The sequence below is a fragment of the Urocitellus parryii genome, chromosome X (genome assembly GCF_045843805.1).
Source record: "Urocitellus parryii isolate mUroPar1 chromosome X, mUroPar1.hap1, whole genome shotgun sequence".
NCBI classification, from domain to species: Eukaryota; Metazoa; Chordata; class Mammalia; order Rodentia; family Sciuridae; genus Urocitellus; species Urocitellus parryii.
Genome location: NC_135547.1, coordinates 69,792,683 through 69,936,861, shown reverse-complemented (window position 1 = coordinate 69,936,861; position 144,179 = coordinate 69,792,683). Strand labels below are relative to the sequence as shown.

The 144,179-nt window shown below is 35.8% G+C and overlaps 2 protein-coding genes and 1 pseudogene across 2 annotated transcripts; 1 reads left to right on the top strand and 2 right to left on the bottom strand.

Annotated features, from left to right (window-relative positions):
* Positions 1-34,383: 34,383 nt before the first annotated feature.
* Positions 34,384-34,845, bottom strand: LOC113199413 (profilin-2-like). The gene has a single exon (XM_026412346.1). It carries the CDS (start codon positions 34,843-34,845, stop codon positions 34,384-34,386), a length of 462 nt encoding a protein of 153 aa, XP_026268131.1.
* Positions 34,846-40,445: 5,600 nt separating this feature from the next.
* Mtmr8 (myotubularin related protein 8) lies at positions 40,446-120,909 on the top strand. The gene is made up of 14 exons (XM_026412351.1): positions 40,446-40,516; positions 65,799-65,921; positions 69,245-69,407; positions 70,534-70,691; positions 73,613-73,741; positions 74,872-75,006; positions 78,237-78,369; positions 79,645-79,754; positions 85,955-86,080; positions 87,106-87,155; positions 90,700-90,900; positions 93,485-93,613; positions 117,735-117,861; positions 120,221-120,909. The coding sequence occupies exons 1-14, from the start codon at positions 40,493-40,495 to the stop codon at positions 120,761-120,763; spliced, it is 2,151 nt and encodes a 716-aa protein (XP_026268136.1). The 5' UTR covers positions 40,446-40,492; the 3' UTR covers positions 120,764-120,909.
* On the bottom strand, positions 51,817-53,837 carry LOC113199408 (RNA 3'-terminal phosphate cyclase-like; annotated as a pseudogene).
* Positions 120,910-144,179: the final 23,270 nt, after the last annotated feature.

Below are 144,179 nucleotides of genomic sequence, written 5' to 3'. Positions count from 1 at the left end.
ACTCATTCTTTGAAGCCTTGCTGTACAAAATAAGAAAACAGAAGACAGGTAGTGCAGGAAAGAGTGACTTCAACCCAGAGAAACAATGAAGATAAACCCAAATAATCAATTATGCAGTAAATTTAAAGGTGACCAGTCAAAATTGGAGCAAGAGCGTGAAACACCCCCAATAGGCAGAACTTGAGAAAATGGGAGAAGTTAATAGAAAATTGTATTGAGTAAAGTGATTGAAAAAACCTTCTACACTGTGATTAAAACTAATAGAGGAAGAAAAGAAAAAAAAATAGAAATGTCAGGAAAATAAATGTTTTACAAAAAAGAAAAGGTTATAAAAAATCACTGGATTTGCAGTGAAAATTAGAGTTGCCAAAACAATGTAAATACGGTTTATTGTTACTCAACTTTCAGAATCACTGAATAAAACAAATTAAATCATAGTTACAAAAAAGAATGTGATTGCTATCAACCATGACAGGGCAGAAGTCAAAAACCAGATACAGACAATGGGAGCAGGAAGGAAGAAGGAGGACCAAAAGGAAGGAGATGAATACTAATATCCTCATATTCAAAAGTGATGAATCAAAAGATACTGTTCATGACAGGAGGAAAAAGAAATAGAGCCGTTACAGTATTTCTTAATGTTAAAGATGCCAGCATAATAGTTCAAACTAATGTTACAAATATAAGGAAGATAGGGAAAGAGGAGGATTTTAAGAACTAAACCCTTCAAGGTAGGAAGTAATATATCATATTTGAAAAGCATAAATCAATAAAAGTTATAGAAGCACATTGTGGAATGGGGATTGAAACTTCAATATTTGAAGGCCAGGCATATAACGTAATTGAGTGAAGTTGTAGAGTTTGTGACCAATTGAATAACTCCTGTCCTGGCCAAAAGAAGTCAGCCCACTTCAATGCTGCTGTGCGAATAGGTGTTTACACTATGTTTACAACTATTAATTTTGATCAATTGATTCTGAGGAATTTAAAATTCTCAGCTCTCCAAGGAATCTTCATACTGCTTTCCAAATTGGCTGCACCAATTTGCAGTCCCACCCACCAGCAGTGTATAAGTGTACCTTACAGATACATTCGCATAAGTATGAAATGATGTTTGTACAAGGTTATCCATTGTATTGTATGTAGAATTTGCTTGTAATAGCAAAAGACTTTTCCATCAATAGGAACTTGGTTAAGTACATTATTTATAAGTAATTAAGTATGTTATTTATAAATAAATATCTATGCACACAAGGGAATATTATAAAACTAGAAAAATGAGGACATATTCTGTAAGTACATGAAAGATCACCTACTTATTAAGGAAAAGCAAGACAAGCAATTTGGAAAATACATGATATTTGTTTTAAAAAGATAAGATCATATTTTTGTATTTGCTTATGTTTTCATAAATAAAATCACTCTGGAATGCTACAAAAATGAGCAAGTGTAGTTAATTTTGCAAGTGGCATGGGGAACAAAATGAGCAGAATATGCAAGGGTCAGATTCAGTCTTTTCATTATATTCCCTTTTATACTGTTTTGAATTTTAGTCATGCAGGAGTTTGGCACAGTAATAGGGCACTTTCCAGAATCAAGTTGGAAGACTTAATCATAAAAACAGTCTAAAACTAACCTCAAATGGTAAGCCTGTGCTGGAGCTCCCCTTGTAGTTGAGACTAAGCAGTGAGCTATGAGAATGCTGGTGATGGAAGTTCATTGAACCACTGATCCAGCTTCTCAGTGTGAGGTTAAATTTCCCATTTGAAACAAGAGCTGCCTGTTGTGCAAATGGATATGAAAGCAGAAAGGATCCACAAAAATGGGTTGTGCAAAAATACATCATAAAACACACATATTGTCCATTTATCTGTGAACCTCCAGACATACTGAGCTTTAGGTCCTATTGGTGAAATATACAGAGGAAAGGAAATTCAACCATGCACTAACAGTAAATGCATGTGAGGTTTTGAAGGTATTAGAACTTATTTTGATCTCTAGGTGTATAGCTATTGGACCCAGAAGCTAGAAGAAAAAGTCTTGTGCCTTCTACTTCCATTAAGTATCTTCACTTTCACATGGCACTCCACTTTCAACAAGGAACTTTGGTATCTGGAAAAACTAGCAAATGGAGCAAACTTAGTGATGTTGACAGTGTCCTCAGCTTCTTCTTGGGTCAAGTAGACTAATACATTTTCTCCTGCATTTTCACTTCCTGAAAAACTACCAGATACAGCTATGCCCAAAAAGAGCTATCAACTAATTACATTAATTGAATTAATATTTTTATTGGTTTTTTCAAGTTATACATAACATTAGTACACACTTTTAAAATTTCTTCTAATTAGTTAGACATGACAGTAGAATACATTTTGATATACCACAAAAATGGAGTATAACTTCTCATTCTTCTGTTTGTACATGATGTAGAATCACACTGGTCATGTAATCATGTATATGTACATAGGGTAATAATGTACAATTCATTATATTATCCTTCCTACCCTGATACACCCTTTCCTCCCTTTCCTCCCCTCTACCTAATCCAAAGTACTTCTATTTTTTCCCTAGCCCCCCTCCATTGTGAATTAGCATCTAAATAACAGAGAAAACATTCAGCCTTTGGTTTGGGGGATTAGCTTATTTCACGTAGTGAGATATTCTCCAGCTTCATCCATGTACGAGCAAATGCCATAATTTAATTCTTCTTTAAGGCTAAGTAATATTCCATGTGTATATATACTCTATTTTCTTTATCCATTCATCTGTTGAAGGTCATCTAGTTTGGTTCTATAGTTTGGCTATTGTGAACTGAGCTAATATAAATATTGAGGTGGCTGTGTCTCTGCAGTATGCTGATTTTAAGCCCTTCCAGTAAGGGCTTAAGGAGTGGGATAACTGGGTCAAATGGTGGTTCAATTCCAAATTTTCTGAGGAATCTCCATACTGCTTTCCATAATGGTTGCACCAATTTGTAGTCCCACAGCAATGTCTGAGTGTACCTTTTTCTCCACATCTTCATCAACATTTATTGTTGCTTGTATTTTTGATAATTGCCATTCTGACTGGAGTGAAATGAAATCTGAGAATAGTTTTGATTTGCATTTCTCTAATTGCTAGAGATGTTGAATTTTTTTTCATATATTTGTTGATCAATTGTATGTCTTCACCTGTGAAGTGTCTGTTTAGTTCCTTAGCCCATTTATGATGGAGTTATTTGTTGTTGTTGGTTTTTTTTTTTTTTGCTGTTGAGTTTTTAAAGAATTTTTATTACTGTTGATGAATTTTATTTTATTTATTTGTATGTGGTGCTGAGATTCGAACCCAATGCCTTACTTATGCCAGGCATGTGCTCTACCACTGAGCCACAATTCCAGCCCCTTGTTGTTGAGTTTTTTGAGTTTTTATATATCCTGAAGATTAATACACTATCTGAGGTGCATGTGGTAAAGATTTTCTCCCATTCTGTAGGCTCTCTGTTCACATTCTTGATTGTTTCCTTTGTTGAGAAGAAGCTTTTGAGTTTGAATCCATTGCATTTATTGATTCTTGATTTTACTTCTTGTGCTTTAGGAGTCTTATTAAGAAAGTCAGTTCCTAAACCAGCATGGTGAATATTTGGGCCTATTTTTTCTTCTATTAGGTGCAAGGTTTCTATTCTAGTGCCTAAGTCTTTGATCTACTTTTGAGTTGAGTTTCATGGAGGGTGAGAGATGGGGGTTTAATTTCATTTTTTTTAACATATAGATTTCCAGTTTTACCAGCACCAGTTAGTGAAGAGGCTATCTTTTCCCCTGAATGTTTTTTGGAACTATTGTCTAGTATGAAATAACTCTATTTATATGGGGTTGTCTCTGTGTCTTCTGTTCTGTACCATTGGTCTGCATGTAAGTTTTGGTGCCAATACCATTCCATTTTTGTTACATTTTTGTCCCATTTTAGTTTAAGGTCTAGTATTGTGATTTCTCTTGCTTTACTTTTCTTGTTAAGGATTGCTTTGGCTATTCTGGGTTTCTTTATTATAAAAGCATGGAATATAATAGGCTCTAATTTAGTTCCTTGAAACTCTTCTTTCTCTATCCTCCTCTCTCTCCCATTCCCTTCCCTCTAATCTACTTTTCTGCTATTTACTTATAGTTTTATTTTTAAAATTAGAGTCTTGTGGATATACACAGTGGTGGGATTCACTGTAGTGTATTCATATTTCACATAGGAAATTTAGGTCAAATTCCTCCCACTGTTCTTCCCTTATCCTGCTCCACCTCCTTCCCTCTCAAGCTCCTTCATCTACTCCAGTGTTATTTTTTCTATTTTGACAGAATAACTGTAAAGAAATCCAAAGGAGACAGAAGCAAGGTGCAGAGGCAGAATGGCAGAATGGTAGAATCACTCCTTGTCCAAGCTGCCAGCTTTATTTATATCAATAGGTTACATTAGATCAGTGGCATCAGTAGTATATTATTATTCATTGTGTCATTGGGCAGGTTACAGAGTTAGGAACATTATGCAGCTTTTTCCTCAGTTACATACTATAGTTGCAATGTGCAATGTTAGGTGCTTTGTATAGCTGTCAAGAAAGTCCATTGTTTAAAGTTACTGTATGTGAATAGGTTCAGGCACAGCAGAGCTTGGTGAAACATTGTGGTTGTCTAACAAGAGTTTCTTTATTCCTAGGAGCTGTGTGCCTGAGATCAAGGTTAAGGCTTATAAGACTCTAGCACATAGCCTCCTCATGCAGAGCATTGCTATAGCAGCTAGGCATCCCATGTTCCTAGCTGCCAGGCATTCTTTGCCTTTGCACAGAAACTTTTCCAGCCACTAAGCATGCCACAGTCATTAAGTCATCAGAGACATCAAGACCAAACTCAGAACCCTTACAGAATACACCCCATTTTATTTTTCCTTATTTTGTACTAACTTCTGCATATCAGAAAAAGCTTTCAATCTTTGACTTTTTGAGTCTGGCTTATTTCCCTTAAAATGATAATCTCCAGTTCTAGGTGTTTACTGGAAAGTTCCATAATTTCATTCTTCTTTATGACTGAGTAATAATTAAATTTTATATATATATATATATATATATATATATATATATATATTATATATATCACATTTATTTTATCCATTCATCTATTGAAGGGAACCTAGGTTCATTCCATAGCCTGGCTATTGTGAATTTAGCTGCTATAAATATTAATGTGGTTGCATCATATAGTATGCTAATTTTAAATCTTTTGCATATATACCGAGGAGTAGGATAGCCGGGTCATATGATGGCTCCATTCCATATTGCTTTCCAGAGTGGTTGCATTAATTTACAGTCCACCAATAATGCATGAGTGTGCCTTTTTCTGCAAATCCACACCAGAATTTAGCATTATCTCTAGGCTTAATAATTGCTATTCTGACTGGAGTGAGATGAAATCTCAATGTATTATTGATTTGCATTTCCCTGATTGCTAGAGATATTGAATATTTTTTCATATCTGTTGGCTATATGTATTTCTTCTTCTGAAAAGTATCTGCTTAGTTCTTTTGCCAATTTATTAATTGGGTTATATTTTGGTGTCAAGTTTTTTGAGTTCTTAATAAGTTTTGGATATTAAACTCCTGAGTAGCAGGTGGCACAGATCTCCCATTCTATAGGCCCTGTCTTCATGTTCATGCTTCTATTGCTGTTCAGAAGCTTTTATTTGATGCCATCCTATTTATTGATTTTTTTTCCTTGCACTTTAAGAGTCTCGTTAAGGAAGTTAATGCCTGTGCCAATATGTTGAAGAGTTGAGCCTACATTTTCTTCTAGCAGTTGCAGAGTTTCTGGTCCAATTCCTAGGTCTATGATCCACTTTGAGTTCACTTTTGTGAAGTATGAAAAAAAGGGTCAAGTTTCATTCTTCTGCATATGGATATTCAACTTTCCCAGTACGGTTTGTTGAAGACGCTGTATTTTCTCCAATGTAGGTTTTTGGCACCTTTGTTTAGTATCAGATAACTGTATTCACATGGGCTTGTCTCTTTATTTATCCTCTATTCTATTATATCCTATTGGTCTTCATGTCTGTTTTATTGCCAGTACCATGGTGTTTTTGTTACTAAAGCTCTGTAGTATAATTTGAGGTTCAGTATTGTGATGCCTCCAGCATTACTCTTTTTGTTCAGGAATGCTTTGGCTATTTGTCTCTTATTTTTCCAAATGAATATTATAATTAATTTTTCTATCTCTGTGACAAAATGTCATTGGTATTTTGACGGGAATTTCATTGAATCTGTACAACACTTTCGGTAGTGTGGTCATTTTGATAATATTAATTCTACCTATCCAAGAACATGGGAGGTCTTTCCATCTTCTACAGTCTTCTTCAACTTCCTTCTTCAGCATTCTGTAGTTTTTGTTGTAGAGGTTCTTCACCACCTTCATTAGATTAATTCCCAAGTATTTCAATTTTTGAGGTTATTGTGAATGGGATATTTTTTCTAATTTCTTTTCAGGAGATTCATTATTGGAGTATAGGAAAGCAATTGATTGATGTATGTTGCTCTTGCATGCTGCTACTTTAATAGATTTGTTTTGTGTCTTCTCTTTCCTTTGGTTAATTTAGATAAGGGTTTATCACTATTGATCATTTCAAAAAACCAACTCTGTTTCATTTATCCTTTGAATTAAAAAAATTCAATTTCATGGATTTTAGCTCTGATGTTAATAATTTCCTGCTTTTATTGATTTTGATGTTAGTTCGTTCTTCTTTTTCTAGGATTTTGAGGTAAATTGTTTATTTGCTATCTTTCTATTTGTTTAATACGTGAATTCAGGGGTGTAAACTTTCCTCATAGATTTGCCTTCATACTCTAGAAGTCTTCTATGTAGTCTTCATAGCTCTAGAAGTCTTCTAGTGTAGGTTTTGGGGTCTTCTGAATATAGGATAATGTCATCAGCAAATAGAGATAATTTGAATCCTTCTTTTCCTGTTTATATCCTCTTAATTCCCTTCTCTTGCATAATTGTTATGGCTACATTTTCAAGGACTATGTTGAATAGAAGTGGTGAGTGGGCATTCTTGACTTGTTCTTGTTCATAGAGGAAATGCTTTCAACTTTTCTCTGTTTAGTATGATTTTAGCTTTGGCTTTGTCATATATCACCTTTACAATGTTGAGGTAGGTAAGTTCCTTCTATCACTGGTTCCTTGGTGTTGCATCTTTGAAGATAATCATGTGATTATTGTTCTTAATTCTATTTATGTGTTGAATTGCATTTATCAATTTCTATATGTTGAGGCAACCTTTCATTCCTGGGATGAAACCCACTTGATCATGGTGCACTACCTTTTTTATGTGTTTTGTATGTGGTTTGCCCATATTTTATTAAGAATTTTTTGCATCTATGTTCATCAAGAATATTGTATTGGCCTGCAGTTTTGTTTCCAATACCTTTGGTATTGGTATCAGGGTGACATTAACTTCATAGAATGAATTTGGAAGTGTTCCCTTCTTTTCTATTTCATGCAATATTTTAAGGAGCATTGGTATTACTTATTTAAAGGTCTGATAGAACTCAACTAAGAATTTGCCTAGTCATGGACTTTTGTTTTTGGAAGGCTTTTGATAACTGTATCAATTTAATTACTTGATATTGATATGTTTAAGTTTTCTATAGTATTATGACTCAATTTGTCAATATCTTCAAGAATTATTAGTGTATTGAAGTACAAATTTTAAAAATAGTTTATAATGATTCTCTCAATTTCACAAGTGTCAGTGGTGATATTTCCTTTTTTCATCTCAATTTTATTTATTTGTGTCTTCTCTTTCTTTTGGTTAATTTGAATAAGGGTTTATCACTCTTGATTCTTTCAAAAAACCAACTCTGTTTCATTTATCCTTTGTATTTTTTTTTAATTTTCAATTCCATGGGTTTTGGCTCTGATTTTAATATTTTCCTGCCTTTATTGATTTTGGTGTTAGTTTGTCTTCCTTTTCTAGGGCTTTGAGGTAGATTATTTATTTGATATCTTTCTATTTGTTTCATATATGAACTCAGTGGTATAAGCTTTCCTCATAGAATTGCCTTAATACTGTACCAGAGATTTTGATATATTGTATCACTATTCTCATTTGTTTCTAAGAGTTTTAAAAAATTTCTCCCCTGATTTCTTCTGCTATGGATTCATCATTTAAAACTGTATCATTTGATTTCTTGGTGTTAGAGTGATTTCTTTGTTTTATCTTGTCATTGTTTCCAATTTATTTCATTATTATCTGAAAGGATGAAAGGATTATTCTATTTTGTTATATTTGCTAATATTTGCTTTGTGACCTAAAATAAAACTTAGAGAATTTACTATGTGCTGCTGAGAAAAAAGTGATATCAGTTGTTGGTGAATAATATATTCTATATATATGTCTATAGGGTTCATGTGATTATTTGTATCTTTTAATTCTGAAAAACTTTGTATGGACCCTGCTACAGAAGTACACAATTTTACAGTACTCCCAAGTGTATCCCTTCTATATTGAGAGATAGGAAGCTGGGAGTACTACTTTGGCTCCTAGCCACAGTGGCTGGCAGTTAGGTAAGGATTACAAAGACATTGGATTTAACAATCCCAGCCAAGGATTACAGAGCTCAAAAATAAATATAAAGAACGAAAATTCATCCTTACCAACAGTTTTGACTATCTCAGTAAGAATAAACTATTTCACATAAGATTTTATTTATCTTTTATTCCCAGCATTTCCCCCATTTTATTTCTTTTTATTTTTAAAGCTTCATATTATTTGATGTTATTGTGTTTTACTTTTTTTTCATTTTGTGTATGAATGTGTGTGTTCTCCCCACACAGATAGGTGTGTGGGGAAATATATATACAGGATAAAATTATATATGAGTTTAGTGGTTTTTATGGTTTTTTTGTACCTTGATTTTTGTTCAACTTATTGCCCCTTCTCACTCTCTTCCCTTGTTAAGAGCCAAATTGTCTTGTTCTCTTTTCCTCTCTTTTATTATTTTTATCATTTTAGTTATTTTCTCTCACCCTCATAGTAGTCATCTTCAACCTATTTCATGCCTCTCCTCTGTTCACTTTAAAAATATTTCAAACTTTTTATTGCCTTCCTACCATATTTTCTCTTCAATTAAGAAACTGTAATCCCATTAGCTTATAGAATTATATATTTTATGTAATTCCTAGCTTACTCATGCTGTTATGATTATTAAGAAACTGAAATACATAGTAGTCATCTGCAATTTAATGCCTTATCTATTTCAGAGTTGTTTATCATTGATGGTGATGTTAAATGCTGACCTCACCATTCTTATAAAGGCAGTAATTAATGTTATATTTGTCAATGTAGATGGTGGACATTTCTCTTAAGGCTGTAAATCTGTTGCTAACATTAGTGCTATTTATGATTCCCCCCCCCCTTCCTGTACGTGGAGCTGGAAAGTAATTGAGATAATTCAAGTTTACAAAGTGCAGATCCTGTTGCCATGCAATATTCACAACTCAGCCCAGTAACAGAAAATATCACCCCATACAGGATGTGGCCCAACCAATCCTCAATAATACTTCAACACAGAACAGGGGAGACAAAACAGCAAACCAATAATCAGATTCCATGGAGAAACAGTCAGTGTAGAACCTCAAGTACCACTCCTGGACATCTACTCATATATCAAAAAAAAAAAAAAAAAAAAAAAAAGAAGTACAACAACAACAACAAAACTACACACAAAAAGACACACATAAAATAGAAATGAGAATGCATCACACCTGATGTGCAAGTCCAAGATCTCTGAATACATGAGGAAACAGGCAAACAAGTCTCTCTACAAAATTTATAGTCCCTGAATGAAAGATCCCACAGATGAGGAAGTGGTCCAGAAAGGACTATAAAAACGTCATTAAAATATTCATTGAATAAAAACAAGATCTAAAGAATAAAATAAGAAAACAAATACAGGAGATAAAAGACCATTTTAATTAAAAAACAGAGATATTGAAAAGAAAGCAATCAGAACACATAGAAGTGAAGATACAATAAATCAAATTAAAAATTCATTTGAAAGCATCACCAAAAGATAAGATTGCATAGAAAATAAAACTTCAGTCTTGAAGACAGAACTTCAGGCCTTGTAGACAGAGTATACAATAACTCTAGGACAGCATAAAAAAAAAATACCTAAGAGTCACTGGGATAGAAGAAAACATGAAGGTACACGTTAAAAGTATTAAGAACATCTTCAGTGAGATACTAAGAGAAAATTTTCTCCATATTAGATATGAAATAGGCATCTATATACAGGATTTACATAAGACCAAAAATAGACAAAAATCAAGACAGAACCTCTCAAATACACATCAAAATGCCTAACAGAAAATAAAGAAAAAAATATTAAAAGCAAGAGAAAAATGTCCAATCACATTTAGATATAAACCAGTAAGGCTCACTTTGACTTTGCAATGCAGACCCTAAAAACAAGGAGGGCCTGAAATGAGATATTTCAAGCTCTAAAAGATAAAATGGCCAGCTAAAATTGCTATATCCAGAAAAACTATCTTTCAGAATGAGTAAGAAACAAAAACATTTCATGACAAGAATAAACTAAGAGAATTCATGGGTACTAAGCCAGCAGTACAAAGAACATTCCAAGATATATTTCACATAGAGGTACTTAAAAACAATCCCAAAGCTTCCAAAAAGATGAAGATTACTAGAATATCAAGGAATTAATTGAAAATCAAAACAGAATTAAACATAGGAAACAAATCAAAAGGACAGTAAATAACAAACACCTGTCCTTAATAATTCTGAATGGAAATGGTCTCAATTCCCCAAGTAAAAGACATAGAGTAGCAGAAAAGATTAAAAAACAGGATCCATAAAAGGACTATAGCCAGCCAACATGGCGGCGGGCGCGGAGATATCAAGTCTCTGACCTCTCCAGCTGTCTAAATGCTGTTTGCTCAGGATCACTAGGCAATGCTGAGCTGATGTGGATCTGGGGCCAACAGTTTGGGCCTCTCAGAACACACACCGAGCCCGGATGGGCTGCATTCAAGCTCCGGTTTGCCTGCTTCTCGTGACTCAGCACTAAAGATCCCGCTGAAATAACTGGTCGGCTCTTCTAAACTTACAGAGGTAAAAGCCAATCGAGCCTTCATAGGCAGTGGCCACAGGATTGAAACGGGGCTTGGGAGAGACAGTCAGGACCCACCCGTTGCATTGGTCACCCGGCAAAGGGAATGAACTGTCACCATTTGCATGGGATACCACCATGGCAGAGAACTGATGTCATGGGCGGAGGAGATAACTTCATTGAGACCAGCGGCGACAGGTGTGTAATCCCCTAGCCATCCCTCTCCACACAGTGGGGAAACCTTAAGGGCCCCTCCCAGCTCTCCCATGAGCGGGATAGCCAAACCGAGGGAATCAGGAGTGGCGAGGCACTCGCGGCGTGGAACTCCCGGCTACCGCTCCCACCAGTGCTGACAACTGAGGTCTCTTGCACCAGCTACCGGGGGGATGGCTACCGGAGGGCAAGCAAATTCGCTGGGGGTTCTCAGCCCCAAGCTCTACAAACTTAGGGTCCGAGGGAATGGCAAACAGGGAGAGTGTGCCCAGGCGTTCATGAAAACAGGGCTCCCAGGAGCAGCAGACCTGGCGTGTAGCCAGTATTGTGGTGAGTGTCACAGGTGAGTGGGGCCTGGCTTGAGGAAACACAAGAGAAGGCCCTAGACACTCAGGATTGGAGACCCACCCAGTCTGGAAGGAAGAGCAGCTGCTGAATAGTGATTGGTTCCCACCTATTGAGAGGAGAAGCTTGGCCCAGTGGGCACAGCTCCACCTACTGGAAGAGAAGTTAATCGAACTCTATGACTGCATTTATTATTATTATTATAATTATTATTATTATTTTTTTAATTTGGGGTTTTTTCTTTCATTTTTATTTTTGTTGTTGTTGTTCTTTAACTTTTTTAATGTTTTTAATTTTTTATTTTATTATTATTATTATTATTTTAAATTTTAATTTTCATTTTTTTTATTATCATTATTATTATTATTTTTTATTTATTTATTTATTTTTTTTAATTTTTTTATTTTTTTTTTATTATTTTTTTTTTTATTGGTCGTTCATAACATTACATAGTTCTTAATACATCATATTACACGGTTTGATTCAAGTGGATTATGAACTCCCGCTTTTACCCCGTATACAAATTGCTGTATCACATCAGTTACCCTTCCATTGATTGACATATTGCCTTTCTAGTGTCTGATGTATTCTGCTGTCTGTCCTATTGTCTACAATCCCCCCTCCCCTCCCCTCCCCTCCCCTCCCCTCCCCTCCCCTTTTCTCTCTCTACCCCTTCTACTGTAAATCATGTCTTCCATTTGTATTCTCTTGACTTACCCCTCCTTACCTCTTATATGACATTTTGTATAACCCTGAGGATCGCCTTCCATTTCCATGCAATTTCCCTTCTCACTCCCTTTCCCTCCCACCTCTCATCCCTGTTTACTGTAAATATTCTTCTCAAGCTCTTCGTCCCTACCCTGTCCTTGTTTACACCCCTTATATCAAAGGAGTCATTTGGTATTTGTTTTTTAAAGATTGGCTAGCTTCACTTAGCATAATCTGCTCTAATGCCATCCATTTCCCTCCAAATTCTATAATTTTGTCATTTTTTAATGCAGAGTAATACTCCATAGTGTATAAATGCCACATTTTTTTTATCCATTCATCTATTGAAGGGCATCTAGGCTGGTTCCACAGTCTTGCTATCGTGAATTGAGCTGCTATGAACATCGATGTAGCAGTGTCCCTGTAGCATGCTCTTGTTAGGGCTTTAGGGAATAGACCGAGAAGGGGAATAGCTGGGTCGAATGGTGGTTCCATTCCCAGCTTTCCGAGAAATCTCCATACTGCTTTCCAAATTGGCTGCACCAATTTGCAGTCCCACCAGCAATGAACAAGAGTGCCCTTTTCCCCACATCCTCTCCAGCACTTATTGTTGTTTGACTTCCTAATGGCTGCCAGTCTTACTGGAGTGAGATGGTATCTTAGGGTAGTTTTGATTTGCATTTCTCTGACTGCTAGCGATGGTGAGCATTTTTTCATGTACTTGTTGATTGATTGTATGTCCTCCTCTGAGAAGTGTCTGTTCAGGTCCTTGGCCCATTTATTGATTGGGTTATTTGTTATCTTATTGTCTAATTTTTTGAGTTCTTTGTATATTCTGGTTATTAGGGCTCTATCTGAAGTGTGTGGAGTAAAGATTTGTTCCCAGGATGTAGGCTCCCTATTTATCTCTCTTATTGTTTCTTTTGCTGAGAAAAAACTTTTTAGTTTGAGTAAGTCCCATTTGTTGATTCTATTTGTTAACTCTAGCGCTATGGGTGTCCTATTGAGGAATTTGGAGCCAGATCCCACAGCGTGTAGATCATCACCAACTTTTTCTTCTATCAGATGCCGTGTCTCTGATTTAATATCAAGCTCCTTGATCCATTTTGAGTTAACTTTTGTGCACGGCGAGAGATAGGGATTCAGATTCATTTTGGTGCAAATGGATTTCCAGTTTTCCCAGCACCATTTGTTGAAGATGCTATCCTTCCTCCATTGCATGCTTTTAGCCCCTTTATCAAAAATAAGATAGTTGTAGTTTTGTGGATTGGTTACTGTGTCCTCTATTCTGTACCATTGGTCCACCCGCCTGTTTTGGTACCAGTACCATGCTGTTTTTGTTACTATAGCTCTGTAGTATAGTTTGAAGTCTGGTATCGCTATACCACCTGATTCACACTTCCTGCTTAGTATTGTTTTTGCTATTCTGGGTCTTTTTTTAATTTTTTAATTTTTTAATTTTTTTCTTTCTTTCTTTATTTTCTATTTTGTTTCTTTTGTCTTTTCATTTCTTTCAATTTTCTTATTCCCCCTTCCTTGAATTCTACCTGCCTACTCTCATTCTCTTTAGTGACTTCTTCCCTTCCCTTCTAATATCTTTCCTCCCAAGCATCAAATAAATTTATAAGAGTAAACAGTAACTCAGCAGTCAAAAAGAACAAGAAGTAACATGAGCAGCATGAAAAATCAAGGAGGAAAAGGAGTACAAACAATGCAGGACAGCTTAAATATTCAGGAGGACCTAGAGTCACCAGACAAATGGTCATATAAAGAACTCAAGGAATACCTTAGACAGATGGAATGGAACCTTAAAGAGGATACGAGACAGCAAATCCAAACAGTGAAAGAACACATTGAAAATGAATTACATAAACAGATAAAAGAAGAAGTTAAGCATCTTTATCAGGAGATAGAGATTATTAAAAAAATCAAACAATAATTCTAGAAATGAAGGAAACAATAAACCAAATTAAAAACTCAATTGAGAGTATCACTAAAAGAGTGGAGCAAGTAGAAGCCAGAACGTTGGATAATGAAGACAAAATATATCATCTTGAAAAGAGTCTAGCCAACTCAGAAAGGCTGGTAAAAAATCACGAGAAAAACATCCAAGAGATATGGGATAACAAAAAAACCAAACATACTAGTCATCGGGATAGAGGAAGGTACAGGGATTCAAACCAAGGGAATGAGTAACCTGCTGAATGAAATAATTACAGAAAACTTTCCAGAAATAAAAAAGGAAACGAAAATACAAATTTTAGATGCATACAGGACACCGAGCACACAAAATCACAGTAGACCAACGCCAAGACACATTGTTATGAAGATATCCAATATACAGAACAAAGAGAAAATATTAAAAGCTACAAGAGAAAGGAGGCAGATTACATTCAGGGGTAAACCAATAAGGTTAACAACGGGTTTTTCATCACAGATGCTGAAAGCGAGAAGATCCTGGAACAACGTATTTCAAACACTGAAAGACAATGGATGCCAACCAAGAATTCTGTATCCAGCAAAATTAAGCTTCAGGTACGACAACAAAATAAAAATCTTTCATGATAAACAAAAGCTAAAAGAATTTGCAGCCAGAAAACCAGCATTGCAAAGCATCTTGAGCAAAACACTACACGAGGAAGAAATGAAAAACAATAACCAAAACCATCAGTGGGAAGTGCCTCCGTAAAGACAGAGGGTGGGGGGAAAGCTAATCATGGAGAAACAAACTAAATTTAAAAAAAGAGATAAATAATCAAACATAGCTGGCAGTACAAACAATATATCAATAGTAATTCTAAACGTTAATGGCTTAAACTCTCCAATAAAGCGACATAGGCTGGTAACATGGATTAAAAAAACAAATCCAACAATATTTTGCCTCCAGGAGACACATCTGATTGGAAAAGACATACACAGGCTGAAGGTGAAAGGATGGGAAAAAATATACCACCCACACCGTGTTCCTAAGCAAGCAGGGGTGGCCATCCTCATATGGAATAAAATTGACTTCAAGACTAAGTTAATCAAAAGGGATAAGGAAGGACATTATATACTGTTAAAAGGAACCATTCACCAACAAGACATAACAATTATCAATATTTATGCACCAAATAATGGTGCTTTGACGTTCATAAAACAAATTCTCCTCAAGTTCAAGAATCAAATAGACCACAACACAATAATTATGGGTGACTTCAACACACCTCTCTCACCATTGGACAGATCCTCCAAGCAAAAGTTGAATAAAGAAACTATAGAACTCAATACCACAATCAATAACCTAGACTTAACTGACATATATAGAATATATCAACCATCATCAAGTGGATATACTTTTTTCTCAGCAGCACATGGATCCTTCTCAAAAATAGACCATATATTATGCCATAGGGCAACCCTCAGTAAATATAAAGGGGTGGAGATAATACCATGCATTTTATCTGATCATAATGGAATGAAACTGGAAATCAATGATAAAAGAAGGAAGGAAAAATCCTACATCACATGGAAAATGAAAAATATGTTACTGAATGATCAATGGGTTACAGAATACATAAAGGAGGAAATCCAAAAATTCTTAGAGATAAATGAAAATACAGACACAACATATAGGAATCTATGGGACACAATGAAAGCAGTTTTAAGAGGGAAATTCATCACCTGGAGGTCATTCCTCAAAAAAAGAAAAAACCAACAAATAAATGAGCTCACACTTCATCTCAAAGCCCTAGAAAAGGAAGAGCAAAACAACAGCAAATGTAGCAGAAGGCAAGAAATAATTAAAATCAGAGCAGAGATCAACGAAATTGAAACAAAAGAAACTATTGAAAAAATTAACAAAACTAAAAGTTGGTTCTTCAAAAAAATAAATAAGATTGACAGACCCTTAGCCATGCTAACGAAGAGAAGAAGAGAGAGAACTCAAATTACTAACATACCGGATGAAAAAGGCAATATCACAACAGATGCTACAGAAATACAGAAGACAATTAGAAATTATTTTGAAAACCTATATTCCAATAAAATAGAAGATAGTGAAGACATTGATAAATTTCTAAAGTCATATGATTTGCCCAGACTGAGTCAGGAGGATACACACAATTTAAACAGACCAATTTCAATGGATGATATAGAAGAAGCAATCAAAAGACTACCAACCAAGAAAAGCCTAGGAACAGATGGATATACAGCGGAGTTTTACAAAACCTTTAAAGAAGAATTAATAGTAATACTTTTTCAAGTTATTTCAGGAAATAGAAAAAGAGGGAGCTCTGCCAAATTCATTCTATGAGGCCAACATCACCCTGATTCCGAAACCAAAGACACCTCAAAGAAAGAAAACTACAGACCAATATCTCTGATGAACCTAGATGCAAAAATCCTCAATAAAATTCTGGTGAATCGGATACAAAGGCACATCAAAAAAATTGTGCACCATGATCAAGTAGGATTCATCCCTCGGATTCAAGGATGGTTCAATATCCGGAAATCAATAAATGTTATTCACCACATCAATAGACTTAAAGATAAGAACCATATGATCATCTCGATAGATGCAGAAAAAGCAATGGACAAAGTACAGTATCCCTTTATGTTCAAAACATTAGAAAAACTAAGGATAACAGGAACTTTCCTTGACATTTTAAAAGCTATCTATGCTAAGCCTCAGGCTAGCATCATTCTGAATGAAGAAAAATTGAAGGCATTCCCTCTAAAATCTGGAACAAGACAGGGATGCCCTCTATCACTACTTCTATTCAATATAGTTCTCGAAACACTGGCCAGAGCAATTAGACAGATGAAAGAAATTAAAGGCATAAAAATAGGAAAAAAAAGAACTTAAATTATCACTATTTGCAGATGACATGATTCTATCCCTAGAAGACCCAAAAGGGTCTACAAAAAAAGTACTAGAACTAATAAATGAATTCAGCAAAGTGGCAGGATATAAAATCAACATGCATAAATCAAAGGCATTTCTGTAAATCAGCGACAAAACTTCTGAAACGGAAATGAGGAAAAACACCCCATTCACAATATCCTCAAAAAAAAAAAATACTTGGGAATCAACCTAACAAAAGAGGTGAAAGATTTATACAATGAAAACTACAGAACCCTAAAAAGAGAAGTAGAAGAAGATCTTAGAAGATGGAAAAATATACCCTGTTCATGGATAGGCAGAACTAACATCATCAAAATGGCGATATTACCAAAAGCTCTCTATAGGTTTAATGCAATGCCAATCAAAATCCCAATGGCATTTCTTGTAGAAATAGATAAAGCAATCATGAAATTCATATGGAAAAATAAAAGACCCAGAATAGCAAAAGCAATTCTAAGCAGGAAGTGTGAATCAGGCGGTATAGCGATACCAGATTTCAAACTATATTACAGAGCAATAGTAACAAAAACAGCATGGTACTGGTACCAAAACAGGCGGGTGGACCAATGGTACAGAATAGAGGACACAGAGACTAATCCACAAAGCTACAACTATCTTATATTTGATAAAGGAGCTAAAAGCATGCAATAGAGGAAAGATAGCATCTTCAACAAATAGTGCTGGGAAAACTGGAAATCCATATGCAACAAAATGAAACTGAATCCCCTTCCCTCGCCATGCACAAAAGTTAACTCAAAATGGATCAAGGAGCTTGATATCAAATCAGAGACTCTGCGTCTGATAGAAGAAAATGTTGGCTCCAATCTACATATTGTGGTGTCGGGCTCCAAATTCCTTAATAGGACACCTATAGCACAAGAGTTAATAACAAGAATCAACAAATGGGACTTACTTAAACTAAAAATTTTTTTCTCAGCAAGAGAAACAATAAGAGAGGTAAATAGGGAGCCTACATCATGGGAACAAATTTTTACTCCTCACACTTCTGATAGAGCCCTAATACCCAGAGTATACAAAGAACTCAAAAAATTAGACAATAAGACAACAAATAACCCAATCAACAAATGGGCCAAGGACCTGAACAGACACTTCTCAGAGGAGGACATACAATCAATCAACAAGTACATGAAAAAATGCTCACCATCTCTAGCAGTCAGAGAAATGCAAATCAAAACCACCCTAAGATACCATCTCACTCCAGTAAGATTGGCAGCCATTATGAAGTCAAACAACAACAAGTGCTGGCAAGGATGTGGGGAAAAGGGTACTCTTGTACATTGCTGGTGGGACTGCAAATTGGTTCGGCCAATTTGGAAAGCAGTATGGAGATTCCTGGGAAAGCTGGGAATGGAACCCCCACTTGACCCAGCTATTGCCCTTCTCGGACTATTCCCTGAAGACCTTAAAAGAGCATACTACAGGGATACTGCCACATGGATGTTCATAGCAGCACAATTCACAATTGCTAGACTGTGGAACCAACCCAGATGCCCTTAAATAGATGAATGGTTAAAAAAAATGTGGCATTTATACACCATGGAGTATTACGCAGCACTAAAAAATGACAAAATCATGGAATTTGCAGGGAAATGGATGGCACTAGAGCAGATTATGCTTAGTGAAGCTAGCCAATCCCTAAAAAACAAATACAAAATGTCTTCTTTGATATAATGAGAGCAACTAAGAACAGAGCAGGAGGAAGAGCAGGAGAAAAAGATTAACATTAAACAGAGACATGAGGTGGGAGGGAAAGGGAGAGAAAAGGGAACTTGCATGGAGATGGAGGGAGACCCTCATTGATATACAAAATTACATATAAGAGGTTGAGAGGGGAATGGGAAAATAAACAAGGAGAGAAATGAATTACAGTAGATGGGGTATAGAGAGAAGATGGGAAGGGAGGGGAGGGAGGATAGTAGAGGATAGGAAAGGTAGCAGAATACAACAGTTACTATTATGGCATTATGTAAAAATGTGGATGTGTAACCGATGTGATTCTGCAATCTGTATTTGGGGTAAAAATGGGAGTTCATAACCCACTTGAATCTAATGTATGAAATATGATATGTCAAGTGCTTTGTAATGTTGTGAACAACCAATAAAAAAAGAAAAAAATAAAAAACAGGATCCAATTATATGTTGTTGGCAGGAGACTCACCTCATAGTTAAAAATACCCAAAGGTTATATAAAAGGGTGCAAAAAATTATTGCATGTATATGGAGTCTGAAAATGAGCAGGAGTAACTATTCTCAGTCAGACAAAGCAAATTTAAAGCAAAAGAAATAATTAGAAGAGATAAATAAGGTCATTATCTACAGGTAAAGGTAATAATCCAATAAGAAGATATAACAAGAACAAATATATATTCCTCAAATATCAGTGTACCTAAAAATAAAAAAAAATACTTCTTGAACTGAAATTCAAAATAGCCTCCAATGCAATAATACAGGGTAATTTCATCAAACCTTATTACCAATGGGTAGGTCATTTAATAATTAAAATTGATAAATATATTTCCATACTAAATAAGACCATAAATCAAATTCACCTAATAGACATCTGCAGAATACTTTACCACCAAATAGCTGAATTTACTTTCTTCTCAGCAGCTCGTTAGACTTCTCAGTCACAGTGCAAATCATGGTCAATCTGAAAAAAAAAAACAACAATATAATTCTATGCATTCTATCAGATCATAATGAATGAAACTAGAAATCAACAGCAAGAAGATTGACTAATAATCTTTTAAATTAAGATTTGACTATAGAAGAAATGAGAAGAAATAGAGAAATGGTTCAACAAAAAAGACAGCAGAGAGGCAAAATATCAATATTTCTTCGACAGTATGAAAATAGTTCTAACAGGAAATTTTATAGCATTTAGTGCCTACATTAAAAAAATACAGAGATCCCAAATAAATAAGCTTATGCTCTACCTCAAGACCTTAGAAAAGAGACAAGAAACTAATGTCAAATCAGTAGAAGCCAGAACATGAGTTATCAGAGCCAAAATATTTAATCTGGAAAAAAAACACCACACACAAGATTAATGCAACAAAGAGCTGATTCTTTGAAAAGATAAGTAAGATTAATTAGCTCTTATCTATTCACAAGAAAGAGAAGGCCAAATAAAATTAGAGAAAGAAAATATCACCAGACACTTCTGAAATTCAGAGAACAATTAGAATATATTTTGACAATTTATTCTCCAAAGAACTGAAAATTATATAAGATATTAATAAATTTCTAGACACACTGACCTGCTCAAACTGAACCAGAAAAGTATAGAAAATTTACACAGAAAATATTAAGTAATGAAACTGAAAAAGCAATAGAAAGCCTTCCAACAAATAAAAGCTCAGGAACAGATGGATTTCCAGCTGAGTTCTATCAGACCTTTAAATAAGAACTAATGCTAGTTTTTCTCAAATTATTCCATGAAAGTGAAAGGAAGGGAACACTCCTAAATGCATTTTATGAACACACTATAACCCTGATACCAAAACCAAAGACAGACACAACAAAGAACGGACCAATATCCTTAATAAACATAAAATGAAAACATCCTTAACAAAATATTATCAAACCACACCTAAAAACACATCAAGAAGATAATAAGTACACCATGATCAAGGGATGAAAGATTGTTTCAACATACACAAAGCAATTGAAGACTTTGTGCACCAGGAAGCAGAGAGAACTCTGTTCACAAGGGACAAAATATATTTCCCCAAAGGCATACACACCCCCTATTATCTACTTCCTCCAGGACACATTACCTGCCTACAGTTACCACCCAGTTAATCTGTAAGTGGATAAGTCTACTAATTAAGTTATAATTTTCATAATCTATTCATGTTACCTCAGAATGTTCTTGCATTCTCTAACAAAAGACATACCACATATCCAAATCATGACATTATCTAATTATAATTAGTTTAAATTTGAATTACTACATTGGCTAGTAACTATTTTATTGGATAGTACAACTCTAGATCTTAAAAAATAATCATTCTTTCACCCAAGAATATTGTCCTGACATCCTTTCCATCCACTATTCCTACACATCTGTTTTACCTAACTCATGTTATCTTTCTATATTTCAATGCTACATAACATAGCTCAGTTATCAGTTGGCAAAGGATAATCATCACCAAAAAACCATTAATTACATTATTTGGGATTCTTCCAGTTGTATTTGAAAGAAATCTTTCTAAAACTGACTTTAAAAATAAAATTATTTCACAAAACTAAGAAGTTTGGTGATAGAGTTAGTTTCTGGTGAGGTTTTATCTAGCACCTCAATATTGTCAAGAAGGACCTGATTTATTTCCCTTTCTCCACCCTACTTCCTATTTTATTTGTTTCAAAGTAAAGCTGGCTATGCAATACCTCCAAGTTTCAATTTTCACACCTAAAAAGAAAAAAAAAAGTATCTCTGTCCTAGTGTCTGCATTGTATTCTCAAGATTTATTCAATTTGACCAGCTTGAATCACATAACCACCCTTGAATTAATCTCTGCTGATAGGAGATAGAATGTGTTGCCTGATCAATCCCTAAACTTAAGGAATCAACTTCCCAGAAAATACATCACATAGAACTTTTATTGATTATGGTTCTCCAAAGGAATAGAACCAATTATAAGAGGGATTACACAGAGACAAGGTGCAGAGGCAAGAAGAAAAAATGGCTGCTTTTCCAAGTGGCCACGTTTATTTATATCAACAGGTTATATCAGGTCATTAGTACCATAACTACATTATTGTTTAGAGTACCAGTAAGTTTGCTTATTCTGCAGTTATATTCTGCAGTACAATATGAATGTCAGGAGCTTTGTGCAGCTCTTAAGAAAGTCCATTGTCTAAAGTTACTGTTAAGGGGGCAGATCCCAGATTTCCAGAGCTTGGTGAAACATTGTAGTTATCTAGCAAGCAAGTTCCTTTATTCCCAGGAGTTATGTGCCTAAGATCAAGGTCGAGGCTGATAAGACTCACAGAGCTTCCTCTTGAAGGACATTGACACAGGGGTCAGGCATCCCGTGTCTTTACATGGAAGTTTCCCAGCAGCCAGTCATTCTACATCTTTGCACAGAAACTTCCTAGCAGCCAGGCATTCTGTGCCTTTGCACAGAAACTTCCTAGACACCAAGCATGCCAGAATCATGAAGTTTATCAGCGACCCCATCCCAAACACAGAACCCCTACAAATTTAGGAGAATGATAAATGCTCATCAAATGCTTGGTGTAACTATCTTCATCCTTATATCTAGTAATTCCAGTGGGGGAAAAACATACTGTTATAAGGAGTTGCAGAAAAAGTCCCAAGTTTGGCTTAGTTTGGGTCACTTTTCCATCTCTGAATACTTGCTGTGGGTAGAAGAATAAAATCCCATTGGCCAGAACTGTATTAAATACCAAAATATTTGATTCAGGGGGAGGAGACTCATCAGCCTACCTGACCCACATGGACTGAAGGTGGAAAGGCAGTCTCCTGAAAGGAAAATTGGGAGGTTGATGCCAAAAGGAAGGAAAAAGATGTTGCAAAGGTAAAAACACAAGTACTCATAACAAAGATGCCCAGACTAAGATCATTCTTGGACCAGAGAGGGCAGATCTATAAGAATAAAGACCTTTTCAAGTAACTCCTTATCTCCTCTCCCCATTACAAAGCAATAATATGGAGATGGTGGTGGTGATGATGATGATGATAACAATGACAAGAATGACAATGATGACACAGAATATATTAGATGAAATTTCAATTGTGCTGAGAAGCAGCAACAGGTGGTTGGGAGATTTCAAACTAGCAATGTGCAAATGTCCTGATAAATAACATGTGATTTTTTTCAGATTCCCTGGATAATAGCTCATTTGACAAAAAACAACTTGGTGGCAATAATCTTTCTCAGGCATGAGTGATTGAGAATTTTTTTAGAGCATCTAAAAATTAAGAGTGTAAGCAGATTCAGAAAAATACAAGAATCTGAAAAATATCCTGTATATTTTTTACTATCCACAAGTGAACATGTAGGAACTCTTCTGTTGGCACAAAACATTAGTTTCACCCTGAAGGTAAGATTTTATTTTTAAAATAGTCTAGTATTCTTGCTACTGTTTTTCATAAGTATACAATATTCATTTCTGTCAAGTGCTTCTTTATTTTCACAATTGGTCTAAAGAACCAGAGAACTCCAACCCTGACACTAGCCTTCCTCTCAGACTCATTCTGCCCTTCATCAATGCAGCTTACATTGAATCCTAGAAAACCTGCTGCCTGTTGAAATGTTTCTGCCACTTTTCCTTTTCTATGCCTTTGCTCAAGCTGCCCCCTATACCTGAAATTCCCTCTCCTTTGATTTTTCTTACTATTTATTCTGTACATCCTTGTAATTACAGTCATATCCCATATCCTCCCAAATTTTCACAAATTACCCCACTCCAGATGAAGTTCTTTTACCTTTGTCTTCCCATTGAACTTCTTTATCTATTATTATAACAGATTCCATATTCTATCTCAGGAGACTTATTCTTTGATAGTTTTGTATCTTTGATTAATTTATCCTTATAAATTAATAATGAAAGGACATGAAATGAAAGGACAGAGTCTCACTCTTTATCCATCCCTTCTTCACACATAGACTGAAAGATCTGCATCATGGTAGTTACTTGTAAATATTTTTTGATTGCTCCACTCATTCAACAAGTATTTATTGAGTAGCTATTATAAGCCAGGCACTATGCTTCGGGAGATGCAGAAGGTATTATAATTGTTAAATAGCCACATACTCATGTTCCTTACAGGATTATTGAAAAGAGAAAACAACAACCAAAACAAAATGTAAGGTAGTGATCAGTGCTATTAAAAAGTTACAATGGAAATTACACAGCCATAAAGAATAATGAAATGATAGCATTTGCCAGTAAATGGATGGAACTGGAAACTATCATTCTAAGTGAAATAAGCCAGTCCCCAAAAACCAAAGGCCAATGTTCTCTCTGATATGTGGATTAGAAGGGGGGATTAGAAGTTCTTTGGATTATCCAAGGGGGAATGATGGAAAAAAAGGGAGATTGGAATAGGAAAGACAGAAGAATGAATCTAACATAACTTTCCTATGTACACATATGAATACACAACCAGTGAAACTTCACATCATGTACAAACATAAGAATGGGATACTAATTAAATTACATAAAAAGTAAGGCAAGATAAGAAAGATAAAATGAGAAGGTAGTATTGGGTTAGAGAATCAGAGAAAGTCTCTCAGAAAATGGGACATTTCAGTAGAAATCTACTTTAAGTAAGACAATTAGACACAAGGAAATCTGGAGAGTGTTCAAACTGTGGAGAGAGAAGGTGCAAAGATCCTGAGATAGGGGAATGCGAGGAGATAAGTGAAGTTGAAGCAGAGTGAGTGAGGAAAATAATGTCATGATAAAAAGTCAAAGAAGTATGGGGGAGCCACATCACTTACAGTCAGTTGAATTTAGTTAAGAAAAAAATTCAAGAAAGATGAGGATGGGAAATTGATGGAATAGAAGCAGCATTTGCTTTTGAGGATTTCAGATCACTTGACAACAATTTAAAAGAGAAGAGTAAGTTTCTTTGTCACAGTTTCCAAGAATCAAATGATTTATATGTAAAAATATCTTAAAATTTAAAAATTTTAAAACCCTTAGAAAAAAAGCAGGGTTTGTGGAAAAAAACAAACAAACCTGGGTCTCTGGCTAAATTAGACTTCTTTGCTCACCTCAGGCACAGGGGCTTCACCTTCACCTTCTAGGCTTAGTTCTTTTATTTGTTCACAGATCTTCATGAACCCACCCAATTTCACAGGTTCTTCCTCTCTTTCTCTTCCTCTCTCTCTCCTTCTCCCTCTCTCTTGCTCTCGCTCTCGCTCTCTCTTTCTGGTTGAACCAAGGGTTTTGATTCTACTGGGCACACCCACAATTCAACCCTGAAAAGGAATCTTGAAACTTGAGGCAGAAAGCCACAGAGTCCTCTGTTTTCTTAACTGATTCAGAGACTCAGGGAAGAATTCTGAAGTTCAGATATTATTTGGCCTTCTCTTTATTGAAACAGTTAAACTGTGGAACATTTTCTTTGTCTTTTTAAAGAACAGCTGTCCCCTCCTCAAACTGGTTTCAATACCTGAAGACAAATGCTTAAAAACTTTCTTTCTTCTTGGGCAAGCCCAGAAATGAAATGTGACTGTGTTTTGTGGAGTGTATTTGGGTAAAATAGATGAAATGGGGTTGATTCTTGCATAGTGCTGCAGAGTTGCTTGGGAGGAAGTAGTGAAGAAGCAAGGGAGGAAAGACCCAGACCGCAAGCTGCAATGTGGGTATTTTTTTTTTTTTTTTGTTACAAGCACTTAGTACTAGAAATTGTTTAGTCACAGGAAATTGAACAATAGATCTTCATGATGGGTGGAACCCTATTAACAATTAGATTTCCCTTTTACAGATTCAGTTCCAGGAACTCATCTTGGGCAGAAAGAAAGAAAATTCTTAAGTTCTACAACCATCCTAGACCTTAGAAGTGGCAATTGGGACTAAATTATTGCTTCTTGGCCCTTTGATTGGCTAAAACCCAGATGCAAGGTAGGAGCCTAGATAGATGTAGATGACAAATTCATGAAAGATAGACCTAGACTCAAGATTTTTCCTGGTGTGGGATATAGTTCTTTGAGATAAATGTAAGACAGCTTATGGTAAAAACGCAAAGGTTGCAAACTGGTGATAACTATCCTTATAGTCTGAAGCAATGTATTGTTTAGCTAACAATTTTGTTTTAAGAAATTAACATGATGATTTTCACATAGGGTATTAACTCTTGAGTTCAGACCACATCCTCTTATGTTATCCTGCTGCCCAAGGAGTTATATGTGCAGTGTTTAAGGATACTGTGACTCTGATGTCAGAACTCTTGCTTGCTTGCTAGCTTGGATCTACCACTTACTAGCTCTCTTTTAGTTTCCTCAGTGGTATATGGGGAAGATGATAGTGCCAGGTCTTAAGGAGTTTGAAAATATAGAGGGCTAATGTAATAATCTCTTTATGGCTGCTATTATATTTCCCTGATGTTGGAAACCATTTACATTTTTAACCTCTGATGTTAAAGGGAGAAACTCTGAAATAGGTGACAAAAACATTTCATGATGAGAATACAATTTGACTTGGACCTTAAAAGAGGGGCAGAGAGACTGACCCAAGCAAAGTCACAGGTGCATGAACCCACAGGTTGTTTGCAGGGCACAGAGTAATTCTGAGGATTCAAACAGAAGTGCTTTCTGGGAAGATGGTAGGAATGGGTCTGAGAAATAAGCCAAAGATGGATTGAGAAGAACCTGCTATGATTAGTCCAGCTGTTTTAAAGAGTCATTTGAAATTCATTGCCACTTGTAATATAAAAATAATAGAGGCAAGTCATCTTTCATTTCATCATCCAATGCTAATCTAAGGTTACTTTTTCCTTTCTTGTAATTAAACAAATGTAGTTGATCAGATCTCACTTTTTGTCTTGGCTATCAGGGAACTTAGGACCAAAAGCAAAGCTCAAGTAGCTCAGTGATCTTTATTATATTTTCTTTTTTCCTTGGTCTTCATTTTGTTTATATTTTATCATTATTTGGCATGTTATGACTTTATTATATATTATAATATTGAATGAGATATTGTTATAAGTTGTTATCATTCATTTGTGGGGAAAAGTAGAATACAAATATACTAATGTAATATAAAGTATTTGGGATTTAGTTTTTATACACTTGAGAATTTTGGAAGGTCTAAACTCAGAGTGACAGAATTTGGTCTATACTTCAGAGAAACAAATCTGACTGCATTGTGTAAGATGAATTAGAGAAGAGGTGATATTGGAAGAGGAACAATCAATCAGGAAATAGTTCCAGTTGTGAAGGTGGAAGATGAGGGCCTAACTCTAGATAATGCAATTGAAAGTACAGAATAGAGAAAGAAGAAACTGAAGACAAGATAAAATTGACATAATGTTGTGACTAGATGTTAGAAGACAAGGAGAATGATTCTAATTAAGCAAATGGTGGTCAAAGTAAGCAGAATTCTGAGATGGCTCCCTGTGAATTTTGCCCCCTGGATTACTCCCTTGGGAATGTTAAATTATACGTCAAGGAGATTTTGCAAATGTAAGCAAGGTTAGTAATCATTTGACCTTAAAGAAAGGAAATTAAGAATTGGGGCTAACCTAAGCACACAAGTCCTCTGAAGGCAGAGAGTTATCTCTATGAAATACAAAAGAGGAAATCAGACATATCCCAGTATATAGAATTCAAAATAAGAACATCTCCATTTCTGAGATGGAGGAGACCATGTAGAGGTACCTGAGTGTAAAGTTTAGGTTCTAATAGAGACCCTTGCCTGATAGACAGCAATGAAACAGGGACCTCAATATTATAACAATAAGGAATTAAATTCTGCTAGCAATCTGAATAAACTTGGAAGTAGATTCTTCATTAGAGTTTCTGAATAAGAGTCTAGGCTAACTAACAACTTGATTATAGTCTTATGAGACCCTGAGCACAGAACCTAGCAAAAATCCATCCTTCTGAAATACAGAACTGTGAGCTAATAGATGAGTTTTGTTTTAAGCTGCTCATTTTATGGTAATTTGTTACATAGAATAGGAACTAGTACAGTGGTTGAACAGAAAGTTCAAACTCACATCACATTCTCTTGGGCCACTTCTTATTTTAGCTGCAGCTGTAGTGGAAAGTTATGACTGAACTCTTAGTTCTTAGTGTCCTACCTCAAGAGCACAATAAACATATTTATATATTCTTTCCCAGCACTTTTTCTAATGTTATGGGGCTTGCTCAAAAGCAGACCAAAAGTACATGGAATGTTAATGACTCCAGGGCACAACCCTCAATCAGTTGAGAAAAGGAACTGATAGGAATATATATATATATATATATATATATATATATATATATATATATATATATATATCTTTCAGCCTCAGAAAGGGGATGAGGTGGGCAGACTTAATAGAGGGACAGTACCTAGCATGCTAAATTATAAGAGATGAGGGTGGCATGTATTAGTGTGATAGCAGTGGCAATGGAGAGAAAGGAGGAGGATGTAGGAGGTACTTAGGAAGTAAAATCAGCTGGACATAATGATTGATTATGTGTGGGGATGGTTTTAGAGAAGAAACTTAATGTGATTGCCAAGGGTCTGTCTTCAGTGACTGGGGAAATGTGATGTCATTTCTGGAAAGAATGAATACTGAAATCATGTAGATGTGGATGTGATCTCTTCTATCACTCACTCCTTTCCTATTACCGCGACATGCAGTAAAATTTACTATTTCTGAATCTCATTCCCTCAGGATCCTGGGCTCATCAGAATTACTAACTAGAACTAATATGATAAAGTAAGTCATATGAACTAGCCCTAATGGGTAGAATTCTATCCCATATATGCCCCCTGGGGTTAGTACTTTACAAAGGGTCTTTAGAAGAGGATGCTCTTATTAAAAGAGGAGCTGTGTAAAATCAGTGGAAAATCAAAGACATTTTAAAAACCTGTAGACAGTAAGGTTTGCTTTATTTTCTTTTTGCTAATGAAGGTGGCAGGGCACTCTGCATCTGTCTGGTAATTACCAGTAGTGCCAATCCCCAAAAGACTCAAGACTCAGAAACTGCTCCTAAACTTTTCTCTAGCATATCTTTAATTTGACCCAAATGCCAGGAAGACTGAAATTCAGGGGAAGAGCCTCATATCTTGGTTTCATATTTTATCCCAGGCAATGGTATGTTGGAACTGAATTGTATCAGCTAGTGAGAGCTAATTGTGAAATTTTGAGACTACTTGACATCATCTTTGAAATTGGTCACAGTGGGAGAATTTACACAGTGAAAATTTGCAAATGCTACTTATCAACTGTGCATAGTGGTGCATGTCTATAATCCCAGTGGCTGGGGAAGCTGAGGCAGGAAGATCCTGAGCTCAAAGCCAGCCTCAGCAACTTAGTGAGGCTCTAAGCAATTCAGCAAGATCCTGACTTTAAATAAAATATAAAAAAGGGCTGGTTCAGTGGTTAAGCACTCCTGGGTTCAATCCCTGGTACCAAAACAAACAAACAAACAAAAACCACAAATGCTACAAATCAGTACTTATTTCCTTCAGAGAATTTGTCATTTAATATTTACCACCCACAACTTAATCTCAGTCCTGCCACAGACTACTCATGTGACCTGTATCTGCACTTACACATAGGATGATCTTATTCATTCTGGTGGCTTTGAACACCAGTTCCTGTATTTCTGAAAACTCCCAAATTGATATCTCCAATCTAGACCCTCCTACTAGATGGCACACTTATATATCAGATTAATATTGCCAACTTCCTATTTAACATTTCTACTTAGATATCTAACAGACATTTCAAATTTAATATGACAAAAACTGATCTCCCTATATTCAGGCTCCTCATAGTCCCAACCACTTTCAGTTTCCTCTTCCATCTTAGCAAGTGGCAACTATTTTGTGTTGCACAAACCCAAATTGTAGTTGTTACCCTTGAGTATTGTATTTCTCTAACACTCCTTATCCATTCCGTTCAAACATCCTTTCTGCTTTACTTTTAAAACATTCAGAATCTGACTGTTTATTACCATTTCTCCTGTTACCACCCTAGTCTGTGCCACCACCATCTCTCACTTAGATTGTTTCTGTAGTAACTCTGGACTGGTCTCCCTGCTTCCTACCCCACCCCACAGTCTATTCTCAACATTGGTGTCATTAATACAGAAGTCAGATCATTTCACCGCTCTTCTCAAAATTCTCCAAGGGCTACACAACTAATTTGGAACAAAAGCTAAAGTCTTATAAGACCTTATAAGAACTAGCCCACACTTCACTTTTCTCTGATCTCACTTCCCTACCATTCCCCCCTCCTCCTACCCATTCCACTCTAGTCTCAAATATATCAATCCTGCTTTCAACTCATAGTTTTTGTCCTTGCCTATAATACCATTCACCTAGATACACACATAACTTGCTTCCTGGCTTACTTCAGGTCTTTCTTTTAATGTTACGTATAGGCATGGCACTCCTTAACTCTTTTATTTAATATTATAAAGCTCCCTCAATTCTGCTCCAGCACTCCGTGCCTCATTTTTCTGCTTTCTTTGCCTTTTCTTCTTTCTTGGCATTTATCATCTTCTGTGGCTTTTATTTATTTGGGGTATTGTCTGTTTCTCAAATAGAATGTAAGTTCCAGGGGAAAGGGGTTTTTCCCTATTTTGTTCCCTATTTTGCTGTCACTATTGTACACTGTCTTACTGTAACTGCCTAGACCAGTGCTTGAAATATAGTGGAAACTCAATAAATGTTTTAATGAATGAATACACTGTCTAGTACCACTTACTACATTGCACTATAATTAAGTGCTATGGGAGAGATGTAAAGAACAAGCTGGGAGGTTCCAAGGCAGGAGGGAACTTCTCCCAATTGGGAAACAGTAAATATCCTTAGAAGAATGAGGGGCTGGGCCTAGAAAATGGGTAAGGTATAGGCTTGAGATTGTTAGGAAATGGAGAGCGAATAGCAGGTTGTTTCTGAGAATACCATGGGATAAATAGTGAAGCATGTCTTTAAATGCTGAGGAGTTCAATGTGGCTAGACAGCAGGGTGCACGAGAAGAAATGTGTGTGCCAAGGCATCAGAGGAAGGCTAAGACTAGCTTCTGATGAGACCTTAATACTGCTGTGAGCACACTGAAACATCATGGGCTCACAGGGTGGATAGAAAAAGGAGAAGGGTTTTTCCAGCAAGACCCAAACTTCCCATTCTGGCCTGGAGCCTTCCCACCATGGCCTTCCCTAAGGCCTTCTGGAAATAGGACAGCCTCATGGGTTTCTCTTCACATTCAGTTCAAGCTTATTTACACAAGGCTCATTCAATTCCCAGGGAAAAACTTCACCATAGCAACAGGCTGGGGCTGTAGCCTCGTCCAGCAGTGAAATGTTTCTCTCTGGAAAGGGCAGGATTTCTGCTGAGCAGCACCACCTGGGCTTCCTTTCCCTTTCCAGGCTTCCAGACCTGGGCCTCAATCAGCCAGGCCTAATTAAGTTTCTTGTTCAAGTGGACATCTGGGTGCTTTAGCTTGTCCTCTAATGATTTTCCCGAGCCCTTCTAATTAACTGAAAAGGCCATTTTTCATCACTTGCCCTATTTTATCTCTTTATTTGGGAGATCCAGGTTTCACAAAATAATGTCTAAAGCTCAATTATTTTAATTATTTGCTTTCTTTGCCTTCCATCTCTTCTGCCTCTCTTTCCCTTCAGGGATGTGTATTATTCCACATTGAGGCTCTGTCCAAGATGAAGGCTATGGTAAAGTTAATTCTACACTTAATTTTTTCCCTGCCTCATTGCCCCAACTCTATTTCAAGCTCCTTTTTTTCTAAACAGCTGCCAGTGTGAAAAAGCCTTAGGGGGCTTAGTTAACTACAAGCTCAATATGAGTCAGCAGTGTGATATGGCTGCCAAAAAAAATAATGCAATTTAATCAGAAAGTGAGGGGATCCAGAAGGAGAATGGCAAGAGCTTTTGCTCTGCTTTGCTGCTTCGCCCTGGGAAGTAGCACCTGCTGCTTTACCAAGGAGCTTGAGGATACTGCAGGTGGAGAGGGAAAGAGGCTGTATTGAGAGATTGCAGATACACTGGCCTCGTGACCGTTCCTCATCAGACCTGGCATGCTCTAGCATCAAGGCCTTTGAACAGTCTGCTCTCTGCTTGAAATACTTCCTTTGGTTCTTGACATGGCTCACTCCCTTACTTCCTTGACTGCTGAATAGATATCGTCTCTCTAGTGAGGCTGCCTCTAACCTAACTATTTAAAATTCTCCTTCCAATCAGTCTCTATTTACTCATGCAGTGCTTTGTTTGACTTCATAACACTTATTTCCTCATAGATTATCGGTTTCTTTTAGTAGAATGTAAGTTCGTTGTATGTGTTTTTGAGTATTTTGCCCACTGTTGTGTACAGAACAGTCCTTGACACACAGTGAAAGTCCAATACATATTTGAATGAACAAAAAAACTCATTAATAGCACTTATTTCATTCTACTATAGGTTACCTTTTCATTTGTCTAATCCTCACTAGAACTTCTGTTTATGGGAAACCTCTTTTTCCTCTTTCTTGATGTTTTTATTAATTACCTAGTCATCACATGCCATGGTATATATTCAGTGGATAGATGTACTGACAGGGATGTTACAAAAAGGTATTATATATTGGATGAGGGTTGGCCCAGGCCTATGCAGCCCAATATAGTAGTCACTAGATACATGTGACGCTTGAAATGAGGCTTGTTTGAATTGAAATGTGTTATAAATGTAAAATACACACTGGATTTTGTTGAAGGCATGTTGAAGTAATAATGTTGTATGTACAGGCTAAATAAAATCATTCATAAATTATGTTCACCTATTTCTTTTAAAAATATGTCTACTAGAGAATTTAAAATTTCATATGCAACTAGCAGTGTATTGGTCAGCACTACTCTGGAGATTTTGACCATTTCCATATTTAAACTTTGACCTTGGGGCTGGGGTTGTGGCTCAGCGGTAGAGCACTCACCTAGCCCATATGAGTCCCTGGGTTCGATCCTCAGCACCACATAAAAATAAATAAATAAAATAAAGGCATTGTGTCCAAATACACCTAAAAAATAAATATTAAAAAAACACCTTGGGCTGGGGATGTGGCTCAAGCGGTAACACGGTCACCTGGCATGTGTGGGGTGCTGGGTTCCATCCTCAGCACCACATAAAATAAAGATGTTGTGTCCACTGAAAACTGAAAAATAAATATTAAAAAATTCTCTCTCTCTCTCTCTCTCTCTCTCTCTCTCTCTCTCTCTCTCTTCTCTTTCTCTCTCTCTAAAAAAAAAAAAAAACACCTTGACCTTTACAAGCTTCTAAGGCATGTGTGTGTGGGGAGTAGAGGTGGTTTCTTTAATTAACATAGGAGAGTGTTCTCTATACTCACTGCTTCTGGAGATGGGTAACAGAAGTATTGAATAAGCACAATGGTCTGTTATTAAACCTCATCTTTCTCATTTCTGTCTTTTATCACTCCAGCTAGTCCCAGAGCTGCTAGCCACAAGCCAGTTTGAATAGTGAGATTTTCTCACCTCTCTTCTTAGCTTGTGCTCACCCATGCTTCCCATGACCAATGGTAGAGTGATGAACTAAAAACTGAAAGGAAATCTAGCCACAAGCACCCTGGGTCATTCACACTCTGCAGAGGCCCCTTGGAAAATCCATTTCTGCCTGATAAGTGATTCTTTGCCTATAACCAATTCCTCTGGCAGAACCCCATGCTGGGATTCCAGGAAGTCAGTAGAGAAGGAAAGGACATTGTCTTCTAGGAGATTATATTTGAACTAAAAATAAAACTAATGTTTGTGAGAAAAGTTATAAAAGAATGTTGTTATGAAATATATGTTGGACAGAGAAATGGCCCAGATTGTTGGTATGCTAAGAGTTCAAATAAGAGTCAGCACCAAGGTTTGTTGCAGTCAGAGAAAGAGGTAGTATTTCACAGAAGAGGTAGTACTTGAGTTGGTCATTGAAGGATGTGTGTAATGTTACTAAATCCTAGATTTCCATATTTGAAGGACCCTGAGAGACATACCACATTCTTCATTATATATATAAAGAAACTGAGGCCCAGAGATAGAGAGGAAGATCAGAGGTAAAGTTGGAATTAAAGCCAAGATTTTCTAGTTCCCAGTCAACTACCCTTTCCACCAGGAACTAGGGAGGGATGGTGTTCAATGAGTAAAACATGTAAAACTCACAAAATAAAAGGTCTAGCAGCCCAAATGCCTGGAAGAACTATTCGTTCTCCAACTCACACTACTTCCCAAACACACACACACACACACACACACACACACACACACACACCCTTCAAAACAAAGGGATTTCCCTTTTTTCTTCAAGGACATGTTAACTTGGCAGGCAAAATAAATATCACTGAATTTGAATTGCAGGTCAAAAATCAACTAGTTTTTATTTAATTAGAAATGGGCCATGTGTTGAAAAATGGCCTCTCTGATGTAACCTGCCATCTCAAAAGCTTTGAGATTGAGAGGACCTCCTTCTGTTCCTTTTTGTCCCATCACCACAAGGTATACAGACTCAATCTGAACTACCGTCACTGCCTGGCTACCTCGACTCTGGCCTTTGGTGCGCAGGTCCATGGTATTGTTTCCTTCCGTGTACAGATTGTCTCGGATCAGTAAGCATTTGGTCCCCGCAAGGATGATTCCCTGAAGAAACAACTTCTCTCTATCCTCCTTTGTGAGTAAGGTCTCAATTTCTTCACGGGTCATTTGGGAAAAGTTCCCTTCAGGATAAGAAGCCAATAACCAGGGTGGAGAATTGGTGATAATTGCTGCATCACAGCACATCTCAGTCTGTAGGAAGAGACTGATGCAGTCCTGCCAGACCTCATCACTGATATCCCCTATGCACTGCATGATTCGAGAAAGCTGTCTTGGTAAGATGAATAAAGGCTTCCTAGAAAGTTGATCTTCAAAGGAAGTTTGTTGGCAGTTGGCTCAAGTAGTCTGATCAGCTGAGACTGAAAGTAAAAAATCCAGTCTGTTTCTTATGGCCTCTTCCCCGAAGGAAAGTGGAGGAGGTCTTAATGACTTGTATAAAGTCGTGCTCCAGTTAACCTCTGCTGTGATGTACTAAGCAACCTCTGAAGCAGGAATGAGATCACAAAACCTCTGTGACTTTTAAATCATCATCAACTACATCAACTCTAGCGGTATCTTTTTTGGTCTATATCTATTTCTATCAAGGTAATAAGGCAAAGTACAACTGCTTGCTTCCCTTGTTACCACGGGAGTAGCAACCCCCAACAGGAAAGTTCTAGAAGTAGAACATAAGTGAGTAATAATTGATTTGGAATCTTGGATGTAAAGCAGGGCAGGTTAGATTTGCTGCAACAAATAGTGTTTCATATGTTGGCTAATCTTGCTGCTATCTGAGGTCTAGGTACAAAGTAAAAAATCCCACTAACTCACCAGTTCACAACTTCTTTTAGCATAACTACAACAGCTTCTTACATGTTTATTTGAGTCCAGATTATTTCCCTCTAGTTTATCTTCTGGATCACACTAACTTTGAATTTAGAGTCATTAATTATTTTCAGTCATTCAGTACATTTCAAGGATTTTCTATGTGCCAAATATTTTTCTAGGCACTGGGGTACATTAGTGAACAAAATAAGGATAAATCATTGTTCTCGTGGAGAAATAAATGATGATACTGTTACCTTTTTCACTGAAAATATTTATGAACATGATACTTTTTTCTTTCAGGTTTCTGCACACATTACTAGGTCTCCTACTCCTGTGGGTGTCTATTCTAACTCATGGGTTTCCTGCAACCTTTGGAAATTCTCTGTCTATTCTTCAATTTCCTTTGAAATGATATTAACTTGCCTTCAAGAGGGAATATTATAGGAATGACTAATGTTGACACTGGTAAACATCTGGGATACCTCTTAAAATTCATTTACTGAACAAATATTTATTGAGTACTTACTCTGTGTGCCAGGCCTGTTCTAGACTTTGGAGATCTAGGACTAAACAAGAAGTCCCTGCCTTCAGGGAACAGACATAGTAGAGGATATATAGATAGATGACTCATATATTTATAATATATCAGATGATATTGATAAATATGAAGAAAAAGGATTAGGAAAGTAGAAAATGTTGGAGAAGTGCTGCTGGTTTTATTTTATATAAGATGAAGATATAGTGACATTTGATCAGAGATCTGACAGAGATGAGGGAGTGAACAAGTAGATATCTTGAGGAAGAGTATTCTAGGTGGAGGAAATAACAAATGTAAAGGGCCTGGGTCAGGAACAGGTCTGGTATATTTAAGAAACAATGGGGTAAGTATGACTTGAGCAGAGAGAGAAAAGAAGGGTGATAGAAGATGTGTCTAGAGAAGTATAAAGTTGGGCATCATAGACCATGATTAAAGGTTTGGTTTTGACTTTGAGTTGGGGAGCCATCAGAAGGTTTTGAACAAAAGAGTGGCATCATTCTATACTATAGAGTAGAAGATGCCATGTATAGAATAGATTGTAGGGGGACAAGACCAAAACATGGAGAACAGTTAAGGAGACTGTGGCAATAATCCAGACAAAAGATATAAAAGGTTGGGGCCAGGATACAGGAGTGAGAAATGGTTAGATCTGGAAAATATTTCAAAGGAGGAGATGATAGAATTTGATGATTGAGGCAGATGATATGAGAGAAAGAGGAAGCCAGCAAGGCATTTGGCCTGAACAACTGTTACATGGCTTGAATATTTGTGTTCCCTCCAAAATTCATGTTGAACCATAATCTAATTCTCAATTCAACAGTATTGAGATGGTGACTTTAGGAGGTGATTAGGTCACGAGGGCTCCACCCTTATGGATGGGATTAGTGACTTATAAAATGGCTGAAGGCAATTATTTAGTTCCTTTTTGTCCTTCCATTTCTTCCACTACATAAGGACATAGCATTCAAGACACCATTTTGGAAGCACATACAATGGTCTTCACCAGACATGGAATCAGCTGGCACCCTAATCTTGGACTTCCAGCTTCCAGAACTATGATACAGATTTATGTTCTGTTCTTTATAAATGACCCAGTCTAGGATATTGTGTTAGAGTTGTACAAACAAACTAGACAAACTGGAAGGATGTGGTTTCTGTTTCCTAGATGAGAAATACTATCCAAATAGAATTGACAAAGCAGGTAGAAACCAAAAGTTCTATTTTGGACATGGTTAATTTGAGTGAGATATCTCTTAAGACATGTAAGTAGACATGTCAGTACTCTGTTAGATAATATGTAAATTTAGACTTCAGGGAACAGATTAGGACTAAAGATAAATTTTTGGAAGTTTTTCATAAATACATGCTATTTAAAGTCATAGGACTAGATGGCAATATCCAGAGAATAAATGTCAATAGAGAAGACGACCAATGTCTGAGTCCTGGCAGCATTTCAACATGTAGAGACAAATAAGATGAGAGGAAAGAGTAAGCAGATTGGAAAGGAGAGGTCTGAAAAGTAGGAGAGAGACAGTGGTGTCCCTGAAACTAAAAGAAGAAAATGTATCAAAGAGAAAAGAACAATTGAATACTGCTGAGAAAAAGAGCATTAAGGATTGACCAATTCATTTGGGGGTGTGGTGTACCAGGGATTGAACTCAGGGGCTCTTAACCACTAAGCCATATTCTCAGCTTTTATTATTTTATTTTTTATTTTTATTATGAGACAGGGTCTTACTTAAATTGCTTAGGGCTTTGCTAAGTTGTTGAGACTGGCTTTGAAATTGTGATCCTCCTGCCTCAACCTCTGATGTTGCTGAGATTATAAGTGTGCACCACCTCACCAGCTGCCCAATGGATTTTTCAATGAGGAGATTATTAACACCTTGACAAGAGCCATTTTGTAGAATGGTGGCAAAGCCTAATTAGAGTGGTTTCAAAAGAGAACAGGAGGAGAAGAAGGAAAAAATGGGTCATAGAATGAATATAGATAGATCTTTTGAGGAGTTTGGGTATAAATTACAACAGAAAAATGGAAGAATGGTAAGTGGGGCACAGGAATGTGGGTCAAGAAAGAGCCTTTTTAAGACTGGAGATATTATGACATATTTTATGCTAATGGAAACTATCTAGTAAGTTGAAAACATTCTGTATCAAGGAAAAGGATACCTGAGAAGGTGAGGGAAGATGAAACTCCAGCAGACAAAAGGATGGGTTATCTTAGGTAGGTTCAGGAAAAATTGATTCCTTGAAGACAAGTGATAGCCAGGTGTGGTGTACACTCCTGTAATCATAGGAGCTTGAGAGGCTGAGGCAGGAGAATCACAAGTTCAAAGCTAAGCTCAGAAAATTTGTCTCACTAAGCAACTTAGTGAGACCCTGTCTCAAAATAAAAAGGGTTGGGGATGTGGCTCAGGGGTTCAAGTGCCCCTGGGTTCAATCCCCAGTATCAAAAAAAAAAAAAAAAAAAAAAAAAAAGAAAAAAAAAGAAAAGAAAAAGAAAGAAAGAAAGAAAAAAAAGGTTATATGAGTTCACATGCAGGGCAGCAAGCAAATTGATTGTGAGGGGATATGGAAGTTGACTTTTGATAGTTTTTATTCTATCAGTGAACTAGGAAGCAAGAAAAAATTCTGAGAGGAGAAAATATGTTCAGTGATGAAGTCGAAGGAAGGGAACATAACCACCAATCTTCATTATGCCCTTTGTTATGTTACTGCCGTCTCATATATGTGACCTCTTTGAAGCCTCCAAAGAACTTAATGAGAAAGGGTTATAGATTAGAAAACCAAGGCTGAGAGAGGTTGTGTAATTTGTCCAGAGTCATGTGTCGTTAGGAAATAGCACACCCAACATTTGAACATTGTCTGACTTAGAGTCCACACACTCTTCTCACTATCCCAAACAGCACAGAAATAGGTTTAGAGTCTGAACAACTGGGTATATGGCAGTAGAAATGGGGAAAACTTGAGAAAGAACATGTGGAGGAGTAGGAGAAGGCAGGGGGCAGGAGGAGGGTATGAAAGACAAAAAGTTTATTTTGGGCTACAATGCCTTTAATGTGGTAGCAGTGACACAAGTGTAACTCTCAGGTAATAGTTGGAAGTTCTAAATTTGAACTCAGAATAAAGGTAACAAGACTTGAAACGTTGAGAGTCCTCTTTCAGTTATAAGAAGCGAACTTGTGGAAGACATCAAAATTACAAAGAAAAGACATCAAAATTACAAAGCCAGAGAAGTAGTTTAAAAGGGACTAAGAGGATTTGGGAGGGAGGCAAAGAAGACAGAAGAGTTAGAGATGCAGGCAGTGAGTCTGCTTTATAATAAAGGCCAAGGGAAGAAAAAAATGTCAAAGTAGTATATGAACCAACAGTTCAAAATGCTGCAAAACAAATGCAGAATAAGCACTGAGAAGAGCTGTTGGATTTAGCAACAGGTATTGAGGATGGTATAAACAAGTCAACTGAAGGGGATTGTTAGAAAGCCACGAGTTTGTTATAAAGAAATAGAGGTGATAATAAATAGTTGATTCTTTTGAGGTGTTTGGCATTAAAATGACTAAAAGTAATGGAATAACAATTCAAGGGAAAATAAGGCTGTGAATTGAGGTAAAGGTTTTTAGGTTAGGGATGAAGATGAAATGTGATAAATGAGAAGTTTAGCTAGCAAGAGTACTCAAAGAAGAAAGAAGTCACCAGGTAAGGAATGTGAGATTGCAAACAATAATACTGCAATAGTAGAGCTAGAAATAACCCTGGAGACAGGGCCAGTTTTTTTCATTGTAACTTTGAATGAATTAAGGCTCAGTGAGGTGACATGAGTTGCCCAAGGTTGCAAAGCAAGTTGGTGGCAGCCCTGAAAGGAGTAAAACCCAGGTTTTTCAACTCCAAGACTGTTCTTTATTCTATCACAAATTGGATTCAGAGCATACCATTGAGGGTCTATACTTGTCAGCCTTTCATATGAGAACTGGTCCAGTGGACCCTTGGTCCTCTTCCCACGTCTGTGATGGTATAATTTATAAGACTACTGCAGTAGTCTAGGTCTTAACTGGGTTGGTGACAGTAGATATGAAGGAGGATATGTAGAGCAGCATATGCCTCTCCATCTTTCAAAATATATTCTACAGTGCTAGAAAGCTCTTCAGAAATACAGACAGAATCATGGGACAGCCTGTGCTAGCTCTGTAAGGTGCCATCACTAAAACATTAGTGGAGTGAAATCGTTGTTCAGAGTCCTGATAGCATCAAGGAGTGTGAGTTGGATCTTAAGAATTGGAGCAAACCTTGAACCTGAACTAGCATAATCAACTCCAGGAAGAAAAGGGCGTTTGCCAGAAAGCAAGATGGCGGTAGTGGCGATGGGCGAAATATCGCGATAGGAGAATCCGTGAGAGTTTGAGCCAAAACTGTTAGGGCGCGGGGCGGGCGGGGGGAGGAGGAGGTAGAAGCTGTTGGGCTAGTAGGTGGCAGAAGCAGAGGCTGTGGTGGCGGCGGCGGCGGTGGCGGCGGCGGCTGTAGCAGCAGCACTGAGGGATTCAGCTGGCGGGAACTATTGTCATGGACCATATCACAGTGCCCAAGGTAAGGTGAAGAGTTAATCAAGGCTGGCAGCCACCGGGTCTTTCTCGGTGTTCAGCTGGAAGCTCGGGCACACCCCCTCAGCCTTCTCTGGGTGCTCTTTGACGCCCCCATCCCGCTCCAGGATCTGTGTTCTCTTTTGCAGTCCACACCCCCTTTCAACCAAACTGAGCCTTCTCCTCAAGATCCACCATGGGGTGGCAGCGGAGCTGGAAGCGGTGGTCTGCGCCACTGTACCCTACACACCACCAACCCGCTCTCTCCGACCCCAGCTCCTCTCCGAACCCCAGCCGGTACATCTTCCTCACCTTTCCTCCAGCTGCTTATATTCGCAGCGCTTGTAATCACCTTTCAGGAGTACCCCACTTAGCATCGCCTCCTAAAGAGTTACTTCCTTTATCCAGCGTTTCCCCACTTTCCTCTTGGCTCCCCCTGCCCCTAACCTTCAATGGCTACCCGGACTCCTATCCCGGCTCCAGCTCTGTCATGCGTGTGTTGGTTTGGGGGGGCGATAGCATCTCTCTAGCCCTAGCCGGTCAATGGGAAAGAAAGCGGGGTGGAGCAGAGTGGACCTGGCCCTACTCAGCAGAAAGAGAAACCCAAGAGGTGGTATTACTAGGCCAGTTGGCACCTGTTTATAGCCAGCCCACAATTAGAGCTGCTTTGGCTGCTTTTTCTTTCATCTTTTCAGAATCTACTTTCTCCCTTCCCAATGCCAGTCCCTTTCTATTTCAAGTCTACCTCCCTCCTGACACTTTTCTTCTCCTAGATGAGGAACAGTGAAGAATTCACAACTAATCTGTGGTGTTTTTTTTTTTTTTTTCCTGTCGGATTGTAACAAACATGGCCTAGGCTAACTGAAGTTCACATACAAGTCTAGCATATCTTAATGGGAAGACTATGAATTTTGAAGCCAGGATACTGAAGTTACAGTGCTGGTTCCTCCAAATACAAGCTGATAACTTTGTGCAAATTATTAATCTCTCTCTCATGGAAATTCTTGACTTTCTTTATCTACCAAACAAAGATAACCCAGCTTGCCCTGCTCTCTTCACTATTGGGAGAATTAAATAAATGGATGCTTGTGAAAGATTTTTTTTGTAACTAATAGTATTCTGCCCACTTGTTGGCTTCAGACCTTGATGGGCAAAGTAATAAATACTCCTTCAAACCTCCCCCTCCTGATGCCCTCTTCTTCAGGGCCTTTGTCTGTGGAAAATAACCACATACTCTTGTAGCAGCCAGACTTACCTTTTTCTGGGTCCCTTTCTTTCCAGGTCGTTTCATTTATACAGTTTCCCTGGCATGGTACAGACCTGCTATCCTGACTTTTCCTCCCAGACGACCTAAGCCTGGGTCACTCTACTTGCCCAGTTCAAAATCAGCTTACCTGAACACATTTTTTCCCCTATTGATCAGGGGAAGAAGGGAAGGCAGAACTGCCCTTTTCCTTAAGTGTTAAAATATTAAAATCTGCCTGCTGGTAATTAAAGCTATAAACTAGGCTGGCTGTGTGATATTTGGAAGAGAGAATAAACCATTAACTGACCCATGGGGGAATAATGACAACAGATGACATATAGAATATTTAACCATGTGAGAAGCACTGTGGTAAATGTTTCACATGAAGTAGGTCTTCCATTTTTACAGAAATCTACTATTATTATTATTATTATTATTATTATTATTATTTCCATATTATAGATAAGGAAACTGAGACCTAGTATAGGTAGGAGTGCTCAGTTTCAGACTAGTGTGAAGATGGAATTCATGCTCCAGAAAACTTGAATTGATATCATGCCAGACTCCATTTGTACTGTATGAATGGTGTTGTGTGTTTTGAAATATTTAGAAAACTCCAAAATGAAGACTTAATTCTTTTAAAAAAATTGACAGGGGCTGGGGATGTGGCTCAAGCTGTAGCGCGCTCGCTTGGCATGCGCGGGGTCCTGGGTTCGATCCTCAGCAACACATAAAAATAAAATAAAGATGTTGTGTGGAAACTAAAAAAAAAAAAAAAGAAAAGAAATCTCTCTCTCTCTCTCTCAAAAAAAAATTGACATTCTTTTGGTGCTATAGAAGTGTGAGTCTACAGGTTGAAGCATATTGCCATCATCCTGGTTTTTCTTTTCCTAAGGTTCTGGAAAGGATTAGGGTTGGACTAATGGCTAGGGTTTAAAGTGTCCTTCTTCTTGTTAAATTACTGCTTCACAAAAGGGAGAAATGTCTGTCTTGTCTTTTTCAGGACACAGAGATAATTATAAAAGTTTATCAGTCATTAGTTCTGCATATCAGGTGTAAAAATGACTTATTTTTGGCTCTTGAGCTGTTTTTCCTCTAAAGCAGATTTAAAAATGTGTTGAAGTGCAGCATGTATGTGTGTGTGTGTGTACACACACACACACACACACACACACACACACTAATGTATTCATAGATAAGTTCATAGAAGTTTATGGTTACGTAAATGCTTACAAATTGGACATACCCAGATAACTAGCTCCAAGATCAAGAAACACATTCCAGTCTCTAGTTATTACCCTACCCAACTGTGAACTATTATCCTGCTTTGTGATAGGATATGCTAGGTTTTCCCTTCTTTGTACTTAATTTAAATAGATTCATAGGATACATGTACTTTTTGTGTCTTTTGCTGAACATTGTTTGAAAGATTTGTCCATGTTATTCCTTGTAGTTATCTCATTGCTGATATAGAATTGTTTTGTTAATATGCTATATGTGATTTATCTATTTGTTGATAAGGAATTTTTATATCTTTAGTACATTCTTTTGCTGGCTATAATTATGCAGTTTTCTTGGGTTATGTGTATGAGTCAGATTTCTAGGTCATAGAATATTCATATGTTCAGCTAGATACTACCAATTTATACTCCTACCACCTATGGATGAAAAAGGAACTGTCTTTTAAAGTTGCATTTTAGGGTTCCTGACCATTATGAAAACAACTCAGGCCTACCCTAAAGTTCAGTGTCTTTCCTGTATGAATCAGAGTTTGTTCTTTGTAGTTTTCCCTATCCTCATTACATCTGTGTCACTTAGCACCTGGAATTCTCAGTTATCTCTCCTTTCTGGAATGAAAAGTTATTAGGATTTTTCAGTTAATATTTATTGAGATTCTAAAGAAATATACTGTGATTGTGTTTTGGAGCTATATCATCTGAATTCATATCTCAATCTGCTACCTAACTAGCTTTGTGATTTGGCAAGTAGGTATTCTCTCTGTGCCTCAATTTCTTCATTTGTAAATTTTGGGTGATGATAGTACTATCTTACCAGGCTGTTATAAAAATTGATGAGTTAATGTTTGTGAAAGTGCTTAGAACAGTGCATGGCACATTGTAGATACTTAACTTAGCCACTAATTACTATATTATCATTATTAGTTGTTATTCAGAACCTACATTGGGAGTTGTTAAGAATACATACCTGGCTTAGATGTAGCATCTGCCCTCTCAACTTTCTTAGTGAAATGAGGTGATGAGATGCCAAACATAAGATTCAGGAATGAAAGTGAGAACTTTCATGAGAGGGACAAATGAAATAGGTTTGGAATTTAAAGGAAAATAAGGTCCAGCTCCATATGAGTGTGAAATGAGGAAAAGTTTATGGAAGGTATGGCATTTAAGCTGAGTCTGAATAAGAGATTTGGGAGGTGAGGACTCCCTGCCAGGGGAATTGTAAGGTTACAAACTCAGAAGCAGCTAACGTTTTAAGGCAAGGGGGTAAGAGGCACTTGAAGAAGGAATTGAGTTAGAGGGATAGGTTTTTTAGATTGTAAAAGACCTGGAATGTTACAATGAGAAATTTGAACTTGGCTTTGATTTTTGTATAACTTAATTTTAGATCTGTCTTTCATTACAAAGCACCTCAGATTCATTTAAGAAAGATGCAGCATCAAAATAAATAAAGTTGAAGCTAGCTAAAGAAGTGTTTTTCATTATTAAGGAAATGAGATTCCTAGAGGTGAGAATTTTGCTTCCCTTCTAGTTCTCAAAAGTCCAAATCCAGTTGCTTTCATTTGATCTACTATTCTGTAGACTTTGGAATACCTTTCCTTACCACCAAAACTTTGACCTTACTTAGTGCTTGGGAAACCTCCAACTAAGTAATTACTCCTAGAAACCAATGGGATTTGTTTAAGGGGTATATCTTTTTACATAGCATGTGTAGTTTTGTGGTATAATGCTCAAGTGTATTAAAAATATTTTTTAAATGCATTCTAAAGACATTTTCATTATTTGAGAAGCTGATATTGGACAGTCAGAATACCTGCGTTCTGCCCCAGGTTGTGTGACCTCAGATTGCTTTTTTTTTTTCTTTAACCTCTTTTGGCTTTATTTTCCTTATGGGTGAAATAAAATTAGCTAACATTTACAGAGCTACCAAATGCCAGATAATATTCTCATTTCTTTAAATATAATTATATCCCCATTTTTTCCTCACAGCAGTACTGTTATTGTCTTCATTTTAAGAATCTTTTTTTTTTCTTTTTTTATGCTGGGGATCAAACCCAGACCCATGTACTCTAGGCAAGTGCTGTTCCACTGAGCTACATCCCTAGCCTTAACCTCATTTTAAAGGTTAAGTAAATCACCCAGAAAGCTTAAACAACTTTCCAAAAGCCATAAAAAAGCCACACAATCTATAATTCAAAAGTATGTGCTCTTAACTGTTGTGTTATGCTACTTCAAAATGAGAAGATCATATTATACTAACATTTCCTAAACTGCTTCTCATGACACTAGTCCTACAATATAATTTGTTTAAAAATAAAAAGGATCCTAAAGTAAAATATGCTAAACCCCCACAAAATGTAGAGATTATTCATATTCACCTATTAAAGGATCTGAGAAGCCCTGCAATACATACACTTTCTTATATTTATTTCATCCAGTGTTTCTTTACCCCATCTGCAAATTTCTTTGTGTCTTGTATACATTTTTGTGTGTATACCTATTAACATTCTGTTGAACCTAGGGTTCATAGAACATGTTTTAAAAATGCTGGGATCCATCTGGAAGGTTCATTCCAACTCTTGGCACTTAATGATAGATATGGAGACTATGAGAATTCCTTTCCAAGTTTCAAATTTGCTTTATTTGGAGGGGGACTGAAAATTTATATTGGGAGCCATAAGTTCAAGGCTAGCCTGGGTTGCATTTTTTTTTAACATTTGTACATATTGACTCTCAAGACTTCATTTGCTTTCTACCATTCTTTTTCTTCTCCCTTGCTGGGTTGCATATTTTCTCATTTATTATTTTAAAAAAGAGACTTTCATTATAGATGTTTGCCATGAAATCAAGATAAAACATTTTTAATATATGCATGATACAGGGCTTGTTTTCCTAGAAATTTTTCTCTGCTATTGGAGGCAGTGTCACTCAGGGCAGGGCTTGCTTTGGACATGTGTATGGCTGATGAAATCATTATATTATTGGTACTCCAGAGGCAGATGTCTCATCTTTTATTTATTTTTGCAGTGTATCTGAGTTATTACCAATAATTGTGGCAACTAAGGAAAAGAAATGAATTAAGAGACCTCTGAATACACCTTATTACCTCTCTTCCTTCCTCCCTTGAAGGGAAATGAAAAAAAAATATGGTTTATGGTTCATAGCTTTTCCAACAGTAAAGAGCTTATAAATGTCAGCAAGCTCTGTGTCCAGCTCAGGAGTGCAAAACTAACAAAGCAATTGGGTGGTCTGTTTGGGAAATAAAGTCTGTACAGGATGTAGTGGTGCTATACTACTTCAAAAAATGAGAAGATTATCTTTTATAATCTTCACGTTTTTCCCTGTTTTTTTTTACCTTCTCTCTCTCTCTCCTTTCCCTTGCCCTTCTTCCTCCCTCTCTCTTCCCTTCTCCTTTCCCACTCTTCCACTCTTATCTCTTCCTTCTCTTTCTCTCCCCAAATCCACCTTGCCTTCTCTGTCTGCACACACATATGCATACAATGGAAAATGGGTTTCTATTAGCTAAAAGCATACCAGGTAGAAGACCATTCTTACCACACTATTTCTGAACCAGAGGGGTTTCTTGTGCCCTTGAGTAGAAAGAGGGAAGAAACAGTAATTGCAGGTCGCCTAAGACATTCCAGTCTGTTAATAAGCACAGGTTTCCTGCCATGTGGAGCCCTATAGGAAGATCAGCCTGTACAATAGTTTTACCCTCCACTGAGGATTCCTCAACAACTATGTTACAAGTGGTGCATAATACCCTGTATACTTGGACAGTGTACACTTTTGGTAGTGTGTTGACAGATTTTTGTCACTGGGAATCAAAATACTTGACAAGAACAACTTAGAGAAGGAAGTTTATTTTGGTTCACAGTTTCAGAAGTTTAATTAATCTTAGTTTCATTGTTTGGGGCCTGAGGTGAGGTGGAGGAGAGCTGCTCATCTCCTGGTGGGATCAGGAAGCAGAGAGAGGGAGGGAAAGGGGCCTTAGGGAAGATGAACCCTCCAGGGCATACCCCTAGCAAACCACCCCCTCCAGTCACAACCTACCTGCCTACAGTCACCACCCAGCCTGTCCACTCAAACCAGAATGAACTGATTAGGCTATAGCTATCATAATCTAATCATTTAAAACTGAATATTCCTGCATTAACACAGGATCTTTTGGGGGACACCTCACATCCAAACCATAACTGGTAGATAGTGCCCAGGGTCTTAGCAGGAACCCTTTTGTTGAGAATTTCCTGCCATTCAGAGCTATACAAGATCTCTGGGACAGGCACAAGAGAGTGCTGCAGTCTGGCTGGGCACAATTCAGGAGCCACTTGTCAAAAGAACCTAACTTTATTTTTAGAACTACAAACGCCAAGCAAAACAGCTCCTCAGGAAAAACCCTCAGAGCCCAACTGCCACCACCGGCTTCCACAAGCCTCTCACTCCCACCAACCACCACCTCCCACAATCCTCCTGCTCTTGAGGCCGATTGGCTAGGTCGCGTGGGCGGAGCCAAAGAAGTCCCCCAATGAGCAGTTCCATAGTCTGAAGGGCAGGGAAACAGCCCAATGAACATGACCGCAGAGGAGCCAATCAGCTAGATGTTGCTGGGGCCGCTGTGAGCCAATCATCAGCTGGCAGTCTGAAGGGCAGGGAAACAGCCCAATGAACATGACCGCAAAGGAGCCAATCAGCTAGATGTTGCTGGGGCCGCTGTGAGCCAATCATCAGCCGGCAGCTGGAAGTTTGCTGGCAGCTGGAAGTTTGTTGGGGCCCCTTTGGCTGTGGCTCTCAACAAGAGAGGTAATAGATACTTTACTACTTTAAGTCCTAATTTCTGACCCTTGCCCAGTTTTCCCTGAAGTATATTTCTTTACCTAAGTATAAGAGAGTAAGCCCCTGTGCAGCTGACATTGATTTCTTCTATTAACCTAATCACAGTGTTGTCCCTTTGGAAGAACAAGCCTGCTTTTTCTTCTAGCTTTCAATTGCCTGAAGTCATCACGTGATTATAGTCAAACTACTCCCATCAAATTTATATATCACTCCTACATTCAGTTTAGCACAATACCTCTATATTAGCTTTTCATTGCTGTGACAAGTACCTGAGGAAAACAAGTTAAAGGAGGAGAGATCTATTTGGGGCCACAGTTTTGGAGACTTCATTCCATGATTGGCTGGCTTCATTGATTTTGGTCTGAGGTGAGGCCAAACATCTTGGTGGAGAAGAGCCAGGAATCAAGGAGGGCAGAGACCATGGGGGAGCAAGATATATTCTCCAAGAGTATGCCCTCAGTGACCTACTTCTTCCAATAATGTTCCACCTGCCTACAGTTTCCACTACTTCCTGAAATAGTCCATTCAATAATATTAATCCATCAAGTGGATTAATGCAATGATGAGGTAAGAGCATTCATGATCCAATCAGTTTCTAAAAGCGCTACCTCAACATGGCTGCATAGGGGACTAAGTCTTCAACACATGAGACTTTGGGGAACATTCCAGGTATAAACTATGATAACCTCTTTTAAGCTTCCCTATCAGGAAAAGAAATGCTTTACATCCATGTTTCTCTTGTAACCATACTTTGCAGCTTTCCCCATAAGTATTTTGCCAATCTCCTGCCATTCTGTGTCTGAAGGTTAGTGTGGATTCTTTTTTTCCTATCTAGGTTTCTAATCCTATACTGTCTCCTAGGTTCTGAGAGTCTTTTCTTTATCCTAATATATATATAATTTTTTAAATTTACTCTTTCTCTAGTCCCTCCTCCTTCCATATGTAATTGGCCAATTTTTGCTGTATTCCTCTTACTCTCTTTTAACTTAAGCTACCCTTTACCCCGCTTTAATATTGTCTAAAGACTAAATTGCAACAAATTCAGTTAAAGATCTAGCTGCCTTCTTTTACACAATTCATGACTGGGTTAGCTTCCATTCTATAAAATAGAAGGAAAGCCAGGCCTGGTGGTGCATACCTATAATCCCAGCTACTCGGGATGCTGAGGCAAGAGGATCACAGCCTGAGCCTGTCTCAAAAATGGCTGGGGACAAAGCTCACTGATAGAGAACCCCTGGATTTCATCCCCAGTTAAAAAACAAAGTGAGGACTCTCAATGGGCAATATCAGTACAGTGGGTTTTGTAAGGTAGGAACAAACAACAAAAGAAAACAAAATTTATTATTTGGCTTTGCATGGTGGTGCATGCCTGTAATTTCAGCAGCTTTGGAGGCTGAAGCAGGAGGATCGCAAGTTTAAAGTAAGCCTCCGCAACTTAGTGAAACCCTAAACAACTTAGTGAGACTGTGGCTCAAAATAAAAATAAAAAGGGCTGGTGATGTGGTTAAGTGCCCCTGGGTTCAATCCCTGGTACAAAAACACAAAACAAAACAATCACAACACAAAGAAAGTAGAACTCATTGGTTAACATCAGGTTATTCCATGTCCTTTCTTGGGAGGTTTGAAGTAGAAAGGTCTTATTTTATTGACTCAAGTCAACTGGAATCTCTTGTTTTCTGGGTGAAAAAACTAGTTTGGAGATCTGTATGCAGTATGATATTTAGTATAAGTGGCTTCATTTTAGTTTGTCAGGTTTGTTGTAACCTAGTGTAGGAGCTTAGTCAAAAATAATGGCCTCTCATAATTTTGGTTAACAGTATATACTCCTCTAGCAAATTTGGCTCTGTTCTGGAAATAAATGTCTTCCCAGACTGTACAATAAAACAAGAAGAGTATTTCTTGGGATTGGAAAACAGTCTTAAGAATGACTTTGAAGGGCTGAGGATGTTACTCAGTGGTAGAGCACTTGTCTAGCATGCATGAGGCTCTGGGTTCAGTTCCCAGCACTGCTGAAGAAGAATAATGACTTTGCAGGACAGAATTCAAGGGGAAAATGATCAAGAGAGATTTTTTTCTCTCTCAAGCTACATAACTGCACTGAGTTATAATAAAAATTAAAATGAAATGTACAGGTCAATACTTAGTGCATAATGGCATCTCTATTTTGTTATTATAGCTTTTGTTCTTATATATTTAGCCATGAACCTTGGAGACTATCCCTGGAAAAATAAGAGGATAAATTTGTGATTCTCTAAATCTCTGATTCTCAATCTTGGCCACATACTAGAATCACCTGAGGAAATTCTAAAGATACTCAAGATCAAGATCATTTACATCAGAATAGTCTAGGAGTGGGACCCAGGCATTAGTATCTTTCTTTTTATTTTTAATTGACATAAAATACTTTTACATATTTATGGGGTATACTGTGATAATTTGATCTATGTATACACTATGTGATGATCAAAACAGAGTGATTAGCATTTTACCACCAAGTTTCCCATTTGATTCCAATACTCAAATAAGCATGAGAACCATTGCCCTAAAGTTATTTTTTAATGATTCCAGATTCCATGGATTTCTTCATGTTTTTAGTTTTTTTAACTGCACATTTTATTTAAATATGATGTTAATTAATTTGGATTAATTCCGATGGGTACACATTAGATTCACCTTCAATAAATTCCAGTGTGCCACCTCAGAACAATTAAATTGATCTTTGGGTATAAGGCCACATGTGTCCAGGTTTTTTTTGTTTGTTTGTTTGTTTTGTTTTAAAGCTCCCTTTGCATATGTCAGGTAGGACCACTTGTTTACCTGAAAGGAAATTTGTGTTTATGAGGCTAAGCCACTTCTTAATTTATTTGCAATAGCTGAAATATAATTAAAGAATTATCCTGTAGGGCTGGGGTTGTGGCTCAGTGGTAGAGCGCTCGCCTAACACATGCGAGGCCCTGGGTTTGATCCTCAGCACCACATAAAAATAAATAAAATAAAGGTATTGTGTCCAACTACAACTAAAAAATAAGTATTTAAAAAAGAATTACTCAGTAATAATCGATGCTTCTGATTTACAATGTAGAGACAGATACATATGCATTTGTTTGCAATAACCTCACGTGTCAGGCATAATTTCTCCTATTTTACTGATGAAGAAACTGTGACACCAAGAGGTAACCTAAGTTTCTTAATGTAGCTATCCCATTGGTACAGCTGGAATTTACACCCAACATTCCTATGGTAATGTTGCCATGCAGAAAAACTTGTGGATGGATTTAATTAGTTAATTAATTAATTAATTTATGTTTATATTTTCTTTCAGTCTTTTAGCCAGAGTAAGTAATCACACAATTTGTGTAGAATATTTTTTTGATCCCACCTCTCTTTATACATTCATTCATTTCTCAGCTTTCATTGAGTCTGTCTGCCATAAGGCTTAGAATACGATGAACGTGGAAAAAACAGATTTCAAAATCAGCCCTGTTGTTAACTGTTTGTATGACTTTACATAATTCACCATCTCTTTGGACCACAGTAGTCATCAGTGCAGCCTGAGATAAAAGAATGATGTGGTGTCTCAGAAGTCCAATTTAGAAAATATTTCAAAGAGGAAGTATTAATAACTATGTCAAGTGCTGTCTTTAGGTCAAGTAAGATAAGGACTTATAATTAGCCCCTCCTTCCATTCTTTTAAAATTAATATATGCTGTTTCTTTTTGTTTTTCTTCAGGAATAAATAGTATTTTAATGCCTTAATATTGAAATCAGTTATACACATATCCACCAACTCTTACATTTCATTGTTTATATTGGGATTTATTCATAGTAGATTAATTTGATGAAGCATTCTCAGCAAATTTAGAACACTGTGCTTAATATTTGAATTTAAGTCAGGTAGTCTAGTAAGTTATTTCTTATTCATCATTTTTTAAATATTTATAAAATGAGTTATTATAACATATCCTTGAGGAATCATTTAAGAGGCAAATACCTTTATACCTTTGGATTTTTTGTCTCAATTCTTTGACACTATAAATAATGAGTGTCTTTGGAGGTATCTTCATCTTCTGATTTTTTCACAGTAAATTTAAATTTTGCTAGTTGTTTTGCAAAATGTATAGCCACTTGTGTATGGAATGTAAGTGGACCTGTTCTTTTTCTGTAAATTTGAATGGCTAATGTCATGAAAAAGAATGGTCTTGCAGCTATTCATCCATAGTACCATCAAATTTGAGATTTTCTAGTAGCATTTCCAGAGTTTCAATGCTAATCTGGTCTCCATTTATGCTTTATCAAGTATGACCTAGCCAGCAGATGTCTCATAAGTGTTGATTATTCCATTGCCATTGCCAAATGCTTGATGTTTAGGATTCCAAACAGACTAGATATTAATATAGATCCCTGATCTCCTTTCTGGTGTATTTTACTGCTGCCACATCATATATTTTCTACTTTAAAATGACAAAACACAACAAAAATGATTACATACATCTTAGTTACAGAGTCATGATCATTTAAATTTATTGGGTTCAACTCTTTAATTGGTAACATTCACATAATCATTCAACACCCTCTTTTGGGTAATTATACCCCTTTTAATGTTGCAATTAAATTTGAAACCAATTTCTTCAACAGTTGGCTTGAAAACTGTCACTGTTTAATTGGTCTGTGGTGCCATTTTAGCCTTAGTTCCACCTTTCAAACAAAGCTCTAATGAGACACAGCAAACAACACAAGGCATTGAAACCTGCACCAAGAGGTACATGCTCCCTACTATCTTGACATTTTTTGTGTGGATTCCACCTTTGATCTTTTCTGGTGTATTATTTCTCTTGAGTTCATTTCTGCCTATTTAGTTGCCCATCACACAAATCTGGAATCATTTCACATCCAGATAAATGTTGAGGCCTTCAGGTCACTAATATTCAGGCTTGGTGTACTGTAGCCACCTCAGATCTTCTGTATCCACAAGGGGAGTTCTAGGAGATAGCCTACGACTACAGACTATGAGGATCTAGCTACTGCCTCCCACTATACCATTGTCAGCAATTTTAGATCATATAAAAATAGAGTGGAAAGCACAGAGAGTTCCCACATACACCTTCACCACTCCTTTCAGGTTCTCCTCTTATTAACATCTTAATGAGTCAATATTGGTAACATTATTATTAATTGTAACCCATACTTAACATTACCTTCCATACTTTGTATTATATGTTCTGTTTTTTTTTTTGACAAAGATATAATGACATGTATCCCCTTATATGAAATCATACAGATTAATTTCATTGCCTTCAAAATCCCTTATGTTCCATCTATTTGTCCCACACTCCTTTCTCCTGAACTCCTGGCAATCACTAATATTTGTACTCTCACTGTAGCTTTCTTTGAAATGAATGTTATGTTGTTGAAATAGCATAGTACATAACTTTTTCAGATTAGCTTCTTTCCTTTAGCAATATGCAATTAAGGTGCCTTCATATCTTTTCATGGCTTGATAGCTCATTTCATTTAATCACTGTATAATATTACATTATATGGATGCAGCACATTTAGCTTATGCATTCTTGTATTGAAGGAAGGAAATTGGTTGCTTCCAAGTTTTGACAATTCTGAATTAAATTGCAATCAACATTTGTGTGCAGTTTTTTTTTTTTTGGGTGGACATTACTTTTAATTGTTTTGTATAAATACTAAGGAGCACAATTGCTGGAACAGATGTTAAAAGTATGTTTAGTTTTGTAAGAAATTTCTAAACTGTCTTCCATCTTGGCTGTACTATTTTTCATTCCCTCTAGCAACAAATGTGAGTTCTAATAGCTCCACATTCTCGTCAGCATTTCAGCAATTGGTGTTGCCAATATTTTATATTTTAGTCATTCGAATAAGTTTTTAGGTGGTATCTTGTAATTTGTAATTCTCTAATGGCATATGATATTGAGAATCTTCTAATATGCATATTTACCATCTTTATATCTTTTTTGATGAAGTGCCAGTTCATACCTTTTGCCCATTTTAATTGTATTGTTTTCTTATTGTTGAGTTTTTAAAGTTCTTTTTCTATTTGAATTCCAGTCCTGTATCAGAGATGTGTTTTTCAAATATTTTGTGGTGTAAGTATAAGAAAGTGAAATTTGAGGCTGGGGTTGTGGCTCAGCAGTAGAGTGCTCGCCTAGCACATGCAAGGCCCTGGGTTTGATCCTCAGCACCACATAAAAATAAATAATTAAAATAAAGGTATTGTGTCCAACTAAAAAATAAATATTTTTTAAAAAAGAAAGTTATATTTGGAGACATATATACATGGATGGAAAGTGATGTAAAAAGACATAATGAAAAGATGTCTACACCCAAGCAAATGAGAGAGGAGTAGAACACATCCTTCCCTCACCTTGAAGGAAATTTCTGTTATTTAAGCCACACAGTTTCTGGTACTTTTTTAATGGCAGCTATAGAGAACTAATGCACCAATATTTTGTGAAAGATTTTTGCATCTGTGTTCATGAGAAATACTGGTGCTTTTCCTTTATTTTATGTCTTTTCTGGTTTTAGAAGTGGGATAATGTTGGCTTTATAAAGTGAACTGTTTTCTCTCTTCTGTTTTCTGAAAGAGTGTGCAAAGAATTACCATAATATCTTCCATAAATGTTTGGTAGAATTCATTAGGGAACCCATCTGGACCTGATGCTTTCTGTTTTGGAAGACTATGGATTTGGTTTCTTTAGTAGATGTAGTCTACTCAGATTGTCTGTTTCTCTTCATATGATTCTTGTATCTTCTATCTAGGTTATCAAATTTGTGAGCATAGAGGTATTTATAATGTTCTTTTATTCTGTCACATACACGGATCAGTAGGGTTTGCCCTCCTTTAATTCTGATGTTACTTGTGTCTTCACTGTCTTTCCTTCTTAACCCGGATAAACTCATCAATTTTTGATCTTTTCAAAGAAACAGCTTTTGACTTTTTTATTTTCTGTGTTGATTGCTTATTATCAATCTCATTTCAGTTCTAATTTTTTAATATTTTCAACTTCTTATTTTAGTTTACTAAAGTGGAAGCTTATTCATTTTACTTTTTAAATTTAAAATAACTTTTTCTCATGTTTATGGAGTACTGTGTAACCTATTGTTTCATGTTTACATTGTTTAATATTTAAACTGAGTTAAACATATGTACTTCTTCAAACATTTATCATTTTCTATGGTGAAATTATTGGTTTTAGATTCTTTTTTTCTAACATATTTTTTCAGCTCCATAAATTTCCATGTAAGTAGTGCTTTTGCTACATCCCACAAAGTTTAGGTTATATTTTTATTTAGTTTGAAATAATTTAAAATTTATTTTGAAATTCTTGGACCCATGTCTAAGTTAGAAGTGTGTTGTTTAATATTCAAATATTTTGTATTTTTTCTAGCTATCTTCTGTTTCTTATTTCTAGTTTCATGCCATTGTAATCTGAGAACACACCCAGATCCCTGTGCATGCTAGGCAGACACTCTACCACTGAGTTATAACCTTAGCTATGAACTTCTGATTTTATACCTTTAAATTTGTGAAAGTGTGTGTGTGTGTGTGTGTGTGTGTGTGTTTTCCAGCCTGTGGTTTGCCTTGTCCATGTGAGCTTGAGAAGAATGTGTGTTCAGCTATCTTTGTTGAAGTATTCAATAGATTTCATTTATAGCCACTTGATTGATGGTGCTGGTTTAATTCAACTCTGTCCTTACTGGGTTTCTCCCTGCTGGATCTGTGTGTGCATAGAGGAATTTTGAAGTCTTCAACTATAATAAGAGATTCATCTGTTTCACCTTGTATTAATATCAGTTGTGCCTCACATATTTTGATGCTCTGTTGTCAAAACACATATACATTAAGGATTTTATAATGTGTTCTTAGAAATTTGACCCTTTTATCTTTTTGTCATGCCTTTTGGCTTAGTCCTTTTGGGCTGTAATAACAGAAATACCACATACAGGATACCTTATAAACAACATAAATTCATTACTCAAGAGTCTGGAGACTAGGAAGTCCAAAATCAAGGTACAGGTAGGTTTGGTGTCTGATGAGGGCCCACTTCCTGGTTCATAGGCAATGTTATTGCTGCATACTCATGTTGCATAAGGGGCAAACAGGTAGTTAAACCTTTCATAAGGATATTACTCCCATTCATGAGGACAGAGACCTTGTGAGCTAATCTCCTCCTAAAAACTCCACCTGCTAATACTATTACATGAGGGTTAGGTTTTAACATATGAACTTTAGGCATACCAACTTTTAGACCATAGCACCCTTATTCTGAATTCTGCTTTGTCTTACTTTTTGATTACTGTAAGCATTCATTCACCATCTTTTTACTTTCAACTTATAAATGTCTTTATGGTGGATTTCTTAAAGATAACATATAGTTTGGTCTTTTTTCCCCCTGGTCTACTCTTGACAATCTCTGTCTGTCTCTGTCTGTCTGTCTGTCTGTCTCTCTCTCTCTCTCTCTCTCTCTCTTGGATACCAGGGATTGACAGTCTCTTTTAATTGGTAAATACTTAAACAATTGACAAAGTTAAGGTTGATATATTTGAATTAATATTGATGTATTTTAACTGATTTCTGTTTATTGTCCTTGTTTTATTTTTTTAAAATTTTTTTCTAGTTGTAGGTGGACATAATTCCTTTGTTCCATTTATTTATTTTACTGTGGTACTGATGATTGAACCCAGTGCCTCACATATGCTAGGCAAGTGCTCTGCTACTGAGCCATAATCCTAGCCCCTGTTTTATGTTTGTTTCTTTTTATTTTTAGCCTTTTGGTTTTAACAAATTATTTTACACGATTGATTGATTGATTGATTGATTTTACATGATTTTACTGCTCTTTTCTGTGTCTCAGCATAACAATTATACTTCCTTTTTCACATATTTTCATTATTGCCTTTGAGTTTGTAGTAGACAATTTACAAGTGATCCAAATCCTCTTTCAAAGAACACCATACCAACATTATAGGGAATTTAAATACTTTATAATAGAATATTCCAAGTGACCTTCTCCTATCCCTTATAGCTTTTTGTAATTCATTTCAATATCCATAAACTATACTCATTGAATACATTGCCACTATTATTATTTTGGACAAACTTTTAATTATTAATTTAATTAAGAATAAGAAAAGTAGGGACAAGAGTTGTAGCTCAGTGGTAGAATGCTTGCCTTACATGTGTGAGACTTTGGGTTTGATTCTCAGCACCACATATAAAATAAAATAAATGAGTAAATTAAAGGTATAAAAGTACATATTCATGTGTGCAATTCCCAGGTGAAATGTTTAAAAAAAGTATAAGAAAAGTAAAACATATTACTTTCATTTGTTCCTTTTCTAATATTCTTCTTAGTTTCTGACATATCATTTTTCTTCTCTCTGATGGACTTTTTGTTTTGTTTTGTTTTTACCCTTTCTTACCAGGCACTTCTACTAGTGACAAATTCCTTCATTTTTTGTCTGAAAGAATCTTTATTTCTTCTTCATGTTGGAAGGATAATTTCAATGTATACAGATTCTAAGTTGCTGACTTTCATTTTTCAACACTTTCTTTTTGCTTGCATTATTTCTAAAGAAATCCAACATAATTTATATATTCTTTCCTCTCTATGTATAATGTTTTCTCCCTCTAGTTTCTTCAAAAAATAATTTGGGGGCTGGGGTTGTAGCTCAGTGTTACAGGGCTCACCTAGCATGTGTGGAGCACAGGGTTTGATCCTCAGTACCACATATAAATAAATAAAAATCGTGGGGCATGGTGGAGCATGCCTGTAATCCCAGTGGCTCAGGGGGCTGAGGCAGGAGGATGGTGAGTTCAAAGCCAGCCTCAGCAACTTAGTGAGGTCCTAAGCAACTCAGCGAGACTTGGTCTGTAAATATAAAAAAAGGGCTGGTGATGTGGTTCAGTGGTTAAGCGCCCCTGGTTCAATCCCCAGTACCAAATAAGTAAATAAGTAAGAAATAAATAAAAATAAAGGTATTGTGTCCATCTACAACTAAAAAAATAAACAATAATAATTTTGGTGTTTATCATCCTGCTTAGTGTTCTCTGATCTTTCTGGAGCTGTGGTTTATTTCTATTATTAACTTTGTGGAAATTCTTAGTCACTATTGGTTCAAATATTTTATCTTTTCCTTTCTGTCTTCTCTTTGATATTTCTATCATACAAATGTTACATCTTTTGCAATTGTCTCATTGAATATGAATTTCTCATTCTTTTTCCTCTTTACATTTCCATTATGGAAGGTTCTTTTGCAATTCCTTCAAGATTATTGATTGTTTCCTCAGCTATTTCTAGTATACTGATGATCCTGCCAAAGGCATTCTATTACAATGGTGTTGATTTTTAATATTACCTTTTGAATCTTCCTTTGAGTTTCCACCTCTCTGCCTATAATGCCTATCCATTCTGTTATATTATCTACTTTTAAAAAAAACATTTCTTAGTTATAGATGGACATAATATCTTTATTTTGTTTATTTTTATGTGGTGCTGAGGATCAAACCCAGTGCGAGGCAAGCACTTTGTCACTGAGCCACAACCCCCACTCCATATTATCTACTTTTTCATGAGGGTGTTTAACATATTAATCACATATATTTTAAAGTCTTGGTTTGACAATTTAACATCTCTGCCACATCTGAGTCCTGTTCTGATTGATGTGCATTCTGTCCTTTGAAGTTATTCTCTTTTTTTTGTTGTTGTTGTTGTTTGATACCAGGGATTGAACTCACAGAGGCTTAACCACTGAGTCACATCCCCAGCCCCTTTTTAAATATTTTATTTAGAGATCAGGTGTTGCTGAATTGCTTAGGGCCTCACTAAGTTGCTGAGGTTGGCTTTGTACTCAAGCCTCCCGAGCTGCTGGGATTACAGGCATGTGCCACCATGCCCAGCCCGAAGCTATTCTTATTTCTTATAGTGTATGCATTTTATTGAAAGACAGATGCGATTTAGTGGTTAAAACTCATTTATGGTTCCCATGAAAGTTTCTGCTTCTGAGATTCTGCTCTCATAAGTTACAGTTTATTTGTTTATACCTCTCTGTCTAAACATGTGGACAGTGGTTTACTCTATGGTCTTAATTCTGGTAAATCTAAGAAGGAGTTGATGACTTTCAGTTTATTTCAGTTTATTTTTTATGTGTGGGTAAGAGTCATGACTTTTAAGCTCTTTTGCGTTCCAGTCTAGAAATTGGAATTTATAGTCCCCTTATCCTTTCAGCTATCTCCAAGTAGTATTTTACCCAGTAAACTCCACCAGAATTGTTAATCAGGGTCTCAAGTAGCCTCTTGGATCAAGTGGTCATCAGTGTTCTCTCCTATGTCTTATGTCCTTGTCTTCTGGATTCTTTTCTCTGACCTGGAAATATTTTTTAAGTCTCAAGTACTTGTCAAAGGAATTCCTCCTTAAGTAACCCTTTCTCAGTACAGACAGTCTCTGATTTACAGTTGGCTTAATTTCAGATTTTTCAACTTTATGGTGATGCAAAAGTGATATGAAATGCAGTATAAATCTTTTCTAATTTTTGAATTTTAATCCTAGATAGTAGGATTTTAATCCTAGATAGTAGAATTTTAATCCTAGATAGATAGTATTACTATCTTTCATGATGCTAGACATTAGTAGAAAACTAAAACTCCCAGTCACCCATGCAATCACAAGGATAAACAATTGATACATTACAGTGTACTGTGTTGCTAAGCTATGATGTTCAATAAGTTAGGTATATTAAGTACATTTTCAGTTTACAGTATTTTTTAAATTTACAGTGGTTTTATTGGGACATTACTACCTCATAAGTCCTCATGTATGTATGTGTGTATGTTTGATTTTCTGAATTATTTTCTAAATTTAAATTTCTAAGAATTAGGAATATCGAGTTGAAAGAATTATATCATACTTACATGGTTGTGTTAGTTAGCTTTCTATTATTGTGACAAATACCTGAGATAATCATCTTAATAATGGAAAATGTTAATGTTGGCTCACAAGTTTCAGAGGTTTTTAGTCCATGGTCTCTTGGCTCTGTTGCTTTGGTCCTGTGGCAGCATAGTATTTCACTGTAGCAGTCCATGACAGAGGAGGTATATTCACCTCATGGTAGCTGGAAACCAGAAAGAGGGGAAGAGACAAGCATCCCAACATCCCCTCTAGGGGCATACATCCAATAAATTAACTCCTTCCACTAGGCCCCACCTCATAATGGTTTTACCACCCCAATAGTGCCACAAGCTAGGGACAAAATTCTCTACACATGACAGACCTCCTCTGTCATGGACTGCTACAGTGAAATACTATGCTGCCACAGGACCAAAGCAACAGAGCCAAGAGACCATGGACTAAAACCTCTGAAACTTGTGAGCCAACACTAACATTTTCCATTATTAAGTTGATTATCTCAGGTATTTGTCACAATAATAGAAAGCTAACTAACACAATACATCCAATGACTTAACTCCTTCCAGTAGGCCCCACCTCGTAATGGTCTTACCACCCTAATAGTGCCACAAGCTAGGGACAAAATCCTCTACACATGGGCTTTGGAAGATATTTAATGTCCAAACTATAGCATTCTGTGCCTGACCCTCAAAGGCTCACTCCCATCTCATAATGCAAAATGCATTAAGTTAATCTCCAAGAATCCTCAAAGTTAAATGTCCCAGCATTGCTCAATAGTCCAAGTATTCTCTGAATCTTAAGACAAATACAGCTGTGAGACCCTGTAGAAATCAAAAAAGAAAGTCATACACTTCCAAGATAAAGTGGCATAGGATAAAATTTTCTATTTCACAAGGGAAGAATAAGGGCTTAGAAAGGAAAGATTAGAGAAAAGGAGGACAGAAATCAAGTAGGGAAAATACTAAATGATATAGTTCCATGTCAGGCATGTGAAGCGCATGGTAGTGTGATGTGAGCTCCAGAGGTGTTGGGCAGCCCTACCTCCTCACCCTTGCTGATTGCAGCCCACATGGCCACTCTCTTGGGCTGGCTCTGCCTTCTTTCTCTAGCTTCCATCAGTAGGTGTTCCTTTTTGCTGGCATCTCTAACTTTCTGAGGTCTCCATTACAGCCTTGGCTTCCCTCTCATAGCTTCACATATCACTCTGTCACATCACCAATGGTTGATTACTAGACTCTAATCCTGCTACACACAATCTGGCCTCACAGTCTTTCCTTTGAAGTATCAGTGGAAACCTCCACGACCCCAGTACTTTTGCATCTTGTATGAATACAAAACCATTATCATATGGTTAATAACAAGATCTGATGCTAGTGTGAGCTTTACCAGGGCTCACATGATCATGGGCCTTTGGGAGACATTTCATATTCAAATTATAGCAGTGGTCTTGATAATATTTCCATACACACACACACACACACACACACACACACACATAGTATGTGTATATGTGGTGTATATTAGAATACACAATAAAACATATTTATGATGTTTTTATTGGGACACATGAAGAGGATTAAGAAAAAGCCTCAGTAAATATATGGGTTTACTTTTCTTAAATGTCTCCAGGAAAAGAGGTGATAAATCATTATTGTCATCCTTTTCAGCCATATGCAATTTGCCTGCATAGTAATTTGTTATACTGATATACTTCGAGCTAATGATGCCTGAATGTGAATATGCAAAATGAAAAAAAAAAGCATTTGACTGAGGGTTTTGCATTCAGTGTGATCTCACTCATTTCTTCTTTCCTCCCTTTGTAAATGTGAGTCATGATGCCCAAGGGCATGTTAGAATCCTAAGTTTTACCCTGGGTACAGATGAGATAGAGGCCAACATTATAAATCACCTTTTTAAGTATCTAAGATTATTTCCCATGTTTTGTTTTGTTTTGTTTAAGGAAAGGGGGCTTGTATGTTTGCTTCTGTTTTTATAATCTTTGTTGTATAGTATTGAGTTCATCACCTGTTCCTCAGTTCCTGGCACATAATTATTATTGATCTATGCAAGGATATCTCGCATTTTTATTTATTTACTTAGCCCTAAATTGTACATATTTTCTTTTACCCATCCATGTATCCATGTTATATGTATCTATAGCCAATTGCTTCTCTCTCTCTCTCTCTCTCTCTCTCTCTCTGGTACCGGGGCTTAGTGCCTCAAAGTTGCTAAGAAGTTGCGGAGGCTGGCTTTGAGCTTGTGATTCTCCTGTCTCAGCCTCCCAAGCCGCTGGGATTACAGGCGTGTGCCACTGTGCCCACCATAGCCCATTGCTTCTTATTAGCACTATTGTTGCATAATATTCTTCCACATTTAACCTGCCTGTTCTCAAAATTTGAACATTTTCATCCTGTACATTTCCTCTTATGGACCTATATGAATATTTTTTCAGGATCATTTTCAGGAATAGAATTGATAAGTAATTTTTATGTTAAGTAATGTCAGATTGCCTTCCTGAGTGGACACACCTCAGCTTAGTGGATGAAGTTTCTGTGTCCCTGAAACACTACCAATATGTAACATTTTCTAGATTTCTAATTTTTTTCTGTTATAGAACTAAACTAATATCTCATTTTAATTTTCATTTCTTTTATTAAAAAAGGTTTTTGTCATCTCTTCATGGTTGCATATATCTGGGCTTTTCTTTCATGTAACTTGCCTACTCTTATGCTTTATATATATTTCTGTTAGTGCCTTCTTTTCTTCTTGAGTTGTAGGAGTCAATTTTATATTCTAAATAGTAGTTCCTTATTCATTTTAAACGTTTCACATACTTTCTCCCATACTGTTATTAACCTTTAAAAAGTCTTTCACTGCCCATAGATCCAAGGTATTCTGTAGTATTTTCATAGAAACTTTATAGTTTTACCTCATATATAGTCACATCTAGGGTCCACTTTTGTATATTGTGTTACATAGGGTTATGATTCTGTCTTTATGTAATGATACTGTTTCCTCCAGCATATTTAGTACATATCTTATATTTTGTCCATCAATTTACAGTGCTATATTTATGCTGTATTAGGCTCCCATCTATATATGAGTTTGCCTTTCAGCTCTGTTTTCCCCCATTTGTCTCTTTTTCTGTTCTTGTGGTAGTACTATGAGTTTTTATTTATTCCTACAGCTTTGAGTATATTTTGATACCTAGTAGAACAAATCTTCCTCTGTCTAGTCTTCTTTTTAAAAAAATTTTATTTAGTTATTTGTGGGACTTATTTTTCTGTTTGGATTTAGTATAAGTTTGTTGGAAAATCCACTTTGAATTTGATTGAGACTGGGTTGAATTTATAGGTTAGTTTGAGGGATAATTGCCATCTTTGTAATATGAAGTTGTCCCATATAACAACAAAGATGTCTTCATTTCTGTCTTAGTTCATTTTCTTTGTTGCTATAACAGAATACTTGATACTGGGTAATTTATAAAGAAAATTAATTTCTCAAAGTTCTGAATGCTAGGAAATCCAAAAACATGTTACTAATATCTGTTTATCATCTACCAAGGGCCTTCCTGCTTGGCCTGATTAGAAAGTATCACATTAGAAATGTAGCAAGCTGGTCACAGAAAGCTTGCACTGATAACAAAAACTGCTCCCTTGATAACTCTAGTGACTGGAATCAATTGGATAAGTCCATTAATCTGAATATATACATTAATTAATTCATGAGAACAGAGCCCTCATGACCTAATTCCTTCTCAAATGTTGTACCTCTTAAACCCCATTAGCATATGACTTTGGGGATTAACATTCCAATGCATGAAATTTGGGGAACATATTTAAACCATGGCAATCTCTTTAGATTATCTTCTACATCTTTTATTAGGGAGTTAACTCTAGAGTTAAAGATTTTTTCTGTAAAGATCTTGTATATGCTTGGTAAAATTACAAGTTTCTGTATAGGTTTTGTTGCTAGTGTGAACAGTATTTTTCATTATATTTTCTAAGTGGTCATTGCTGGTATAGAAAAATGTAGATTTTTGTGGGTTGATCTTCTATCTTATATTTTTACTGAACTCTGTTCATATTAGTTCCTATAGTTTGATTTTTCGTTTTGAATTTTTTAAGTAGATGATTATCTTCCCTAAAAATGGTGCTAATTGTTTTTGCATCTGCATTTCATAAGTGAAATGGGCCTAAAGTTTCTTTTCTTATAATTGTCTTTATTTGATTTTAGAATCAAGATTACACTACCCTCATGAAATGGACTGAGTAAACTTCATTCTTTTTCTAGTGACTGGAATCAATTGGATAAGGTAGTAATTAACTATTTCTTGGAAGTTTGGTAGAAGTCACCTATAATATCATCTGGGGCTGAGTAGTTTTTTTTATTTTTTGGTAGGAGAAATCTTTCACTATCATTGTCATTTTATTTTGGGGGGGATTTTTTTTTTACTTCATGTCATCTTTCCAATTTATTAGCCTATTGTATTTAATACTCACTTAAAACTTTATATATTATTTTCCTTTTTTCATCCTGTATTTTATTTATTTAAATCTTTTCTCATCTTTATAAAATATCTATTTACTTTTTCAAAGAGTCAAATTCTGATGCATTTCTCTGTGAAAAAGGATTTTCTGCTTATTAATTAGTATCCATCTTCTTCCTTGTTATTTTGCCATTTCCATTACATTGAATTCTTAGCTAGTTTTTTTTTGCCTCTCTCATTTAATGATATATAAAGCTATACACTGATATATAAAACTATAAATGTATATAAAGCTACACACTGCCTTCTTAGCTCTCTTTAATTGTCCCACAAATTTTAATTTGTGTTTTTATTTTCATTCACTTTAAAATATTTATTTTATGATTTATCTTAACACAGGTTTAATTTAGTAATGGACCATTTTGTTTCAAACATATGCTAATTTTGACTACTATTTTGTTATTTCTAATATTATTGCATTGTGATTGGAAAACATAGAATTATATATTGAACCTTTGAAATTTATTGAGTCTTCCTTTACAACCATAATTATGGTCTTTTTCTTTGGAAAATTCTATTTGTTTTTTGAATGATTCTATATGCTTTATTTTTTGTACTTCTACTCTGTATATAATACCTGGAATTTTTTATTGATAATGCAAAAGTGTTCCTTATCTCTACTTGATTTTTATGATTGCTTGATCTATTAGTTCCTAATAGAAGAATATTAGAATATTCAAGTGTACTTGTTCCTTTTCTCTCTCTGGTTCTACTAGTTGCTTGATATATTTGAAACTATTGGAAAATGTATACATGTATATAATGGATGTATCTTCTTCTCCTATTGTTCTTTGTCACATAAATTTTATTTTGTCATATATTGAGAGCTCTACCTCAACATTATTTTGGTTCATATTTGTCTGGTGTATCTTTTGAAAAAGTATTTTCAATTTGTTTGTGTCTTCTTATATTACAGTGTGTCTCTCTAGCCTGAATATTGTTGAATCTTACTTTATTCCAATCTGTAAGTCTGTCTTTTAATTAGTTTAATTCAGGTACATTTAATAGTTATTCTTATGTTGGACCTTTTTTTGGTATTTCATCTTATACTGTCAATTATAGTACTTTCTTTTCATTTTTTCTCCTTTCTGTTTTATGTTGTTCTTGCTTAGTAACTTAAGATGTATCCTCAAGTTATGTACCCTTCTTGATTTTTCTACACATTAAATAACTTAACCTTTCCTCCAACAAGATAAATACTTCAGCAGGCTCTCAGATTCTGTTTATTTTCCATCCATATCCTTCCCATCATGTAAACATTGTCTAGATTTTTAATATTATTTAGATTTCATGTTTCCCTCTTTTATAGATTTCCCTGGGCTGATTTAGGAAAAAGAAATACAGATCATACTAGTTCATCTTCTTGGGCAGGAAGTGGAAAATCTCAAAGTATTTTTTGTAGCAAATTGACAGCATTTATCTTGTTCTGAATTCTCCCACTTTAGTCACAGATAGTAAGTTGATAATGGTATTTTTTTTCCTGTTATTAACAGGTAGAAAATGTGAAGTTATTGGATCGTTATGTGGGTAAGAAACCAGCTAATGGGATTCTGTATCTTACTGCAACACACCTGATCTATGTGGAGGTTTGTGCTACAGCCAGGAAAGAAACATGGGTATGTTTGAGAAGAAATATAAAAATATCTCAAAGAGTTATGTATACATGTATGGTAGTTCCTTGAAATTTCAGCAGCATTGTTGAATTGCTGTGAAAACTATTCTTCAAAAATAGGTTCTAAGAGTCTTTTTGTAGCCTGAATTGTAGGATTTCTCTTCCCTCAAGTTATTGGGTGTAGTCATGAGAGTGTTCCTGAGATTTATTTCAGTTATTTTAGGTTTAGTAGTTTCTGCTTGTTTTCTGAACTTTTTTAATTGCTAAGTATCCTGAAATAATGGAAAGCCTTGCTGCATAAAAGTCAGGGTCCAAGAACCAGCAGCATCCATGTCATCTGGGGGCTTGGGGAAAATAAAAAATCTCAACCCCTTAGAGAGCCCTTGAACATTTGGATTCATAAAAAGCTCTTAGATGATGCTAATGGTTAGGCCCCATGGCATATACCCTGGGCTGCACTGAAGTAAACTCTCTCTGTTCTAAGACAGGATTTCATCTGCATGTGTGTGAGAGTGTACATGTGTGTTTCTTGTTTTTCCTTTGAATAGTGTTTTGTAACTACTTTAGTACCCTTAACATTATTTTCCTGTCCTAAAGCAGCATCATAATTTAATCTTAGTCACTAGCTAGATTTATGCTTATACCTCTTCATTTATAACAAATACAACATGTTTCATATATATGGCATAGTATTAAGATCCCAGACGTTAGAGCCACTCTGCTCAGGCTGAAATCCCAGCTTAATTATTTATTACCTTTATAACCTTGGGCAAGTTACTTTTTTGTGATTAACTTGTTCACATGCAAAATAGGAATAATAATAATACATTGATAATTCAAGGTATAAGAATTACAAAGTTAATGTTTTTAAGTGCTTAAAACAGTGCATAGGATATAATAAGTACTGGCATATGAGTGGAAAATAAATTAAATTGGGTATACATATGAAATAATTATATTAAAATTCTCTTAAAAAATACTGTGACTTTCTCCATATGAGGTTGTATCTTCCTCATTTTGCTGCAATAAAAGAAATGCCACAAGTGGAATCTGGAGAGCTTATTCTAGCTGGATCTGAAGCTAATTGGTGATATGACCATACATAAGTGATTCTCCCTCTTTGAGTTTTTTCCCCATCTGTAAAATTAGGTGGTTAGATTATGTAATTAGTAAATACTCTCCCAGTTCTAATACTTTGGGAAACAGCTCTTTAGTACTGTACCATGAGCTTATCTCTTGTCCACCTACATTCATAGACAGTTTAAATGTCTCAAAATTTGTTCCTGCTGGCATGTATTTCAAACCCAGTGGGTAGGATCTAGAAGGGAGAACTTAAGTTACTTAATTCTGCATGTCAGAGGGGGCTTATTTACCCAATCAGTATTATTAATAAAGTTCTTACCAATTGTAGTCTGCCCAATTAGTCTCCGTCCCCACTCCTCTCTCATTGCAGCAAAATGAAGAAGATACAACCTTATATGGAAAAAGTCACAGTATTTTTAAAAAGAATTTTAAGATAATTATTTCATATGTATATCCATTATCACAGTTGTTTGTCTTGCTCCCGATCTTGGTGATCATTGTTTTACCATCCAAATACATGTCTCCCACATTGACTGTCAGGGCTTTGATTTTCTTGAAATTTAATACATTAAATTCTATTACATTATCAAGAGATTTTTAGGTATCCTCAAAACTGTCATGGGAGGAACTGAGTTTGACAAAATATTAAAATTCCTCTTAGGCATATGTGAATGATCTCCATACCTGCCCCATTTTTTAAATATTTATTTTTTAGTTGTAGGTGGACGCAATATCTTTATTTTATTTTATGTGGTGCTGAGGATTGAACTCAGTGCCTCAAGTGTACTAGGCGAGCACTCTACCACTGAGCCACAACCCCAGCCCACCTGCCCCATTCTTAGACAGTGGATATAACTGGAAGATTTCATGAATGAGATGACTTACCAATAAAACTGGGGTGAAGAGAAGAAAAATCACTGTTGATTGGGAGGCCATTGTAGGCACAGGAAAGAGGTAGTCCAGAGAATGGAAAGAGCACATCTGGGGTCTGTAGTTGCAGGAAACATCAGAGACATATATGGAGAAAAACATCAAATGATAAAAATGTTTCTGTGGCTTTTTTGATTTATAAGGAGAGGATTACATTATTTAGACAGTTTCTTTTACCATTTCCCTCTCTATGCCTTTTTTTTTTTTTTTTTTTTTGCTGGCATTATTGTGAACCAAAGCAATCATCTGACATTTTTTGCGGGGCGGGGGAGGGGGGTGGTTACCAGGGTTTGAACTCAGGGATACTTGGCCACTGAGCCACATCCCCAGTCCTATTTTATGTAGAGAAGGGTCTCACTGGGTTGCTTAGTGTCTTGTTTTTACTTGAGGTTAGCTTTGAACTCGAGATCCTTCTGCCTTAGCCTCCTGAGCTGCCAGGATTACAGGTGTGCACATGCTACTGAACCTGGCTTCATCTGGCATTTTTGCTTTGCTGTCATTAGAGTCTAAAATGTGGGAGAACATTTTTTTCCTAATGTTTTTATTATGTCCTAATTCCAGATCTAGTGTTTTCAGAATGACTATAGAGTTAGATTTCCATGTTTCAAATCCTATTTGTGCTACTTCTTGGCTGTGTGAACTCTCATGAGGATTCACTTCTTAGAGCCTTTATCTCTTTATTCCTAAAATAGGGTGGTTATACCCCAAAGGGCTCTTATAGGGATTAAGTAGCTAATAGTCATGGGCAACCTAGTGAGTAATCACAATATTGATTATTAACCATTATTTTAATTAGTAATTTGTTAGAACAAAAGGACGTTCAAATACATTCTAATACCATGTATGACTAAAAAAAATTAAAAAATAAATAAATACAAATTTAAAATATAATAAAATAGAATTTCAAATTAAATAGCAATAAATGCAGAAAAAATAAAATGAATAATAATTCAAATTTTGAACACTTAAAAAGAGGAAGTTCTGGTTTCTTCTGATAATAATTCTATGATTTTTAAACTCCATTGTAACATGGAGAAGTTATCTCTGCTGAGCTAATCCACTAAACCTGTTTATCTTTTATCAGTGAGTTTAGAGAATTTGTCTAACACTGCTATTTGCTTCTCATTGTTTTGCCATTATTATGTTTTATTTCTGTTTGAGATTCTGCCATTGTGTCTTGCAAAGGATGTTGTAGGTTGTCCATCTGATTACATGTCTGGCCATGCTGTTATCACTACAGAGAGTCAGGAACACTGATAATGATAGAGTTAGCACACATCTGTATGTTTATCTTGCTTCTTTTCTGTTTTGCAGATTGCACTCCATCACATTGCCACTGTGGAGAAGTTGCCCATCACTAGCATGGGCTGTCCTCTGATCCTCCGCTGTAAGAATTTCCGGGTGGCCCACTTTGTTTTAGACTCTGACCTTGTGTGTGAGGAGGTTTATATTTCACTACTCAAGCTTTCTCAGCCAGGTATATGATAGCATTTTTATTTAAAATAATTTTTTCCAGAGAATCATGATAGAAAGATCATGGGCTGTATAGTTAGTCAGAGTTTAGATCCAGGCTCTATTACCAGATCTGTGGTATGTAGACAAGTTATATAACCTCTGAACTTAGCTTACTACCTATAAAAGTAGGGGGAGTAAAACTCCTAAGGTGGTTGCTTTGAAGCTTAGATACATTCATTCTTTTTACTGTGCACTTAGTATATAGTAGATGTTTAATAGATATTGTCTTATTTCCTTTTGTCCTTTGGGCTTTATGTTTGGCCCACTATTCCTACTCCTACCTTCAATTCCAACTGGAAGATTAGAGCTGTTTATCATAGTTCTTAATATATCATTTTCATTACTTTTTCCAGCTTCACTTTCATTCTCAGCCCTCACTCCTAGGCAATTAATCTATTGGCCTCTTCTGATGTTTAGTCTTTGGATTCCCATGCTCTTAAGTTTTACCTCCCATTTTCTTCTCTTTTTCCTCAGAATAATTCCTCAGTATTTGCTGATATTTTATTGATAGAAAAACCTTCCAGTCAACCCAGCAATTAATAAAGTTCTGATAGGCTCTGATATTTCTGGGAAAGATGTTGTCACCTGAATTGCTCAAATGAGTATTGATTGCATGTCCCATCTTGTGAAGGGAGGAAGCAAAACTGACAGGGAGAAGTGGCCCTTATCAGCCAGAAGTTGGTGTTGGCCTAACAAGTAGAATGCAGTGTAATTGTTAATGTTGTGTGGCATGTGTCAAACAAACCGTGAAATTACAAACAGTTAAAATTTTTGGTAAGGACTACCTTCCTAACATGTGAAAACCCAAAGCCTCATTCAATCTATTATTCGACATTCTTTTTTATACTAAGCCAAAGAAAGTTCTCACTTTCTACTGGTGACAAAAAAAATAAAACATTTTAAAAGAAGAACCCAAAGCAATATGACAGTTCTTATCCCTTGCATAAAGACAAACATGTACACAAAGTCCTGTTCTTTTCTGGGACTGACAAACATTCCTTTTGGGAAAAGGTAATCTTTATTCGCCTTGTTTGGTGGTCTTTCAGTTTTACTTATAGTAACTTTGTTTCCATGGCTTTCTTCTCCAGTATTACCTGAAGATCTTTATGCTTTCTCTTATAATCCCAAATCATCAAAAGAGATGAGGGAAAATGGATGGAAACTGATTGACCCAATATCAGACTTTGAGAGAATGGGAATACCCAATCGGTATTGGACCATAACAGATGCCAACAGAAACTATGAGGTGATTTGTGATTTTTGCTTTCCTTTCGGTACATTTAATTAAAATGGCAGAATATCAGCAAATTAAGTTTTGAAAAAGAGGGAATCCCTTATAAAATTTCTCCTTTTCATTTAACATTCAATTAGCATTTATTAGATACATACTGTGCTCAAGGCACCAAGTCAGAGATCTCCTGGTCTAAAGCACAGGGGTGCTATGGGAATGTAGATGAGGGAAAAGAAAAGCAACCTGGGAAGCCAGAAGTTGCTTGATGTTTTGGGGTATTTCCTTGTGAAGGAACTTTATCCTAATTTATGTTAGGATAAAAGGAAACCAGATCATGAGGGGCTTCATGGCTAAATTAAGAAATTTGAACATTATCTTGAAGAAGAACATTATCATGAAGTTTCTATATCTTAATATAGAAAGGAGCATGAAAATATATTTGTATTTTAGAAAGGAATTATTGTTATTAGTTTGGAGAATTGGCTTGCTGGCTAAGAATGCAAAAAGGTAATACATGAAATGATAAGAACATGAAATAAGGCAATTAGACAAATTGAGAAGAATCTAAAAGATGGATATTTAAGTGATAGAACTGAAAGAATCTGGTGCAAGTAAAAGTGTGGTTGAAAAAAGGAATGGGAGTTTAGTATGCATCCAAGATTCCTTATTTTTGGCTTTAGTAACCAAGCAGGTAGTGATTATGTTAGCCAAAATGAGGACAACAAAAAGAGGGACACACACATCTTCAGATTTTTACTTGAGTTCAAGGTTGATTCAAAAGATATCTAGTTTTTGATATTAAGCTTTGTGTCTGTATCTGAAGAAAGAGCTCTGGGCTGAATATAGAGGTCTAGGAGTATACTTGGGATTCCCATGACCATTTCTCAGATTCTGTGATCCATTAGAAGGACTCACAGGATTGAACATATATTTGAACTTTATGATTTATTATAGTGACAGATACAAAGTAAAATCAGTAAAGGAAAAAGGAACATAAGGTGAAGTATGGAGAAAACAGTACAATCATTCAATGTTCTTTCCCAGTGGAGTCACATAAGATATACTTAATGTACCCCAGCAATAAATTATAACACATGTGTATCAGAGAAGCTCATTAGAGCTTCATTGCCCAAGATTTCTATTGGTTGGCTGCTTGCATTTGCCTTCATGTAGACCAAAATTTCAGATGCCCAATAGGAAAGTGTTTTAGTTAGGTTTTTTGCTGCTGTGACTAAAGGATCTGACCAGAACAATTGTAGAGGAGGAGGAGTTTATTTGAAGGCTCACAGTTTTAAATGTCTTAGTCCATAAAAGGCTGGCTCCATTCCTCAGGGCCCAAGGTGAGGCTGAACATCATGACACTAGAATGTGGTGGAGGAAAATAGTTCAGGAAGCAGAGAGGAATAGGCTCTACACTCCAGAAACAAAATATATACCCCATAACCCCACAGCAATTCCCACCTCATCCAGCCATACCCTACCACTTCAGTTACCACTCAATCCCTATCAGGGGATTAATTCACTGATTGGGTTTAAACTCTCACAACCCAATCATTACTCCTCTGAACCTTCTTACATTGTCTAATATCTGAGCTTTGGGGGGACTCCTCACATCCAAACCATAACAGAAAGCATGTTTTCTACATAAATCACATTGTTCATACAAACAGTTTAGGCACAATGACATTCTTACCAGTTAAGGAATGGTGGACAACCTTCCAAAATCCAGGTTTCCGGGCACCAACCAAAAACTAACATCACAAGGAAGACTTTCTAAGGATGGCAGTCAGGCCTTCTATGAATAATTGGTATATAAGTGATATCCCTAAATTGTTGGATCTTTAAATTATTTCCAGATTTTATTATCAGAATAAAGTACTAATTGCAATGGTTTTCTGATAACACAACTCTGAAGTATTCACTAGGCATGATAACTGATGAGCTGTCACTTAGCAGACGCATTTACAAAGTGGCTTATTTGGGCCATGCTTTACAGGAATTAGTACAGATGGGTGAATTCTGTGCAGTTCAAATATGTTTGTAAGTCTCCTGAATAAGTCTGAAATATCCATTTTGGCCCTTTGGATGTGCATGGCCTTCTGAGCCAAAAGGGCAGCTTCATTTATTTCTCCTTGTGTGACCTGCTTCTGAAAAGTCTGACAGGTAAAAGGGATGGGTAGAGAATGACTTATTTTTCAAATATTCTGTATTTGGGGTCACTGACATAAGTAGAGCATTCTTGATCTAATCTACCTTAAATTACTTTTGTCTTTTTATTTTTTAGATTTATTATTAAATATTTGGGAGTGTTCTTAGGGGAGTGATCAGAGTTAATTTTGCATTAAGTCTGTGCTATTATAATATCTGATTGGAAAAAAATTAAGCACTAAAAGCTAATAAATTTCAGAAAACGTGTTGATCTCTTTATAGAATAAGTCACACCTAAAATGTCAACACATCCACCCCCACATTAGTATATTAAAGGCCCTTTAGATATGCATACCAGGAACTCAGTATGCAGTTTATGAAAGAGTAAATAATATTTCCTCCTCCTCCACCTGTCTGCCTCACATTTGAGCTTATTTGTTTTAATTTACTTATTTATTATCTATATCATTTATTCTGATAGGCAAATGTAGGAATTTCAGAGTAGGGTTGAATGTGTGTTTTTGCCTATAATTTTTCTGGTTTTTCTAAAGGTAGATTTTGTTTTTATGTGTTTATACTTTCCTTTCTGGAAAATAATAGCATACTTGGAAAAACTTTTATAGCTAGGATATTTTTGTTCCTATTTCTGAGGAATGGATGAATCTGGATGGTAAATCCCAACCAGCTAATGCTTCAGTGAATGCTAATTACAGCCTGTTAATAGCAAGTGAAAATTCTAAAATATATACGTATAGGTGTGTGTGTGTATTGAGTTTATTTTCTTTTAGATATGCAGTACCTACCCTCCTGAAATAGTGGTTCCTAAATCTGTTACCTTGGGAACGGTGGTTGGAAGTTCAAAGTTCAGAAGTAAAGAACGTGTCCCTGTGCTCTCCTACCTCTATAAAGAGAACAATGTGAGTTAAGCAAAATTCTATAATGGGGACTAAACTTTGCTCTAGAAGACCTGGTTTCAGTCCCACCCTGCCACTTAATAGCTGTGTGTCCTCAAACCCAACTTCTTTGAACTTTAGTATTTCTGAGAGTTTTGAAGGTGCCACAATTGGGGGGATATATATGCACTTTGTAAATTGTAAAATGTCATGGATATGTTGAGTGGTATTTTGTTGTTCTTTTGTTTGTTTTCTGTGGGTTCCATCTTAGTGAGATGTTGCAGAAAAAAAGGTAAGTAGTTATATGAGATATATTTGGGAACTGTGGCTTCTCACTAGAATATAGATATCCTTGACCCTTTATTATTCTTTTTCATGTAATTTAAGGTTGTAAGAAGAAACCACTTGACTCCTCTGTGTTTGAGTCACCTCAAGTAGGAAGTGGTAATAATTCTTACCTTTTATGGTCACTTTGAGATCTAGGGTTAGACAAATAGTTAAGTCCCCAAATAGGCAACTACTGAAATGCAAAAGAGTACATTAATGCAATTGGTATCTTTTTATGGAACTACCAAAATGCACAGACTCCTTCAAAACTACACCAAAGTATAATGAAGTCAATTAACTAATCATTACAAGATATTCCTATTAAATATCTATGTTGGTTTTTGTTGTTGTTATTGTTGTTGAAATGGCTTGAAATATACCGGCCCTCTGATTTTGGCATTAACTCCTACAAATAGTGAACCCTGTTCTCTAAATCTGTAGATCTTTGTTGTATCTTGAATTCCCTTGCTTCAAGCCTCTAGTTTATATGGATTATTTTACTGGAACTGTAAAAAAATGGGCATTTTGAGAAAAATTACCAATCCATTATGCACCAAGAATAGGATTTTATTAAAGAAACACTCGAGATGTGATTTTTTTGTAGTCTGATTTGCCAAGACGGGGTTGAGAAATAGCCACATGCCAAGAGGAGGCAGGAGGCTTAGCTCAATATCAGTGGAAGCTAGGCTTTAGAACTACATCTCTTTGCTGTGGATACTAACCCAAGTTGGCTTGTTCTCTTATTCTACTCCCTAAACTTAGATTCAAGGAAGAATTTTTATCACCTGTAAATGTGATGACTTGGCTAACACATTTTTTCCTTATAGGCTGCCATTTGCCGCTGTAGCCAGCCTCTGTCTGGATTTTATACTCGCTGTGTAGATGATGAGCTCTTGCTAGAGGCCATTAGCCAAACAAACCCTGGGAGCCAGTTTATGTATGTTGTAGATACAAGACCAAAGGTATCTGTCAATGATTTCTTTGATATTCCTGCTACTTGCAATCCCCTCCTTGTATGTTGACACTTGCAATGTTACTGGGAAAGTTAAATTAGTGTGTGTGGGTTTGTTGTGTCAGATATTACATAAAATCACTTGCACAAGCCATTGATGCTCCATTTATAAACCTGTCACTTTCAAATGAGGCTATGAGAAGTTACTTAGAACAACTTAGCATTGTCACCCCAATTTGACATTCTGAGTTGAAGACTCATTGACATCTATCTCCTCATCATTTTCACTAAATCTATTCCTTAACCAGAATTTTCAGTAGTCCCCTGCTATGGTCTAAATTTACTATCAGAGAAAGAACTTCAACTTAAACACCAGAGGCTTAGTAATATCAACATATCTTTCTCTAAATAATGTATTAAATTATATTACATTGTAGACCCAAGATCAAAGGTATCTGTCATGACTTCTTTGATATTCCTGCTGCTTGCAATCCCCTCCCCATATGTTGACACTTTCATTGTTATTGGGAAATAATAGTATTTAATAATAGTATTAATGATACTTTGGCGTCCCCCAGAGAAGCAGTATTCACAGACTGCTATAGGAGTAACAAAAATATTTAGCTCATGTGGTAGTAATTTTTTTAGCACACAGCACTATTAGCTAATTTTTTTTTCCCAAATCAATGAAGTACAGTTTAGATCTTGGTCCCATAGAGTAAGAAAATACCAGAGACATAGATTCACCATGGATTTTGGCAGTGGACATGGGCCTAGCAAAATCCTTTGATCTTCCTGAGAGCCCAGTGCTGTGGACTTATTGCATTGTGTTTTCTCAGGCTTCTTCCCTAATGTGAATTTCACTGAACAGGGGGTCCTCAGATCAACCTAAGTATCAGCCTAAACTCCTCTCTGCATTAAATCCCTGACTTTCAACAGTTTGTCTAATTCTATAAAAGTTTATACAAGAATTCATTGTGCCCCATAAAAGAAGTAAAGGACAGATTCCCTTTTCTTAAAGGTTGTACTTTTCACAAAAAGACCCCCAAAGAAATGAATTTGCTTAGAATTGTAGGTGTGGAATGTTCACGATTAGGATATTTAATTGCAACCTAATGATTGCAAAATCAGTGATTTAGAGCTAAGCCTAAGCCAGGTGGTTGTGGCTTCAGAGTTGAGCAACTGGACATGCACGAAACCAGATAGTGACCTTAGACAACTGTTTATCCCATTTTTGTGATCTCTCACTGGCTGTTCTCCAGAGCTACCTAGGACTGACTGGACCCAAGAAGAAAATAATTTCCCTGTCTGCTCAGGCACCACCCTTCAGTTTCTCAAAAGCTTGCTGTCTTGTTTCAGTCATAAATGTTTGACATTATGATATTGGAAAGATCTAAATCAAATATATATCTTTTATCAAGAGGGAGACACACAAGAAACAAACTAAGCTTTTTAAAACTGGAGGGATTTGTTAAAATTTAGCACCAGAAAGTCCCTTTTAGCAGGTCCCATTTTCCTCTCAAATTCAAGCAAATTAAGATATGTATTGAGAATTGAACCCAGGGCATGCATTGTGCATGTTAGTCAAGTGCTTTATCATCAAGCTTCATCCCCAGAAAATTGAAGCAATAACAGATCTAGAGATATCTGGAAATCTCTCTCTTCTAGATGCCTAAATATATAATTTCAGTAGATGTAGTGAAAAAAAATTATTCTTAGGAATCAGACAAACCTGGGGTCAAATCCTTCCTGCCTTTTGACTCTTATCCATATGGTCCTAGGAAAATTGGTTTACTTGTTTGAACCTGTTTTCTTATGGTGATGATAATAGTACCTACCATGAGAGGCTATACTGAGAATCAAATGAGATAATGCACTTAAAGATCTAGCACAGCATCATCTTGCACATACCAGGAACTCAGAGCCAGCCTTAGCAAATTAGTGAGGCCCTGAGCAATTTATACAGACCCTGTCTAAAAATAAAAAAAGTAAAAAGGACTGGAGATGTGGCTCAATGATTAAGTGTCCCTGGGTTCAATCCATAGTACCAAAAAAAAAAAAAATATATATATATATATATATATATATATATATATATATACACACACACATATTATATGTGTGTGTATAAATAAATATATATGTGTATGTACACGTGTGTGTGCATATATGTGCATGTGTATGTGATGTTTATATATATATATATATATATATATATATATATATATATATATAAACATCTCTTCATCAATATGTTAATACCTCGCTCTTTTCAAATCTGCCAGGTATATTTCCATGGAGTACTGGCACAGTGTTGCTAGCTATTTGCATTAGATATCCTACCCATACCTGGATAGGAACTGCTGTAATCATTGTTTTGTTTGTTGAAGAATCACTTATAACTAAATTCATTGCAACTAGGCAGCTGTTGTTTGTGCTTCCACAGGTATTCCTTTGACATCTGTCATTTAATGAAAGCTCAGTGACACTGCCAGAGTGATAAAAGATCAAAATTACTGTCACATTTCTACCTTTTGCACATTTTTCCTTTATATTTGCTAATGTGTATAGTTTTTGCTGTGAGATTTTTGCATTTCATCCATGAATACAAAAATCACACCTTGTCCATGTATATGCTCCTCCTGCCTCTTGAAATGCTCAATACACAGTAGATAAGAAAACTGGCAAACAACAGAAAATCAGTAAGATGGTCATCATCATAGAAGGTATTTTGGCTGACTTCAAGTGACTGCATGAATATTTCCTTTCTGTAAATCTCATTTTCTGCCAAACATTCTTATACAGCCATGTTATTGATATATTTTCTAGAATAACTATCAAAAATTGATTAGCCCAGAGGTTCATAGAGTTATTTCTATAGCTTCTCACTTGTAAAGTTGTGAACTTTTACATTTTTCTCATTTTAAAGTCCTTTCAGCTGTGAACATACTGGTTTGTAATAGGTAGCTCAAAATTATTATTTTAGTTATTCAGATCAAATATCTTTATAACTGCCACATCCTTCATCTCTTAAGTAGGATATTAGTAATACAAGAAAACCTCAATTTCCCTCGTTCTGTGAGTCGGTTACCTAAGTACTTGGTCTAAAAAATAGTGAAATTCGCTCCATACCAGAATATGTAAGATTTAAAACTGTTTTGAATGAGGTATTGAGATTGATGAACCCCACTCCTTCATCATTTGGCATTATCTGCTATGTTATGCCCTCTACTGTTACAGCTAAATGCCATGGCCAACCGAGCAGCTGGTAAGGGGTATGAAAATGAAGACAACTATGCCAATATTCGCTTCAGGTTCATGGGCATTGAGAACATTCATGTGATGCGGAGCAGCCTGCAAAAACTCTTGGAAGGTACAGGGATTTCACCTTGGCTAGGCCAGAGGCCATACTTTGGCACTATTATGTAAAAAAAAAAGCATTCCTGATTTGGGGTGGAACATAAAAGCCAGCAGGTGAGCAGAGTAAATAAATGATGAGATGTTTAACTAAAGTATGGACATAACTTAAAAGAATACTGAATTATAGCAGTGTTAGTCTGGCAAGGGGAATGAGATATTTCGAAACTCATTTCTCAATAGAATTACAGAGGCTGGTATTCAGGGGTGGTTAGACCAACATAAGCATGAATGAATTTGGAATTCATTTCATTGTCCTCAAGGCAAAAAAGTAACCTCATATGATCTATACGGAATCATTTTGATATCATCATTGCTGAAGAAGAAGTTGAATTTAGATCTCCAAGGGAAAAAATGCTGATATCAGACATTTTGGCCATCTGTCATCACTGCAAAATAATTGGTGTCAAAAGGGGAATTGAGGTGGTTCGCTGGGCCTTGTAAGATTCTTGAGTTTAGAACATTTCTTCTTAAACCACTACTGAGAATTCCATGATGTGATATGCCAACTCAGGAAAAGATCATGAAAACTTACCTTCTTTACTGAACTACCTGTTCTTCCTTTATATTCTTCAGTTTTGTACTGATACAGTATGCCAGGGCCTCTCCACTATACAACCCTTCTCACATCCTGTCTCCTCAGTCTATGTCCCTTTTAGAATATTGAATATCCGTTTTCCTTGTTTCTCTCCTGTTTTCATTCTGTTGAAGGGAACTTTGTTTTACAGATTTTGAGGCAAAAGGTTGCCCTCTGCTGGATAACTAGTGAAAGGTGCACAAAAATTAATGTGTTCCCTTCCGTGCAACCTGTTGAGACAGCACAGAGCTGAAAGAAGTAGGTGGAGGCATAGGAGTAGAGACAGATGTTAAGAGCCTATAGGATTAGGATGAGTGGGTGGGATTAGGATGGGGATCAAATGTGTTTTTAATGAAAGGAGATGTGAGTATTTTCCTGTAGGTATTGACTCATACTTTGGGCTTTCTTGAGAGATTTCTGAGTGTTTGAGGGTAGGTTCCAAACCTAGGGAAAGCAGAGACCCATGGTAGGAAATCTGGTAGACTTTATCCCTAGTCCTATTCCTGATTCAACTGTATGGTTTTCAGATAATCATTTAATCTCTCTGTTCCTCAGCTTCCTCATTTACAAAATGGGGATCCACTTTCTTCCCTTTCTTGATGAATAAACTGAGGTGATTGTGAATTTCAATCTCTGCTTCCTTTTCTACCTTAGTTTGTGAATTGAAAACTCCAACAATGAGTGAATTTCTTAGTGGCCTGGAGAGCTCAGGGTGGTTGAGACACATTAAAGCTATTATGGATGCTGGAATTTTCATTACAAAGGTAATAATCAAGACTTTTAAGAATTTGCACTGACTTTAATATGGGATCTCTTGAAGTAGTAGTGTGCCATGGTGGAAAGAATATTAAAAGAAATCTAGTTTCTGGATTCAGCTCTGCAACTGTTTGCCCTTGGGCATGTTTCTTCCCTCTCTGGGCCTCACTTCTCCATCTATAAAACAAAATGGTTCTATAGTATCTAGTGTAACTTTTGGGGGGCCCACAGAACACTTTGGGAATGAGATTGATCATCTCCCCCTCTGGAAAATGCAGATATAATTATACATATAAAAGTAGACCTCAATTTCAGGGAGATCATAGACCTACACCTCAGTTTAAAATTCTTAGGTAATCTTTAATAGTCCCTCCAGCTCAATTACTCTCTGATGTGTTTTTGTGTTAAGGGTGAGTGTGAAATAAATGCAGAGCTTACATATCTGTGAGTATTCAGAGCTCTGAATACATACGTTTTTATGGCTTCTTTTTGTATAGGTCTGCCTCTGAATGCAGTCTAGGCAGGCTTTGTTACCCTACATTTAGGCTGACCCACTTATTTTCTGACCTCCAGAACCCCAGCCTTTTTAAGATGATTTTTTTTTAAAAAAAGGAAATTCAAAGCATATATTTTCTCATTTTGAATTATCTTTTATATATTCCTACCTGAAAACTTTCCCTCTTCACCCCACCCCTCTTTATTTGGTAGAAGTAAAGGAAAGGAGAAAATGACTCTTCACTCCTCTGCTGTCATTTTCTCAGTTGAAAGCAATGATGTATATCTTTTGGTTTAAAAGGTTTGGAGAGAAAGAGGGAGAGAATGAATGAATGAATGAATGAATATGAATATCTGTGTGTGTGTAATTAACTGCCTTAAATACTTTTTGTTTTCCTAGTTCTGTTGCCTGCACTTTTCATTGTAATGTGTTAGTATTTACTATGTGACCCTTTTGGCTATTTCAATTCCTCTATTCAAAACATTCTTCATGTTGTTCCTTTTTCATATATCCTACAACCATACATCTATAGTCCCTGTCTGAAACCAAATTTATTAGACAAAAGAAAATGATGATGGAGGAGAGGGCAATTTGATAGATTGTCCAACCTTAAATTATTGGTTGAATTAAAATTAGTTGACCAATAATAGATTTGGGATTGCATAATTATCCTGTGCTCCTTATAACCTTGCCACCTATAGAGTATCCCAAGCTTTAAAACTTCAATCAGTCTTCAGTTCTCCCTCTTTCCTCCATCTGTCAATTGCCAACTCCTATCAGTTCTATTTCAAAAGTGTTTCAAATCTATCCTTTCTTTACAATTAACATTATAGATTAAAGATGCTTCTAACATATGTTCCTTACCTAACACATTCACTAACCTTTCCAAAGTAATATAATAACTTCCTAACTGCTTTACTTCTTTAGTAGTTACTCCTCAGATTATCTAGAAAGTCATTTGCAACACTTCTGATTATGTTACTTTATGGTGAAAATCCCCCAATGGTTCTCTATTCTATTGCCTATTAAAGCCTGTAGTTTGCTATCCAATCTTTCCCAACTTGGCTATTGTAGATTTCTTGTTGTTCTCTAATACACTATGCCACTTTTCTCTCTCTCTCTTTTCTTTATTTTTATTTACTTTTTCTCATTAAAAAAGCAATATGTGCACACTAATAAAGTAGTTGATATTTCAGAAATACATAGCAAAAGGTAAACATTTCCCATTTGTTTTCCCACATCACACATTTCACTATTAATAGTTTAATATGTATGTCTCTTGATTGGTACTATCCATTTGAAATTTCTGTGATGATAGGAATGCTCTGTATGTTCTTAAAGAGTAGCAACTATCCACAGAAGATAACTAGGCACTTGAAATTTGACTAATGAAATTGAAGAACTGAATTTTTTTATTTAAATGAATTTTAACAAATTCAAATGAAATACTCACAGATGACTAGGGACTTTCATTTTGGATAGTACAGCTATAGAGTTTTTCAATATACATACATATACTATTACTATGTAAAAATAGGACTATACTGTATATACTGTTCTGTAATTGCCTTTTCATCTTTAAAAATAGTGAACATTTTTCAGATCAGGTCAGTCAATACAACCTCATTTTTTCCAAAAACTATATATATTCCATTGTGGGAATTTACAGTGGTCTTCCATTAATTAAAAATTCTGTTGTTTTCAGTTTTCACTAATATAAACATTGCTGCACCAAATAACCTTAAACATGATTCCTTACGTATGTGAATATTCTTAGAAGTAGATTTTCTTAGTCAAAGAATATGAATATTTCAAATTCTAATGGGTGTGGTCAAGTGCCTCTGAAAATGTAGTACCATACCTATTTTTCAATGTTGCCAGCAATGGTAATCATTAATCTTTTTTTAATCTCTGTATATGTGATAGGTGATCAGTTTTATATCATGTTTTAATTTGTGTTTCTATCATTAGTAATGCAATAGAGCATCTTGTCCTGTCTACTGTTCACTCTGTTTGGATCCCTAAAAAGAGCATAATTGCTACTGTTGGGCCTCTGATACCAATGGAAGTCTCTGCTGAACTAAAAATTTTAAAAAGGCTGAGATGCCTGTTTCCAGATTTCTTTAACTCCTTTCTTACAACCTAACTACCCTTCCAGGAATACAAATTTTCTTGCACTGTTACTACAAAAGTTGCTCATTCTCCTACATGCCACAAACTAAATGGCCTAGGGAAAGTTTAGTATTCTCCTTGATCTTTACAAAACTTTTTCTTCCTTTCTGATCTGTTTCATTTGGCTATATTACCTTGTACATTTCTTTCTCTCCCCCCTCCATTAAAGACTTTGAGAAAGGCCTTAACACCTGTCTCTCCCTCTTTATTCAGGAGATTTGAAGGTTCATGTACAGACTGTTGAACTCTCTGCACTTATATTTCTTTATGTTTTTATATGCCAGTTCTCAAACATTTATTCTAGATAGCATGGTTCTTCAAGCTCATTGAGACCTCTATACTTTTAACTTCACTTTTTAAACTTTCTTCCCTATTTACCAAGACCTGTTAGTACAGAAACTTCTCCATTCCACCTTGTCCCTTATTCTTCTATTCTACCTGCTTTGCTACCTCAGTAATTTCCTATACTCTGACTACTGAGCATTGCTGCAAGTAAATAAATTTTATACATGTTAATTTGTATTATTACAGGTTTAATTTGTACTATTTCAAGTTTATAGTCTATAGTTGCCTACTTAGCAGTTGTTGTATGTGTTCCTGGTTGGGTCCTAGTCCTGCTGCACCAAGCAGGTGTTGCCAATCTGTACCTTGCTTTCAAGCTGGTTATACTTTCTATAGGCACATATTAAAACATGTCTCCTGATTCACAGAAAAGTCAAAGTGATACCTCATCTTCCCATTATTATTATTAACATTTTTGAATGTCTTTCTCCTGACTATCACAGAGGACTTGATGTCCAATCTGTGTATATGCTACCTATATTATAAATCCCATCCTCTCCTACTTTTTAAAGAAACCAACTCTATCAATTAATCCCTCTTTCTGCTATATTTTCAACCTGTTCTTTTTGACTAGTTTCTTCCTTCAGAAGTATGTCCAAATATTTTTTTCTTTATCTTTAAAGAAAAATAATCATACTTGCTTCTAGCAATTGCCCTCTGTGTTAGCTTTCTTTCACTGTGATAAAATACCTGAGATAATCAACTTTTAAGGAGGAGAGGTTTATTTTAGCTTAGTTTCAGAGGTATCAGTCCATTATCACTTGGCCACCTTGTTTTTGGGCCTGTGATGAGGCACTACATCATGGAAAGAGTACATAATAGAGCAACATGTTTACTTCATAGTGGCTGGGAAGCAGAGATGCAAGAAGGGACTGGGGTACCAATACCTCGTTAAAGGCATGTCTCCAATGACCTAATTTCCATCCATTAGGCCCAACCTCCCAATAGCATCGCAGGCTTGGGACCAAATCTTCAATACATGGGCCTTTGGGGGACACTTTAGATCCAGAATGTACCCTCTTTCCTTTTAGAGCCATTTGGAAAACAGTTAGCCTTCCCTATGAATACTTCTTCACCTTTTTTTCATCTTTCAGCTCACTAAGATCCAATTTCTATGCCATTACTATTATTCTTGCTAGGGATACTAATGACTCTTCACTTATCAAATTTTAATCTTCATTCTATTTTGACCTCTGTCACATTTATACTTTTGACCACCCCCCCAACTCTTTGTTTTGGCTTTAATCCAGCCATTCCTTCCTGCTTTTAATACCTTTCAGGCTGTTTCTGTACAGGCTAACTCCTATCATAGCCCTTCTTCCTCTTCTTGCCCTTTAAATATTGCTGCTTTTTTTTTTCTTTTCTTACTTTTGGTCCTTACCTGGACAGTAGCAGCTATGTACACAATTCCTATTACCATATCAATTGAGACAGTGGTCAATTCTACACTCTGGCTTAGATCCTTCCCTCTCCTCAACTCCAGACCTAAATATCCAGTTGTCCCCCGTACTCTCCATTGGCACTTTCTTGTTTTCTCTCTCTCTCTCTCTCTCTCTCTCTCTCTCTCTCTCTCTCTCTCTCTCTCCTACCTCAGACTCACCATAGCCAAAACTGAAATCTCACTTACCCTCACTACTCTCCAAAACTAACTTCTAACATATATGTATTTTATAGAATGATGGTACTGCTATCCATCTAGTTACTAAGCTGTACATTTTAGAGTTATCCTTGACTTTTCCTTCTTCATTTAATATTCATTTTCTCAGTATATCCTGTTAAATTTTTATACTTTCCATCCTTCTCCTTTTAAGCCCCACTGCTACTTTTTTTTAACTTCAGGAACTTGTGGTCCTTTCATGATTTTAGCAGCTCCTCGGCTGTTTTTTCTATATCCAAATTTGTGTTCTACCAAGCCATTTTCCTTGCTGCCACCACAATGATCTTTTTACAGTGCACATCTGATTATGATACTTCTTTGCTTTCATAACCTTATAGTTTCCCTCTTGCCACCAGATAAAATGCATACTTGTTCATCTTATCCTTGTCCTCTTGGCCAGCTCTGTTTCTCATCTTTCCCTCACTCCCAGCCCAAACTTAATGGTAACCAGCTATTTAAGAGTTCCTCACCTATGTCATGCCTCCTTGCATACGTATTTGCTGTCATTTGTTTGCCCTGATGGAATGTCCTTTCCTTATAGTCAGTCTGGCAAATGCCTATTTAACTGAAAACATCCATTTTAGTTATCTGTTCCTCTTTGTTTATCTTTTGTGCTTTTGTTGTACCTGTCATGGAATTTTATTGTTTTATTTATCACCTGTTCGCAGTAATTTGTTCAAGAGTTTGTCTCCTTTGCATTCCTAGTGCACACTGTAGTGTCTCTTGTACATTGAGCATCGACTGACATATATTTGCAAATGAATGAATACGTGAATTAATTAGTATATTTTTCCTTCCTCACCTAAGGATGTCCTACTCTTTCTTTGAGGCTCAAGTTCCCCCAGCTCCTGCAAAAGGACATATTTACCACACATTACACTCTAGCAGTTGTTTTTCCAGTGTCTTATAATAATTTACCTTAGGGTACTGTGACTAGTTTGTGGGCTCCTCAAAGGTAAAAATTGATTATCATATTTGTATCTCTAATACATAGTACTTATCTGACACATGCAGTTACATAATTAAGCCTTAGAATTAGTAAATGAATAATCAAAATCTGCCATTGCCAAAATTGCTCAGGTCTTTACATTATTCTGATTGGAAAGAAACCAAGCTAAGGCAGGCAAGCTCTTCTATCTTAAGTTGGGAGGGTTTGTTAGTAAGACTAGATAGCTATAGGAAAACTTTATTAGATCTGGGACTGGGATGTGGATTTGTCCTGTGTTTTTGAGCATGACTTTCTCCTTCTACCCACTCTTCCTCTGAGAATTGATACTTATTTTTATGGACTTAGGTTTTCCCTTTATCCCATATTAGGTATTGTTTTCTTATTTTATTTTCCTATTATGTAAGCTTTCCTTCTTCTCATATACTCTTTCTTTCATTCCCCCTAAAGGATTCTGATATTATGTAAAGAAATTAATGTAACCCAGTTAGATAAATGTCTTTGTGCTATAAGGACAGTATTGACAGCCCTATTATTAGTCCAGCATGCTAAGCAAAGGTGGTTTATTGTATTTTTTTTTGCCCTGTATTCACAGGCAGTAAAAGTAGAAAAGGCCAATGTCTTAGTCCATTGTTCTGATGGGTGGGACCGCACAGCACAAGTCTGCTCTGTGGCCAGCATTCTTCTAGATCCATTTTATAGGACATTCAAAGGACTCATGGTAAGAGAGCAGTGATTGCATTTTACTTTGTGTCAGTAGCAGTTTGTGAATAAATTAATAAAAGAACTCTCAACTAACTTGTCCCATGTTTTTACAAGAATGAGCTTTAAATCTATAAAAAATAGCTATATTTTAGTTTAGCTACTCTAAACAATGCATATGTAGTCTGTATACCTTCTGTTGTGCATTTAATGTACTTCATTACCCATTAGAAGTTAAGTTGTATACAACAGGCTGTTATAAAGTATAGGAAAGGCTCAGAAAGTTTGTAAAGCTGAATGGTTAACAGTAAAATGGACTGCCTAATAAGGTCATTCTCTGTAACATATCTATGTGAACATCAGACTCATGGTTGTTTTCATGTGTTGAAGCCAATGCTACTTTGTTGATCTTCCTAAAAAAGAGAACCGATAATCATGGTTTATCCTCATTTCTTTATTTTTTTTTTGCATGTTTGTATTTGTAGTACTAGGGATTGAATCTAGGGGTGCTTTACCACTGTGCTATATCCCCCACCCTTTTTTATTTTCTATTTTGAGACAGGATTTCATTAAGTTGCTAAGGTTGGTCTCCAAATTATGATCCTCCTTCCTCAGTCTTCTGCATAACTGGGATTACAGGCATGTACCACCACTCCTAGCCTAGAATTTTCTTTTAACCTTTGAAAATTATTTCATTCTTAGTACAAACTCAAATTCTGCCTTTTGATTCTTATTTTTTATGGGTTGAGTTTAACATTGTGCATAAGCACATGATTACATTTAATTATGGTGTCATGTAAAGGCCAAAAAAAAGTGACACTAGATACAAATCCAATGTAATTTCTCCTGAGTGCATTATAAAGTTTGAAGGCAACCTATATATATGCCTATAATTGTAATCAAAGTTACATACTTATCATTTTGGATTTTAACTTTATTTTCTTATCAACTCATTCATTTCAGCAAAATGTTTTGATATTCTTGTGTGTATTGTTATTTTATGATTTTCCTAATGCAAAAATCTTCTTTTTGTATAAAATGAAGATTCTAATAGAGAAGGAATGGATATCTATGGGCCACAAGTTCTCCCAAAGGTAAAAATATCTTTATTTTGAAGGAGGGGGTGTGTGAAAAGTTCCTTTGGGTAAGATTTAATAAAATCCAGATTTACCAATTTGGTATTGTGTAGGAAGAAACAGAAGTTTGAACATGACCCTAAATGTTTTTCATCAAGAAAAAAGTATTTCAGGGTATTAAGTCTACAAAGGTGATCAGAATATCATCTCTGTTTTGAAGGAATACAAGTAATTATATTCAATTGTTAAATATTTTAGGAAAGAAAAGCTTTCATGGGCCACAGAGAAAAGTGCTTAAACCTTCCTTTATGGTTTTCTCTGACCTCTTTACGTAGAGGTCAGAGAAAACCATAAAGGAAGGTTATCTATTCTGGTGCAAAGGTGGCTTCCTGGAATAGTGCATATAATCTGAGCTTTAAATTAGTAGGTGTTAGATAGAAAGAGGAAAACATTCTAGAATTGATGTGTGTGAAACCATAAAGGCGTTAAACAGAATGGTTTATTTGAGGAACTGCAAGTGATCCAATGTCACTAGGTCATAAAGTACAGAGGGGGAGAATAGAGGCAATGAATCTAGGAAAGGGAGGCTAGGAAGGAGGTGATCTTCCTTCCTCCTTCCCTCCTCCCTCCCTCCATTCCTTCCTTCCTCCTTTCTTCCCTAAAAGTTCTGAATATTTTTCTCTACTTAGTAAAGCTATAATGGAGAACTTTGAACAGGGAAATGGTATAGAAAATTGAGATTGGAGGTAAGGGGATGAATTAGAGATTTATCACAATTTATGAAGGCCCAAAATAAAAAGACAGAGGCCACTGAGACAGATAAAAGGGTATTTGGGAAGTAGAACTTATAGAAAGAATCAGGAAATGAAAGAAAAAGGTTAGCAGAACTTTCAATTTTTTAAGCCTTAGTTTGCTGGGTTTACTCAGAGAATGTAGAACAATACAGGGCAAGTGTTGGGGGAAAGGTGTTTTGAATTTAGGACCTATTTGGCATGGGGCATCTAAGACATGTCCACTAAGCAGACTCCTCAGTACTAATTTAGAATTTCCTAGCTCTGGATTTGACAGAGAGGATTAGAGATTTGAGAGTTAATCTGCTTGTGAATGGCATTTTGGGCTATGGCTTCAGATAAGATGGCTCAAAAAGTTGTCTGTAGAAGAACCAAGTGATAGGACAAAGCCTTGGATGATACACTTGAAGATTTATTGAAGAAAAGAATCCCATGAAGGTGACTGAAAGAGTTGTCAGAGAGGTAAGAAGAAATCTAAGGAAACAAAAGAAAAAATGAGAGGAGAACTCACATGAGTAGTCAGCAGTGTCACATAACCCAGTATAACCCAGTAGGGCAATATGACAATTTTGCAATATGTGGGTTTGAATGATCCTTAGTGATAACCAGTTGAGTAAAGTGGTGGAAGTAGAAGCCAAAAAACAGTGAACAGAGGCATGAGTAAGCAATAGAGAAGAAAAATGTGAATGTATAATTCTCTTCCTAAGAATCAAGTTCCCAAAGGGGGTGGATGAGAAGGGATTGTGCCTAGATAGGTTATGATGTTGAGTATTTGGGTATTTAAAGGCAGGAGAGATTTGAGCAATTTTCTTTGTAGAGAAGAAAGAAACATTAAAGAAGATAAAGTTGAAGATTGTAAAGAGATGATGCATTTTTGGTAGTTAAGACTTCTGAGGAGTTGGGAAGAGGTGAAAGCTCCGGTCCAAATGAAAAGATTAACTGGAACTATAACTAAGGTCCTACCTCTTCCATGGAGACTGGATGGAAATACAGGAGGAGAGTGAATGTGTCAGACACACTTGTTAGATATTTTGAACTTAATGAACTTGATCTTTTGTAGTAAACCATAGATCTAGGGTAAAGGAAGATGTGAAATGAGTTAGAGGTTTGAGAAAGTAGCTTAAAATTTTCAAGAGCTTTAAGGATGATGAGAAAATTGTTTTCTGGACAATGATTATTTGGGAACATTTGAGTCTCGACTTAATGTGGAGATTTAATTTTGAATGGGATGAATTTATATGATTTTATAGCTTCTTTAAGTATTAGGATGTGAGAGAAGAGAAGCTAGGTTTTTAGGCTGATATGTGGTTGAGTTTTGATGAATAATGACAAGAAATACCAAAAAAATTGAAGAAAATAGGGAGACAATAGTTGTTGGGACATACAATGAAGTCTAGGTTGGATAAGGAACAAAGGGAAGCCAATAAGGATCTGGCTGGTGGAGAGGCCTTTTTTGATAAGGGCTAGAGGAGGTTAAAAAAAAGTATGTTTTGGAATGTATACGGAGTAATTTATTTAGATTAAAATTTTAGAGGTGGTGTAAGAACTTCTGGGTGGTTTCAAGAACCAGACTACAGCCATGGACTCAGGATGCTGATGTGGAACAGAGGTGAAGATCGGTGAAGATAATTATATTTCCGTTAGTTAAGGATACTTTCAGTTTAGCTAGTGTTGTCATCTTCAACAGCACCAAAGAGAAATATGTAAAACTGGAGTGAAAATCTTCAGATAATATTGGTAAAAGACAATATTGGATGAAAGGGAAGGTAATAATCTAAACAGTATGACCCATATTGGAAGTATTTTTTTAACTCCCAGTAAGTATTTATTGATAAACATGTGGAAGACACTACAAAGAATTTTAAAAAAAATGTGAAACAAATCAGTATTCCACTGTGAATGCCTTTATGACCAACCAAGTTGTTTATATCCAGGATCCACTGAGATTAGTGGTGTGTGAATGTTTTTTTTTTTAAATAATGTGAAATGAGTAGTAGTTTGAAAGCAGCAATATGAGCAAGGAGAAGATTGATTGTACTTCTACCCTGTTTTAGGATTAGGGTATGTGGAAAATTGGAACAATTAGTACTCATCATTGATTTGGGGCCCAAGAAGAGGTGGTGTCCTTGGTGAGTCAGGTTGCAGTTATATCAGAAAGCAGAGAACATTCAGCATACAGGCTGAGGATGACATGTTGATTTCCAGTGGGATAGGATTTCCTGTTGATTGTAGAGTTGGTAAAAAGGATATTATGAGGGAGAAAACATTACTCAGTTCTGAGATGAAATTTCATTCGCAAATTTAATAATTTTCATTATCTATTTTGTCCCAGGCACTGTGCAGTGAACAATTTGGTGTGGTCCTTGCTCACATTAAGCTAAACATAGCTATTTAAATTTAAATTAATTTAAATTTAATACAATTAAAAATTCATTTTCTCAGTTAAACTAATGACATCACAGTGACTCTAGTATTGACATTACTACTGTAGAAAATTCCCTTCATTGCAGAAAGTCCTGTTGGAGACAGAGTATAAGAGAAAGCGGACAAATGACCAAAAGGTCTTAAAGTCTAGAGAATAATGAAGGACACCAGTGGCTAACGGGCTTACTATGATTAACTGGTTTTGAGATTCTGGATGGCACTTTGACTTGAGGTATTTTCTTGCCAATGCAGCAGAGACACAAAGTGAACTTTTTATAGTCTTCTACAGACAGTTTGATCCCTGATGCTAACCAGTATCTTTCTTTACCATGATTTGCATTTCTCAGGTGTGGCCACCTGGATGGGGACTCTAAAGAAGTGTCCCCTATCTTCACCCAGTTCCTAGACTGTATTTGGCAATTAATGGAACAGTTTCCCTGTGCCTTTGAATTTAATGAAAACTTTCTGCTGGAGATCCATGACCATGTTTTCTCCTGCCAATTTGGAAACTTCCTTGGAAACTGCCAAAAGGATCGGGAAGATCTAAGGTGAATTCATTTTGTGAGAAAACACTGAATAGAGAGAAGAATGCACTCACCACTCTGAATTTTAGACAGCAATCAGGGAAATGGGAGGAGATAACAATAATGAAAAGAACTTTTGAATCATAAAGCACTCAATGTTTACACAGGGATCTCTTGGAACTTCAGATTCCTCATCTGTAAAATAGAGATCATAATGCCTACTTTCCAGGGCAATCATGAGGAGCCAATAAAATAGGGAATATACAAGGGCTGCTATAGGATCAGGGATGGTGAAGGGAAGGTACTGGGAAATGAGATTTATCAAATTGTGTGCATATATGAATATGACATAATGAATCCTGCTATTATGTATAATTATAATGCACCAATACAAAATTTAAAACAAAGAATCAATCATTGTGGTATGAATGGTCATTACCCACAATCCTTTTCACTTGTATCAGAGATCACAAACTGGCAGCTCATAGACCCATCCCAGCCCAACAGTCGAGGTTTGTTTAGACTGTGAGTATTTAAAATGTGAATTCGGTTGCCAACGTTTAAGTGTTAGAGAATTTAACATCAAATCCAGTTGATTTAGGATTTTTTTAAAAGTAGATAAGCTGTTTTACCAAAATATTCTGAAAAACCAGGAACTCTGTCAACACTGGTCCTATATTCTGTTATATCAATAATTAACTAGAGCTAAATAGCAGCTCCTGCATTTGAATGGGACAAATTTTCATTGGCTGCAGTTCTTGCCACTCCCTATTGTTCAATCCTAGCCTACTTGTAATGTTATCTGTCCAGTTCTTGTAGTCAGTTTAACTTTGTCACCCTGGCTTGAACCAACATCCCCATGATGTAGAAAACATAAATAGTTTATGAGATTCACAAGGTATGGAGCACCTCTGAGCATCACTCTTCTTATTTTAGAGGCAGAGAAAACATTTCACACTATTGGCTGCGTTAACAGCTTAGGTTCTTGGGCCCTTTCATGACATAGCCTAGATGGCATCTGCTCTCCATGATTCCATTATTTTTCTTGACAACATAGAGAACAGCAACGAAGCTTTCTGCTTTAACGTGTATTTACTTAGATGCTTCCTTGCATACATATATACCTATCTATCTCCCTCCCCACTCTTTTTTGCAACAAGACCTTTATCACTCTCCCCAAATGATTTTACACCTGTTCTTTCTATCAACCGGCTGTCCATTTTTCCATAATTTTTTCCCTTCTTAAAATGAGATTAATATATCTGGACCCATTTCCCACACAATTCTGAATCTCATTGTTAAAGTAGAAAAGTTGAACATTTTAATATATGTTAAAATACTGATTACTTAAAATAAGCAGAACTGTCATTCACTCATGAAAGGAAAAGCATAAGCCTTAGTTAGAATAAGGTAGTCCAAGATACAAACTTTGAATTTGTCACCTATTAGCTATGTGAGCTTAGGCTAATTAATTTTTTATCTTATATTAGTAATTTAGAACTAAACACCTCACAGGATTTTATTATAAAGATTTAAGGAAGTATTTTGGATAAATACTCTGTAACAGTAATTTGACACATAGGTAACAATAAATATTAGTTACCTTAACTCTGGAAGATTTGTTGTTGTTTTTAACCAGTGACAGATGAGGAAGATGGATATAAAGGGCCTTTAGCCTGACTGAAATGGTCTGTGGGTTGTAAAAGTTACAGGACCACAATTTTAGGTACTACCACCTATAGTATTCTCCTTCATTCTCCTCCTCCAGCTTTCTTCGACACAGTGTGTACAAATGACCTTTCCATATGTGGTTACATACAGATCTCATTGGGACCAGTGGATCCCATGTATTTTGAAGTGTTAAATAAGGAACTTCCTTATTGGTTGATCAGGTTACTTGCAGTCCTAATTAAAGTAGAAGAATCAGTCTTGCCATATAAATACCACAATCTTTGGTTACCTACCTGGGATAACTCAAAAATATTTGCTAGTATAAACTGCCAATTGTCTTTCACTGTCTTTAACCTTCTGAAGGGAGAAGAAGCTGGAAACATGGGCTAACCATAAATATTCCATCTAGGATTTCCATTTCTTAAACTACCAGACGTTTTAAAAAAATCCAATATTTTTTTGTGGTGCTGGGGATTGAATCCAGGGACTTGTGCATGCTAGGCAAGCACTCTACCAACTGAGTTATATCCAACCCCAAATCCAATATTTTTAAAACTGGAAAGGTCATCATTTCATAGAATCCTAGATTTGGAAGACATGCTAGAGGCCACATTGTACAGACAAGGAAACGGGCCCAGAAACAGCTAGGAAATTTTCTAAGATCTTGTAGCCACATCCACAGCAAACACTGGACTTAGAATTCTTGCTATTTAATTTGGAACTCTTACTAACATTTTATTCATTTTAAAGATGGATAAATTGGAGCCCAGAAATCTGTTCCTCTACCAACATTCATTAGCCACTTATTTCAATTTTCCTTCTTTCTTGAGTTGGGATACTTATTAGTAATATTTGACTAAATATAAAGTTCAGCAGTACTGCTGAGATTACTTGCTTACTGTTTGTAATTTTTTGGTTTGTTTTTCTTTTCTAACAGAGTCTATGAGAAAACACATTCTGTGTGGCCTTTCTTGGTTCAGAGGAAACCAGACTTCAGGAACCCCCTCTATAAAGGTTTCACTGTATATGGAGTGCTCAATCCTAGTACTGTGCCCTACAACATTCAGTAAGTTTTTAAGTTCCCTCTATTATTTTAGCAGGCCCTGGGGTCTTAGCTGCCTTGCCTGTCCTTAGATAGCTGCTATCATTTTCACAAGCCTGGCTATGGAGTAGGACAATCTGTCCCAATATGATTTATTCTTTGCCACCTCTTATAAGAGCTCAATCCTGTTTGGTTTTTTGGTCTGTGCTATTAGTTGCTGTATTAATTAGCTTGTTATTTCTATAATGACATACCTGAAGCAATTAACCCATAAAGAGAAAAGGTTTATATTGATTCATGGTTCTGGATGTTTTAGTCCAAAATCAAGTGCCACATTGCTTTGGTTCTCTGGAGAGGGCAGTACATCAAGGCAGAACAAACTGCTCACCACATAAACCAGGAAGCAGAGCAATGAAAGAATAAGAAGAAACCAGGGTCCCACAATCCCCTTCTAGACTATACATCCAATGACCTATAGATATCTCACTAGGCCCCACCTCCTAAAAGTTCCACAGCCTCATAATACCACCCTGGGCATCAAGCTTCCAAGACATGGACATTTGAGGGAGCACTTATTCAAACCATAGCATGTGCTTGGGGAAAATAAAAGAGAAATAATAATTGATGTATAGGAATGTAACCAGTCAGGGATGCAGATTGTTTTATTTCTTTAGTCTTTCCATGTATCTTCTTCTACAACAAAGAAAAAAATGAAAGAAATAGTGCTGGTAGTATGTGCTATATTTTTCCAAAGCCTCAACAGGCTGAAGTGCTCACAAACTGAGAGGAGGAGAATACATTTATTAGCTATAATAACTTATTTTGGAGGTTATTTAGTATTTTATAGTATATAAGATTTTTATCATTTCTGAATAGAGATGGATTTACTTTCTTTGAAATTTGGATGTATTTCCTTTTCTTAACTAATTATTCTGGCTAGAACTTCCAATGTAGTGTTGCATAAAAGTAGTATAAGCAGGCATCCTTGTCCTATTCCTGACCTTTAGTGTTTCTCTGTTGAGTGAAGTTAACTCTAGGTTTTTCACAAACACCCTCTCCATATTTAGCACATCCCCTTCTGTACTTAGTTTGTTGAGTGCTTTCATGAAGAAAGGATGCTAGAGTATGTCAGATATTTGTCCTGTACCAATTGAGATGATTATGTGTTTTCCTCTTAATGCTATTAATGTGGTATGTTATATTGTTTGATTTTCATTGTGCTGAACTGCCTTTGCTTTCCTGGGGTAAATATCACTTACTCATGGCATATAATCCTCTTAATATGGTGCTCCATTTGGTTGCCTAGTATACTGTTGAGAATTTTTGCATGTATATTCATAACGAACATTGATCTGAAGTTTTGTTTTCTTGTGATTTCTTTAGCTTTAGTGTCAGAATAACGCTAGCCTTGTAGAATGAGTTAGGGAGTCTTAAAATTAAAGCCTTAAAATTTATTCTTTAAATATTTCTGAGAATTCACCAGTGAATTTGTTTCTTGGGACATTTTTGTTTCCTAATTAATGCCTCTACTTCTAGACTTCTAGATTTCTTATTTCTTCTTAGATCACTTTTTGGCAGTTATGTTTTTCTAGAAATTTATTTATTTCATCTGTTTAATTTTGGCATAAAATTATTCATAGTATCCTCTTCTCATCTTTATTTCTGTATGATGAGGAATAATCTCCCCAGTTTAATTTTTGGTTGACTTCTCTTTCTCCTTTTAAAAATCATTTTAGCTTAAAGATTTGTATCTTATGTCGATCTTTTCAAAGACCCAACTTTGGTTTTATTGATCTACAGTTTTTCTAATCATTATTTCATGTATCTTTGTTCTAATATTTATTATTTCTTTCATTTTCTAGTTTTGGGTTTTATTTGCTCATCTATTTCTCTATTGTTAATATGTAATGTTATTGATTTGAAGTGCAAGTAAAAATTAAATTTGAAAACTATTAATTTCATGTATAGCAATAAATATCCCTTTTAGCACTGCTTTCTCTGAATCCCATATTTTGGTATGTTGTATTTTTATTTTCATTCATCTAAAAGTATTTTTGGATTCCCTCACAACATATTCTTTGATCCAATAGTTGTTTAACAATGTATTGTTTAATTTTCACAAATTTGAATTTTCCAGTTTTGTTACTGATTTCTAATTTATTCCATTGTAGTCAGAGAATGTATTTTTATTATTTCAAGGTTTTTGAATTTATTCAGTCATGTTCTGTGGCCTAATATATGTTCTGAACTGGAGAATGATGTGTCTTCTGACAATAATGTGTATGATTTGAGGAAAATGACTATTCTCTAATTATTGGATGGAGTGTTCTACATATATCTTTAGGTATGCTTGATATATAATGTTGTTCAAGTCTCTGTTTCTTATTGATCTGTCTAGTTTTTTCTATTCTTTATAGAAAATGGAAGATGGGTGTTGTGGCACACACCTGTAATCCCAGTGGCTAGGGAGGCTGAAGCAGGAGGATCACAAATTTGAGGCCAGTATCACCAACTTAGCAAAGCCCTAAGCAACTTAGACTCTGCTAAAAAAATAAATAATAATAAAGGGATTGGGGTATAGCTCGTAGTAAAGTGCTTCTGGGTTCAAGCTCTAGTACCAAAAAACAAAAGGAAATAGAAAATGGGATATTGAAGTTTCCATTTTGTAACAATATTTGACTTAAAAGGCTCATTTGTCCTTAGTACATACACACCAACTATTTTGGTTACTATTTTCATGGCATATATGTTTCTATCCATTTAATTTTCTCACTTTGATTTGAAAGGGAGTCTAGTGAAAACAAAATTAATTTGGATCATGTATTTTTAAAGTCTATTTTACCAATCAAATTAGTAGAAACTGTTTAAGACCATTATTATGAAGAGTTTCTACTAATTTGTTTTTATCCCTATGAATGGGCAATACTTTTGTTTCTTTCTAGCAACTCTTAAACCTTTATCAAACACCAGATCAATTGAATATTATAATGTAGTAATCCTGGTAATCAGATTCTCACTTGCAATCTAAAGGGATTCTAGTGACGTTTTTGTTGCTGTTTGTTGGGTTGAGGGTGTGATTGTTGGTTTAGTAGCTTTTTAAAAATATATTTTTAATTCATTCCTCCCCCTTGTATTATTTTTCCCTTTCCCCTCACTTCCTCTTGTATGTAATTTTGTATAACCCTGAGGGTCTCCTTCCATATCCATGCAATTTCCCTTCTCTCTCCCTTTCCCTCCCGCCTCTCATCCTTGTTTAATGTTGGTCTTCTTCTCGTGCTCTTCTTCCCTAGTCTGTTCTTAGTTACTCTCCTTATATCAAAGAAGACATTTGGCATTTGTTTTTTAGGGGGTAGAGAGAGAAGAGGGGAGGGGAGGGGAGGGGAGGGGGGATAGTAGAGGATAGGAAAGGCAGCAGAATACAATAGACATGAGTATGTCAATATGTAAATCAATGGAAGTGTAACTGATGTGATTCTGCAATCTATATATGGGGTAAAAATGGGAGTTCATAACCCACTTGAATCAAAGTGTGAAATATGATATATCAAGAACTATGTAATGTTTTGAACAACCAACAATAAAAAAAAATAAAAAAATAAAAATATATTTTTAGTTGTAGGTGGACACAATGCCTTTTTTAAAAAAATTTTTTTAGTTGTCAGTGGACTTTTATTTTATTTATTTATATGTGGTGCTGAGGATCAAACCCAGTGCTTCACACATGCTAGGCAAGTGCTCTACTACTGAGTCACAACCCCAGCCCAATGCCTTTATTTTTATTTATTTATTTTTATGTGGTGCTGAAGATCGAACCCAGTGCCTCACACACACTAGGTGAGCACTCTACCACTGAGCTACAACCCCAGCCCCGGTTCAGTAGCTTTTATAAATGATTTTGTAAAGAATGTATCCTTTGTCCTGTGTATTTACTGAATTCTCTTTTGCAATACCTTACTGGTCAGCTAGTAAAATAACAGATAATTCCATTTGTGTCTCCCAAAAATATTTCCCAGTTTTTGTGGATTGGCTTTATGTTGGTGTACACCTTCAATACTTAGCCACACCATTCATAACTCTGCCTTGGTCTTCATTTTCTGCTTGTATAGAACGTAAAAATCAGCCACAGATGAAAGATTAGTGTCTTAAATATTTTTGAGTATGTGTTCAGCCCTGAGCAAGTGCCTAGACTTCTATATTCTCTGATATATGCAGGAGCTTTTCAAAGCCCTTATTCTCCTATCTATCTCCTTCCCCAGTCACTTCCTTTTCAGGCTTTTCATTCTCTGCTGATTGTCCCATCTATCATCAGGTGGCTGTCACTGGTATACTGTCAACAAATGTCATACAGGCTACTATGCTAACTCTGTAAGACAGTTCCAAGGTGGACAAAACAAAAACCAAGGCCCTGAGCCCATCCTTGAGGGTCAGGAGACAATTGAAAATATATAATCACAATTTTTGAGATTAAGGTCTATATTGCCCATCTGGCAGCAGAAATTTACCTAAGCAAAGTGGCCCACCATCCCCTAGGTCACCACTAAGTTGGGTTATGGAATAGTAGGGAGATAAATCAAAATGTGGTAGCAATCTCTTACCAAAATTTTGTTGCTTCTTCTTTCAGTATGCATTCCCCTGATTATTTTAAATTTTATTAGATTCTAGAGTTTTGGAACATGTAATTCTTATAGTTTTTGCTTGCTTAGTCATTCTTTTAGTGGAAGGATAGAGTTTTGAAGTTCTCTACTCCATGATGTTATCAATGTTATCTACTTCAACAATGTTATCAATGATAGATATTTTTTGTCACCATTATTATTACTGGGTTTGGATGTTCTAGGTGGGGGTTCCAGGTGGGGAATTGATATAGTTTACATGTGATTATTGATAAATGTAATATCAGAAATTCTTCTGCATTTATTTAGAAATCAAAATTAAATCGAGTGAAAACTGAAATAGAAATATTTCCCCTACTTCTCCCACTAAGTAAACTACCCCTGTATATCATAAAACCAATATTAAACCACAATAAAAGACACACAGAAGGAGGCAAATTGAGTAGACTTTACAAGTCAGAAGAAACAATATGATGGCAAGTTCTATAGTTTTCTTTTTGCCTTGTATATCCCAGACTTGGACCTAAAGAAGGTGGTAGCACAGAAATGCCAAGGGCATGAAAACCCAAAGAATCCTGTTCTGTCTAGCTAAAGAACCAGGAAAGAGACAGCCTACTAAGACAGAAATCCTTAGACAATAATAGCTCTCTTCTTGTCATACCCTACAGAAAGAAAAAAAAAAAACTGGCACTCCAACCAATCCACAAAGGCCAAATTAGGAGTCAATATTTCTGCCCTCATCAAGCTGGAATAAACACCTAAATATCCCTGTACCTCCCCACTGGTGGTGTTAGAGAAGGCCAAATGGGGATTGGGATTTTCATCCCCAGTGTATACTTCCCTTCCTCTAATGTTAGTGAGACCATGTGGAGAGCCTGGACTTCTACTTTCACTCAATAGGAATATGATATTTGTCCCCCTCCCTACTTGGATAGTATCAGAAGAAGCCTTTTGAGAGTCAAGAATTTCACCACCACCCAGCATTAATGAAGCCATGCCTTGTGGTATCATTGGAGGTATCATGAGGAAAGGTAATAGGGCATATCTGTCCATCTTATGATGTTATCAGCATATGTCTAGTGGGAAGCCTGCCACTTTGCTTCCATTTAGTAGTACTTTGGAGGCCCTCCCCAAGTCAAGTGTCAATATAGGCTAAGTGAAGAGCTTCAACTTATACTCCCTCCTAACCTATAATGAGGAGGAACTTCCTACTTTGTTGTCCCAAGCCAGAAGAGGGCCATTGGAAACAAGCCTGGTTAAACAGAAAATCTAATTAAAATTCAGAGACTCTTAACAACATTCCCCAAATGTCTATTTAATGTGAAAATCAGTCATCAGAACAAAAGTGTGGAAAATATCAACTTGAATGAAAAAAGGTAGTACATTCCAATACAAGATGACAGTGATGTTAGAATTATCTGACAAATATTTTAAACAGCAATCATCAAGATTCCTCAAGAAGCAATTCAAAACTTACTTGAAATAAATTTTTATAAGTCTCAGCAAAGAAATTGAAGATACCCTGGCATGGTAGCACATGACTATAATCCCAGCTATTCAGGGGACTAAGGCAGGAATATTTTAAGTTGAGGCCAGCCTGGGCAAATTGGTGTGAAACTATCTCCAAAAATTGTTTTAAAGGGCTAGGGATATAGATCAGTGGTAGAGTACTGACCTGCATGTGTGAGGCCAAGGATTTAATCCCCAATACTACCAAAAAATAAAGAAAAACTGAAGATATGAAAGAACCAAATGGAAACCGTATAATGGAGTAATACAGTAACAGCAATGAAAACACAATAGGCTCAATAGCAGAATGGAAGGGAGAAATGAAAGAATTTGAACTTAAGTAAAAATAGGAGTAAGAGGGGGAAAAGTGTAAGAGAAAACTGACTGAAAAAAACAAACAAAACCTCAGTGGGACAATAAGAAACAAACTAACCCTGGTATCACTGGACACTTGGAAGTAGTGGGCAAAGACAGGTGCTGAGGGAATACTCAAAGAAATACAGTTGTCTCTTAGAATCCAATGGGAATTGATTCCAGAAACACTACCTGCTGTGGAAATCAAAATCCATGAGTGCTCAAGTCCCTTACATAAAATGGCATAGAATTTGCCTATAACTGGTGCACAGTCTCCCGAATACTTTAAATCATCTTATAATACCTAATACAATGTAAATGCTATATAAATAATGGTTATACAGTATTGTTTTATACTAACAAAAAATCTGTACATGTTCAGTAAAGATCAACCATCATAGGCCTAATTACATTTGTTTTTGATAGTAGAGATTGAATCCAGGGATACTCAACCACTGAGCCACACATCCCCAGTCCTTTTTATTTTGAGACAGGGTCTTACTGAGTTGCTTAGGGCCTCCCAAAGTTGCTAAGTCTATCTTTGGACTTGTCATCCTCCTGCTTCAGCCTCTTGAGCCACTGGAATTACAGGTATGTGCTACTACTTTTGGTCTAACTACACTTTTGTTCAGCAAATGGTTGAATTTACAGATGCAGAACCTATAGATATGGAGGATAAATGTAATGGCTGAAAATATCCCAAATATGGTAAAAAATATAAACCTATAGATTCAACAAGATGTGTTACTATCAAATAGAATAAACCCAACATTCACACCAAGAAATATCATAGTCAAACTTATTAAAACAACAAAAACATTCTTGAAAACAACAACAGAGAAATGACACCTTAAAAGGGAAAACCATTCAAATGACAACAGATTTCTCACCAGAAATCAGGGAAGCCAGAAAGAAGGTCTCATTTTAAGCACTGAACAAAAAGAACTATCAATGGAGAATTTTTAACTGAAGAAAATATCCTTCAGGATTGAAAGAAAGATGAATGAGAATATATTGGTAGCAGACATACCCTAAAAGAAAGGCCTAAAAAATTTCTCTAATGAGAAAGGAAAGGATAAAACAAGGGATCTTGAAACATCAGAAAGGAAGAAGGAACAATGGAAAGAATAAAAATGTGTAAGTATGATAGACTTTCTCCTTTTGAATTGTCTAAATTATTTAACATTAGAATCAAAAAGTAAAACATTGACGATATAGCTCTACATATATAGAGATAAAATATTTAAGACAATTTTAAATGGAGGAGAAGAAAGGGATGTAAAGAGAAGGTTTTGTACACTTCACTCAAGCTTATAAAATATCAATTCTAGTAGACTGTGATAATCCACTCATATACACACACAGTATGTGTGGGTGTGTATAAATATATGTATATATATATATATATGTATATATATATATATATATATACGTGTGTGTGTATGTATATATAAATAAATTCTAGTGCCTAGAGAAACCACTAAAAAGTCCAAGTTAAATTCAAAAACATTTTAATGAAAACAAAATTTAAAAATATATATTCCAGTGCTGGGATTGTGGCTCAGTGGTAGAGCACTTGCCTCACACATAGGAGGCACTGGGCTTGATCTTCAGCACCACATAAAAATAAATAAATAAAATAAAGGTATTGTGTCCATTTATAAATATATATATATATGTATTATATATAATATATGTGTGTATGTATATATATGCATATATATGTATATTTCAGTAACCTACAGGAAGTCAGGGAAAGAAAACAGAAAAGAGAATGAATAGAGAAAATAATAATATGGAATTATTAAGTTCTAATATCATAGTTATATATAATTTAAATGATCCACATATACAAATTAAAAGATAAAGATTAGAAGAATGGATAAAATTTAAACACTTTATGCTGCTGTAAGTTACTTGCTTTAAATATAATGACATAGGTAGATTGAAAGTAAGAGGATGGAAAGATATATGCTTTAAATATAATGACATAGGTAGATTGAAAGTAAGAGGATGGAAAGATATATATCATGAAAGTGTAAATCAAATCAGGAATGGCCATATTAATATCAGATACAGTAGACATCATAAAAAAGAAAATTACTGTAGACAAAGAGACAATATATAATGATAAAAAGGTCAAGAATAATAAATATTAACCTTAAATATATATGATCCAAGCAGCAGAGATATAAAATATGTGAAGCAAACAATGACAATACTGAAAGAAGTTATAAAAAGAGCTACAGAGTTGGAGATACCAATACTTCTCTATCAACGGTCAATAGAATATCCACACAGAAAACCAGCAAGGAGAAAGAAGAAATTAACAACACAGTCATTCAGCAGGATCTAATTCACATGTGTATACTAGTCTACTCAAAAACAGAAGAATACACATTATTTTCAAGTACTCCTGGAATAAAATACCAAGATAGATCATGTCCTTAAAAAATGAAATTATATGAAATGTTTCTCTAATCAAACTAGAAATCAATAACAGGAAAATCTATGAACACATAGAAACTAAATAGCATACTTCTAAATTATCCATGTATATAATAAAGTTTCAAGGTAAAATTCATTGAAATAAATGAAAATACAACATACCAAAGTTTGTAGGACACAGCTAAATTAGAGCTGAAAGGGAAATGTATTGTTCTAAATGTCTACATTTGAAAAAGAAATATCAAAAAAGAAATATCAACTATTCTTAAGACAGCACGTCAATACCCCCAGAAAAAGAAAATTATAAACAGGGAGGATATAAAGATCAAAAGAGTGACAAAAAGAGAAAACACAGGTTACTACCTATGTCTGGAATAAACCAGGGATTATAACTATGCACCCTGCAGACATCAAAATAATAAAGTAATATTACAACAACTACAGTCAGTAAGGAGGATTTCATCAGTATAATGTCAATGCTGAATTTCTGGTGGGAATGTGTGACAAGCATCTAAATCATATCTGCAAGGAATATATGGAAGTATACTCATTAGTTTCTATGTGCTTTTATTTTCCTGTTATATTTCTGCTATTCTAGTTTGATTCTCTTATGTTCAGAGAAAGCATTTTAAAATTATTTGATTTTTTAAATAGATGCCTATTGAAATATCCTATAGACATCTGTAAAAATGTGTACTGTTGAACCTCAAAGGGAAAGGCAAATCGTGGTTGATTCTCCCATAAAATGTTTACTGTGTAGTACATGTAAGACAAATTTACAGCTCCAACCATGTACCTGTGTTGTTTTAAATGTCATCCATTAATGTATGATATATGGCAGAGGTGCTCTAATAAAGGGCACAGCATTCTTTAGCTCTCTGTGATCTAATAGTTAATCTTCATTTAGTGTCTTTAGGCACCAGTCCATACCAGGGGATTGAAAAATGAGATGGAAAGAATAAGTGCCCAGTGTATCACAAGGTCAATTAGAACATTTCATAATCCTTCAGTGCCTTGCCTTATATCGTATCATATTTACCACCTACACCAGCAAGGGAAAGTTAACTGGTTCCCAACAGGCAACAACCACCAACAATATAGAAACCTTAAGTTTGTTCCAAGAAGAAGTCCATTCAAATAATGGGAAAAGAGATAGCTTTAAGGAGTACATCCAAGATCAAAGCTCCTTTTTGTAGAACTCAGGCAATGTTAATATTTAACTAACTAATTGTTTCTTTATCCTGCAAAGCTGATCATCTCTTGTACAAGGTAAAAGATGAAGTGAGATGGACACTTTAGAACAGCAGTGATTTCTGGGATTGAGGAAATTTGGGTACTCATGTCCAACAGAGACAGCAAGTATTCAGGTTTTGGAATCAAACCAGTTAAGGGTGATTGCTACAAGTGGCCAGTTTCTGCAACTGCCAGATCACTGTGTGGGAGCAGATCCCTGCCACTAGAAGATATCAGAATCAGACTTCAATGGCAGGACTGTCTAATCTGTTTTACATTGAATCTAGCCTTAGTAAGTATTGTTATTCCTTCAACAATTTACCAGATATCATCCAATTTGGGCACCCCTTGTTTCTAAGGATATAATAGTTTGCTTGACCTACAGGGGGCAGCATCGCCATTGATAGTACATTCAAATTTAGGCCAAACAGAGTGATAGTTAATAGGCAATACTTGAGTTTGTCTTGCATGAGTTCCTTTCAGATCCAGGGAAGCTCTGACCTTTAAATTATTTTAGCACTACCCATTATTGCTCAGGAAGAGGATTTATACTTATCAAGAGCCTGCCTGAGAAACAACCAGGTAGACTCAGGACTCCCTGGCCTGAGTTTAGTATCCTCTAGACTTGCCAAGTTATCATGCTTCATGCCATCTGTTGCCTGATAAACTCTCTTTCAACATCACCAGCTGATGAAGGAGATCTTTGGCTTCAGCTAACTTTTTCCATTGACTGTCTGCCCAGGCCTCAGAAGAGGCCTAATATAGGATGGGCAGTACTCCATGCCATAAAAATCCACATCAACAAGGTATTTGTGGATGGAGGTCCAAAGCCTCCTGTGAGGGTCATTTCTACTTCCCACACTTACTATGTAGAATCCTTTAGCAGTGACACCACTTTTTCTATCTTTGTACTATGACAATCAGTTGTGTAATTCCGCTGTGAAGTGTTTACTCCCTACTAGATTTATTCTATGTAGTTGGGCACCCCCTTTTAATTTAGTTCCTGGGCTAACTACTATCTTAGTCCATTTTGCACTGCTATAGCAGTATACCACAGATTGAGTAATTTATAAATAAACAAATTTATTTCTCTCAGTTCTAGAGACCAGGAAATCCAAGAGCATGATGCTAGCATCTGATGATGGCCTTTATGCTATGTCCATCTCATTTAGAAGAGTAAGAAAAGGCAAAAGTGACAGCAAGATGGGACTGAATTCACTTTTATAATAAAATCACTTGCTAACTAACCCACTCTTGAGATGATATTAATCCAGTTATGAGGACTCTGTACTACTTATTAGACTCACCTCCCAAACAATTACATTGGGAATTAAGTTTTCTACACATGGATGTTGGAGCATGAATTCAAACTGGACCTCAGCACAAGAAAAAAGACATGTTTTCTCCTCCAAATGATAACTGACCCTTCCTTTCAAGTACCACCCCCCCCCATAGTTACTGGCAAAATAGAGGGTAAATTATCTCAGTCTTTATCATGGTAACATCATGCTGCTTTTGTATTTATTCTACTTTTTTTTTTTGTAGTGGAGATTGAACCCAGGGGCACTTTTTCACTGGGCTTTATGTCAACTCTTTTTTTATTTTGAGACAGGGTCTCTCTAAGTTGCCAGGGTTAGCCTTGAATTTGTGATCCTCCTGCCTCAGCCTACCTAGTAACTAAAATTACAGACATGAACTACCACACCTAGAACCATGGTGCTTATTTCTTTAGAGGACACCAGTTCTCTTCACCAGGGTCTTACCCTTTGACTCATCTCCCACAGAAATTTGAGTTTCTACCTCTTCTCTGAGCATGTCCTGGTGCAAAGTACCCACAAGGCCCAACATGTTCCTCATGGTTTGGAGTACCTCTTAAGTAGCTACTTCCTTTGGAATCCTAGGAAGGGTAGGGATATAAACTTATCTTTAATCACTTCAAGTAATTATTTAGCCAACTTAGCCAAAGAGTGAGGATCTCAACATGATTTAATTGAAGGACTAGAATGACAGTATCTGCAATAACATAATTTGGTGTCATGCTAGCTGCTTGCAAAACCATCTCTCCCAGTTGTGCTTGGGATTAGCCTTAGCCTGACATTTCTACATTATTGACTTGTTTGCCAAGGACCCCAAATTACCAACCTGACCACAGGGAGCTCTCCTACTATAACCTATAATGGGGCCTGGGGTAACACACTCATGATTCACAGGTATGCACAGTTCCACTTTCTCTATTCAGGCTCCCAGATTTTAAAATATCCAGTACTGACTAGTGGGGGACCCAGGTGGGTTTGCTCATGTTCCCTAAGCAACTGGGTGTCTCAAATATTGAAAATCAGCTCCAGTAGCATGAGGTCACTCAAATACTGACATTACCACTTATCTAGGCTGATGAGGAATAGTGGGGAAGCCACAAAGTGTTATAGAGTACAGTGTAGCACAGAATGATGTTATGCCAAATTTAATGTAGGGGTGTTCCAAATTTAAGTAACAAATACTCAAGGCTCTCTGGAGTTTTTTTGTTGTTGTTGTTGATTATTCCACTGATTTGATGGACCCTATTTGATTTCTTGCTCATCACCAAAACTCCCACCTTAATGCTAATTACAATGAGTTCAAATGATCTCAGGTCTCATCAGAGAAAAGATATGACCTCAAGATTTGCAGTAACACATTCAATTAGCTTTTTATGTGTGTGTTTAGGGCAGAGACAACACTGTGACAGGTTTATATGGATGCAGAGACCAGCACTCAGGAAAAGAGGACAAGGAAACTCCTCCAAAGAACAAGGGGCTTGTTTGTCTAGCTTCCTAGACAGCATGGTAAAGTATTTGTGGGTCAGAGAATTCTAAAGGTCAGTCACAACATGGCTTCTTTATTACCACAGAGTTTATTTCATCTATGACTAGCTGATATTTGCAAGGTATGCAAGGCAATCAGGCTCAAAGTGGCTAAAGAAATGCTTATTTAGGCTATTTAATGCATGCAGAAAATTTGAGTTTGGTCTTTTGAGCTAATGGGTTCCCCGTCTATTATGAAGAAGAAAACAACATAGGCCATCTTTGGCTCATTTTTATAATTGGACCATATAATGTATAGCCACTCTAGAAAAAAATAAATGTACAAATACAATACTTGCCAACAATTGTACTAATTGCATTCCTGGGCATATATTCCAGAAAAATGAAAGATTTTTGTTCACATAAAAACTTATATGTGAATATTCATAGTGGTTTCTTTAATTAAAGTCCCAAATTAAAAACAAACCTGTTGTCTTTCAACAGGTGAATGGATAGTTATACAAGCTGAAGTATATCTTTACCTTGAAGTACTGCTCAAAAATAAAGAAAAGCAAACTAGATAAGTGCAACATTGATTCTTAGTTATTGATAGACCTTTATTTTATTTATTTTTATGTGGTGCTGAGGATCAAACCCAGTGCCTCACACATGCTAGGCAAGCGCTGTACCACTGAGCCACAACCCCAGCCCAGATAAGTGCTATTTTTTGCAAAGAATATATTAAATGAAGAAAAGCCAATCTCAAAATGTTTTGTACTGGTATAGTTTCTTGTGTGTGTGTGTGTGTGTGTGTGTGTGTGTGTGTGTGTGTGTTTTGAAAAGACAAATAAATGGAACATAGGTTAATGTTAATCAAGGGATAAAAACAGTAGGTTATAGAGAATAGGGAAGAAGGCGTGGCAATTGAAGGACAACAGGAATGGGCTTTATGGTGATAAATTTGTTGGTGTTGTGACTATCATTGTCGATATCCTGGTTGTGGTATTGTACTATAGTTACCCATTGGGGACACTGAGTATAGGATACATGGACACACAATTTTTTTAAAGAGAGAGAGAGAATTTTTTAATAATTATTTTTTAGTTTTCAGTGGACACAATATCTTTATTTTATTTTTATGTGGTGCTGAGGATTGAGCCCAGTGCCCCGTGCATGCCAGGTGAGCACGCTACTGCTTGAGCCACATCCCGAGCCCTAGTTTGTATTTTTCATTTAGAATCAGGGTCTCACTAAGTTGCTTAGCACCTCACTTTTGTTGAGGCTGGCTTTGAACTCCCAATCCTCCTGCCTCAGACTCCCAAGCCCCTGGGATTACAGATGTGGGCCACCAGGCCCAGAAAATTACTTTTAATTGTAGTAAAATATGCATGATATATCATCATAACAATTTTTCTAGCTCAGTGGCACTAAGTACTTTCATTTTGTTATATAACCAATGTGTACAGCTTTTCATCTCACAAAACAAAAGCTTTATTCCCATGAAAAAAACAACTCCTTGTTTCCCTTCCCCCAAGGCCAATCATTCTACTTTTTATCTCTATGAACTTGACAAATATAGGTCTCCCATATAAGTGGAATCATACAATTTTTGTTGTTTTGTGTCTGGTTTATTTCACTTAGCATAATGTCCTCAGGAATTCATATTATAGCATCTGTCAGAATTTCCTTCCTTTTTAAAGCTGAATAACATATAATTGATTTTATATAGCACACTTTGATTATTTATCTGTTGGTGTGTATTTGAGTTGTGTCACCCTTGCCTTTTTTTAAATTAATGCTATTATGAACATTGATATAAAGTAATTTTTTAAATCTCATCTTTTAGTTCTTTTGATGTATCACCAAGAGTGAAATTGTTGGATCATGTATTGAATCTATTTTTAATTTTTGGAGGAATAACCACAGTATTTTTCATAGTGGCCTCACCATTTTACAGAACAGTGCACAATGGTTCTAATTTTTCCACATCCTCACCAACATTCTTTCCCTTCTTTTCGTTTCTTCATTATAGCCATTCTAATGGGTATGAGGTGATTTTGTGGTTTTGATTTGCAACATCTTTTCATCTCTTTATTGACTATTGGAATTTATTTGGAGAAATATCTGTTCAAATCCTTTGAACATTTTTAAAAATATTTTTTAGTTGTAGTTGGACACAATACCTTTATTTTATTTTATTTTATTTATGTGGTGCTGAGGATCAAACACAGTGTCTCGCATGTGCTAGGTGAGCGCTCTACCACTGAGCCACATCCCCAGCCCCTCCTTTGAACATTTTTGATTGGGTTATTTTTGATTGTTGGATTTTATATATTCTAGATAGATTCCTTATTATATAAACAGGTTGCAAATATTTTCTTCCATTCTTTAGGTTGCCTTTTTACTCTCCTGATAGTGTCCCTTGACGCAGCTGTGATTTGAATATCCCCTCCAAAACTCAGTGAAATTTAATTGCCATCATAACAGTATTCAAATGTGATTAGCATGAGGATTTTTTATGCCATTATTGATAGAAAGAGTTAATTATCTCAGGAGTGGGATCCTACTCAAAATAATGCATTCTGAGTGCTTTTCTTCTCTCTGCCATGTGTGCTCACTTGTTCTTCTGCCATGTTATTCTGCAGCACATAGGCCCCTGCCAGATACTAGCATTAGACTCTGGGACTTCCCAGCCTCCCAAACTGTGAGCCAAACAAGCTTCTATTGTTTATAATGTACTCAGATTGTGTGGTATTCTTTTATAGCAACAAAAAATAGAATAAGGCAGATACACAATTTTTTAACTTTGATACTGAACTGTTTATTTATTTATTGTTGTTGTTGCCTGTGCTTTTGATGTCATATCCATGAAATCCTTGCCATATCCAATTTTCTGAAGGATTTACATTGTTTTTATTAAGGGTCATATAGTTTTAGTTCTTATATTTAGGTACATTTGAAGCTAATTTTTATTTAGGGTGAAATTTACTATTTATGATAAGGGTTCCAACTTCACATTTTGTATGAGGATATAAAATTTTCCCAGCACAGTTTTTCAGAACTCTGTCCCTTTCTCCACTGAATTGTTTGTCATTCTTATCAAATCATTTCACCATATATACAGTGATTTATTTCTGGGCTCTCGTTTCTGATCCACTATTCCAATTTTATGGCAGTACCACATTGTTTTGTTTGCTATAGCTTAGTAATAAGTTTTGAAATCAAGACATATGAAGCCTTCTACTTTGTTTTCTTTTTCAAGATTGTTTTCATTGTTTGGGGTCCCTTAGAATTTTCAGGATATAATTTTTCCATTTCCATAAAAAGCACCATTGAAGGGGCTGGAGTTGTAGCTCAGTGATAGAGTACTTGTCTAACACAAATGAGGCACTGGTTTGATCCTCAGCATCACATAAAATTAAATGAATAAAATAAAGGTATTTTATCCATCTACAACTAAAATAAATATTTTTTAAGAGAGAGAGAGAATTTTTTAATATTTATTTTTCAGTTTTTGGTGGATACAACATCTTTATTTTATGTGGTGCTGAGGATCGAACCCAGCGCCCCGCACATGCCAAGCAAGCGTGCTACCGCTTGAGCCACATCCCCAGCACAACAAATATTTTTTTTAAAAAAGACACCATTGTAATTTTAATGGAGGTTACATTAATCTGTAAATCACTTTGGGTAGTATTGACAGTCTTAGCAATATTGTCTTTATTTGTGTCATCTTCAGTTTCTTTCAGTAATATCTTCTCTGTATAAGTCTTTATCCCCATGCTTAAGTTTATTTCTAAGTATTTTGTTATTCTTGATGCTGTTTTAAGTGGGATTGTTTACTTAATTCACTGTATTTAGAAATAGTGAAAGTGGGTTTCATTGCTTACTCCTGATATTAAAGGAAAAGCTTTCAGTCTTTTACCATTAGGTGTGATATTTACTTGGCTTTTTCATATAATTGAGAGAACTTGCTTCTGTACCAGTTTATGGGCTTTGATCATGAAAGATTGTTGCATTTTCTCAAATGCTTTTTCTGCATCTGTTTGAGATGACTGTGATTTTTTTACCCTTTCTGTTGATGCAGTATATGACATTAATTTGTTTGCATATGTTGAACCATTCTTGAATTATAGTGATAAAGTCCACTCAATTGTGGTATATGATCCTCTTAACATGCTGTTGAATTCAGTTTGCTAGTATTTTCTTGATTATCTTTGCATCTATGTTCATTAGCAATACTGGCCTATAATTTTATTTTCTTGTGGTATCCCTATATGACTTCATAAGAAGGTAATGCTAGCTTTGGAAAATGAGACTTTACCTCCTTTTCATTTTTTTTCGGAAGAATCTGCATAGTATTGACATTAATTCAAATATTGAAGATAATTCTCCAGTGAAGCTTCTGGTTCTGGCTCGTCTTTCTTGGGAAGTTTTTGATTCTTGATTCAATCTCCTTACTCAATATTAATCTGTTAAGTTTTTTTTCCATTATTCATTCTTAGTAAGCTGTATGATTCTAGGAATTTAGCCATTTCTTCTAGATTATCCAATTTTTTGGCATATAATTGTTCATACACATTGGATATCCTTTATGTGACATGTTTAGGACCAATAGTGTTTCATATTTCTTTTTTTATATTTTTATTGTACACTTTACTGGTTAAGCATCCCTAATCTAAAAATCCAAAAGCCAAAATGCTTGAATTATAATATTTATTATCCTTTTTTTGTAAGTGGTATCAGTTGTAATGTCTCCTTTTAAATTTATTATTTCATTTATTTGACTCTCCTATTGTTTTTTTCTTGGTCTAGCTAAAGGTTTGTCATTTTAAAAAATATTCTCAACAGATTTTTGTATTCTGTTTTATTTATTTATTCTTTAATCATTAATTTTTCATTTTGCCACTAACTTTTAGCTGGTTTGTTCTTTACTTAATTCCTTAAGGTATAAAATTAGGTTGTTGATCTGAGATCTTTCTCCTATTTTAATGTATGTGTTTATTACCATAAATTTTCATTTTTATTACTATATTTGACCAATGTATATATTTATGGGGTACCATGTGATGTTTTGATATATGAATACAACTTACAATGAGTAAATCAAGCTAATTAACATATCTCTCACCCATCATTTTTTATAACAAGACATTTTAAATTCTCTGCAATTTAAAAATACACCTTATCATTAACTATGGTCACTGTGCTGTGCAATAGATGTTCATCTGACTGAAACTTTTTACCCTTTGATTACCATCTCCCCTTCTCCCCTCTGCCAGCCTCTGGTTATCACCATTCTACTCTCTGATTCTATGTTTGATTGCTTTTGATTCTACATATCAACTAGATCATGCAATACTTTCTTTTCTGTGCTTGGCTTATTTTACTTAGTATAAGTCCTTGAGTTCCATCCATGGTGTTACAAATGACAGAATTTCCTTCTTAATGCTGAATTGTGTTCCATCTTACGTATATACCATTCATCAACTGGTGAACACATGTAATGATTCCATTTCTTAGCTATTGTGAATAATCCTGCAATGAACATAGGAATGCGGTATTTCGTTGACATATCAATTTCAGTCCCTTGGCTATATATCTAAAAGTGGTATCCTGGATCATACTGTAGTTCTAAGTTCTATTTTTATTTTTATTTTTTTGTGAAACTTTTATATTGTTTATCTTTTTTAAAAATATATTTCATTGGGCTGGGGATGTGGCTCAAGTGGTAGCACGCTCGCCTGGCATCTGCAGGGTGCTGGGTTCGATCCTCAGCACCAAATTAAAAAAATAAAGATGTTGTGTCCACGAAAAACTAAAAAATAAATATTAAAAATTCTCTCTCCCTTTAAAAATATATTTCATTTATTCTAATTAGTTACATGTGATAGCAGAATGAAATTCAATTCATATTACACAAATAGAGCACAATTTTTCATGTTATATTGATAATGGCTACACTAATAAATTTACTTTTGTGACTCATTTTGCTACATCCTATACATTATGGTATGTTTTATTTTTATTTGCTTCAAGATATTTTCTAATTTCTCTTTTGATTTTTTGACCCATTGTTGCTTAAGAATATATTTTTAAATTTCCACATATTTCTGAATTTTCCAGTTTTCCTTTTACTGTTGATTTCTAGTTTTATTCCTTAGAGAAGATGTTTGGGATGCTCTCTGTCTTAAATTTGTTGAGATTTGTTTTGCTACCTAACATGATATATTTTTGGAGAATGGTCCATGTGCTTTTGAAAAGACTATTGTTGGGTTGAATGTTTTGTATATGGCTGTTAGATCCATTTGGTCTATAATGTTCAAGTATGTTGTTTTTTGAAATAAAAAAATGAGATCTAGCTCTCCTTCCTCAGTTATTATACCCATTATTGAAAATGGGGTATTTAAGTCTCCTTCTCTTATTATTTAATAGTATTCTTCTCCCTTCATGTCAGTCAGTGCTTGATTCATTTAGTCTGGTGCTCATATCTCTAAAGTTGTGTACATATATTTGTAATTGTTATGCCTTCCTAGTGGATCAACATTTTTTCACATTATAACATCCTTTTTTGTTGCTTGTATCAGGTTTTGTTGTTTTGCTATTCTTGCTGTTTGGGGTTCTAGGTCTCAAAACCAGGACCTCACACATGCTAGGAAAAAGGCTCTACCATTAATCTACATCCTTAACCCTGTTGTGACAGTTTTTGATTTTTATTTTGTCTCAAAAAAATTAAATATAAAAAGGGCTGGGGATGTGGTTCAATGGGTAAGCAACAGTGTATTCAATTCCTGGTACAAAAAAAAAAAAAGTTAATTTTGTCTGAAAGAAATATATACACTCCTGGTGGTTTTTTGTTGTTTTGTTTGTTTTGGGGTTTCTTTTGGTTGTCATTTGGATGAAATATCTTTATATCTCCTTAATATCAGTATACATAGGGAAAGATTTACTTTAATTATTTTGTTAGTTGTTTTTTTCTACTTTGTACTTCTTTTGTTGATCCTTTCATATCTTGCTGTCATTTTCTGTTTCATTGTTTTGCTTTTGTTACTTTATTAGTATGCTTTCATTCCTTTTATGTTTTTCTTCTTTTGCAAACTTTCAGGGTTTTGTTGTTGTTATTTTATATTGTTTTGGTTCTTTTTTATGTATGCAGGACAGTATAATTCATTTTGACATAATTATAAAGCATGGAATACATCTTGTTCTAATTCAGTCCCCAGTACCTTTCCTTCCCCTTCCCTCCACACTCGAGCCCACTCTGTTCCCTTTAGTGTTCTTTCTGCCACTTACCCATAGTTATTTTTTTAAATTAGCTTCTTGTGGATATACATGATGGTGAAAATTCACTGTAATGTATTCATATATGTACATAGGAAATTATGTCAGATTCATTTCAGTGTATTTCCTTTTCCCATTCCCCCTCCCTTTACTTCATTTCCTTTTGTCTACTCCACTGAACTTCTATTCTTTTCCCATTTATTGAGGATTAGCTTCTATATATCAGAGGAAACATTTGACCTTTGGTTTTGGGGGGATTAGCTTATTTCACTTAGCATGATAGGCTCTGTACATCCATCCATTTACCAACAAATGCCATAAAGTCATTCTTCTTTATGGCAGAGTAATACTCCATTGTGTATATATTCCACATTTTCTTTATCTATTCTTCTGTTAAAGGACACTTAGGTTGGATCCAGAGCTTAGCTATTGTGAATTGGGCTTCTGTAAACAATGATATGGCTTCGTCACTGTAGTATGCTGATTTTAAGTCTTTTGGATGTATACCTAGAACTGGGATAACTGGTTCAAATGATCGTCCCATTTCTAATTTTGGAGGAATCTCCATACTGCTCTCCAGAGTGGTTGCAAATTTGCAATCCCAGGAACAATTTATGAGTATACCCTTTTCCCACATCTTCATCAACATTTTTGTTACTTATATTCTTGATAATTGACATTCTGACTGGAATGAGATTAAAATCTCACTGTTTGGGTGTTAAGTTTTTTGAGTTCTTTGTATATCCTGGATATTTATGCCCTATCTGAAGTACAGGTGGTAAAGATTTTTCTCCCATTTTATAGGTTCTCTCCTCACATTTTTGATTGTTTCCTGTGCTGTGAATATATTTAATTTGGTACCATCCCATTTATTGATTCTTGATTTTACTTTTTGTACTTTGGGAGTCTTCTTAAGGAAGTCAGACCCTGAGCTGATATATTGGAGCATTGGGCCTACATTTTCTTCTAGCAGATGCAGGGTTTCTGGTCTAATTTCTAGTCTTTGATCCATTTTGAGTTGAGTTTTTTTGGAGGGTTAGAGATAGGAGTTAAATTTTATTCTACTACATATGGATTTCCAGTTTTCCCAGCACCATTTGATGAAGTGACTATCTTTTCTCCAATGTGTGTTTTTGTCACCCTTGTCAAGTATACTACCAAAATGCTTCATAGATTCAGTGCAAGTCCCAATGACATTCTTCATAGAAATAGAAAAGGCAATCATGAAATTCATTTGGAAAAATAAGAAGCCCAGAATAGCCAAGACAATCCTTAGCGGGGGAAGCAAAGTAGGAGGCATTATAATATCAGACCTTAAATTATACTACAGAGGTATAGTGACAAAAACAGCATGGTATTGGCACCAAAACAGGCATGAATACCAATAGAATAGAACAGAAAACACAGGGACAAACTCACATATATACAATTATCTCATAGGTATTTTCTTTGTGGTAACCATTGAGTTTACATAAAATATGTGTCTATTTTAAGCAAATAACAACTTCAACATTCTATAGTTTTCTTCCACTCTTATATTATTGGTATCCAAATTTATATGTAAATTGTGTCTATTAATTGTTTATACTTATTTTAATATTTATTCTTTTAATTTATACTAGAATTAAATGCAATTTACTTACCAACAGGAAGATAATATAGTATTCTATATTTGTCTAAATATTTACCTTTGCTAAGTTTTATGCCTTCTTATTCTTTTTCACTTCAGCTTAAAGAAGGAAGGTCTATGGTAATAACTCCCTCAGCTTGTTTTTGTTTATATTTTTTAGTTGTAGTTGGACATAATACCTTTATTTTATTTATTTTTATGTGGTGCTGAGGACCGAACCCAGCACCTCTCATATGCTAGGCGAGTGCTCTACTGCTGAGCCACAGCCCAGCCCTCCCTCAGCTTTTATTTGTCTGTGAAAGGTACTTCCTTTCTCTCTTTTTTCCCATTTTTTGATTATTTTGTTTTGTTTTATTTCTGGCTCTGGGGATTGAACCCAGGGGCATTCTATCACTAAGCTACATCCCTCTTCCTTTTTATTTTTTATTTTTCAAGAGGGTCTTGCTAAGTTGAACAGGCTGGTGTCAACCTTGCAATTCTCTTGCTTCAGCCTCCTGAGTCACTGAGATTACAGGCATGTGCCACCTCACCTGTCCATTTTTCTTTCTTTCAGTTTTGGAAGAGAGTTTTGTCCCAATAGCATTCTTGGTTGACAGTTTTTATTTTTTTCCTTTCAGCACTTTTAATATATAATCCCACTCTCTTCTCACCTGCTAAGTTTTGCTAAAAACATCTTATGGATGTTTCTCTTTCATGAGATATGTCATTTTTTTCTCTTGCTACTTTCAAAATCCCTCTTTGCTTTTGACTTTTGACAATTTGATTACCATATGTCTAGTGTGGACTTTTTTTCATTTTTAATGTTTTTATTAGTACACTATAGTTATACATAATTTTAGGGTTCATTTTGTCATATTGATAAATGCATATAACCTAATTTGATGGATTTCTTTGGGTTCATCTTATTTGGGTTCTTTGGGCTTCTAAGATGTTTAATTTGGGAAGTTTAAGCCATTATTTCTTTGAATATATGGTCTGTCTTCTCCTAAAACTTCCATAATGCATATATTGGTTCACTTCATGATATTCCATAGGTTCCTTAACCTGTCTTCCCTCTTTATTAAAAAATATTTTTAGTTGCCAATGGATTTTTGACTTTATTTGTTTATTTATATATAATGCTGAGGATTGAACCCAGGGCCTAACACAAGTGCCAGGCAAGTGCTCTACAACTGAGCCACAACCCCAGTCCCTGTCTTCCCTCTTTTTTGTTTCATTTTTTTTCTTTTTTTTTTTCTCCTGACTGGATAATCTCAAATAGTCTGTCTTTGAGTTTGATGATTCTTTCTTTTGCTTCTTCCATTCTGTTGTTGAACTTCTGTATTGAATTGTTCATTTCAACTATTCTTCAGCTTTAAGACTTCTGCTTTTTTGAATTATTCTCTTTGTTGAAAAGTGAGCTTTGTTCTTGGATTGTTCCCTAGATCCTATGACCCTTTCTATAATTATTATTTTAAATTTTCTTTTGTATAATTAATATATTTTCACTTCATTAGAGTCAGTCTCTGGAGTTTTAGCTATTTCCTTTGTTTGGATTTTTGCCTTTTTCTTTATTTTCCTTGAATATCTTCATATCCTCACATTAGGGGAAAAATCCCTACTTCTTCAATTTGTGTATAGACCTTCATCAGTCAATGAGGCCAGAACTTCTGTGTACCTCTTAAATCTTTGTGGTGGTCTAAACGATTGTTTTTGTTTTAGTGGCCGGCCCCCAGATATCTAGAGTATAGTCAGTTTCATCAGTGCCCCTAGATACATTTTCATACAGATGCCATTCCTTTAGTAGCTCTTGGAGAAGTTGGAATGCTGATTGTATAATCTATCTCTTTTCCTCCCCTCAGAGAAGCTAGAAGCCAGGATTTTAAACAATTCCCATTTTCTTGAGCTTTTAATCCCAGGGCAGGATCCTTGGTGCATACCTGCATGGTAGTTCAAGCTGCCACTTTGTTCTCTATCATCTGTGGGATATCATATGCCAGACCCAGTGAGCTCTTTGAAACAGTTGAGAAAAAAATCCAGTCTTTCAGGTTGCTCCTAAAAAAGTTGGAGTATTAGCTATGTACTCCAGTTCCTTCTTTCCTCAGATAGAAGCTGACACTTGGAGTTCTGTCTGTATCCTATAGTACTGTGCTAGGAGTGTGGATTAGTATGTCTTGTCTTTAAGGTCATCAAAATTATATTACTTTTGTATTTTCCCACCTAATATTTTCTTTACAAAATGAAAATGTTGGTAATCAGTTCCTCCAGCTAAACTAACCCACTAACCCACTTTTCTTTTTTATTGTTGTCTATTCAAGGTTCTGGTGTGGGATGTATAACCGCTTTGACAAAGGCCTGCAGCCCAAACAGAGTATGCTAGAGAGCCTCCTGGAAATTAAGAAACAGAGAGCAATGCTTGAAGCAGATGTGTATGAACTAGAAAAGGTGAGGAGAATGGTCCCAAAAAAGAGATTCTCTTGCCCCTTATTAGTAGGTCTAGTCTGTTTGGAGTTGAATTGATACTTATAGAATGCTGCCTGGCTGGCTTATTATACTCTCTGGCTTCTAAGTGTCCTGTGTCTAAAAAGCGCAGGATATAATGCCTTTTGTTTCCATACCATGGTAATTATCTCAATGGGCTAGTTAAACAAGTAGATTGGTTTTCTGTTTGGATCTGGACAGAATGATTAGGTGGAACAAGAAAGAATGACAAGAAATCAGTTTGGGGCACTTTATATACTGTATTTCCTTATATCCTTTAAAGAAACTTGTTAGGTATGGCTTCTGTTTATAGAAGAAATAGAAATTTAGAGAACTTAAGTAACTCAAATTCATATACTTATAAGTTGAAAACCAGGGTCTATCCTGCATCTTCTAACTGGCAAAGTCTTTCACCTGTCTACTACCTCATGCTCTGTCTAAAGGATATTTTCACTTTCAGGGATAGAACATTGATATATTAATATTTTACAACAGTGATTCTTTTGAATCATACACCCCTTTAAAATATGAAGACAATGGCAGATATTTCCCTCAAAAATTTTGGTATATACATGCAATTTTAAGCATAATTTAAGGGGGTCAACAGACTCTGAAAGCCCACCTATGAGTTTATGAACTCCAGTAAGAGCTTTTGCCTTATTGTATAAGAATATCATTTTTATTTTACTGGAACTCATAAAATCACAGTGATTTGTAATAAAAATGGTGATAATCCTTGGAGAGAGGTATTGTATAGTTTCATTTCAACATTTCATTTTATATTTTATTGCCTTTTAAAAACATAGCAACAGAGTTGTCTGAGTGATAATATTAAGCACCATTTTAGTTTTTCTTCTCTGTATTGAAAAAAGAAAGTAACCTAAACACACACACACACACACACACACACTATATATATATATATATATATATATATATATATATATATATAGTGTGTGTGTGTGTGTGTGTGTGTGTGTAGTAACCTTTACAGGAAAACTTCAGAGAGTGATCTGAGCCTACTGGAATGAATCTGAGTCTCTCTCAGGAATCAGAGAAATCAGTCAAGGATAAGTGAGAGGGCTAGATTCAGAAAAGGATACCTGTTCAGGGTGGGTCCTTTTGGAAAAGTCTGTGAATAACTAAAAGGGGAGGAAGAAATCCTAAGAAATTTCCCTACTTCTCAATTCTGTTTAGGGATGCTTGTTTCCTATGATTTTAAATCATGCTTGAGTTTCCCCTTTGTTTTTGATTATTTTTAATGCAACCATGTAGCTGGCTATTGGGTTCCAAGAATGCTTTCAAAAGTTTGGGATCTGATACAATCACAAATACAATTTGATACAATCACATGTGAAAAATGTATTTTCACAATAAAAGGATATTCACTTACTTATATGGAGCAAAAAAATATCCGACTTATCTGGCCTAAATGGGTTCACACCTGGTTCCTAAACAACACACCCTTTCCAAGAATTATTTTCTAAATTGTATCCCTACCCTCTGTCCTTCAAATAAACCCTTAGGGACCCTAGATTTCATAAGCAGCTCAGAATTTTGAATATTTTGAAAAGAGATCATTGTTGATGTGTTTAATGTATAATTAAAAACAAGTGTCCATCTTTGGTTCTTCTGGTATTGTAAAGCCAAATCAACAAACATAATACAGCTATTCAGTGATCAGAATTTGCAGTCTGCATGGGAAGGAAATAAAAAAATCTTCTTTGATAACAATTTTCCTAATTGGAAATATACCAATTTCATTGTTCTTATAAGTATACTCAAGGTATCATAGTTATTCTATTGGTGGATGACAACTGACAAGGTGATTTCCCTGTCACTTATTCCCTTTGTTCCACCTAATCATTTCCTCAAGATCCAGATGCAGGGTCAGACCCCAACTTTCCACTTTCTAAATGAGTGAATTTGAGTGACATGCTTTAACTTCTCTGAGCCTCAGTTTCCTCATTTGTAAAACACAGGTATTATTTAATAAACTAATGATTTTCTTATATAGAAAGGAAATATTTTATGTAAAGTGCCTATTTACATTGAGGCAGGTAACATTAGTGATCTTCTCCTTTGCCTTCCTCAATCCTAGAAATAAATTGAATTTATAATATTTATCAGAAAAGAGAACTTTTATAGAACTTTTTAAAAGCACAATGACAAGTTATGAAGAAAAGATATTTGAGAGGGCAGGTGCAAACAATAATTTTCTACCATAAAAGTGATAGCAGCAAGATCTTTGCTGGTTGATATTTGCCCAGATTTTTGTTTCCTGTTTCTAATTCTTTTCAACCATTCCTTGCTCCTGAAACAGAAACTGAAAGCCCATGATGAGCCACCAGAAGAGGTCTGTACCTGCTCTCAATTAGGGAATTTACTGTGCCAGCATCTAAGAAGTCCTTTGGCCAATCCTCTGGGATTTATGGGTATTGATGGAGACCTAAATACATTGATGGAGAATGGCACTCTGTCCAGGGAAGGAGGCCTCCGAGCTCAGATGGATCAAGCAAAAAGCCAATGTACAGACCTCCGCCATGACTGTTGTGGGATCATAGGTAGCCTTAGGGCCATAAATATTTCTGAGGGTGTGCACATCTCTGGAGACATAGGCACCTCTGCAGCCACAGGTATCTCTGGTGACATGGGCATCTTTGGGACTATGGGCTTCTCTGAAGATGTGGGCATCTCTCAGGTTACTGACATCCCTGGAAAAATGAATATTTCTGAGGCCACGGGATTCTCTGGAGGCATGGGTTTCTCTGATGGCATACGCACCATGGAGGACTTGGGCTTCTCTGAAGACACAGATATCTCAAAGGTCAGCACCAAGGAGTCAGGCTACTCTAAGCAACAGTGATCTAGCTACTCATATGCTTCTCTGCTAGGGGCACCTGTAGCAACCACAGTGATCTTTATTCCATACAGGGCTATGCTGCTTTTCTGGTTGGTTTAAATGTGTGAGACCAGGGTACCCCTTTTCCTACTTAGAGTCTGGAAAAAGACTTAGGGCCTTTACTGATTAAATGATCGCTATACACATGTTGTTAAGCAGTCCAGAATATGAGAAAATATGTTATTGTTATAAAATGGGATTTAACTTTAGAAATATTTCCCTTTAGCTGCTTATTAGGCTGGTTATATTATTTTCCTTAACAATCAGCCTCTCTTTCCACCCTTGCTTCTCTAACCTGAGAGCACAGTAGAAAATTACAATCCAGTTGAAGGGATAGAGAGATGTTATGCAACAGACAACTGAATTACAGAATTTTGTGAAAATGTACTCTCAGATATGCCTAGTCATGGGATGCTAATATTGCCAATAGAGACCCCAACATTTGTGTGATAATAAATCAAAATGATCCTTAATTGTTAGCACAAGTGCATGGGTGCTTGGAGGTTTAAAATATACAAAGAAAGTTTTCTTAAGCTATAACAGTTGCTCTCTCCAGCCCACACCCCAGCTTTGTCTCATTATAATACTCATCTAGCCACTCTGCTATTTTGTAGATATCCTGTAGGTAAATTTGAGTCCATTACAGGCTAAAATGATCAATTACAAATTAACAGGGTCTGAGTTAATAGTGCTTAATAGCATTCTCAGCATCAGTTCAGAAAGCAACTGATAATCTGAGTGCTCTGTCCCTGTCTGAGACATGGTCTGTGTGCTTATCTGGGATTTTTTTTTAAACAGGCCCCTTCTTAGGATTTTTTTTAAGAGAGCGAGAGTGAGAGAGAGAGAGAGAGAATTTTTTAATATTTATTTTTTAGTTTTCAGTGGACACAACATCTTTATTTTTTTAATTTTTATGTGGTGCTGCAGATAGAACCTAGCACCCTGTGCATGCCAGGCGAGCGCACTACCACTTGAGCCACATCCCCAGCCCAGGATTTTTAAAATAAAGACCAGTTGTTTTGCTTATGGAGATGTTACATAAAACTTGTGGATTTTTGGATACAATCAGCACTGTTTTTTAAATCTCATAGGTTTCTCATCTTATATACTTTTTAAAAAGTCTATTCTTAGAGCTGGTTCACATACTCCCATGGGCAAGGGTATATTCTTGTTGTCTAAACACAAGATTTTCCCCTTGGTGTTGGTACATTTGTTGGTTTTTCATCTTCCCTATTGGATATTCAGTCATAGTTTTGCCACTTCCACATGCTGGGGGTGGGTAGGGTAGGCCTTAGGCAATTAAAAAAAATAATTGTCAGTTGGCCATTATTTTATTTATTTTATTTATATGTGGTGCTGAGACTCAAGCCCAGTGCCTCACACATGCTAGGCAAGCACTCTACCACTTGGCCTCAGGTAATTTTAATCATGATCTACATATAGTCATTATTTCCAGAACTACCAAGGCCAATGGAATCCACATCTTTAACCATACTATCTATTCCAAGTACTCTGTATGTGGTTTCAGCTCAAAAATTCAATTTCTGTTGACTATCAAATTAATTTGTGAATACATAAAGTATCTAAAGGATCACATTATTAGGTGCTTTTCTCTGAAAGAAAGAGGTGCCTTTCAATTTAAGTATGTAATTAAATAGCAGAAGACAGTCACCAGAGTAGCTCCTTGATTTCTTACATAGAGCTATTTGATGGACCCAAAACAACTTTCCTTTTCAGAGGAAAAATTCTAAATCATTTTGGTTGTCTTTTTTCATATTTTAAATGAGAATCATTTTTCTATTTACCTCCTCTTGGTAGCTGTTTTAATTCTGTGTATTTAAAGAACTCTGATTTGTGTCTTTCCCATTCATAAATAGGGACCATTTTTCTACTTACCTCTTCTTGATAGTTGCCTTGATCATATAATTTTAAAGCAACAAGATGTATCTTCTCTGATCCCCTTCTTTCTATAATTTGGTCTTTGGCTCATACAACCTAAATTACCAGATGTTGCCTGCTGCCATTTGGCTTCTTACTTCTGGGGGAATTATATTTCTGTACATCAGTTTGATGTGGAAGCTACATGTAACCCTGGTTTTGTGGAGGAATTTGTCAAAAAGGATGACAGTACCAGTCTGTCAACAAGTGAGGCTACTCCAGTCTTGCTTTACACCCAGGGCTTTCTCCCTTATCTCAACCTGTATTTTTAGTGCATTAACTACATGACACACCAGCTATAACTTGTTGAGGTTTTTGAGGGGGCAGAGGAAATGGGAAAATGGCAAGATGTAAATCCTTTGCAAATCCTTTCAAAAGGTATTTTGTGATCTCAAATTTATTTGCAAAGACCTATAAAAGGTACTATTCCCATAATTTATTTGATCCAAAATAAAACTTTCCAATAGTGAAAAGGTTTTTCAATACAACTCTAAACTCAGAATTGATAAATAGCAACTCTAATGTTTCCAAAAGCAAAACCAAAAATTTTACAAAAATTGTCTTATTCCATTGTCTATCTAAGGCCATGGAATCAATTTCAGCCTCAAGATCTGTGAAGTCAATTTGTTTTATCTTTTTGTTGTTGTTTTTATTTCCCAACATGTCTCATTATTACTTGTATATAAGCAAAACCTTGTGAAAATTTTGTATTTTTTCTCATCACCAACTACTTCTCTTGTTTTACAATTGGATTTGAAAATCTGAGAGAAAAATGTTCAGTGGAATCCAAACACTAATTTGCTGGTAAAATCCCAATGGCTATCTCTACTCAGGAGACCAGGAATAAAGTGGAAATTCCTGAAGTAAATTGCCAGGGCTACTAGAAAAGATGATATATTAATGGCTTTCATTTCATATTCTCATATAACACAAGCTGAAAAAGAAATGTGACCCCTTCCCCCACTCTCTTATGCTTCCAGTTCCCCAAGCAGAAATTCCATTCCCATATGACTGCCCTACTTAAATAGGAAGGCATTTAAACCACCTGCCACTGTCTCATCTACTAACCTGACCTCTGTCTCTTTCCCATACAAGTTTTACAGGCCTAAGGTCACTGCTTATCTTTTCCAAGCATGAGTCAGGCTCAGTTCCTATGCTGCTGACCATGCTCAGGTTCTGCATGAACACCCTTTCAAAAACTTCATTAATTCTTTACTTAGTTAATGACATGATATATTTATCACAAAATAAATACAGTAATCCTAAATAACAAACTTAAGTAACAGCTAACAGCTGTTTTAAAGAAGAAATTCAGGAATAGGGTCCAGTGTATGAAAGAAAAACTGAAACTGTCTAGAACTAACAACAAGAATGTAAAATTTATGGTGCGTGTGTATGGCACATGTATCTTTGGAATATCACCTTAGAAATTATGTTTACTTATCACCAAGTCTGTTGCCATTGCCTGCCAATATGCATGGACTGTCTTTTGTTTGCAATGCACCTCACACATCACATGAAGTGAGACCTTTTCTGAACATTTCCATCTAAAGGGATACAAGTCTTTTTAAAAGGTGCTTTTCATAAATATTTAAGCGTGGCCTGGATTTAGCTGAAAGAGATGTTAATAACCTAGGGTACTCATGTCATATCTTTGTTACATACTAGCTTTTTTAAAACACACCACACTTTTCTTAATATTTTTAGGTTTTCATATGTCATTTGAGAATCTTTCTATGAGAGTATTTTATAAAGTGTCCTTTCTTCAAACAGTTATGTAGGAAAATGTAAATTACCCTTAAGAAAATTATTTCCCTCAAAAGGGGTTGACCATGTTCTATATAGGTTTCTTACTTTCTCTCTTAGTTCCCAGTGATTTAATATCCATACCAAAACTTTCCCCCATCCTCATACCTCGTCTTCTCAGAATTCTATGGAGAATATAAGCTGATATTGATTTCAACCAAATCTGGTTGTTTTCTTCTAATTGCCAAATCTAGAAATGACTTTTGATATAAACATTTTAAAAGAAAATAGACATGGCTTAAGCCTTCCTATGGCATTATCTTTTTATATGATGTGAATAAATAGATGGCCTGTCAGAAAACACCAACACATAAAGGACAAGGGGAAAGATTTGGGATCATAAAGGAGTCTTATCCTTTTAAAGGTAATTCTGTTTTTGAAGTACTTGATGGCAACACAGAGGTTTTTCCAAGGGGGAAATACTACTTTCCTAGCCATATAAAAGATATCTTCTCTGATTCTCCAGCTGTGGAACTGAAAGTATATGCCTTCCTCTTAAATAGGAAGTAGTGGTACTGTCACCTATTCATGGTAGTCCACATCTCCTTTAGATGTCAGTGCAAGTAAAAGTGTGTTACATGATATGTGATTTGTGACTTGAATTCACAAAAGACAACTGTGCTTTGAAAGAAGCTAATTTAGCCCTGTGTGTCTTACAGAGGCTGAACAAATCATGTTCAGAAGTTGGCCTATGAAAAACCAGTAGCTCCCATGTTAAGTCTAGCACCCTGTCCCTCAGTGTTTTCTAAAGCTTTGGGAATGAACTAGAAGCTTATTTTTTCCAGTGTTTTTATGCCTTTCAACCATTTTTATGGTTTTATACTCTTTTTAGAGGACCCGACACCAGCCATCACAGAATCCCAGTTAGTGGAGAAGTTTGTTGGGAGAGAAGAGAGGGTCATACAGAAATGCAACTGGCCAGTTAAGATTTCATGTGCTCCTTAAAATATTATTACTTGCAAAAAAGTCCAAAAATGATCTTTTCCAGGAAGTGCTGTGACTGATATATTTTCTTTTAAGGCTATCCTTTCTTTACGCTGATAGAAATTCAAGAATGCTATGAATAGTGATTTCCATCCATAGTTTTCTATGCTGCAGGGTTTTCTTTTCTTTTAGAGAGTCAAGGATGGTGGGTGGCATTTTCTTCCTTAAAATGTGCACAAAGCAGATTATTTTTGAGCATCTTCTTTGCTTCTGGAGCTGCAGTATCTTTGGGCCCCTTATCAATCAGGTAAGAATATGTACACCAAAATCACTAGATGATTACTGTTCAAGGACACATATCTCTAGTCACAAGTCACAGATAATTGGCAGTGTCAGTTCATACATAAAGGATCTGCAAGTGTCCACCTCACTCATATTTACAGACAAGGTGGTTTGCATTTTTTGTATGTACCAGTGGGAATGCAGAGAACATATCCTAATTCTGAAACAGAGAATGTTCTGTATTCTTGTTTAACAGTGCTTCCGGCTTACAAACAGCTACCAAGTTCAGTCCTTTTGGAATATAACTCATAGTATGACTATTTGTATATGTATGTGTTTACTTAACTTTAGTAGCATCTGCTCTCATGGTCATTTGGACATTCAGGTGAAGAAAATTTGTTCATGAATAAAAAAAATATTTAGTGCTAAACTTTCAATTTTTATATTGTCCACCAAAGTGTCATGAGGACTTTTAGACCTGTCAAGCCAGAGATACAAACCAAAGTGAGGCAACTGGACTTCTCTCTGGAATGTATATATCAGGCAGCTTTAGGAGTAGGATTTATATTTATGACCAGTTTAATCTGTGGAGTGTTAATGTCAGCCACATACCTGTGTGGACATCAAGCAACTCAAGTGTAATTCAGAATTCTATGTAGGCTCTTTGAGGAGCTGACTTTTCATTAGCTTCAGATTTATAGAATGACAGTCACATCAGCTCAAATTTGAATTTTTCAAGATATAGTAGTGTAATGACTGATTTTAACCTTCCTGTTGTGTATTATCCTGAGCTGTTTGTTGTATATTGGGGTATGAATATGTGAACCAGTCAGGATGTTCACTGCCAATTGTTTTGTCTAGTGCCACAGAGTTCACTGGCCCCTCTCTGCAGTTGTGTTTCACTTTGAAAATGTTTGGTTTGTTTATATTTTTGTCCAAAATTAAAAACCTTCAATCTTTTCTGTGTGAGAAGTTGCTGTATATTTGCCATAAATAAAAGAAATAGTGGCAAAACCTCCCCCAATTGGTACCGTGGACTAGCTTCACCAGATGAACCACCTTACAAAGAGAATCTACAAGTAGGTTCAAATATGCCCTGTTGATGTTAAATTAAGATATGACAGGCATCAGAGAGGGAACCTGGTTCTGAACAGCACTGGGGAGGGCAGGTTCTGTCATGGACCCTCTGTGAAGACAAGACCAACACTGCCTTAATTCACAAAAGCATGCTAATGGAGCACGAGCCATTTTGTTCACATTGGGAACAGAAATGTTGAGGGACCAGGCGCTTCATCTCTCTCTAGAGCCTCCAGCAAGAATTCTCATACATGGGGCCTCACAACTCAGGAGTTCTTTCCTCTAGGCCTCAAAAGAGTCCCCCAACCCCCTGCTTCCCCAGCAGTGCTTTTCTCTCTAGGAATCTCATGTCTAGGGCCTCCTATATGGAACACAGAAACTTGAGTTCTAGTCTGGCTCTGCCATTTACTAGCTATATGGCCTATTCCAAGTCAATTCCTAGCTGTGAATCTGAAAGCCCTCATCTATAAAATGGGAGAAATGTGTCTACCATATGGGACAATTGTGCAGATTACTGAGCTAACATATAAAGTGACCGTGTAAATTCCCTGGAACTTAAAAAAGTCAAAAAGCATTAACCTCTTCCTACTTTTCAGCCCTGATGCTACTGATTAAACTGACAAATTCCTTTTCCTCAGCTCCACTTAGCTTCCTTCCTACTCTTGACATATTGTCTTTAAACAGATTACGATACAAGATGGTTATAACATAATGAATAAGGCTATGATTTGTTTTATAATTAACCAAAATATCTGTGTTCATTGTAGAAGTTTGTGAAATTGGTGAACTGGAAAAAATAACAATTCCTTTATGCAGAGATAAATCCATATGCATATACAGAGAAACAAAATAGGATCATACTGAACAATCATATAATAGTCTCACAATTTTGAACATCTTTTCAATAAATATGAGTCTCTTCTTTTTAATTGTCACAAAATATTTCACTATATGAGCTATAGTTTATTCAATCATCCCCTTATTACTGACAAGGTTATGATTGTCTTCTATATCAAATTTCAATTTGCCTCCATGAATATATCCTATTTTTCTTCATGGAAATGTAGCAAAGTGTCATGAGGACTTTTAGACATGACAAGCCAGAGATACAAACTAAAGTGAAGCCACTGGACTTCTCTCTGGGATGTATATATCAGGCAGCTTTAGGAGTAGGATTCATGTATATGGACTAGTTTAATCTGTGGAGTGTTAATGTCAGCCACATACCTTTGTTGACATCACAGGACTTACTAACTTGAGACATCCTCTTATCTGAAGTGACCTATACAGATGGTTAATTTCATCCGTTCTGAGAGGATTTTTTAACAAAAAAATAAATCCATAATTTGAGCTCCAATTTTTCCTCATACTTTACACAGAATATGAGGCTGAACTTGGAATCTGTTCACTGTACAGTCCCCAGGTAACCCACTATTTTAACTGTGGCCAAAGGCATGGCAAGCTGGGAACCCTGAAATCAACTTAGTCCATAGTCTCCTGTAACTCCTTAAAGGCCTTGTTTCATAGGGCAAAAGGATCAAGAGAATTCCCTAAATGAGGAGTCACTTCTGGTTGAGTCTCAAACTCCCAACTTGCTGTGTTTCTTTATTTCTAAAGTAAGAATAATCTCTATCCTGCTAGTTTCATCCTGTGATTTTCACAACCAAGGGAAATTATAACTGCAAAATTCCTTTGTAAATTTGGAGGTATTTTCAAATATAAATTGGAGATGTTTGTTTCAGTCTAAAAATTCTGTCCAACTGAACTAGAACTACCATACATACAGAAGCAAGTGAAAAGATAAGAATTGGCAGTGTCCTTTAGATTTCAGGGGAATATATCACTTGGGCATTTGTGAATCACACGTCTAGGTACATGTCATAGTACATTTAAAAGGCTCCATCATTTCTCTAGGCTTCTGTTGCCTTATATGTAAAACAGGTGGTTTGAACTCGATGATTTCTAGGAAAATATATTAACTCCCTATTGAGTGGTTCATCTTCCAGGCTTTAAGGATGTGTGTGTGTGTGTGTGTATCTCCAAATATATAAGCAAGGATGTGTGTGCCTGTGTGTGTATATATGTGAAAAAAAAATATATATATAATACATAATACACACACACACACACACACACACACACACACATACACACACACATACATACGTCCCCTCAAATGGGTACAATAGCTGAAGTCCTGTGTCAAGTCACTAAGCTAGTATATAGGCTATTGGAACCTAGGACTTAACAAATATAGTGTCTCTCTTCAGAATATCATTACTATTAAATCATATTGATTGAACCTCCAGTACAAACAAGAAAGTATACATTCATTTCTCCTGTTCCTTTCCACTAAATACAGTTATGAAGTCCAGGAGTAATTCAAGAGGCAGCTAAAAGAAAACTCCAAAATGAAAGTGGTAAGAATGAGAACTGGTTTGGGACCCTAGGACTGGAGTAACAATATGGCAGCAGGGTAAAATCTAACCTAACCCTAAAGGAAATCTAACCCTAAATCTAATCTAACCCTAAAGGAAATACCCATCTGGATCGCTTTCTGTATCACCAGACAGAAAGTAATCCAGGTTGGGTTTTTCCTGATATCCAATATAACAATAGAAGGCAGCCCTTCCCCAGATCAAAGGCTCATTCCTCCACCAAATCCAGGGACTCTTCCCTACATAGAGAAGCCAGCAGCATCAGCAAGGGGGATTGATCAATGCCTCCACCACCCACACTAAGAGCAGTGAAAAACTTTCCATCTCTACCCTTTCCTACCTAGAAACATGGGACAGCCAGAAGATATCAGCAGCAGAGGCTCTGCCACAATATAAGCACTCATTTAGGGAATCCTCTCCATCTCCAACTGTTAAACAGGACCAGACATGGGACTTCATTGTCCCCACAGTACTGAGAAATCCCATCCCTGACCAAGAAACACTGAAACAAAGAAAGGCCTTCCTTCCCCTCAGGCTACACAGCAGAAAACAGGAAGAACCCTAGTGATAACCAGATAAACAAATTAGACCAAAATAGCACCCAAAAATTTCTAAAAACTAAACTTCCATTGGAACCACAGCTGACGAAAGTAGTTTTATAAATCATAATTGATTAAAAACTGAAATGCCATATAATAATTTTAAAAGTAGGGAGGAGAATGGGACCTAAATGGATCTAAGTTTTCTATACTTCAAAGAGTGGTAAAATGTTAGTACTCAGACTGTGATAAATCACATACATATATTTTCATCATTTTACAACCATCACAAAATGATACAAAGACACCCACTAATAAAACACTATAAATCAAGATGGGATCCTAAAAATGTTCAAGTAATGTACAGGAAGGCAAGAACAAAAACAAATATTGACAATGATTTGTAGAATGGATTAAAAAGAAACCCCCTAGGGCTGGGGATATAGCTCAGTTGGTAGAGTGCTTGCATCACATGCACAAGGCCCTGGGTTCAATCCGCAGCAACACACACACACACACACACACACACACACAAATACTATTGTAATTGTATATAATATATGAGAAACTCATTTAAAATTCTGTGTCATAGGTAGATTTAAAGTAAAAGGGTAACATAAAGATTCCTGTATTGATATCTAATAAAAATACACTAAAGGAAAGGAAATTACTAGAAAAAGGGACAACAATGATTATAGGATAAATCCACCAGACAGAGCTAATGATCTTAAAATGAGTACAAAACCAACAACAGAAACTCAAAATATGTAAAACAAAAATTTGTAACAGCCTTTTGAAATTAATGTTGCTTCCCAACTACCTAATAACTGCTTTTTTGCATCTGCAGCTTCCTCATGCTGAGCACAGAAACTGAGAAAGTTATCCCCTGGCCTGAATGAACATTAATGAAACAAACTATGACATACTTCTGACCAGGATAGCTTAGCTAAACCTATATATGTATTTCCTGCCTTTTGTTCCACTGTATACTTTACTCTTAAAAAGCTGTTATCTTCCCTTGAGTCCCCACTTCCAAGATGAAGGTTTGAGACACAAAATATCTCGAACTTCCTCAAATTTGCTTGAATAAACCTGTTTTCTTTCACCAACTTCTGTCTCCCTAGCTTTAGTAAAGTGATAAGCAATAGAACCTTTAATTCCAGGTGACAAACTGAGAGAAGTAAAATGAGAAATAGAAAAACCCACAGTTATAGTTGGGAACATTGACATTCACTTCTCAGCAACCGATAAAACTACAAGAAAATCATCAAAGCTATAGAGTTGAAAAATACAATGGACTAACAGGATCTAATAAATATATATTGACCACTATGCCCAACAATAACAGAATACATATTTTTTCAAGCTCTGATAGAACAATTAAAGGAATGATAATCATACAGACTATGCATTATGACCACAATATGCTAAAACTGGAAATTGATAACAGATAATAGTAAAAATCTCTATAGACATTTCTACATAATCCACCAGGTCTCAAAGGAAATTGAAAATCACATCAAAGGACTTCCTGTTTGTAGTTCAGCATGTAAAAAGTTTGGAACTTGCACTCTTGTTCAAATAAGAGCTAAACAAAGGAAATTAACTTAATTCTTAAGTCCATTAGAGAATTGAGTTCACAGGAAAAACTATTGCCCCTGAAATTGGAGAGATAGAGAAAGCACAGAAGAATTTACCAGATTAGAAACCCATGAGCAGATCTCTCCAACAAGAACTAGTACCAAAGTAAAACAGCTTAACCTTTAATTAAATAATTATTGGAGATTTGGCATGTGGACACACTTGAGTTAAGAAGAAAAAATAACATTTCAAGTCAAGAGCTCTATTGTACAAGATAGTCAGTATAGTTAATAATGATATGCTGTATTCTTGAAAAAAATAAAAAGACTTGTGTTCCCACCACAAAAATGAAAACTAAGGATTTGATGTATAGCTCAGTGGTAGAGTGCATGCTTACCATATGTAAGGTCCTCAGTTTGATCCTCAGCAGCAATAATAATAATTAAAATAATAATAATAACAACAACAACTATGTGAGGTAATATATTTGTTAATTACCTATATTTCACCATTTTACAAAGTATATGTGTATGTGTATGTGTATATGTGTGTGTATGTATAGATATATGTATACACATACACTCTTTAAACCTCATGCTGTAAATGTTAAATACATAAAATTGTGTCTGTTGATTTTTCAAAAAAATAACAACAAATAAAAAACCCTCTAAAGGACTCAGTCTTAGGGGAGAGTCCACAGTTTTGTGACTTTTTTTTTTACACTAGGAACCTACCAAATAATCATAACAGAGGATGAAGAAAAATCTCTTCATGTTTCCAGCAAGAGAAAGCCTGCCCTTAGAAGAAACTATTTCACCAGAACATAAGAGCCAAACTGAATCGGGTGAAGAGAAACACCCAACTCCAGTCCCTTCTAGTATTACAGATAGGGGAAAGGTAATACCCAATTCCAGCTCCCTCTGTTCCTTCCTATGTGGGGAAGAAAAATAGACAACTCTAAGCCCCTGTAGACTTCTATCTCTATAAGAAAGATGGGGGGAAATGTGAAACATTTCTGAAAGTCACAGCAGCCCAGGGGCATAAGCTCACTAAAATGCTGAGATCTAATTGTAGGACAGTAGAACATTTCTATTCCTTCCATATCTTACCACCATATCAATTATACTCCTGTATAATAACAGGGGAATATAACTGAAGAAAACTGCATACCACAGACATTATTTAAAAATAAGTCCCTAGAAAACCCAAAAGACAACAGGGGAGAAAAAAAGGACATCAGAGGAAATTTTAGCCTCTGACACCTACAGTTACAGGAAACAGTAAACACAGTCTAACCCTTAGCTATATAAACACAAAACCTTGCAGTAAAAGCCTATCTCAGTTCCTTTTACCCAGCATATAATGTCCGGCTTTCTAGCAAAACATTACAATGTGTATTAAAAAACTAAATTTCACAATATAAAAATACAGTATAAATAGATACAGCAAGTTTCAGAAACAACTTAGTATGGTGTTAGAGGTCTTAGAATTATCTGACAGAGAATATAAAATAATTATGATTAATATACAAAGGGCACTATTGAAAAAAATGGGCAACATGTAATAACAGTTCAGTGAAAATGAAAGAATTAAAATGAAATACTACATATAATACATAATTTCATAGAAATGAAGACCAACTTTTATAGGCTCATCATTTGATTCATCACCAGGAAAGAAGCAGTGAGCTTGAAGAGATTTCAATAGAACCCTTCAAAACTAGAATTCATTCTTGATAGAAAAAATGGAAAGGATATAACAGGATACCCAAGAACAGTGAGACAATTCCAAATTTATAACCAAACTTTATGTAACGAATAATTACATTAGTTAAAGGTGTCATGGGAGTACCAGAAAGAGAAGAAAGAAACAAAAATTTAAAGCAAAAATGATTTACAATTTCTCAAAATTAATGACTGATACCAAGCCATAAATCCAGGAAGCTGAAAGAACACCAATAAGAATAAATATTAAATTATCTACCTAGGGCTTGGCATGGTGGTATATGTCTATAATCCCAGTGGCTAGGGAGGATGAGGCAGGAGGATCACGAGTTCAAAGCAAGCCTCAGCAACTTAGTGAGGCTCTAAGCATCTTAGTGAATCCCTGTCTCTAAATCAAATATAAAAGGGCTGGGGAGAATTCTTAGTGGTTAAGCATTCCTGGGTTCAATCCCCAGTACAAAAGAAAATCTAGCTAGCTATATCAAATATTCAAACTAAAGACAAAAAAAAAATGAGAGGAGCCAGAGGGGAAAATAACTTAGTAGGAAGAACAATAATACTTGCACACTTCTCTTAAAAGTCCCCATGCCATTAGAAAGAAACTAGATCAAAATGAAGCACTGAAAGAAAAAAAAAAAACCAATCTAGACTTCTGTATCCAATGAAATTATCCTTCAAAGATCAATAAGAGAAAAGCTTAAAGAAAGATGGTGGACTAAGAAGATCCAGGCACTCATTACCTGACAGAAGCATTTTTTTAAAACAAAAGACAGGATAAAACAACTGTTAAAGAGTTCTGGAAATCAGTCAAAGATCTATAGCAATTAAGCAAATGCCCAATCAAGAAAAATTCACGGGCTGGGGATGTGGCTCAAGTGGTAGCGCGCTCGCCTGGCATGCGTGCGGCCCAGGTTCGATCCTCAGCACCACATACAAACAAAGATGTTGTGTCCGCCGAAAACTAAAAAATAAATATTAAAAAATTCTCTCTCTCTCTCTCTCTCTCTCTCTCTCTCTCTCTCTCTCTCTCTCTCCCTCCCTCCCTCCCTCCCTCCCTCTCTCTCTCTTTAAAAAAATTCACAGTAAAAAACAAAATCACTGGGAAAATGCATGAAATTTTTACACACTCTTAATCCACACATTCTCTGGTGTGATGTCATTTTGAGAAAGCAGTAGTCTATTACCTAGTCCTCCCTAAAACCATAGAGAACAGAGCAAAACTAATTTTCAATATTCTAACCTATCTAAGGGTAGTCAGAGGGATCAGTCTGTGTTGCCTAACATGGACCTCAGGTTGCCTAAAGTAAAAGAGTTCAGATCTTAGGCTCAAAAAGGTATGGAAATCAGTGAATACAGTTCATGAAAACTGCAGGGGTCTACAGGTCCACAGCTATAAGAGGCAATAAAAGTAATGGTAGTAAAATACAATATAAGAGTTAAAACCCCAAAAAGCAGCACTATACAGATTTAATGCAACTCAAAATACAAAAGCACTATACAGATTTAATGCAAAAACATAAAAGCACTATACAGATTTAATGGAATTCCAATCAAAAATCCAATGACATTCTTCATAGAAATATAAAAAGCAATCATGAAATTCTTCTGGAAAAATAAGAGACCCAGAAGAGCTAAAGCAGTCTTTAGCAGGAAGAGTAAAGTAGGTGGCATCACTATACCAGACCTTAAAGTATACTACAAAGCAATAGTAACAAAAACAGCATGGTATAGGCACCAAAACAGTCTGGTAGACCAATGGTACAGAATAGAGGATACAGAGACTAACCCACAAAATTACAATTATTTTATATTAGACAAGGGTGCCAAAAACATGCACTGGAGAAAAGATAGCCTCTTCAACAAATGGTGCTTGGAAAACTGGAAACCCATATGCAACAAAATGAAATGAAACCCCTATCTCTCACCATGCAAAAAATTCAACTAAAAGTGGATCAAGGACCTAGGAATAAAACCAGAGACACTGAATCTATTAGAAGAAAAAGTAGGCCCAAATCTCCATCATGTGGGATTAGGCCCCAGCTTCCTTAATAAGACCCCTATAGCACAAGAATTGATATCAAGAATTAATAAATGAGATGGATTCAAACTAAAAAGTTTCTTCTCAGCAAAAGAAATAATCTCTGAGGTGAATAGAGAGCCTACATCTTGGGAGCAATTTTTTTTACCCCTCATACATCAGATAGAGCACTAATGTCTAGGGTATATAAAGAACTCAAAAAGCTAAGCACCAAAAACAAAACAAAACAAAACAACAACAACAAATAACCTAATCAATAAATGGGCGAAGGATCAGAACAGACACTTCTCAGAAGAGGATATACAATCAATCAACAAATATATGAAAAAATGTTCATCATCACTAGCAATTAGAGAAATGCAAATCAAAACTACTCTAAGATTTCATCTCACTCCAGTCATAATGGCAAGTATTATGAAGACAAACAACAGTAAGTTTTGGTGAGGATGTAGGGAAAAAGGTACACTCACACATTGTTTGTGGGACTGCAAATTGGTGCAGCCAATATGGAAAACAGTAAGGAGAATCCTTGTAAAACTGGGAATGGAACCACTATTTGATCCGGCTATCCATCTCCTCGGTCTATACCCAAAGGACTTAAAAACAGCATACTACAGGGACATAGCCACATCAATGTTTATAGCAGCACAATTCACAATAGCTAAACTGTAGAGCCAACGTAGATGTCCCTCAGTGGATGAATGGATAAAAAAATGTGATATTTATACATAATGGAATGTTATGCAGCACAATAAAAAATCAAAATCATGTCATTTGCAGGTAAATGGATGGCATTGGAGAAGATAATGCTAAGTGAAGTTAGCCAATCCCCAAAAAAACAAATGCTGAAAGTTTTCTCTAATATAAGGAGGCTGATTCATAGTGGGGTAGGGAGGGGGAGCATGGGAGGAATAGATGAACTCTAGATAGGGCAGAGGGGTGGGAGGGGAAGGGAGGGGACATAGGGTTAGCAAGGATGGTGGAATGTGATGGACATCATTTTCCAAAATACATATGAAGACAAGAATTGGTGTCAACATACTTTCTATACAAAGATATGAAAAATTGTGCTGTATATGTGTAATAAGAATTGTAATGCATTCCACTGTCATTTTTTAAAAAATCAATTTAAAAATTTTAAAAATGTAAAAAAGACACTACCTGAAAGTAATCATATTATATGGGGAAAACTAGATAAAAGAACACATAAAGACCAAGGAAAGTGCATGCTGCATGCTCAGAAAAGGCCTGAGAAGACCATAAATCTACATGGTGAGTCAATTCCAAGGCTAAGAAAACAACCTGCTACTTAATTAAGGTGTACTCCTGTAAGGAGGCATTCTGAGAAGTCTGAAAGGAGAGGTTTTTTTTTTTTTTTTAATGTACAGATATAGATGAATAAACAGATAATAGGTAGACAGATGGATATACAGGCAGACATTAAGACACAGAGAGAAAAAAAGAATACAACCCATAGAAAGGGAAAAAATAAATCTCTGGAAATCATCTAAGAGAAAAAGGATCAAATGTATGAGACAGAATCTTTAATACAACTGTTTAAAGAGCTAAAGAAATTCAGGAAAATAATATGTGACCAAAATTTAAAAATAATGAAGAGAAAGAATTCTGTAAAAAAAAGAAATAAAGAAAACTTTTGGGCTAAAAAATGAAATAACTGCTTTGAAACTCCTACACAGTTATCATATCAGAATCTGGCCAGGGGTGGTGGCACATGCTTGTAATCCCAGAGGCTTGGGAAACAGAAACAGGAGGTTCATGACTCAAAGCCAGCCTCAGCAACTTAGTGAGCCTCAGCAATTCAGTGAGACCCTAGCTCAAAATAAAATATAAAAAGGTCTGTGGATATAGCTTAGTAGTTAAGCATTCCTGGGTTCAATCCCCAATACCAAAAAAAAAAAGGTATAAAATCAGAATCTAATAGAAAGAGAAAAGAATCAGTTAACTTTAAGACAGGTCAGGTTCATTTGGAGATTCAAGATGGAGGGGTCCAGCCTGAACAGTGGCACACGCCTGTAATCCCAACAGCTCAGGAGGCTGAGACAGGAGGATTGCATGTTCAAAGCCAGCCTTCGCAAAAGTAAGGTGTTAAGCAACTAAGCGAGACCTTGTCTCTAAATAAAATACAAAATAGGGCTGGGAATGTGGCTCAGTGGCCACCTGCCCATGAGTCCAATCCCTGGTACCCTTTCCCACAAAAAAGATGGAGGGCTTGAGAAAGGCTGCATTCCAAGTTGCTCCACGGCTTGGAATTCAGGCAGCAGAAGTACTGTGAGGTGGGTGAAAGGGACTTCATTAAATTCAATATTGGATAGTCAGTGTCTCAGAGACTCAGAAATAAGAAAGAGTACTTTGGAGCTGAGCTGGTCGCAGGAGCATCAGCAGCTGTAGCAGTGCTGGTTCACCACAGAGGGAGAGAGAACAGAGAGGGAAAGACAGATTTGGTATGGAAAAACCTGAGACCAGTAAAGAGGACTGAATTTAGCCAATCCAGAGGCTGCCCTGTGCACTAATGCTTGAAAAGTGCTCTGTGTGGCCCAACTAGCTTTGGAGAATTAAAGTGGGAGCCATCTTAAAGTGGTCACGCTAGAGCTGCTGACGTGGAGCTAGGAAATCATAGCAAGCACTGCCACATTGTCCTAGTAAGTGCCTGCCTTATGGCCTAGGATGTAGAACAAGAGCACAGAAACTGAGAAGATTATACCCAGGGTATTCAAGTCAGAAAAGCAAAGGGGAGCCCATTTCACTTCTCCTTTGAGTCTGATAGCTGCTGTGAACAGGTGAAGCAGGTTGGGATTTGAACAGGTGAGTGTGCATACACTTAGGGACTAAGTCTAGAAAGGCTGTGTTCCTAGGCAGCAAAGTGTGTGGAGGATTGGCTTCCCTGCCCCACAAGTAGAATTCTTGGGAGGCTCCTGAGATCCAGAACCCTGATAGAGATCAGAAACTCCTAATCCTTAGGGATGTGTTGATATAATCACTCCAGAGCACATATTACTCAACAAAGCCCTGGAGGCCCGATAAGACCAAAGTCTTACCCACCAGAACTGCACTCAGAACTCTACTACAGCTCTGCCCTGGGAGTGCACTGACTTGCTCTTTTTTTGCTCTGTGCAGACAAAATTCCAACTGACATTCCACTCCATCCTCTCTCATACTGTTAAAAAGGGAAGCTGAAAATTATTTCAACCAGCTTCAGGCTTAGGCCACATCAACTGGCAGCAACAAAAACAAGTTCAGACAGCAACAAAAAGAAGGAGTTAACAACCCCCCCAAACCCCATCCCTTACTCTTTTTTTTTTCTTTTGGTTGTCAGTGGACCTGTATTTTATTTATTTTTATGTGGTGCTGAGGATTGAACCCAGTGCCTCACACATGCTAGGAAAGTGCTCTACCACTGAGCCATGACCCCAGCCCCAGCCCTTACTCTTGCTCTCAGTACATAGCTCAAGAAATAATGGAAATACCGACAATCAGGTATAAACAATAACTATCCCCTCTCATCAAATATTTTGACCACTTTGGTGGAGATGATTCCATCATTTTTCATTAAGAAAATTTTTCTTTTTTTCCTCTTGTGTGAGTTTGTGTGTACACATGCACACACATGTGCATGTATGGCTATTTGATGTGCAGATTGGTTCAGGGACATAGATACAATATACACTCTGGTTTATTTTTCTCATTTTTAGCACTTTTTAAAATATTTAATTTTTAGATGTAGTTAGACACAATACCTTTATTTCACTTATTTTTATGTGGTGCTGAAGATCAAACCCAGGGTCTTGCATGTGCTAGTCGAGCACTCTACCGCTGAGCCACAACCCCAGCCCAGCATTTTCCAATGTAATTATTTTCCTTGCCTTGTCTTTTAAGAGTTAGGATTTTGGAATTTTTATATTTTGGGTTTGTTTTGTATTGCTTCATCCATTTTTTATTAATTAATTTATTTTAATTAGGTATATATGTCAGCAGAATGCATTTTGATTCATTGTACACATTTGCAGCACAACTTTTCATTTCTCTGGTTGTACATGATGTAGTGTCGTACCATATGTGCAGTCATGCATGTACCTAGGGTAATGATGTCCATCTCATTCCACCATCTTTCCTGCCCCATGCCCCCTCCCCACCCTTCCCTCACCTTTGTCCAATCAGTGTTCCTTCATTTTTTCCATCCGCCCCCCGCATTATAGATCAGCATCCACTTATCCAAGAGAACATTCAGCTTTTCGTTGTTCAGATTGGTTTACTTCACTGAGCATGATATTCTCCAACTCCATCCATTTAGCTGCAAATGCTGTAATTTTATTCTACTTTAATGCTGAGTAATATACCATTGTGTATATAGACCATGGTTTCTTTATCCATCCATCTAGGTTTTTTTTATTTATATATGACAGCAGAATGCATTGCAATTCTTTTTACACATATAGAGCACAATTTTTCATATCTCTGGTTGTATACAAAGTATATTAACACCAATTCATGTCTTCATCAAAAAAAATCTACAATTAACTCAATACTTAATGGTGAGAAAATAGAATATTCCCTGCTAAGATTATGAGAAAAGCAAGTATGTTTACTCTTACTATACCTATTCAACATTGTATTAGAAGAGTTAGCTAATGCAATAAAAAAGAAAGTAGAAGTTACATAAACTTACAAAGGAAATGTGAAATTGTCTTTAAACAAAGATGATATAGTTTTCTATGTAGAAAATTCTGAAAATATTTTTAAAAACCTGTTTCCTATGATAATCGTTATGTGGAGTTTGCAGAATAGAAGATTAATATTAAAAAATTTGCTTTCGATATATCAAATATAAACTGCTGAAATTAAAAATCATTTATATTAATACCTCTAAAAAAGAAAATGTTTAGGTATAGGTTTATTACCAAAATAAATAACTTAAATTTCTTCCTTAAGGAATTAGAAAAAAAAGAAAAATTAATACAAAAATAGCAAGAAGAAATGATAAAGATTAAATCAGAGATGAATAAAATACAAGATAGAAAAACAATACAGAAAATCAATAAAACCAACTTTTGGTTCTTTGAAAAGATCGACAAAATTGACAAGCTTTTTAAAATAGACTTACAAATGAAAAGAAACTGGAAATAAAACAGAAATGAAAGTGGTGACACTGGCACCAATATTATAGCACTGCAAAGGATTTTAAATAAACAGTATGAAAAAATTATGCCAAAAAATTTGAAAACCTAGAATAAAATGGACAAATTTCTAGAAATACACAAGTTATCTAAACTGACTCAAGGAAAGATAGAATCAATGGTCCTATATGCAAAGACATTGAGTCAATAATTAAAAATCTCCTAATGAAGAAAACCCAGGACCAGATGGCTTCACTGGTAGTTTTTAACAGACCAGAATTAAAACCAATCATTTTCAAGCTGTCCCCCAAAACAGAAGAGGAGCAAACACTTAGTTTCTAACTCATTCTACAAAGCCAGTGTTTATACTGAAATAAATCTTAAAATGACAGTATATATACTTGAAATGACAGTATATATACTTCATGAATATATATGAAAAAATTCTAAACAAAATACCAGAAAACTAAGCTTAAAGGTTTTCTACACAAATATCAAATAGAATTTATCCAAATGATTCATTGTAAAATTGTTATATTACATAATACTAACAAAATGAATGGGAAAAAAACAAATCTCAACTAATACAGAAAGTCTTTTGACAAAATGCAACATCATTTCATGATTAAAAACTAGAAGTAGAAGGGAACTTTCAAAACATAATAACAGACATTTATGAAAATTTTCTATGACCAAGAGCAAAACAAGATGCTCCCTTTCACCACTGCTATTCAACATTGTAATGGAAGATGTAGACATAGAAATTAGACAATAAAATGAAATTAAAGAAATCCAAATTGGAAAGGAAGAACTAAAATTATCTCTGCTAACAGACAACATAATCTTATCTGCAGAATGCTCTACAGACACCCCATACACTCACACACACACACAGATACACACACACACACACACACACACACACGACAAAAAAAAAAAAACCTGTTAGAACCAACAAATTCAGCAAAGGTAAAATCCTATAAGATAACAATGAACAATATGAAAAATGATAAAATACCTGGGAATAAATTTATGCAAGCAAGTGAAAGACTTATACAACTATAAAAACTATAAAAATGATGAAAAAAAATAAAGTTACAAATAAATGGGGAGAAACCTCTTTTTCATGAGTAGGAAGATTTAATATTTTTTTAGAGAGAGAGAGAGAGAGAGAGAGAATTTTTTAATATTTATTTTTTAGTTTTCGGTAGACACAACATCTTTGTTTATATGTGGTGCTGAGGATCGAACCCGGGCCGCATGCATGCCAGGCGAGCACGCTACCACTTGAGCCACATCCCCAGCCCAAGGAAGATTTAAAATTGTTAAGATACTATTACTACTGAAAGCAATTGCTTTAGTTAACTTTCCCTTGCTGTGACCAAAATACTTGACAATAACCATTTAGAGGAGGAATAGTTTATTTTGATTCATGGTTTCAGAGGTTCAGTGTATGGTTGGCTGGTTCCATAGCTCTAAGCCTGAGGTAAAGCAGAATATCTTGGCAGAAGAGCAGGGCAGAGGAGAGCAGTTCAAGACACTATAACAAGGAAGCAGAGAGAGAGAGAGCTCTGCTCACCAGGGACAAAACATAAACCCCAAAGTTATGCCCCCAGTTACCTACTTTCTCCAGCTGTACCCTAACTGACTAGAGTTACCACCCAATTGATTAATGTATCAGTAGATTAACCCAGTGATTAGGTTACAATTCTTATAATTTAATGATTTTTTTATCTCTGAAAATTCTTATTTTGTTTCACACATGGGCTTTTAGAGCAAACTTCATATCTAAAACAACAGAAATCTACAGATTCACTGAAATCCCTGCCAAAATCAGCCTTTTCTTGGCAGAAATTGAAATCCTGTCTTCATATTTATATGAAATCTAAAAGTTTTCCAATAATTAAAACAATCTTAAAAAACGAAACATAAAGTTGTTGGACTTGCACTTCTATACTTCAAAGCTTATTACAAAATTATAGTAATCAAAACCATGATTTCTCACATAAAGATATACATAAACCAGTGGAATAAAATTGAGAGTCCAAAACAGAAATCTGTCATGTATAACGAAGAAGAACAAAATAAAAAAAAAAAAAAAACCCACATGTGTGGCCAATTTGTTTTTTTGAAAATGTTAGGTTCTTTCTTACCTTAAACCGTATACAAAACAATTTGAAAAAAAAAAACATTTTGAAGCACATCAACAACCTAAAATACAAGACACAAACCATAAAATACTTAGAAAGAAACATAGGTATAAATTGTCTTGTCCTTGGGCTTAACAATGTAGTTTTAGATGTGACACAAAAATCATAAGCACAAAAGACAAGAGAATAAATTGAAAAATTAAATGTAATTGAATTTAAACACCTTTATGTATCAAAGCTCATTATTAAGTGACAGCCCACAAAATGAAGGAAAATATTAGCAAATATTTTATCTAATAAATATTTACTATCCCAAATATATGGAGAACTACTAAACTCAACAACAAAATGACAACCCAATTATAAAATGGGCAAAGAACACAACTTCATACTGGCAAAAGATGGAAAGCTTTTCATGTAAGGTCAGGAGCAATCAAGGATGTTAGTTCTTATTACTTCTATTCAAACTGGTGTGAAAAGTTCTAGACAGAGCTTTAGCTGTGTTAATTAAAATAGAATGATGCTTACATAAAGATAGATATATAGTGAAGACATCTATAAATTTCTTAATACATATGATTTACCCACACTGAGTCAGGAGGATACACACAATTTGTACAGACCAATATCAATGGATGAAATAGAACAAGCAATCAAAGGACTACCAACCAAGAAAAGCCCAGGACCGGATGGATATACAGCAGAGTTTTACAAAACCTTTAAAGAAGAATTAATACCAATACTTTTCAAGTTATTTCAGGAAATAGAAAAAGAGGGAGCTCTTCCAAATTCATTCTATGAGGCCAACATCACCCTGATTCCGAAACCAGACAAAGACACCTCAAAGAAAGAAAACTACAGACCAATATCTCTGATGAACCTAGATGCAAAAATCCTCAATAAAATTCTGGCGAATCGGATACAAAGGCACATCAAAAAAATTGTGCACCATGATCAAGTAGGATTCATCCCTGGGATGCAAGGATGGTTCAATATCCGGAAATCAATAAATGTTATTCACCACATCAATAGACTTAAAGATAAGAACCATATGATCATCTCGATAGATGCAGAAAAAGCTTTCCATAAAGTACAGTATCCCTTTATGTTCAAAACATTAGAAAAACTAGGGATAACAGGAACTTACCTCGACATTGTAAAAGCTATCTATGCTAAGCCTCAGGCTAGCATCATTCTGAATGGAGAAAAATTGAAGGCATTCCCTTTAAAATCTGGAACAAGACAGGGATGCCCTCTATCACCACTTCTATTCAATATAGTTCTCGAAACACTGGCCAGAGCAATTAGAAAGACGAAAGAAATTAAAGGCATAAAAATAGGAAAAGAAGAACTTAAATTATCACTATATGCAGAAGATATGATAATATATCTAAAAGACCCAAAAGGGTCTACAAAGAAACTACTAGAGCTAATAAGGGAATTTAGCAAAGTGGCAGGATATAAAATCAACATGCATAAATCAAAGGCATTCCTGTATATCAGCGACAAAACTTCTGAAATGGAAATGAGGAAAAACACCCCATTCACAATATCCTCAAAAAAAATAAAATACTTGGGAATCAACCTAACAAAAGAGGTGAAAGATTTATACAATGAAAACTACAGAACCCTAAAGAGTGAAATAGAAGAAGATCTTAGAAGATGGAAAAATATACCCTGTCAATGGATAGGCAGAACTAACATCATCAAAATGGCGATATTACCAAAAGTTCTCTATAGGTTTAATGCAA

What these genes read in the sequence shown, in the direction of transcription:
- LOC113199413 (XM_026412346.1), bottom strand. Translation starts at nt 34,845, where the DNA reads ATGCAGTGCATAGGGGATATCAGTGATGAGGTCTGGCAGGACTGCATC.
- Mtmr8 (XM_026412351.1), top strand. Translation starts at nt 40,493, where the DNA reads ATGGACCATATCACAGTGCCCAAG. An exon ending in TTGTAGATACAAGACCAAAG is followed by an intron (nt 75,007 to 78,236) that starts GTATCTGTCAAT and finishes CTACTGTTACAG; the next exon opens with CTAAATGCCATGGCCAACCG. An exon ending in ACTGTGCCCTACAACATTCA is followed by an intron (nt 93,614 to 117,734) that starts GTAAGTTTTTAA and finishes TGTCTATTCAAG; the next exon opens with GTTCTGGTGTGGGATGTATA.